This window comes from Desmodus rotundus, chromosome 4 (assembly GCF_022682495.2).
Source record: "Desmodus rotundus isolate HL8 chromosome 4, HLdesRot8A.1, whole genome shotgun sequence".
NCBI lineage: Eukaryota > Metazoa > Chordata > Mammalia > Chiroptera > Phyllostomidae > Desmodus > Desmodus rotundus.
In genome coordinates, this window is record NC_071390.1 from 28941963 (window position 1) to 29086141 (window position 144179).

A 144179-nucleotide genomic window follows, 5' to 3' on the forward strand; every position below is an offset into this window, starting at 1 on the left:
CTGGGAGGCAGGAAGAAGTAATATTAATGATCATGGGTAGGCAGAAGCTGGGCTGCAATTTGATCAAAGCTGCAACATTATCTATCACCCAGTAGATTAACTGTAATAGAGTGAGTGGCCTTCTGGCATTACAGCTGTGGGCACAAGGCTTTGGCAACTGTCACACGCACCGCCATAGGCCAATATAAAATCCAACTGCTAGGTACCTTCTGGGTGCAGAGGCTGTGGCCCATTTAATTTTGCATCTCTATTGCCTGGGCCTGGTACATAGTTGGCGCTCAATAAATATTTGTTTAATAAATGAGTAAGTCAGGAGATAGACTATATAAAGCACAATAGAAATTTTAGAAGAGAGACTTTGGATTTTTCAGGGCCTTTGAAGAATAAGATATGTAGTATGTTACTAGGTAGGGAACAGGCTAAAAAACCACTTAGACTGGGAAGCTGCCAGCACGCCTCTGCGAAGATGAACACAGGCAGTCACTTGGATCATGAAGAGTCACCCAAATGGCGTCTCTTAGCTAAGCAAATACAGCAGCCACCTATTGGGAAGAAAGGTGTAATGGGGACTTGTTTTCTTTTGTGGCATATTGGCAGCTTCTTCTGTCCTTGGTTTGCAGCACTCTGAAGAATGTTGGATCAATTTGCATATGAGGCCCAGGAGTCTTCTGGGTGGGGAAGGACGGGAGTTTAACCTTCTTTTACAGAGTTTGAAGGGAATCTGATGGGGGTGGTTGGGGGTGGCCTGGGGTGTCTAGGACCTTCACTGACTGGCAGAAAATCACTCTAAGGTCTCTAGACAGGAGTTGACCATAAGGGAATGGGGAGTCTGACTTTGTGACTAAGGCTCAATACAAGGTACAACTGTGACTTTGGTGATCATTAAAGTCACCTGAGAGTATGGCTCATCAAATTGGTGTAGTTCTAGGAGTTATAATCTCTATGTTAGGTAAAGATACGGGATAGGGACATAACCCCAGAGTGAACAAATGTTCTAAATGGTTTAGGGAAACTTAAGTTGTTTTATTTGTACTTAGAAATCCCCTGGGGTTCTTGCATAGATTTTAGGAGATTATAATAGAGAGAAATATGGTTTGAATAAAAATATATAGGACCTCCAGAGATTAATTGAGATTAAAAAAAAGAGGAGTGACTATGTTTGGACTCCAAGCTAAAGAAGTAGATGATAACACCAGTTACAGATTGAGAAGTAAAGGAAGCTCGGCAGAGGTGTGGAGATGCAAACAAGTCTGCCATGTGGTTTCTGGGGTAGTGCAGGAGCCTCACTCTGCAGGTGAGAAGGGTTGAGTTGGCCAGGGGTCAGATACGAGCCTGTTGGGTTGCCACAGCAGCAGGCCGGGAGGGTGTGTGTTATTCCCGGGAGGCCATGCTTTTGGAGCTTGTAAGACTGAGAAGTCATCCTGGTGGCGGGAAGCAATCTCTAGGTGTCGTGCAAAGCTCCCGAATTCAGAAGTCAGGAGACCCAGATTCTAAATTCCGGCACTTCCTGTCTTATGTTGTGAAACTCACTTCACTGTTTTGGAATTTCAGTTTCCTGAAGTGTGAAGATTATTCAGCCGTTAATTTACAAAGCAGTTGTTGAACACTTGTCAAGTACCATGTACTGTTGTGCTAAGTCTCAAGGAGGAACATCATAGAGCTCCTGTCTCTGGAGACCCGTGAGCAAGTAACTCATTACCGTGTGGAGTGCACTTTCGTTGAGGGATATGCAAAATGTGGTGGGATTCCAGAATGATCCCTTACACTTATGGAGCACTGAATGTGTGCCGGGCATTGTTTAAAACCCTCACACGTATTGGCTTATTGAATCCTCATAACAACCTACATCAGAGAGGGCAACCTGCTCTACTTAGTCTACCAATCCAAATAGCAATCTCACCCAGAAACAGCCTCACAGAGACACCAGAATAATGTCTGACCCACGTCAGGGCACACTGTGGGCCAGTCAAGTTGACATGTAATACTAACCATCACAAGTGCTGGGTGTAAAATGGGGTCAGTGGTTGTAGTGGACACTGTTGGCTGCCTACCATTTCCTCTGCCTTCCTACCAGAGCTCCAGTTTTGTTCAGAAACGTATTTCTGCTCCATGCAGCCATCTGCTTCAGGGAAGCTAACCCACCCCCAGCTTGAGGGGGATTGAGCAGAGGGAAGTGCCATTCTTTTTGCCAATGGTTGATTCAGGAGTGGTCATGGGACCTGGTTCTGGCCAATGAGGCCTGAATAAATACCAGATGCCTTGTAGGAAGATTTCTCCTTATGAAGACATGGTGTCTTCCTCCTCTGCCATGTACCAGGCCTGAGCATGGTGCCCAGCGTGGCCACCTCAGCATCCCCCTGGAGAGGAGGCTGACAGTGAGGGTGCCGGAGGAGAAAAACCTGAGCAAACGCCTTCACAGCCTGTCCTATCTCACTGACCATCTGATTTGTGAACCATTACCATCCTTATTGTTTATCGCAGTTTCAAGATAGAGTTTGTCACTTGCAGCTGTATGCTACCTGATATCATCATAAAATAAGACTGAGGGCTTGGTTTAAATAATGTTAATGAGGTTTTCTTTGTTCCGGGGCTTCTTTTGTGGCTGTGTATTGTAAATATCCAAGGGAAGGGTAGGACATGTAGCATCTCCCAGACATGTGTGACCATGCGGAGCTTTGTAGAGGAGAACCCCGCGAGTTCGCTGTGCCACAAAAATGCTACTATAGAGACTTGTGAGACTTGAAAGCAGGTAATGACAGCGTTATGTGCTCAGTAAATTCCACTCTTTCCTCCTCCAGAGACACCAAGAACTATGTCTCTTGTGATTTTAAAATTCAAAGAAACTCAGCAGTAGCTCTCCAGAAAGAAGTTACAAGTCCTGACTTAACTCTACTGATTTCTTAGTCTTCTTTCAGTTCTCAAATCCTGCGGGGCTTGTATAATTTGGTATATTCATCTCTGAATGCAAAATTTCCCTTCCTTTTTTAGTCACTCTCCAACATCTGTGAATGAAGTTGAGAGATATATATACATATATCACATGTGCTCAACCAGTCTTTTTCTAGAGTGAATTATTTAAAATAACCAACTGAGTGAATCCCTGCTCAGTGGGACTCTGATGAACATTTTAGTTTTACTTAGGCTCTGACCACAGTTTTCATTCCTCTGGCCCTTTTTTTGTCCTACAGGAAGATGGCTTGAGGCCACAAAGGACAGTGTTAAGAATGTTCTCTCCATAGTCAGTGGCAGCATAGATGAATGACATAAAATAGAAGAATCTATTCCTTCCAAGATGGGAAAAATTGCTTCTGTGGCTTTGCTTGATCTATGTTAAATTCATCATGGTTTTCAAACTGAAGCCACTTTGGCCCTAAAAAACAAAGGGGAAAAAGAAGTGTACAGCAGATCTTTGCATTAAGTGACTGCGCCCTCTGAAGATATGAAGAAGTGTTCCACCTCAGGCAGGCCAGTTCTCCTGTTTCCTCCTCCACACCACGGGGTGCTGACCGTGACCTCCCAGGGATGGCATGTGGTTGATGTGAACCAAGGGACACAGGGGACAGCAGAGCTCCCGTGAGGACGGGGTGAGAGAGACGTTGCTGCTGTTTTCTGCCCTCACATTGTGCTGTGGGGGAGTCTGCTGAGGACAATCGGGGCTCCAGAACATGAGGGTGTCTATGGAACGGGTGACTTATCATTAATCGGGGGCCACAGAGAGAAACATTTCTGTCACATTCTCTCCTTTGCTAGAAGAAGGGGCTCATCCCTACCCTAAAGTCCAAGGCTCAAAGACCTCCAGTGGGAATTCCTCTGTAATCCTTAGAGGATCCTAAGCTTGGATCTCCTGTTGCTCCAGGTTGCCCAACTCAGAGGAAATCTCTTAATTCTCTAACTGCTGACTGAGGCCAAATCAATATGGAAGCTGCTCTAAAAAGTCCAGTTTGGGCCAGGAGGGCCAGATGAGTGGACTTTCATTGCAGGGCAGTGATCGCAGGTTTCTTCTGACCAGGTAATTGTAGGTTACAGGAGAAAGAGGAAGCCTGACCATCCATCAACAAAGTGAAATTAAAAATTAACATGCTCCTGTTTGCTCAACAATAATCTTTGAATCAGTCAATACTTGGAGGTTGTGCCAGTAACCCGAATTGAGGGCAGCCACAGACTCTGCTCAGAAACCAGCCTGGGTAAACAGTTAAGGCTGAGACCAGCTGGGCAAGACTGGGATTAAATACACCTGGGGGTGGACACTCACAAAATACTTAGAGATTTTTTGCAGGGGTCTGGCATTTGTGGTGCTGGGTGTGGAGGGGTTGAGAGGACCCAGAGCCCTAGTTTTTCTGGGTATAATTTATTCCATGCTAAGGAAAGCCAAGGTCACCTGCCAACACTTTTTGCTTTTTCTCTTCTCTTTTCTGCCCCTTTCTCTCTTCCTAGCCCAAATGGCTGCCAATCAGGTGGAGGTATGTGGGCAGGAGGCAGGGAGGGAGCCAGTCAGTGGTGGTGGGAGATTGAGGTGCAACTGTCTGAACCTGAGGAAGACTCCTTCTCACTCTCTCTTCATCTTGGGGGTTGAAAATACCCGTGAAGAAGGCAGTGGTAGAAAATTTAGTTATAGCTCAGTATTTTAAATATACCTATGAACACAGTTCCTAGCACATAGTAAACAATTAAGAACTACTTGGTGATCGAAGGAAAGAATGAGCGAATGAACTATGACCACAGAAGGCTGGGAATCAGAAACAGGGAGTTTTATTTGAGAGAGAGAGAGAAATGTTTTGGTAAACTTGCCACATACTAAGTTTAATTACTGGGATTTTTAAACAACACGAGTGTATCACATTTGTAATTAGAATAAATTATTATGACAAACATATTTACTGTATACTTAGTATCTCAGGAATGATGTAGACCCTGGGGATGTAGAGATGAGTAAGTAGCAGATGCTGCACGCAGGGACCCGCAGTTCAATACGGGAAGGTCAGACAAGCACTCACTTAGCAAGGTAGAAAGTGCTCAGAGTTGGCTGAAATATTACGTTTTTTAAAAGTTAATGAAAAAGCACACGGTGTCACCGGTGTAATTATTGTGCAGCATTGTTCCGAAGCACAGTGACAGCACTCCTGCCAGGGGAGCAGTTGGTGAGGCTTTGCCCTGGCCTTCTGGAAACCCTACTCTGGTTCTGGCCTTCAAGACGGCTCTCTGCCACCCTATCTGGTCAGACTCAGCCTCTCCCCTGGCCTCACTGGCTCCCTCCTAAGACCCTCAAACTGGAGGGTGCAGGGAACAGAATACCAGGGGAGGATAGATGTCAGAAGGAGTTCCTAGGAAGCAGAGAGGGAGAAGCAAGACTCACCGATCAAACCCAGTGTTTGTGCTGGATGGGCATTGGGAACATCCCTGGGTGCTAACATTCTTGTTTTATGGAGGATGAAACAGGGGCCCAGGGAGGTTAAATAAGGCTTGCTGGAGGTCACACAGTGAATCGATGTCATGGCCAGAGCTGGAACCCAGGTTTCTCATCCTTAGGCTCGGGGGCCTGCTGCTGCTCTAGGAGAGGCCCCCTGCTTCTTTTTGGGCTGGCAAATTTCCTCTCTTCCCTCCCATCACCATAGCAGCCTCCAAGTGTCTGTGTGGCCTTGAGCTTGGTCTGTGTTCCCAGGCTAAAGATTTTACCCCTGGAAGTCTGAGTAGGGGCTGGGAAGATTCAAGAGTAGCCTGTTCAGATGCTCAGCTTGAGCCAGGTGGACCGCCTTTAACCACCTACGAGAGTCAAGCCAGTGAGGCCTGGAGGTGGTTGGAGGGGAAACCACACCGCAGTAACCTCAGCGTTGGCAGGCTGGCGGCAGTGCCAGCAGGAGCAGCCTTGGGGATGGGGTGGGATGGGTTGTGTGTATGTGTGTATAGTTATACACACATGTCTGTGTTAGCACAAGATGTGGACTATGTGTGTGTGCAGCCATGAACAGAGTTAGACCCACATATACTGATTGAAGGAATGCCCAAAATATAAATTCCTATATAAAAATATAGGAATGCTCCCTGCAAATTGCTGAAAAAACAAGTTTAGCAATGATCCTGTTTTTAGATCTAAAAATCCCTGATGAATGTTTATATGTTTGAGAAAGATGCAGGGGATACGCCCCACACTGCTAACACTGATTACATAGAGGGATCGAGATTATTACTGTAAAGCAGTATCTCTGTAATAGTTGCCTTATGTCAGAAAGCCTGTTACCTAATTAAAAAAAATTTGCATAAAATAGAAAAAGAAGAAAGCATGTGTCATTATGCATGCATCTGAATATGGTAATGTGTGCACATGTGTACGCATGTGTCTGAGTGTGTCTGTGCATGTGTATGTATGGGAGAGGAAGTCTCCAGGGACAGCAGTACTTTTGGGGAGAATTCCAGACACTGGTCACATCCTCCAACCCTTGATCTTTGGAAAGACCCCTCAAGGATGTGCCCCTTACTTGTAAGTCTTGAAATAAACATCACCTGCATTGCAGGTGTGGGCTGTTTCAGGGCTCCTAGCTTAACCAAAATGGCTTTGGATAAATTATAAATGGGAGAGGCTGGAGTAGAGATCGCCACCCTGCAGCCAAGACCGCTGATGGTTTGAGGCTTCTCTGGGAAAATCCACATCCCTTTGCACAGCATTTGTGGGGCACCTCCAGAGTGCAGAGCTCTGTGTACAGTGGGGAATGATTTTTTTCTGGGGGGAAAGCTACACAAGGAAGGAGGCTTAGAAATCTCAGTCTCTGTAGGTCAGATGCCTTCTACAGGCAGCACAATTACCCTCTCCTCTTCCCCTCCCCTTTCCCCTCCTCTCTCTTGCTCTCACTCTTTTTGAGATCCAGGATTTCACAAGTGCCAGGATTTGTTCATTGAGTTCACTATGGCTCAATATTTCCATGTTGACCTGGAGCTTTACATTCCCATCTAGACCTGCAAGAGTCCATTACTACTAACTGGGCATTAAAATGATTTTTTCCTGATGTTGAGTGGGTTACACCGTGCGTGTATGAAGAGGCAGCTCCGCCCTCTTGAGGAGACTTACCCAGAAGGCAGGAGAGCTGTGCTGGCTGCACCTGGCCACAGACTGAGGAGCCGTGGGGTCAACCGCTCCTCAAGGCTACAGCTTTGTCATGCTTCTGTGTCCTGCTCAGCAGGCAGCACAGGCCTGTCAGACAGCAGGGCCTCCATAAATACTCGTTGGATGAACAAGAAACAAAAAATATTTATGAGATCAAAACCACTTGGTCCCTTTGCAATAGAAGCCAGCTGTCCTAGTGAGCTGATGTCCTTCCTGCCTTAAATGTCACTGTGTCCCCTCTCCTCCCAAGCTGGTTGGCAGCAGCTTGGGGTGTTTTCAGAGGAATAGGGGCTGTGTCACTGAACCCTCTCCTTTGGAAAGTTTCTGGGGGTGAGGCAGCAGGAGCAAGGCTGGTGGGCAGTAGGCAGAGGTGTTTTGGTATCTTCCTGACATCTTCTGGGCCCCATGAGAGGGTGGGTCTGTCCTCAAGGAATTGGGGGCACAGTGGGAGGGGACTGTGGCTACTTTTCCTCTAGAAGCTACAAAGTTCGAAGAGGAGGAGGAAAAGAGGGGAGCAAGAGGAGAGAGAAAGAGAAGGGGGATGGGGAGTGAGGATCCTGGGAGAGAGCAGGGGGGATGATGAGGAGGAGCGGATGGGGGAGGGGAAGCAGACATTTCTTCAGAGGGATTTCCAAAAAGCCAGGGGGGACCTTGCCAAGCCATTTCCTAACCACCCCAGGGTATAAATGTGAGTTTTAATGCAGATGGGGAGCAGCTGTTAGTGTCCTGCCTGAGGGGAAATGCTGGTCTCCGGGCCGGAAAGCCCTAGAGCCGGGGCTCCTGGTCTCTGTGTCTGTCCTCTGGGCCCAAACCTGCAGCTCTGCCCTCCTGCCTTTATTTGGGCTTCTTTAATCTGCCCGTTTTCTTAGTTCTGGCTGACTCTTACCCTCCAGCCTCCAAAATCCAGGCCTCTGTTCTGGACTCAGGGGATGTCCCAGCGATTCTCTTTGTCCCAGTTCTCCCTGTGTACCTCAGCTGGACCTCAGCCACACCACGGCTCCACAGCCTGCACCGGCTGCTGTGTGGCTGGCAGGGCCCATCAGATTCAAACTCCTCACTCTACTCTCCATCTGTTTTAAATATCCTCTCTCCCTTGCCTCATCCTACTTACCGGCCAGGTTTCCTGCTCCTTTCCGACAGAAGCCTCCCTGGTGAGCCCTGACTGTACTGGCTTGATCTCTGCCTCCGTGCCTTGCTTCGCTGCACAGTTCCCATTCCCTCCTGCATTCATCTAAAGCCAATTCATCTCTCAAGACCTAGTTCAACTCCTGTCTGCAGGCAGCCTCCTTGGTCCTTTCAGCCCACACTGACTACCGCATTGCCTGATTCCCCCTGCATACACCAGTCAGAGGACCCCCAGTTCTGCTTGTACTTGTTTTTGTCCCCAGCAGTGTGCACACTCTGCGAGGGCATGGATCATGCTTTTTACTTTCTTCTCTCTCTGTCTCAAACCAAAACTGGGATCATTCCTTGATTGAAATGGGAAAACTTTAGCCAAAGAGATTTGGGGGAGGCAGAGTGCTTCAATACTCCAGAACTTTCCTCCAAGGTCTTTGTTAGCCAAATATCATTCTCTGTGGCTATGTTGACACTTTGTCATGCTGGGTTTTGCCAACACTGTGGAAAACACTCGGATGTTCCATTGTATGGAGTCCTTTCTATTTTCTCCTTCACGCGAGGTTGGTTATTCAGAGTCAGAAAACATCAGAGTGAAAACAGATTTGAGAGTCATCTCTCCTGATTATTCTGTGATATAAGAATTAATTACTGAACCACCAGTTTCAGAGACCAGAAACCCTGTGCCTCTTAGGGCCATCCATTGAACCTCCAATGCTTGCAAGTGAGGGACCATTCACTGTCGTTCGGAGTGCAAACCTACCTACGATGGGTTAATACACTGGTCATCATGTCACTGGCATTTGGAATTCTCTCCTATATTTCCTTTCAATAATGCTGTGGTCTTTCTTCCCATAGAATAAAAGGCCAAAGAAGGTGGATTTGAATGACATTATCAGTAAGGTTCCTTACAATTTAGATTTCTGTTCCAATTGTGACATATATCTTTATTACCTTCGTAATGAGGCAGGAATCGCTGGTTGCAAGTGACAAAAGCTTTCCAGATGTCTTTAGGTGTCCAGGTGTTTTCAGTCAGTATATCTGGTGCTGAAGTATCAATATGTCTGGTGGACCATTTTGTCATTGCCTGCAGTCATTCCACTCCTTTTCTGCACTGTAAAACCTCCATTGTGACCAGCTCCAGGTGATGAATCTATGATCATGGTGGCTATCTGTGTTGGAGGTCCCAAGCCCACCCCCAGTGTGGGATAGCTCAAGACATGGTCTCTCCACCTCAGAGAACAGGTGGCTGCCTGGCCAGCAGCTCTAAAGAGTGAGGAAAACAGCCTGTATCTGGAGTCCCAGCTTTCTCAAGGCCTCTGTGTTTATCAAACACTGTAGCACTTTCACACCCTACCATGGCTCCCTTCTTGCTGCCACTTCTCCCTCCCTAACCCTAAAAGTAGCACCAAGGCTGGAAGCGGGGTGCCATCTCTCCTGCCTGTCTCCCTGCCATTGGGCACTCCCCTGTAACATGAGTGATAAATGGCACGTCCACAGCATGTTCACATCTGCTGGTCCTCCGGGTAGGTTTTTCGGAACATCATGTACACTTATGCAGCTTCTTGGTTTGGAGCGCCTGTGTTCCACCCAGGTCCGGAGATTTGCAAGGAAGACTCACAGGACTCAGCACGTAGTTGTACTCATGGCTAGGATTTATTCCAGTGAAAGGCTACAAAGTCACATCAGAAGAGGGAAGTGTGTGTATAGCAAAGTCCAGAGGAACCTAGGAGTTCTCTACCTGTGGAGTGACATAGAACATGCTTAATTCCTCCAGCGAGTTGTGACAGTGTATGTGACACGTTGTCTACTAGTGAAGAGCATCAGAAACTCAGTGCCCTGGGTTTTTTGGGGGGCTGCTCACATAGGCACACTCTGCCCAGCACATACTAATGTTCCAGACTCCCGGAAGGAAAGCAGGTGTCCAGCAAAACCATGGTATTTGCACATACAGTTTTGGCACAGTGAACATGGTAAGCCACTTTTATAAGCTCTGAGAATGGTGGGAATGCTCCCAAAATCCAAGTTTCTAGATGTTAGCCAAGGGCCAGCCTCATAAGCAGGCCTTCCTAAGGATATAGTCTCAGGCCTGCTAAGTTAACTCTCTTCTGCCTACTATCCATTCTTCTTTGTCTGATACTTGCTTTGCCAGCCTCCCTTGCAGCTATGACTAGCCACATGACTCAGTTCTGGCCAATAAATTGCAAGAGGAGAGTGCACTGATAATATCTGTAGCTGTGGTAGCCATCTTGTGACAAGTGCAAGGACAAAACCCCAATATATCAAAGATAGCATGGGGACAGGTGAAAAGGATCTAGGCCCCTGGTAACATCTCTGAGCCGATGCACCATTCTGGGCACAAAACATCTTCACACTTCTTTTGTCATGAGATAGTAAAATGCCTTTGTTGTGTAAGTAATTGTTAAGTTGGAGGTAGGTTGTATGCATTCCTAAGTACTGTAATATGTACTCTTGACTCTGTTATGGGTTAGATTGTATGCCCTCAAAATTTATGTGTTGAAGCCCTAACCTTCTGTACCTCAAAATGTGACCATGTTTGGAGATAGGGCCTATAAAGAGGTGATCAAGTTAAAAGGAGGCTGTCAGGGTGGGCCCTAATCTAGTATGACAGGTGTCTTTGTAAGAAGAGAAAATGTGGACACAGACACATACAGGGAAAAAGATGTGAGGACATGGGGAGAAATGAGGCCATTGGGAAATCAAGGAGAGAGGTCCCAGGAGAAACCAAACATGCCAACACCTTGATTTTGGTGAGAAAATAAATTTTGGTTAAGATACCCAGTCTGTGGTATTTTGCTGTGAGATCCCTAGGAAACTAATATACTTTCCATATGTCAATATGGAAAGGGTAAATATAGCAAGTTATAACTGACAAAGCAGGAACTTAGAAGAAATGGTCTGATCTGGTGGTCCCCATAGGGCGAGGCAGGAGGATAGATTAGCTACATGCCTTTGCAGGAGAGGGGGCTACACCCACTCAATCTCGTCTTCCAGAGGCTAAGGCTACTGTATAATTGTGCTGATTATAATGAGATAGTAGTGAGACATAAGGAAGTAAATGGAAACAGGACATCTGGAGAGCACAGGTTGATGGACAAGGAGAGGCCCCACCAGGAGGTTCTGGAGAAGGAGCGGGGCAGAGAGAAGGGAAAGACCGGATCCGTGGACCACAGATGGGCCAGGGTCCTCTTTGTGTCACTAGGTCTTGGAGAGACCGTGGTAGGCTATGAGCTTCCTCCAGAGGCAAGGGCCCGTGGGTGGGACTCGAGTGAAAGTAGTTCCTGCTGCTGTGGCCTCTGACTCGTTGCAGGGGTTATGATCAATTTCATGTGGGATGCCTTGGTTATGTCCTGCTCAGACTTCACTTGGTCCTGATGATTTGGGGCTTTTTGAACATACTGTGTGGCCCAAGATTATTGGCTAAGGTATGAGTTAAGTCAGAGTAGCTACAAACCCAACTCAGATTAAGTAAAGAAAGCAAACAAAAAAAAGGAAGAGAAAGAAAAGAAAGTCTACTGGCTTATGTAACATATTTTGGGGGCTATAAGACGCACCCCCCCAAATTTGGTAGGAAAAGGGGGGTGCGTCTTATAGTCCGAACGTAGCTTACCTGGCTTGCAGTGGGGCGGGGGATGGGCAGGGGTGGAGTGGGGTTTTTTTTTTCCCTCTAAATCCTAGGTACGTCTTATATTCCGAAAAATATGGTAACTAGAATGTCCAGAGCTTCGGGGAGCTTCAATTATACTGGATCAAGGGGCTTAGCAGGGTTGGTTTTCTTTCTCTCCCTCTCTGTTCATCTGGTCTCTGTAAGGCTTCATTTCTCCAACTGGCTGTTCTTACTTGACTGTTAAGAAAGTTGCTGGTTACTCCTGCCAAAAGTGAATCCAATGATGAGGAAGTGATCAGACAAATCTAAATTCAGGAACATTCTACAAAATAACTGGAATATATATATATATATATATATATATATATTTAAATGCCAATGTTATGAAAGGCAGAGAAGGGCTAAGAAGCTCTTCATATTAAATGAAACTAAAGACTCATTTTCACTTATGAAAACTAAATGAAACATGCCAACATAGATCCTGGATTTGACCTTGGATGGGGAAAAGACTGTTATAAAAGAATGTACTGTATATTAGATAATAGTATCGCTTCACTGTTAAGCTGCCTGAATGTGATCTTTGTATTATAGTTATGTAAAAGAATAAGAGATAAATGCAAAGCATATAGGGGTAAAGGATCCAGATGTCTGCAACTTACTCTCAAATACAGTAATAGTGAAAACAACAGTAACAAAAATACTATAATAGCACAAAGTAGAATAGAATAGATAGAGATGGAGAATATAAAAAGAAAATAATAAACCAATTTTGGCAAAATGTTAATTTAGGGGAAGGGCATACTAAGTTCATTGTACTGTTCTTGTGACTTTTCTATAAGTTTGAATTGTTTGGAAATTTTAAATTTAAAAATTAACAAAAAAGGTGTTAATGGCAGACCTTGATCTCTCAGTGTCCGTGTAGCAATCTCAGGGAAGAGTGGTTAGCCTGCATCACACACCGTCCTCACTTCACTGAATGAGCTCAGACACTGTGGTTGACAGTCTCACCAGGGACTTTATGAAATGGGGAGGAATTCCCCAAGAATACAATGGGAGGAGCATGTGAGAGTGTGCTGGACATGCAAAAATGAAAACCAACACATCCATCATGACCCTCTCCCAGTCTTCTCTCTTATAGCTCCCAGGCTCCCAGATCCTCTTCTGTTGGTCTCCCATCTTCCCAGGCCATCCCTCCCTCCACAATGGCAACAGACAGAGGCAGATTCCTCTCAACAAATAGCTCCAGACTTGGGACTTTTGGGGCTCCTCTCTCCTTTCATTGTACTCATCTGGACACCATTCTTCTTGGTCTTACTCTTTCTTAGTTCACTGATGAAGAAATCATCAACGTGTTTATGTTCAAGTGTTACCAAGGGTTATCCGTGTGCTCTTACCCTCAGCTTACAGATTCACATTTTTTTTGACTGGGCCTTAGTCCAGGCAAGAGAAGCCACTGGCAGGAGTTTCAGGCACAGAAGAAATCCAGGGAGGTAAGTAATTTTGGGTGGGGAGGCCTCTTGCTTCTTTTGCACCCTGCTGTGTTGGTGGCTTTTTCCTTGATCTCAGGCCAGGGTTTCTGACAGGGGTTTGACTACTGTCCCTGTCAGTTGGAGGAAGCCAGGATAGCCAAAAGGAACCAGGCCAACATCACTTCATTTCTCAATGGGCAATTTTGACAATTGATTTGTTCCCAAGCAGTAAAACAGAGTTAGCTAAGAGGTTGCTGGAACTTAATCACTACAGTCTTGGCGTGGAAAGCTCTGCATTCAGCCTTCTTGAGAATAAGGCAGGGTTCAGGAAACACATCTGCTGAGAGTGAAACCAGTAAGAATCAAAGAAGAGAATTCATTCATTCATTGTTCATGTATTTATTCGCTCATTTATTTATTTATGTAAGGCTGAACAGCATATGGTTAAGGTAAGCCCACATGAACATTCTTGAAGTTTGTGCTGTGTTCTGCACAACTCCATGGGGTGCTATTCACAAGGACCATATGTGGCAGCCTTAGGTTAGGGGCCCTTGTGTTGGGATTGCGTCACCTGGTTTCAAATCTGTTTTCATGATCTCCAACTGTGTGGCCTTGGACTAGATTCTTCAGTCTCTGTGACTTAGTGATTTCATAAGTAAAGTAAGGATACTTACTACCTGCCTTGTAGGGTTGTTGCAAAGATTAAATGACTGAGTACATCTTCAGTATTCTGAACACCTTAAATAGCATTGCAATGACTTCTTCCTTAAGAATTGGTAGAATACTCTTGGGAAGCCATCTGGGTCTGGGACTTTTCTGTGTGTGTTTCGCCACCCTACCCCCAGACATTTCAAAGGCAAATCCCAGATGTAGTATATTATTTCACCCATAAATACCTCAGTATATGGCTGTAACAGAAAAGAACTAGAATCAACCCTCACCCAAACAACCCATCCATATATGATGCCATTATCACATAATAAGTACAGTTAATTCCTAAATTTCACTAATATCAAGTTCATATTCAAATTTCTCTGACTCTCTCAATTGCTTTTTAAAACTATATCCCAAATATATATTTTAGGATGGTTTCCCACTCATCCTGATGCAGGGTGTTTTTAGCGCTGCTTTCGTTGGAGGGAGCACTTTTCCGTAAGCCTTGCTTTTCCTTGTATTGGGCAGAGACAGTGGAGCAGCCAACACACCCAACCCTGTTGTGCATGGCTACCGGTGGGTGATTTCATAGCATCTGGGCACTTCACACCCATTACATGAGAACTGGGGCTCTGCACGCGGCACTTCCTCCTGTGTTTCTTCTTCTCTTCCGGAGAGGGATGAAGGGATGAAGGAGATCCTTTGTGAGAGCCACGTTCTTGCAGGGAGTTCACCATTGCCAGAAGGCTCAATTACTTTTCATAGAGTTGTTTTTCAAATCAAAATCCCAAGTCTGCAAATATATTTTTATCAGACCGGTGGTATCTGACTACAGCCCCCCTTTGCACATGCTGTGGAAAACCCTGGCGTCCTGTGCCCGTCTCTGGATAGTACTCATGGTTCTCTCTTGTTCCAATTTCCTGCTTTTGTAAAGTCTCAACATCCTCCTCTCCAGGCCACTCGCCTTTCTCCTTCAAGTGCACACCCACACGTGGATGACGGCCCATTTCCCTTCATTTCCTCCAAACACTACTTGCACGTAGCTCTCAGGAGATTCAGAGGGAATAGGAAGCAGGGGTGGTGTGGGTGGAGAACTTGTCAAACTGTAGTAGCACAGTACAAAACCCACATCCTTAAATGTCCCTGTCCTCTCCCTGTCTCCTGAGACTTCTCACTGGTCTTTGCTTCTTCCCAGAATCCTAGCCTCTTGCCATCTTGCTTGGCTCCCCTCTCCTCCCACTGTGTCAGTGCCTGCCCATTCCTGTGCTTCCTCATCCCCTCCTTTGAGGTTGTCCATGGAGACTTAAGTTTCTTACATTGTTAGGCCAGGAGCCTAGATCTCTTGGTCTGACTCTTCCACCTCCGGACCACCTCTTACTACAATGAAAAGGTCCATCAGAGTGTTTTACTAAACAGAAGTCAGAGTTCCTGGCTTCTCAACTCCTATTTCTATATCTTCTATGGCCTCTGGCACTGTGCTGGTCCAGACCAGCACAATTGTTTATCTGGACTATCACAGTAGCCGTTTACCTGGCCTGCTGTCATTCTTAGCCCACTTCATACTTTAGGTGGGAGCTAGAGTGCTATTTCCAAGACACTAGTGTGTGCTCATTCCACTACCCTGTGTAAAATACACCAGTGTTGACCCATTGTGCTTCAGACACCATCCAAATACTCAACATGCTCAAAGACTCTGCCTGAGTCCAGCCCTGCCTACCCCACCCTTACCTTCTGCTGTTCCTCCTCCTCCTATCTCTACCCAGTGGTTTTCCTTAAGTACCTCCAGTTCTCTCTAATAGCCAGGCCTTGGCCATGCTTTTTCCTCTACCAGCTCTGCTCCCCTCTTCCATCTGGCTACGTCCTCCTCCTTCTTCTAGTGTCTGCTTAGAGAGAACATCCCTAGCCCCTGCTTATGCCCTGCACCTTCCTCTCCCTTTGTAGTACCCATTCCTCTTACAATTGTCTAATGTCTGCTGTCCCTGTTAGAGTGCAGGTTATGTAAAAGCAGAGACTATGGCTGCCTTGTTCATAACTCCATCTTCAGCCCCCGAGCAATGTCTCACACAAATGCTCGATGAATAATTGAGTTCAATTGAACGTCTAGGAGAATGCTAGTGGTGCCATGGACACTGGTGATAATGAAGAAAAATCCCAGTAGCCCAGAAGTGAAGTTCATCAATCTTTTAAGAAAATCAACAATGCTGAATTACACTCACCTGCAGGTGCCAGGATTCTGACATTTCAAAGGAGAAAAAAGGGGAAAAAGTGCATCCAAGGCTGCCCAGCTGGTGCTTACAGAAACACTGCTCTGTGATGTATTTTCTGAGGAGATATTTTTTAAGCTGCACTTCCACAATTATACAGTTGCATACGTAATGCCTCAGCTCCTGCTGATGAAGTGATTTCTGCAGAGAACTGGCTGCTTTCCAAGAGGAAGGAAGGGCTCCTGAGATGCCTCTGAAAAAGATGAAAGAATTTCTAAAATAGCAGCTTAATGTTGTACCACATATGGGATTTTCAAATTCGCAGCTGGTTGGATAACCATTTCCGACTTTAAGCCATTTGACTTTCTGTCTCTATGGCTTCAAGCATCCAGAGCTTTATTTATCTCCTGGTTACCAAGGGGTTTCTCTATCTTTTCTCATCCTTGGCCCCTCCCTCCTGTTGAGTATTTCCAGTTGTATGTTACTAGCATTTGACTAAGTGTCCACATGAAACAGAAACTCCATGGAGGTGGTACCACACCTGTTGCTTTGTCCCTTTGATCTCATAAGTACCTGATTCCTAATATGTATTGTTGGGTCCCCAATCAAAATGTTGAAGCCAATCAAAAAAGTATAGAGGAGAGAATCACTTATTAATATTAAAGACAATATTGATTCCAATCTACACCATCGACTTAAATATGCTCACACATGGCCATATTATATACACTCTCTCCTTATTGCAGTTACTATTGCTGTATAACAAACCACCCCAAAACTTAGTGGCTCAAAACAACAACCATTTTTATTATGCTCACATATTCTCTGTGTCAGGATTTTAGACAGTGAATAAAGGAAATGGCTTGTCTTTGCTCCATGGCATCTGAGACCTCAGCTGGGAAGATTCAAAGGTTGGGTGATTAGACAGGTAGGGACTGTAATAATTTGCAGGTGCCTTTACTCATGTGTCTAGTGCCTTGGCTGCTATGACTTGAAGACCAGGAGTGCTGACCAGAGCACTTCCATGGGCCTCTCTGTGTGACATGGGCTTCCCCACAGTATGGCAGCGGCAGGGTACTTGGAATTCTTACATGGCCCTGAGTATGCCATTGAGCAAGGTAGAGGCTGCATCACTCTTTGTGACTCAGCTCCAGAAGTTACTCAGTGTTACCTCTTGCCATACTCTATTGGTCAAAGAGGTCAAAAGGCCACTGAGATTGAAGAAGAAAGGAAATTGACCCTGTCTTCTGATGGGGACATGGCAAAGTTGCTTTGTAGGAGAGAGAACGTGTAGGGACAAGAGATATTTTTGAAGCCATCTTTCAAGAATACAATCCGGCACACTCCCTCAAACTTTACCTGCTGATAGGTGAGTAACTAAGTTCTAGGCATTGGGTATTGGAGAACAACCTGGAGCCAAAGTAACCTTATGCTCACATGAACCTTTCTTGGAATTTATTTTTTTTCTTTTCAAGAGGAAGTCCCTGTTTTTATCTTCTTAATCATTATTGATTTTTGGCTTTAATTTCTTTTTAAATGCAAATAATAGGCAAGATGATACCAACCCCGCTTGTGTTATTTATCAAGATATTAATAAGTGTTCATAGGGGAGAAAAAAGAACTTAAATTTTAGAAAAACTTAAAAAAAATAACCTTCCTTGTAGAAATTAATGCACATCATTGCAATCAAGACTGACAAGTTCTGCAATAAAGAAACATTGGACATTTAATGTTATTTAATTTGTTATTTCATTTGGACATCTCTTAGGTGGCCTATTAGATGGTCAACACAATGTTAGAGTCCTGTTCTGGCTCTGCACTGACCATCTTATGACCCTGGCTAAGTGGCTTCCCTTCTCTGGGCCTCAATTTCTCTCACTTGTGAAATGAAAAAGTTGAATTAGATGATATAGAAGGCCTAGTGTTCCCAGGGGTGGTTATTAGTCCCCCAAGCCACCTGCAAATCAGCCCGCAGCAGGGTGTCTCTATGAACATCAGTGTTCAAGGTAATCCCCTCTCCAGATTGCTGACCCGCAGCAATTGAGAAAAAGTAAAGCAGCTGCTGAAGGTCCAATTGCTCTTAACCTGCTGGGACATCCTTGCCCCATGGATCTCATGGGATTGTTGTGAGAATTGAGTGTGACAGCGTGTGGCAAAAATGCTGCATACGCTGGACAGACATTATTTACTATTGTGTTATCATAGCAGCTCAGAAGCAAGATGAAAGTCCAATCTCACTGGTCTTTAGAGCGACTAAATGGAAGAATTGGTGGACTATATTGATGATACTATTAATTACTCAAAGTTGAACTGGTAGGCCATCCATCAAGAAGAAAGTTTCAGACAAACAGGCTGGAATTCATGGGATGGAGGAGCCAACAGGCAACCTGTTGAAGTCAGTTGAGCCCCTGTGACATTGGTAGAGTGGTCTCTCTGTGAAAGGACTCATCAGAAGCCCATGGTTCTGTTGGTTCTCTCTGTGACCTCCATGAGACCCTCACTCCATGTTCCCCCAGTAGGCATTTGGGCCAGTGAGTGACACGTACCAGCTGGCCCATACTGCATGAGCCCATAGCCCATAAGCTGTGATGGTTGTCGACATTCATTAAGTGCTTATTACCGTATTTTTTGGACTATAAGACACACCGGACAATAAGACGTAGCTAGGTTTTAGAGGAGGAAAATAGGAAAAAATTCCCGCTCCATGCTGCCGCACCCGCCCCAACCGCTGCCCCAGCGAGCCAGGTAAGCTACATTAGGACTGTAAGACGCACCCCCATTTCCCCCCCAGTTTTGGGGGGAAAGCACGTCTTATAGTCTGAAAAATACGGTAAATGCCAGGACCCGAACTAATTTTCTTATATGCTTATTGCATTTAGTTCTCCCAACAGGCCTCTGAGTTGGGTCCTATTATCATTCCCATTTTATAGTTGAGGAAACTGAAGTTCAAGAAAACCACATACTTTGTCAGGATTCACACTCAGTTCCACTGATTCCATAGCTCATGTCCTAAACTCTATTGTAGGCCTTGGCCTCTGAGAAGTTACACTGTTTCCTCCTCCGTGGAAATAATGCCTATTGAGCATCCACAAGGGGGCAAGCACCAAGGCCACAATCTTCAAGTCTTCCATAGCCCTGTGAGATGGGTGTGATCCCTACACATTAGAGAAGTTAACATGCACACAGTCACACAGCAGGAAGTGGAGGAGTTACCTAGTCAGCCTAGCCAGAAGTGCTCACTTATCATCATTTTACCCTCTGACCCTTCCTTAGCTGTCCTGGGTCTGCTTACTTAGAAATGTTGGTTCCCTTCTTGGGATTCCATGGCTCTTTGGTGATTCTCTCGTACAGCACCTGGTGCCATAAATTCTATGGGACTAGTGCATATAGACCCAGCTCTCTACCAGGCGGAGAGCTTTGCTAGGGTGGGGCTGGGGGGGTCTTAGCTCAAACCTGTGTTTTCCACGCCCACATGCCAAGTGAGCAGAGAAGGCAGCCCAGAGCTGGGCTATTTAGACAAGCTTGGGTGTAGAGCCCTTGGGCAGAGTTTTGGGGGCTGACATTAGCAGGAAGGATCCTGAGACCTTACGGGCAGAGGCCGGTGAACTGGGACAAAGGTGGACGGTACAGGGTGGAGACCCTAGTGCTCTGGGTATTAACTGCCCGGATAAGGACTTAGGGAGGAGGAGGAAGCTCAGTGAAGCCCACGAGAGATCTAAGAGGCTTTGATGCCAACCAATAATCAAGTCTCACATGGTTTGTACACATCCATCACCCCCATGTCCTTGTTTGGACTGCCCTTTCAGATGCCAGAAAGACCTGCCACTGGCCCGCCCATCACACCCTCCCTCGCCCCCCGTCGCCCCGCTGGCCACAGTGTTTCGTCGGTGCTGTGCAGTTGCTTGGTTAGAGGCATCAGAGACAGAAGGGGGACCTTCATCCCTATCACTTGCCTCAGCTCCGGGCCACCCAGCTCTGAGGAGCCAGGAGTGCCAGATCCTTTCGCAAACTGTCAAGGACCGGTAATGATGCAACCACAGGCCTTCCTGCGAATTGACATGGCTGTCAGAGTTCCAAGAAACTTCGAAAAGGGGAAGAATAGCTTGGTAAAGGCCGAGCTGCCAGGGGAGCCAGCACACAGCCCTTCCTGGCCCTGCCAGGCGTGTGACAGTGTGGGGCAGGTCGCCCCTCTTCCCCTGAAGGGGCTGGTTTGGGTGGGTGACTGTTGCTACTTAGGGTTTTGGAAGCCCTGAGGTTCTGCAAAGAGGCACGGGGGAATTGCAAGGCCGAGGCCAGGCGGTCATGGTCAAACAAAGTAGTTTGTTTCTTAGCTGATTTCCATACTTCGCAGGAAGGCTCCTTCCTGGACTTCCTGGGGAGTCCAGGTCTCCCCAGCGACAGGGGAAGTCTCCCTTCCCTCTGCCGTAGAGGCCACATGCGGATGCACACAAACACACACGTACACACGGATGCATACACGCACGCCTGCGCACGCATGCAGAAGATTGTGAGGATCGTCCACTTAGTTCCTTACTGTACCTTCATGGAATTGCATTTAAAGTTCAGACCATAGAAGAGGATAAATGGGTGGGTGCACGACCTCTTCTCCTTTCCTCTCCTCTGCTTCTTGCTGTCCTTGTCCTTGTCCTTCCCATCTCCTCTCCTTGTCCTGTCCTGCCCTTGGCTCCTAGCCTGCCTCCTGGCCTATTTTAGCTCCTTCCATAGCTCACGCCGCGATATGGAGGAATTTTCAAGCCTAAGGAAGGGAGGTGCTGGGATGAGTCACTGTTCTCCAGGAGGTGGAGGGAGGGAGGGGAAACTGCCAAGGGGGTTGGGCCCCGGGTACCTCCTGCTTTTTCTTGCTTTCTGGCATACCCTGGGTAGTGAAACTGAAAATCTGAGGCACAAAAGCAGTTACCCTCCTGAGATGACTCCCAGAGCTCCGCGGTCCCTAAGATCATTCATCTCCTTTGTGATCTTGAGTACAAAGTCCCCGATGGTATGACTCTGATACTTCCTAGGTGGTCTCTGAGGTCTGACTCAGTTTGGAAGTTTTCAGGTCCTGTGTGCTCTGTCCTGCCTTGCAGCCAGGCTGTGATAATTGGCCACAGTAAGAGAGGAGAGAAAGAAGCAGGCCTTTAACAAATCAAGCTTTAGTGGTGTAGAAATCATCTCACTATAGTCTCCAGGCATTTGAACACCAGAATTCAGAAGGAACGAAATGCCCCCATTTGGAAGATAGAGCTTCTTGGTGTCTGAGATCTGGTCTCACATCCACCCTACACTCCAATGCTTGCCATCCCAAGTAGGATTGTTGGTGGTGGACCACTTATGAAGCACAGGCTTATACGCAGTTGATGGTTCGTAGTGAGTGGAGCAGGGAGAGTGGCTTCTTTTCCAAGGCCCTCTCTGTGCTCTGGGGTGGGATAGGACCACCCCTCTGACACAGGAAACCACTAATTGTGTAAACCACTGTTGAGCTCTTGAGAGCTGGGACTGATGAGAATGAAATTCTAGATGGCTCTGGAGGTGTTGGCTTTGACCGTGAAAGAATGCTGAGCCGAAGTAGGTGCTCCAGTTCTTATTCATTTCACCCTGTGGAACAAAGCACCTCTTTCTAGCTTTCCAGAGAATGGCGCAGTGCAGTGGCTGGATCCATGTGGCAGGGCACTGGGATTCGGGGTCCGGGAAGACAAAGTTTGGTGACTTCCTGGGTCATGCTTTGCTCACAGGTGGTAACATCCTGGGGGTATCACAGAGAAGAAGCAGTTCTCCTCTGCTCACCAATGTGATGTGTCCTTACCACCCTCCACTGCACATCCTGCTTGGCTGGGGGAGAGTGTGGTGGCCACACCAACACCAGCAAAGACTGGTAAGATAACACCAGGCAGCATTTCCAGGGTGGTTAGCATTTGGGCTGCCTTTCTGTCCTGCTCCTTGGTGAGCCCTGGGGCAGAAGCTGCTGTATCTTACAACCCCCTGTTCTAACCCCCCGTGTGGATCTCAGGCTTTTCTACATGAGGCTCACCCAGTGCTTAGTGGGTGATGGAAACATGCCCAGTAAGTTTTGGAAGCCGCTCCCATTTGTCTGCACTCACAGTGTCATTGGCCAGAATCATTCTGGGGTCTGTGAGACATATCACATTTAGTTCACTCTAGAGAATGGCCCAATTGTTAAAGAGCCAAAGGCCACCTAACGGATCGTCAGGGCTGCAGAGTTAACGCAGGTGATGCCACTTTGCAGTGAGAGCAGCCCACCTACACCCAACCCCCCAAACCTGTGATCTGTTTGTGACACACGTGTCTCTGGGTTGCTTGTTTGGGTGACAGACATTCCCAGTCACTCCCCACGGTCACCAGTGTCCCAGCTCAAGGCCAAGGGGGGCATGAATGGAGCCATCACTGCATACCTGGGCCCTGCCAGCTCTCTGCAGCCCAGCTTGAAACACCAGGAATGACCATGTGCAGTAATGGAGTGGCAAGAACACAGCTCGGGAGTTCCACAGACCTGGCTTCAATCCCAGTGCTTCTGTTTACTAGCGGGTGACCTAGTTAGTGCTGGGCCCCAGGGTACGATGAGGGGCTTGCTTTCAGTGACCTCAGGGTCCTGCCCCTGGACAAAGCTCTAGGATTCTGCTTTGAAAATGGGAACTGGCCTATTTTGCTTGAATGTGCTGGGTATTTTCCAAAGAAAATAAACCCCGGTTACTTATCACCTGACCTACATTCCCTGTGTTTGCAGTGGCAGGGGGCGGATCTAAGTTTTCTAAGAAAGGAGGGAGGAGGTAGTACCCAGGGGTAAGGCCTAGAGCTGACATTGGGCGGAATCCTGAAGTGTTGGTCGATGCTATCCTCCAGAAAACGTTCTATTTTAGAAGAGCCCCTTAATCTCTAAACATAAATAAGAACTCTCCTACTTTTTTCATGATTACAAATGTTTATTGTATATAGTTATATATAATATATAATATAATAGATAAAAATACAATATAATAATTACATATAATATATAAAATAATGATTGTATAATAATGTGTGTAACATACAATATAAGCACAATCAGACATTACAGAAATTATGATTTAGAAAATGAAACTCTCCTAGGATACTGTCGCTGCCTCTTCCCTGCTGCTACAGCCCACAGGACAACTAACACTGTTAGTAGTTTGGTGTGGATTCCGGTGGGTATTTTCTGTGTGGTAACGAACATACATCTATTATTTTCTGGAAACGGGCTCACACTAAACGTGCTGCTCTGAAGGTTGCTTTTCATACTTAACTGTGTATCTGGGACATCTTTCCTGTCAGGGCGTGCCTGTCTGTTTCTTTCCCTTCCATAAGAAGATGTCTTCGTCATGCACTGGGGAAGCTGGGAAAGGAAGGAAACCACGAAGTCTATAAAGCTTGTTTTCTTTTGTTTTTAATATCATTTCTGCTGTGTTTAGGAAGAGAATATATGAAATTATTTTTCCGATACTTTAGATAGAATTAAATGTAAAAACCACAGGGATGATCAGTGGATTGTTACAGGAAATCAGGGAATAAATGGAAAAGACTCAGTGCGCCATTTCGACCGTTCCTTATTGTTATGTCCGTTTTGGCTTCAGCTGGGCTGTTTGAACAAATGGGGACTGTCTGTGGCAGGCAGAGTAGTGGCCCCCAAAGATGTCCATGCCTTAGTTCCAGGAACCTGTGATTATGTTAGTTTACGTCCCAAGTGGGATTTTGCAGGGGCGAGTAAATGAAGGATCTTGAGAAGGGCAGATTATCCTGGGTTATGTTACAAGAGCCCTTGTAACCACAGGGGCTCTTATAAGAGAAAGAGGGAGCAGGAGGAGAGTGAGGGATTGGAAGATGCTGCAGTGCTGGCTTTGAAGATAAAGGAAGGGGACCATGAGCCAAGGAACTCGGGCAGCTTCTAGAAACTGGAAAAGACTATGAAGCCGATTCTCCCCTGGAGCCTCCAGAAGGAATGCAGCGCACTGACACCTTGATTTTAGCCTAATTTCACATTTGTGATCTCCAGAACTGTAATAAATTTGTGTCGTCTAAGCCTCTAAGCTTGTGGTGATTTGTAATAGCAGTGATAACTAGTATACCCACTCATTCATGTGTCTTACATCCTGAGATGCAATTTGGTCTACCTTGGATCCCAATACAAATACTGTCTAAAATCGTGGCACGTCTGTGGTCCCAGATGTTCAGGAACTAATATGGAATTCAGTATAACATGGCCCTTGGGTAGGCCAAAGTCAGTTTGCAGAAGTCATTTTAGGTTTTCAAAATCAAAAAGAAAAATAACAGAGGGGATCCCACTGGTCTCCAGGAGGATGTTCATGACCCTGACATGGTCTTTTACCCTTGGTTCTGAGATAGATCCTCTGTTCCTTAAAGGGAATACCAGGCTTCAGGCATCACTGAGGGATGGCAGGAGGAAAAGGGGTGGGCCCAAATTTGCCCAGCCATCCAGGCCCTCCTTTGCAATTCTTCTGACCCTCACCCATCTTGGCAGTTCCCCTGTTCAGGGAGGTGGGGTGGTACCCGGTCCTGGTTCCCCGCAGTTCCAAATGATCAGGAACTACCTGGCTGGTCAGAACTTGTGTTTGGTTTGAATTTCCCAATGCTTTCATGTGAGGAGATGGAGGCTGTGTCCTTAGCTGGGACATGCACAGAAAGCTTCCCAACTTTTCTTTTGATCACTGGAAGCTCAGAAGTGACAGTCAAAAGAGAAGAGTAGGTCTCTTGCTACAAAGTTGGGGGTCCTTTTCTAAATCTCCAGATTTCTGTCTTGGGCTCAGGAAGTGATCATAGGGCCTCAACACCTTAGAGGTCAAGACTGACAGGCCCACATATAAACAAAGGCAGTTGTGTAACACAGGGGCCATCTTCATCTCTCCTTTTTACTCGGGGCACTGATGAGCTGGGCTGTTCACACTCTCAGAGAAGCCCGATTTCAGCAACAGAAGCTGGAGACAAAAGCCACATTGACCTGGCACCTCCAGTCCAGGCACTTGATGGCCATTATTGCTAGGGTTAGGTTCCTGCGCCCGTTGGGCTGCTCCCCTCAGGGCTCTAGCAGATGGAGTAAACACGCTTGGCTAACCAGAAATCAGACTATCTGCTGTGTCCTTTAACTTCCCCAAACAGGCTCCTTTGTGAAATCAATTTAGAGGACATGTTGGCATTGTGCCTGACGTCTGGCTGTCACCACACTGCTTCCCCCTCTTCTTAGGCCCAGAGCTGGACTATATTTTTCAGATTCTTTTGCAGTTAGGTGTGGTCAGGTATGGCAGACATGCAGGTGTGTCTGCGGAACCATCATTCAGGAAACGTCTTGCTGCCCAGGGGTAGAAAGTGCAGTCAGGAGATAATCTCTCGCTGTCAGCACCTTCAGGGTCGTCCTCAGCTGCAGAAAGCCACCTCGCCCAATGTCTCACCCTTCCAAGGTGTGACTGCTTTCTGCCTCACTGCCTGAGGCAGGACAGAGAAGCCTGGACATCTTGGCCCATAGAGGAAGACTGCGACCGGCACTATTCACTGTAGAGCTCCCCACTGGGTTGGCCATCGCTTTGTCAGGGTTGTGTTATAGCTTGACTTCTCCCTTTGCCCAATTCTGTTTCCTCCCCTTTCTGTTCACAGGTCATGATTCCTCATAAATTTTGTGCGGCTCCAAACTTCATGTCAGCACCTACTTCCTGAGAAGCCAGTCTGCAACTCTCTGAAGTTCTCTCCAGTGCAGTTGTGAGCAGGTGCAGTGTGTACTGTTTTCAGCCCTGGTCCATGAAAACCTTCTAGTAACTCATCATGCTTTCTCCTTCAGCCTGCTGGACACAGATGTCAGTGAAGCCCTAGAGGATGGTGGAACCGCAGGATAGAAAGAACCTGGGCATTATGAAGGAGAGAGCTGCCCTGCCGACCTGAATATCCTTCTAGAATTGTTAAGTGAGTTAGAAATGGACAGTTATACAAAGCCACTTAGTTCGGGGCATCTATTTGTAACTTCAGCTTAGTCTTCCCTGACTTATCTCCCCTTGGCACTTACCTTCCCACAGACAAATGGAGCAGCTAGAAAATGGTGGATGTCTGTGGGGGTGGCATTGACATAGGGGGTCCGGAAGATCACATGCCCATTTTGCCTCGGCTCAAGCAAGCCGCAAATACTGGGACACCTAGAGAGAAGAGCAAGGCCTGGGGCAGCTTTTCTGTGCATAGACCCATACTCCAGTGAAACGTCACTTAGTGTTAGCCCCGGCAGGGTGGCTCAGTTGGTTGGAGCATCGTCCTGTGCACCAGAAGGTTGTGGGTTTGATTCCTGATCAGGGTACATACCCTAGGTTGCATGTTCAATCCTGCATCAGGGCACTTATGGGGGACAACTGATCGATGTTTCTCTCTAACATCGATGTCTCTCACTCTCAAATCAAGAAACATATCCTCAGGTGAGGATTAAAAAATGTTAAATTAACAAATTTTAACGAACACTGCTGCAAATAATCTACAGAGAACAATGTACTCAAAAGTTGAATACCTTGGTTAGGGGAAAAAGCATATGGGGCATGCTTGCACCGCCTGTACTGCTACGGAAGAGGCCATTTACTACTATCAACTTTTATACATTTTGGACAACATATATCTATAAAAATCTTAAAATATACATGTCCAAGATTGAAAAGAAGGGAAATCATCAGTTATAGGAAATGAGGATGAAATAAAAAGCCAAAAGTAATAAGCAGGGTCAGGCGACTCATGAGGATGATGAACTTTCCAGTGGATTTTAATGTCCGCATGAGTTCAACAGACATGCCTTAGGCCTGACTCACTGTGAGGAGCCAACACTGATCCCAGCTCTTGCGTCCTAGAATTTAAAAGGGTTTCTGAGCCTATGAAACGGGGACAGAAAAACCCTACTCGTAGCCCCAAGCTGTTCCACTCTAGGTGAGGGGTCACAAAGTTACACAAGTAGAAAAGGAACCCAATCCAAGAAGTTAACATACAAAAAGGGGTGGGAGGCCTGAAGGGCCTTGGTTGAGAACAACGTGAACCTCTGCTAGGGCATTTGTACTATTCAAGACACAAAATTAAATCAAAAGAGCAAAAATACAGAATTATAAATACATAAGAAAACAAATCACTATGAGAGCCAGTATAGGAACATATGAAGAAATATATGAACATATATTTCAAGACCTGAAGAGAGTAGAACAATCTAAAAGTGAGTATCAAACAAGTAGTCTGAAAATTATTAAAGAAGTAAAAACATATGAAAGAACAATATGAAAAAAGGGTAGGTGGACTTGAAAAAGAACCAAAAAAAATTCTAGAAATGAAAAATACAGCCATTGAAATAAGAAAAAGCTCAGTGTGTTCGTTAATCAACAGGTTAGGTAACAGACACATGGAATGGTCGATGACATGGTCCAACATATGTTGAACAGGAGATCAGGGAGAACGGGGAAAACAATATTCAAAGAAAAAAATGGCTGAAGAGTTTTCTAGACTTGAAAGATATAAATTCAAGAGCCATAATGAATCCTAAGTGGGATAAAAATATACAATGTATACGTTGTCTATGATGTTCTGCAGATTCATGAGAAAGGAAATACCTTAAAAGTAGCCAGAGAAAAAGAGAATATCTACGAGGAAGTCACAATTACACTGACAACTAACTTCATAATCAACAATGGAACCCAAAGACAGTGGATTAAAATAGTAAAAGTCCTAACAGATAATGAACTATCAACAGGGAAATGCACGTTTAGTGAATCTTTCATGAATAAAGGTGAATAAAATGACTTTTAGGCAAATGAAAAAAGAATTTACTACTAACAAACACTCATTAAAGGAACTTCTAATAAATATAATTTAAAAGAAAGAAGATTGATCCCAGAGTTAGGTGTAAAGAACAATAGATGAGGAAATGTTATGCAAAAATGTTGTAAATACAGTGGTACTCGGTACTTGTCGTTAATTTGTTCCAGAACAAATGTGATGAATGCTGGAACCAACGAGTGCCGAAACTGACTTATACAAGTTCTAGCAAGTGCGAGGAGTCCTGAGCAAGCGCCGAGTGCTGAAACATTTTTTTTCTCATCAAAATAGACAAGAACAGGGTTTGACGAATTCTGAAGCCAATGAGTACTGAGGTATCACTGTACGTAGTTAAATCTAAACAAACAGAAACCATATTAAAAAAGTTTCATTTTTGTGGGCTACATTAAAATTTTAAAATTCTATTATAAAAGATAAAAGTCAGGTCACATACTAGAAGATCTTTGCAATGCATGAGCTATAACAATAATAGTAATAGTAATAACCAAACACATAGTGCTTATTATGGGTCAGGCATAAATATAAATACTCATTTATTTATATACATATAAGTTAAATGCATTATATATAAGTATATGTTTTATGTATAAGTATATATGTATATACACTTCATATATACACATAAATTTGTAAACTTATTTAACTTACATATTACATATATTTTTATGATATATACATATAAGTATACACACACATACTTAGATATACCTAGACTTGTTTAATAACTCTACAAGATCTGTCCAGAAAGTATTCAGCAATTTAATATAAAGAATAGAGGCATTTATTGAAGAAGATAGAAAGTACAAGAAACATTGTACATAGGGCAGTGATGCCTCAGTTACCTTCAATGTAGGCACCTTGGGACCTCACTCAGTTCTCCCAATTGCCATCAGCTGCCTTGTTGTATTTTCCGAAATCTCATCGATGGCCTGAAATCTCTTCCCTTTCAAAGGTGATTTTAGTTTTGGGGAATGGCAGACGTCACAGGGCACCAGATCTGGGCTGTAGGGAGGCTGAGTCACCTGGGTGATTTGATGTTTCACCAAAAATCTCTGCACGAGACATGATACATGAGTGGATGCGTTGTCATGATGAAGCTGCCAATCACCAGTTGCCCATAGCTGTGCTGAATCCTTTTGAATCATCCGAATAGTTTCCACAGAGGAATGTTCAAGCCTTACAAATAATCTTTTTTTTTAATTACCATTTAGTCCCCCTATATGCCCCTCCACCCAGCAATCATCACACTGTTGTCCATGTCCCTGAGTGCTTTTTCCTTTTTGCTCAATCCCTTCATTTCTTCATTTTCCCCTCCCACCTAGCTGTCATCCTGCGCTCCATCTGAGTCTGTCCCCATTTTCCTTGTTGGTTCAGTTTGTTCATTAGATCCACATATCAGTGAAATTATATGGTATTTGCCTTTCTCGGACTGGCTTTCTTCACTCAGCACAATGTTCTCCAGGTCCATCCATGCTGTTGCAAAGGGTAAAATTTTCTTTTTTATGGCTGAGTAGTATTCCATTGTGTAAATGTCCCATAGTTGTTTTATCCACTCATTTACTGATGGACACTTGGGCTGCTTCCATATCTTGGAAATTGTAAATAACGCTATGATGAACATCGGGGTGCTTATGTTATTTCAAATTAGTGTTTTGGGTTCCTTCAGATATATTCCCAGAAGTGGGATTTCTGGGTCAAAAGGTAAGATCCATTTTTAATTTTTTGAGGTATCTCGATGCTGCTTTCCACAGTGGCTGCACCAGTCTGCATTCCCACCAACAGTGCAGAGGGTTCCAGTTCTCCACATCCTCACCAGCATTTGTTATTTGTTGCTTTATTGTTGATAGCCATTCTGACAGCTGTGAATGATATCTCATTGTCGTTCACTTTGCATTTCTCTGATGATTAGTGACATTGAGCATCTTTTCACATGTATATTTGCCATCTGTATGTCCTCTTTGGAGAATTATCTATTCAGGTTCTTTGCACATTTTTAATTGGATTGTTTGCTTTTTCGGTGTTGAGTTTTGTAAATACTTTATAAATATTGGATATTAACACCTTATTAGATGTACCAGTGAATATGTTCTCCCATTCTGTGGGTTGTCTTTTTATTTTGTTGAGATTTCCTTGTCTGTGAAAAAACTTTTTAGCTTGATGTAGTCCTGTTTGTTTTTTCTTTTGTTTCCCTTGCCTGGGGAGATATATCAGATAAAAGATTGCTATGAGCAATGTCTGAGATTTTGCTGTTTGTTTTCTTCTAGATTTTTATGGTTTCTGGGTATAATAAGTCAGTCAATCCATTTTGAATTTATTCTTGTGTGTGGTGTAAGAAGGTGGTCTAGTTTCATTTTTCTGCATGTATCTGTCCAATTTTCCCAACATCATTTATTGAGTGAACTATCTTTAACCATTGTACGTGCTTGCTTCCTCTGTCAAATATTAATTAACTATAAAAGTATGGGATTATTTCTGGGCTCTCTATTCTGTTCTATTGATCTATGTGTCTATTTTTATGCTACAATGATGCTGTTTTGATTACTATGGCCTTATAGTACAGTTTGATATTAGGTAGTGTGATTCCTCCAGCTTTGTTCTTCTTTCTCAGGAGCACTGTTGCTATGCGAGGCCTTTTCTGGTTCCATATAAATTTTTTGAAATATTTGTTTTAGTGCTGTAAAATATGTAATTGGAATCTTGATAGGAATTATGCTGAATCGATAGATTGCTTTGGGTAGTATGGACATTTTAAAGATGTTAATTCTTCCTATCCATGAACACGGTATATGCTTACACTTATTTGTATTTTCTCCCATTGCTTTCTTCAGTGCCTTATAATTTTCTGAGTACAGGTCTTTTACATCTTTGGTTAGATTTATTCCTAGGTATTTTATTCTTTTTGAAGGAATGTGAATGGGATTGTTTTCTTAACTTCCCTTTCTGTTAGTTCATTATTGACATGCAAAAAAATGCAACTGACTTCTGAATGTTAATTTTGTATCCTGCTACTTTGCTGAACTCATTTATCAGTTCTAGTAGTTTCTTGGTGGAATCTTTGGGGTTTTCTACATACAGTATCATGTCATCTGCAAATAAATACAGTTTTACTATTTCATTTCCAATTTGGATGCCTTTTATTTCTTCTTCTTGTCTGATTGCTGTGGCTAAGACTTTCAGTACTATGTTGAACAAGAGAGGTGAAAGTGAACATCCCTGTCTTGTTCTCGATCCTAAGGGGAACACTGGTAGTTTTTGCCCATTGAGTAAGATGCTGGCTGTATGTTTGTCAGATATGGCTTTTATTATGTTTAGGTATGTTCCTTCTATTCCCACTTTGCTGAGTGTTTTTATCATAAATGGGTGCTAGATTTTTCAGCTGCTTTTTTTTTGCATTGATTGATGTAGTCATGTAACTTTTTCCCTTCATTTTGTGTATGTGGTGAATCACTTTTATTGATTTGCGAATGTTGTACCAACCTTGCATTCCTGGAATAAATCCCACTTGATCATGGTGTATGATCATTTTGATTTATTTCTGTATTCAGTTTCCTAATATTTTGTTGAGGATTTTAGCATCTATGTTCATCAGGGATATTGGCCTATAATATTCTTTCTCTATAGTGTCTTTATCTGGCTTGGAATTAGGATAATGCTAGCCTCGTAAAGTGAGTTTGGGAGCCTTCTCTCCTCTTGAATTTATGAAATAGTTTGGGAAGGAGAGGTGTTAGTTCTCAGAATGTTTGGTAAAATTCACCTATGAAGCCATTAGGTCCAGGGCTTTGGTTTGTTGGGAATATTTTGATTACGACTTCAATTTCACTAGGTGTAATCTGTCTATCCAGATCTCTGATTCTTCCTGATTTAGTTTTGGAGGATTGTATGTTTATAGAAGTTTATCCATTTCATCCAGGTTGTCATGTTTGTTGGCATATAATTGTTCATAATATTTTCTTACAATCCCTTGTATTTCTTTGGTGTCAGTTGTTATTTCTCATTCATTTCTCATTTTATTTAATTGGGTCCTTTCTCTTTTCTTCCTGATGAGTTTGGTTAAAGGTTTGTCAATCTTGTTTATCTTTTCAAAGAACCAGCTTTTGGATTCCTTGATCTGTTATATCATTTTTTTAGATTCTATTTTACTTATTTCTGCTCTGTTCTTAATTATTTCCTTCCTTCTATTCACTTCGGGCTTTGTTTGTTATTCTTTTTCAATTTCCTTTAAGTGTGAAGTTAGATTGTTTCTTTGAGCCTTTTCTTCCTCCTCCTCCTCCTCCTTCTTCTTTCTTTTTGAGGTAGACCTGTAATGCTATGAGTTACCCTCTTAGGATTGCTTTCCCAGTGTCCCACAGGTTTTGGATTGTTGTGTTCTCATTTTTATTTGTTTCAAGTTATACTTTGATATCTTCTTTGATCTTGTTGTTGACCCATTGTTTCATAACATGTTATTTAGCTTCCAAAGTCTTTGTGTGTTTTTCAGCGATCTTCTTGTGATTGATTTCTTAGTTTCATAGCATTGTGATCAAAGAAGATGCTTAATATGATTTCAATCTTCTTAAATTTATTGAGACTTGTTTTGTGTCCTAACATGTGGTCTATCCTAGAAGATGTTCCATGTGCACTTGAAAACTATGTATATTCTTCTGCTTTGGGGTGAAATGCTCCATAAATATTAATTAAATCCATTTGCTCTAGTGTGTTATTTAAGGCCATGGTCTCCTTGTTGATGTTCTGCCTGGAAGATCTATCCATTGAAGTCAATAGGGTGTTAAAATCCCCAACTATGATTGTACTTCTGTTGATCTCTCCCTTTATGTCCATCAAGATTTGCTTTACATATTTAGGTGCTCCTATGTTGGATGCATAAAAGTTTACTAGGGTTGTAACCTCTTGTTGGATTGTTCCTTTTATCATTATGTAGTGTCATCCTTTGTCTCCTACTACAACCTTGGTTCTAAAGTCTATTTTGTTGGATATAAATATTGTTACCCCAGCTTCTTTCCCTTTTTCATTTGCATGAAATGTCTTTTTCCATCCCTTTACTTTTAGCCTGTGTGTATCTTTTGATTCAAGATAGGTCTCTTGGAGACAGCATATATATGGGTCTTGTTTTCTTATCCATTCAGTTAGCTACCCTATGTCTTTTGGTTGGAGCACTTAAGACATTTACATTTAAGGTGATTATTGATAGATAAATATGTAGTGCCATTTTATTGTTAGACTGTTTTCCTCTGTTTTTTTTTCTTTCTCTTTTTCTTCTTCTTCTTAAAGCAAGCCCTTTAACATTTGTTGCAGTATTACTGGTTTAAGGTTAAACTCTTTTAGCTTTTGTTTGTCTGGGAAGCCCCTTATTTCTCCTTCAATTTTAAATGGTATCCTTGCTGGGTAAAGTAGCCTTGGTTGTAGGTCCTTGATTTTCATCACCTTGAATATTTCATGCTACTCCCTTCTGGCCTGAAATGTTTCCGTTGAGCAATCAGATGACAGTTTCATCGGTGCTCCCTTGCAGCTAACTAGCTGCTTTTCTCTTGTGGCTTTTAGGATTCTCTCCTTGTCTTTAAGCCTTGTCATTTTAATTATGATGTGTCTAGACATAAACCTCTTTGGGTCCAACTGGTTTGGGACCCTCTGAGCTTCCTGGACTTGTGTGTCTTTCTCCTTCACCAGATTAGGGAAGTTTTCAGTGTATATTTCTTCAAATAGATTCTCTATCCCTTGCCCACTCTCTTCTCCTGGTATTCCCATGATATGGATGTTGTTACAATTCATGTTGTCCAAAATGTTTCTTAAGCTCTCCTCATTTTTTGAAATTCTTTTTTCTTTTTGCTGCTTTGCCTGGTTGTTTTGTTCTACCTTGTCTTCCAAATCACTGATTTGAACCTCTGTTTCATGTAACCTACTGTTTATTCCTTCCAGTGTATTATCTATTTTAGATACTGCATTCTTTATTTCTGATTGCTCCTTTTTTATGGTTTCTATGTCTTTTTTCATGCTGTTGAGTACCCTTATAATCATTACTCTAAACTCTCTATCTGCTAAGTTGCTTGCCTCCATTTCATGTAGTTTTCTTTCAGAATTCTTGTTTTTTTCATTTGGGGTCTGTTTCTTCATCTTCCAATTTTGGCTGCTTCTTTGTATTTTCAGCCTTAGTTATTAAACTAATCAATCTGTAATCAGCAGCCTGGCTTAATAAGCTCCACAGGGTGGGGCAGAGTAATTCCTGCAGGCAGGGCTATTGCTTCCCCTCAGGTGGATGCCATTTGGAGTGGAGTGCTCTGCCTGAGAAAGATGGCTTCTGCAGTATGGTGAATAACTCAGCATAGGGATCCTGGAGGCTGTTCCTTCACTTCTCTCCTCAGAGCCACCGACCCAGATTCTCCTCAAGTGTCTCTAGTCCACTCTGCCCTCCCTCTGTCAGAGCCCAAGGTAGGTGGCTGCAAATGAAATTTTGTGCATTGGCCCTTTAAGAGTCTTTGCATCTCCAGCCATCTTTCCCTGGCAGACAGGAACCCTGCTGCTTTTCACAGCTGGATGTTATCTGGGTTCCTTTCAGGCTCAGGTGCTGTATAAGCTTGGGGTTTAGACCCCACGCTTCTCATGGGAACAACCTGGCCACTGAAATATCCCTCTGGACTTCAGCTGCTGCCTGTGGGAGCCCCACCAGCCCTCTTGCACCTCCTCTGCACTCCCTACCAGTCTCATTGTGGTGAACTGGTTTCTTCTGTCCATCCTTTATTATACAGCTTCTCTCCAGCCTGTGTTCAGTTGGTTATTCAGGATGATTTCTCTACAATTTAGTTGTAATTCCAGATTGGTCCTGGGAGGAGGTTAGTGTAGCTCCCACTTATACCTGTCATCTTGGATCTCTTGCTCAGTCATTTTGAATGCCGCGGCCACAGAGTACATATGCTTACTCAACGGCATCTAACCACTCCCACTGACAGGTACAGTGCAGTTGTCATCGTTCACACATGTGCATTCCAGTCCACTCTCCTTGGCTGCCAGGTTACACTGACGTCACGCAAACTGTTCTCATTATATTAACAATGGCTGGGCTTTTTCTGGACAGACCTCTGTATGCGTTATGTATCACTTCTTTATTTTACAGATGGGTAAACTGAGGTGAGATGTTATTTGTCCAAAGTCACATAGTTGATGGCAGATCTTGAATTCATACTGAAGCAGTGTTGCTCCTGTTAACAAAGGATCAATATCCAGAAAAAAAAACCCTCCTAAAAACCAACGAGGAAAAGAAAATAGAAAAAAATTAGGCAAAGAATATTGCACTGGCCATTCATAGAAGAAATCTGAATAGCCTGTGAATGAACAAAAAGGTGCTCAATTATGGAAATGTAAATTAAAACACACTGATCTAACAAAAAACGGTCAGCTAAAGCCAAGTGTGGAGGAGAATGTGGAGAAATGACAACTCTTACGACATGGTGGAAATAATGCTGGAACCACCGTTCCAGAAAGAGCGACTGGACAGTATTTGGTAGAGCTGGAGATGTGAACCCTGTGGTTCAGCCATTCCACACCTGGGCTATAGCCTGGGGACACCGGTGCATGCTCGCTCACCATGGGCAAGGTGCTCGTCGATGCCTGGCTCACAATGGAGAAAATATGTCAGTGTTAGTCTGCGGGAGGAGGCATCAACAAACGGTGGTATATTCACTTAATATCAGATTCTATTGTCAGAATAGAATTTCAGATTCTATTCTGACATTAAAATTGGTGAATTATCTTGAAATGTATAATCAAGGATAAACCTAGAAAAGACAATATTGAGTGTAAAAGTTTGTAAAGGTAGAGTGTGATGTTATATATGCAACTATGATACAGTGTGGTGTTTACAGAGAGACACATTTGTAATACGAATGTAAGACTCTGTGGGAAGCATTCACACCAAATGCAGCTCAATGGAGAAAAGAGAGAAAGTATATTGAAACTGGAGAAGTGCTCAGAAAGGGGCTTCTACTCCATCTGTCACATTTTATTTTTAAAAACTCTTGCAAAATGTTAACATTTGTTAGATATAAAAAAGTAGGAACATGGTTTTATGATGTTACTCTCTGGAAGTTTTCTCTACATTTGAAATGTTTATTAAAAATAAACTCATTTATTTTTGAGTTTTAAATTTGTATCTTGTTACACATCTGTAAAATAGTATCATAAACCTTTGCCTACTGAGACATGTATAAGGATAAATTCTAAAGTACTGTTTCAAGTAACAAATATCCTAACACAATTTTAATGCCTCAAAAGCACTTTGTTCTGGTATCTGTAGTTGCATTCTATGTCTCACAGTCAAAATCCTCCAGAAGGCTTCGGAAGCAGTGGTTGTAAAATGGTACCGCATTACACTGCTTACTGTAGGCCAGGCAATGTGTAGGTGCTTTCACATGTTCATTTAATCCTCCCTACAACCCTCTATATGAAATAAGTAGGTTTATTATTTCCATTTTACAAATTATTTTCACTTGATAATTGAGGCACAGGGAGATAAAGTAACTTGTACCAGGAAACAGTAAACCCAAACCCAAGTAGTCTGGCACAATCCTTTTTTTTAATAAAGTTTTTTTTTTTTTTAATTTATTGGTTTGAGAGAGGAAGAAGAGGAAGAAGAATCAGCAGCAGCAGAGATTGAGAGGTGGGGGGAGAGAGAGAGAGAGAGACATTGATTTGTTGTTCCATTTATTTATGCATTTATTGGATGATTCTTATATGTCCTGACTGGGGATTGAACCTGCAACCTTGGCGTATTGGGATGATGCTCTAACCAACTGAGCTAACTTGCCAGGGCCACAGTGCTGTTTTTAACTACTACTCTGGACTGAAGGCTATGTGGCCATCTGGGTGAACTGATCTTGTACCCTTCCCTGTGAAAGCCCACCCTAGTCTTTCTTCCACTCCTCAGCCACCTGTCTTCTTCCACTCATGACATTTTCTCCCTTCATTTTCATACTCTTTTTTTCTTAAGCATAGGCAATGTGGGCAAGGAAAAAAAAAGCCACACTAATAGTTTTGGGGAGAAGTACTAAGTTCTGAAGTCATCTATCTGCAGCCAATGAAATGTCACGTTTTCATTCCTGGGCGGCCCCCATGGTGTGACACTGATTGGGTGGAATATGTGTGCGACCGCCCAGGCACAGGATGTAGTGCACTGTTTCAGCACATTGGAAAGCATGGTAAAGAAGCTGGTTACATTTGGTGTCAACAGCAACACACATTATTGAAGCTATATGTACTAGCGATTTTCCTAAGCTAGTTTAAGAGACAGTAGTAGAATGAAGAGAATGTTTGCATTTATAAAACATTTTAAACTTATGGTTTTAATTAATTGCTTAATATTTAAAAAATGAACTGAAACCTGACAGATTGTATAACTTTAATATTTGAAAAGTTTTACCCAGAAGTTGACAACTTAATACAATACAGATTTGTACAAAAAACAGGTTAAAAACCTCCGATCATACAGACAAATATGACTAAGCAAAGATTAAAAAAGGACAGGACATTTTATAAATGATGATAAATACTGTATAATGATTTAAGTTACTGTGGCAGATACAAAAAACCAAGAATTCATTAACAGATTATATAAAAAAGCAGTAACATGAATTTTTAGCTGTTTAAATTAACGAAATGTAACAGTAGTGTTTTTTTTTTAAATGAGGTATTATTACACTGTAAACCCAAAACAGCATAAATAAATAAAGGCAATGTGCAATTAAGTGATAAATGGTTATAAATTTCAACTTACAACAGACAACAAAAGTTTTCCAGTTACTTACGGACTTTGTCATTTAAAAGTCTGGCTTGCTTGTGTACTTCTTATTTAAAAATGACACACCTATTGCTATACAAGCACGTCATTAAACATGCAGATGAAGCCACTACAATTTCCCATCTCTACCAAGTAAAAACTTTATTTTCATTTTATTTAAAACACTTAAATCTGGTTTCTTATACGTGATTCTTTTGTGCTTATTAGTTAGTAGTAACCTACGTTAAACATCTTACTTTCTAGTTCTAGCGGCGTAAGAGAGAAGCAGTTTTATTTGCATGTAGATAAAAAACAGAGCGAACAAAATGAAACCAACATGCCTTGAACTCTCTTAGGCTTTCCAAGATTTTGAAGAAAATCCTTTAAATAGTATATCTAAATGAAAAAGCAGAGTCACTTCTGCTTCAAAGAGAATAGTAAACCAAGATTCGTGGCCTAGCTTCCGAACTGCAGGAAAACAAGCTGATTAGTTCCTTCACCCTAAAAGAATTCTGCTGGTTGGGTGCAGGAAGCATAGCGGTAAGAAAATAACGTAGTTCAGAAAAAATTGTGGGAAAGTATTATTTGCATGTGAACCATATGCTGGTACTAAATGCTGGCTTCCTTATTATTGCAAATATATCTTCAGAGTTCTCTGAAGGAACATAGAGAAGTCTTGATTAGGAAATATTTATAGCATGCTAATAAAACTGCTTCATTTGCTGTAAATTAAAAAGAAAACCATTTACTGTCTGATTTAAAATACATTTCCTTTTTACATGCTACTTTATTAGAAACTCCCAAAAGGGTACTTTTGAATTTACTATACTCAGAATTCAGTGAAAAACAAACATTTTGATCAAAATGTTGAACTTGATTATTTTACACCAAGTACGTCATTTTGACAGAAATGTTATGTATTCACTTTTGTCAAATATCTTATCCTAACCTTTCCCCAAAATTAGTGTTTCAGACAACTGATGATCAAAAAATATTACAAATAAGCCTTGTACATCAATCAAAGTATATATAAAAACATTTTCTTTTGTGCTTATAACTGACTTAATTTATCAATGATTAGTTATGTGATTTCTTTTTTAATATCACAACCCTTAAGAAGAAAGGATCTTTATACAAATATTACAGAGTACTCAAAGTTACTAATGCCAATGTGCATGCAGACTAACAATACTAGAAAGAATATAACCTGGATCCAATTAGTCTGAAAATAGTTACACTCTTGTACAGTCATCTTTATTGATTTGTAAAAGCTGTATACACATCTAAAACCCTGAATTTACTTTGTAAAAATAAATCTTTAGCAATAAATTGCACTATCAAAATCCCATTATTCTCAGGCTATTCTGTAGTTATTTACATGCTTTTCAGCAACGGCTGAAAAGAATCTTATGGGACCAAAACCAGTATATGAAAAACCCTGTAAATTGCATTTGCAATTATCCTGTTGTTTACCTCTACGTGAAAATACGGCTACATGCCTTACATTAATGACAACGTGGCTCTCTGCGTTGCTACTGGGTCCCAGCAGCACACACTCTGTCCTGGGTTCCACTGTATTGTCAGTGCGTTCTTTCCTGCACCCTGCCTCCCCAGTGGAACCCCTGCGATACACTACTTATGGAGAATGAGAGGGCGCTATAAAAAACAAGGGCCGGACCCACACCTTTCTCGGCCATCTGGTCTCTCCCTCACTCAAGCAGTATCTGTGGTTTTAGAAAATCATGCCTCTACCAACATACTTCATATTTGATTTTTTAAAAAAGTCAGTATTTTAAAGTTGGTGAGCTCTGTTAAGTTGTTTTGAGACGAAAACATGAAAAGGTTAAAGGCACAATAAGAGGGAAGTGAATGCTACATATAAAATATGTTTCAAGTCTTCTAGGTTATTCAAGTCCAAAACCTTCTGAATTTGAAATTCCAATGATCAATTTCTGTTTCAGGTCCTTTTTGCTTTTGTAAGGGGGAAGGCAAAGTTGATTGAAGCACGTGTGAGCCACAGGCAACCTAGGAAAAACATTTTTTTTAAAGATACTAAGCATTAAAACACACGTAGAATGAGTGCTAAGCGACTTTGAAAATACCAGGACACACCCATTCAAATCTCTACTTTCCCAAGAGAAGACTCATGCTTTCCTTTACTGAACAAGTACTTACGAAATACCTGCGACGTGTCAGGCCCATTCCCAGACAGCAGGCTGGGTTTGTGGGCGAGACAGTCATCATCTCCGCTCTCACGCGACTTTCGTTCTGGAGGCATTATTTTTGGGTTCGGACAGATCTAAAGCCGAATACTGCCTTCCTCACGTATCAGCTGTGGAGTGGCTTCCCGTCTCCAAACCTCGGTTCCCTCATCGCCAGGCCAGGGCAAACCACCCAATGGGGTTGTTTAGAAGATTAAAAGAGCCTTTTATATAAAACACCTAGCAGAATAGTATAGAGTATAACTGCTACTCCTATTTAAGTCTTGACTGTAAAAAACAAAACAAGACACAAAAGAACACTTGGAAGACACCTGATACCCACACTTTTCAACGTGCGGCCCTCGGTGCACACGCAACACTGCCCTCCGGGCCCTTCGGTTCAGCCCCCCACACCCTCTACCTGCGCATCATTATCTTCCCTCACGGTTTCTACAGATGCCTTAGACCCTCGGCTTTCTGAACTCCCTGCCATCAGAACAGTTGTGAGTGGAAGCAGTGGGAATGGAAAGGAAAAATTCCTGTTCCAAAATGGAAAGAAGAACTGACAGAACTCAGGGAACCTAAGGGGCAGCAGAAGAAAATGACTGTGGTCAATGTACTGTCTACTCAAATCAGCTTTAGAAATGACACGGTTGGGAAAAGAAGTAGGCCAGTATTAATCCATTAACATTATTAGGAAATAACTTAAAGCCATCATTATCATCACCACTTTCATATGCAAAGAGCACTAAATTTTTTTAAAAAAGAGGATTAGTACTACAGGCACTTCGTGTTCTAATTATAATAGCCAAAACCCCCACCTTAGTATTTTTGATAAAAACACCTTTAAATAAAAAGAAGGTTAGACAATACACTACTAAAAGCAAGCCAGTTCTAGAAGAGACTACAAAGCAATAGACTTAGCAAAGCAAAAAGTTAATGGAAAGGAGTTATCATCAGTTAGCATTGGTAAATCTGAAAAATTAATACCGCACCTTAAGCAACAGCCTCTTTCATTTCAAGACCATATTTACTCCCAAAATTTTTCTATGAAGTTGACTTCAAAACGAAAGAAGCCTCTAATTATAAACATATTATTAATAGCAAAAGTTGTAGATTAAAAATAAAATTATACTCTGGAAATTTACCAATTAGTAGAAGTCTCATTCTTCGAGATTTTAAAGTTCAGATCAGCCATTCCTCCCACAGGAACTCTGTCACTTCCTGTAGTAAAATGCAGCAGCTTCTTTTGAAGATCGAGAGGAAATCCCAGCACAACATCCCAAAAGTATCTAGAGAACAGCAAAGGAGACGGATACAAAATGTCCTGAAAAAATCCTGCAAGTCAGGATAAAGCAGTGATTTTCAACCAGTGCCACAAGAATTTTTAAGACATGCAACACCTGACTATTTAGGCAGGGACACCGACCTCTTTTCCCTTGGACTGTCAAATAAAAAGATGACAACAGCCAACAAATAGCTGTCCTGTGTGAATGAATCAAAATTATACCTTTTTTGGTCAGGTCAGCAAAAAATATATTTTTTGGTGTGCCACAGAATTTTAGTAATTGGTTTATGTGTGCCACGAGATGAAGGTTTAAAATCACTGGACTAAGTAATACAAAGGAAGCTTGAAGGATAAAAACCTTCCCTAAACACGCATGGTGCCCTTACTGTGAAATAAAGGAATGACAAGCTTCTATATATGAATTAGATTTCTGACTGACATTATTATAAAAATGCATTTGTATAAAATTATAAAAGTAGCCCAACAGTGGATAGTACGACAGCCAATTTTATTTTTCAGCACAGTGCCATTAAAATGCCTGAAATTCTAGAACCAAAGTCATTTTTTAAAACACAAAACCTCTATATTTTTATAGAAACTTATTTATATCACTCTCTCCCAAGGGGACTGCTAAGTTATTTCATATTTAATATTCTCACATTACTTTTTAGCAGTAAAAGAAGGCAGTGTGGAACGCTACCATATTTCAGCTGACTTGACTCCAAGATCTTAAGTTACACAAGTAAAGGAACCACAGTCTCCTTCGTTCCCCCTTCTGCAACCTCGCTGACAGAGGTGCGAAGTGCTCACCTTATAGTCAAGTCAGTTTTCGCGTAGCCGTCGTACTGCGTGCTTCTCTGCAGGGCGTGCATATCCAGCTCAGGGCTTCCACACACCAGAATCTCCACCTCATCTGGACGAAGCAGCTGCCAATACGTATTTATCAAAAATGAGAATTGAAAAAAGTTAAATTGGAACTGTTTTCAGTTTGCGCTGAATCAAACTCTAAAAATCATGACTTAACAGTAAATCAAACCATTTTTGTAAAGAAAAATCTCCATTTATATTTTCCCTATTGAGGTAAGATATTTTTGCTTTTAAAGGTTTATAAATCTTGTCAAACTACTAGGGTGCTCCCTTTTGCAAACAGTAATTAGCACCTTGCCAGAAAAACGAGCAGATGACTAAGCATGAATCCAAATTACAACTCTTGCTCAAAACCCAGCTTGAAACCCTTAGCTACCTCAGCATCTAGACTTATCTGCCTGCCTCCCTCCAGTGTCCCCGTGTCCCAGTGTCCCTTCCAGCAGTGCACAGGGTGTGTGCACTGTAGAGTGTGTAGGCAGTTGGTTACAGTCTGCTTGTGTTGTACACTTTTTTTTTTTACCTACGTATGTTGTATTCCACTTAAAGAGATTAAAACTGAAAAACAGAAGACAAGCTGTGCCATTTAATTCTTATTCCTCCTCCCTCCACCCCCATGACCACCAGAGAGTCACAGACAAAACTCAGAGCTCAACAAAATGCTCCGCTTTCAAAGGTACTTTTGACAGCAAACATGTGACAAAGGTCCCTCTAAAACAAGCTCTCCTAGGAAAAGTAAATTCCAATGAAAGACCTTACTCCAAACCCCCGTAATACAACTGAGGAGAAACAGAAGTGGTGTGACAGAGTGTGCCCTGGGTAGCTGGGGTGAAGAGCACCAGCTCTTAGGAAACTATGTTTTATCTTACTTCAACGCGGTGTTCTAGATAGCAGCTGGCCCAGTCACAGGGTTCAGATAACTCAAACCAGTCAGTCCCTCATGACTCTGGAGACAAACTACTTCCTGAGGGTAAAGGTCAAGTCAGAGCCTCGGAGGGACCCTTGAAGCAGCAGCAGTCATAAATATTTTCGTTAGTCAGTAAGAGGTGGCTTTTGCTCTGGCGCTTTTGTGTGAACTGTTTTCTGTGCTTTGCCCCTCAGTATTAAGACCCTGAGCCCACAGGTTTTCTTCATCCACTATGTTTGGGGACATTTTTTAAAGCCCTAAAAGACATAGTACAAGGGGAGGAAAATGGAGTTGACTGGTCTTTTTTCCCTTTGGAGAGTTAAGGCTGAAATGGGAGGATATTTTTATTTCTAGCTCTATCTTTAAAAAGTAGAAAACATTTTCTATTTTAAAAGCTTATCTGCTAAAATATTTAAGGAACTATTTGTCAGTTATGATATTACAAAAGCTAACTGTAAGTATGATTTAAAGATTTAAACTCACCATAAGGGCATTTGAAGCACACACACTATGAAATCCATAATAAAATGCAGCGAACTGCTTATAGATGGATTTGTTGAGAAGAAAGTCAACATAAAGCTGTACATATTCTGAAAAGCAATTTTCCATCTGTTACATAGAAGTAAATGGTAAACACTAATGCATTTTAATTAAGAAATGGTGTCTAACTTACCCTTCCTATTTTGATTGGTAACTGGAATTTTATCACCACCTGGCTTTAAATTATAGGACTTAATTATTCCAAATTCTTCTTGAAAAACCTGATGGGAGATTCCAACACAAGATGTTTATTGGTATGGTTGATATACTAACAGGCTTCAGTGAACAGTTCTGTAAAATTTAAAAAGCAGTTTTTCCCCACCTAAATACACAAACTACAGAAATACTAAGCTCTTCTGATATTTGGATTAAGAACGAGGTGTCACGAAACTACTGTGAGGTCAAAAAGTAGGTCTTTAACTTAACTCTGTTGAACACAGTTAAGTACTTGACTGATGTTCACAAAACTCGTGAGGCCACCTAGGTAGCACCCTCTGGAGCTGTGTGTGTTACAGTAATTCCCATCCCCCAGTCACTGTCAGAGGAGTGGAAATGAGAGTTTTGGTCTGATCCGTCTGTTTCTGCTTCTAACTTCTTGCACTGAAGCTACAGGAGAGGCTTATTTTTAGCAGTTGAAAAGCTCCGAGAAAGCACTGCAATCAAGGGAATGTGCCACTTGCCCAGCAGAGCAGCACCCTTACCCTCGGTGAATTTCGTTAAGCACTTAGGTTGACTGCTCCTTTACATGGGTCTCCTTCACTGTCTACTTTATCAGGTTAAGATCCTTTAAGATAGGGGATGGTATGGGTTAATTGATCTTTTCTAGTAACGAGTGTTTCGTAACAAATGGCAATTTTCACACATGAAATACATGGTTAACAGAAAGCTATCTGCCCTCAGCAGTACCTGGAATGTTGAATAGAAATCTTCTTCGACATTGCCCTCGTAGGACAGGAGTTCACTTAATCCGTGGGCCAGCTCCTGTAAACAGAAATCCGTTATCTGTGTTTCTTAAACCAAACAGTATTAACTAAAATAGTTAAGCAGGTCTACTATAGCTCACTTACCTGTGAGACAGAGCAGATACACTTTCAGAGTTTGAAATAAACATAATATTTGAGATGTATTTTCTGGAGCACAAAATGCTTGTTGATAATTTCTACTATCTCTTCTTTGGAGAAAGCCACACAAGAGGAAAATATCTAGTTCAAACTATTCTCAGGCAGCAAGCCAAGAGGGAAATTCTCATCATAACTCCCTGCTTTCTGTGACATTACTATTTGTCAATTTGTAGTATTCCTCACTTTCAATTTATACTCTTAAAATATGCTAATGTTTCAGGATACATTTCTTAAACATAAAAACACAGAGTTCATGCACGTAAATGGGTTATACACGTCAGCTACAGCGCCCTTCTTTCCCAAGAAGCTGGGAACACTGGAAAAACACTTTCCTGGTTTACGTTACAAGTCATGTTACCAAGGAGCAAAGACTTACAAACAGAACAGCCAAACATTAAAATTTTTTTCAGATTTACAAAAAGTTTTTATTTAAAATTACAAGATAAAGAACAGCATGGTTAGAATGATCTTACATACTTAAACACATAATACATTTTCCATCCTATTTAAAACAAACTTTTATACAGATTTAGATGGGCATCGATTTGCAATCACTAATAAAAATTATGGATGCTGAAAATTGAAATTGGGAGATTTGTGATTTTTATTAAGAACTTCAAGGCAATGAATCCAAGGTCAAGGACTTACCATCTTTCAAAGACTAAACTTGCAACAACAGAGTAGCGTCGGCACATCACGGAGTCTTACACTCAGAGCTGCCTCCCTCGGGACTGCAGACCTTTCCTCTCAGCCTTTGTAGTTTCAAACCCCCGTTTTTGTTGAGAATGATCTTCACCGATACTGCCAATGCTAGACTCTTAACTGTGAGATGCTATCTCTAAAATCTTATTTGTTATCCACACAGTTCAACTTTTAAAATGATTTTGTGAACCTATAAGGAGTGTGTGAAAATACAGAATAGTGTTTTTACACGGTTCATATGCCCTGATTGTATTTAATAGTGCATATCTGAGAGTGGCTTAAGCAGAACTGAGAGATAGTATAGTTAGCAATTCCAGGTTATACTTGCCTCTCCTCCACTTTCAACAAAAACCCTGAAGTGTAATTTTTACACTATCGGGAAGATTTCTTAATGCTGTTACTGGAGAATTCTGATGCTTTCAGTCACAGACCACCTCTCAGAGAAGTGGTCATGGGAAATTATTGCATTTATTAACACCATATTGAAGGCACCACTGAGGAGTATTTTGATTAATTTCTGTACTTTTTGTCCCATATTCATAGATTTTAAGAAACATATCTACTATATGCTTCTCTTCGCTTTCCTGTTCACTCTTCGTGGGAATAGTATACAAATGCGTATGGTAAAGAACTGAATAAAAAAGCAAAAATTTTAGGATATATTCTTTACATGAAATGGAAATTAGGTGCCAATTTTCAATAGATGCCATTAGTAAATGAATAATCATTTATAAAATGTTTTAAAAAATTACCCACTTTCCACTACCCTAACATAGCAGCAGTTTTTCCGCTTCCTTTCAATCTTTATAGATGCACGTACACGGAAACTTGTTATTTTCAATAGTTGGTCTCATAGGACCTGCACAACCTAGATTTGTTATTAGAGAGTTAATAAGTCCCGACCGGTGTGGCTCAGTTGGTTGGGCCTTGTCCTGCAAAGCAAAAGGTCACGGGTTTGATTCCTGGTCAGGGCATATGCCTGGGCTGTGGATTCGGTCCCCTGTCAGGGTATGTGTGAGAGGCAACCAATTGATGTTTCTCTTTCACATTGGTGTTTCTCTCGTTCTTTCTCCTTCCCTTCCTCTCTCTCTAAAAGTAAATAAATAATCTCCAAAAAAAAAAAAAGAGCTAATAAAAGAATAGCAGCCCAGTGAAATCTTCAGCTCCACAATATAAAACAGCACTCTGGCATAGTCATTCATAAAATACCATTAACTAAAAAAAGCTGGATGTGAATGAGCCAAATTCAAATAGCTTTAATCATGAGGCAATTTATTGACAAAAATCAATAATAAAGTTATGAAATCAGTGAGAAATTTCGCAAAAATGAAATGAATGTGACAAAAAAATCTAACATGAGACGGTAACTCAGAGATTAGTCTATTTCCATTGTTTTATAGATAAGAAAATTAAGTGAAAAATCCAGGGTCAAAGCTAAGTATGTTGCAGATACAAAACTACAGAAGCAAATCTTTCATTTTCTTAAACAGAGCCTGCTCCGTTTTGCAAGCAGTAAAAAATATTATTATAAGGGATTATCAGGAGGGTGTGTGTATACTCTCTATGTCTCTACTAAATTTTAACTGTATTAAATATAATCAAAAATCTGAATTTTGAACTGAGGACTGTTATGAGATAATCCCGTGAAATTCATGTTGTATTGATTTTAGAGATGATGTTGCATATGCTGTTAATGATATTGCATAATATCATCGTAGTAAGGATAAAGGAGTCAATTACTAAGTGCTTCGTTATTTCATGTAATCCCCTGATACATGAGTTTTACTATTCACTGTTCCTGGAAGAAAAGTAGAGCTCAGAAACTTCAAAGAACTTAGCCAAGGTCGTGGAGCTTATAAATGGCAGAGCTTGGGTTCAAATCTCTGTCTCTGACTTCGAAGCCTGCTCTAATATTTGTAAGAGCTGAAGAGTGCTGCAAGGTGGGAGATGTGTCTCCATAAGGAAAGAAAAAGCTAGATGGGTTACAAAAGTAGAGAGAAATCATATTTAAAAATAAAAATAGCATTAGGAGGAGAAAGACTGTGTAGGCAGAATAGATTAGCATTAACGAATAAGACGCTAGTAACTTTATACTTACAGGCATAATTTGACATAAGTCATCAGTGGTAACACTGCAGATGCCTACTGGCGTATTCTGATCCGTGGGAACGATGGGAGGGCTCAATAATTTCTTGTAACAGCAGGGGGGGAAGCGAATATCCAAGGTAATGCTGTTATAAACAGCTAGTCCCATAAGCTATGCATACTAAATGTTAAGTATTAACATAAATCCATGACAACAAATGACTTTTGAATTATACATCAGTCTATTTCTTGCATACTTCTTTCAGATCTTACACTCACTTTCCAGTTAATCCCACATACTTGCATTCCTTTCATTTATTTCCCCTTTATTTTATATAATTACTTGATTACAAAGAGTCATGTAAAAAGGAGGGGTTCAGTTGATATTAATGATTTCCTTAGAAAATTTTAGCTAAGATCACATCAGATAATTTCAGACATATGTATAAATTATTTAACAAATAAAACATTTTCAAAATTTGAATTTTTAAATTTAAACCAAGATGGTGATTTTATAAGCAGCAGCAGCAATTCATTCAGTAGAACGCACTACAGAACACACTACTAACTTGGGTGGACATTCTAACTACTTTAAAATCAGATACAGACTGTGTAAAGAGCTGAACCGAATAAACAAATGAATACACACACAGACATATGTACACACTTGATAAGTTAACAGGACAATTTCTCTCCTACAGCAATATCTGAAAGGCCTTTATTACGTGGGAGTTTACTCAAAGGGCTCAAGTTAAAAAGCTACAGATATTTATGCATAAACTTTGCCCAACTGTATTTTATTTCTCAGTTACATGGCAGAATATTACATCCATTTGCTGAAAGAGGAGTTTTAGAAAAAATTTCACATTTCAACTGTCAAAAAAGATGATCATGTCCAGTTATTAAAGAAGTCATTAATTTTATAGGCTCAAAAGGAAATCTCAACATACGGGCTGGACAAACTATTACAAACAATATTTAAAATTAGAAGATAGCCAGTGTTTCAATTTGCTAAAGCAGAGTGAGGGTAACAATTTAAGAAACAGATGCGCTATTTCATAGGTAACCATACTGACGAGACAGCAGTGTTTTCAAGGCACAGGTACTAAAAAGGGGTTCTAATTGTGTAACAGCAATAATGACAATAACCACACTACTGTAGTTACCACTTATGATCATTTGCTGTAGTGTTGGTTCTATGCGCTTTTCATTTTAAAAGGTTCTTTTAATTGTAACTGTGAAGGTGAGTTTTTAACAGATGAGGAGGACGTAGGCTCACAGGAATGTCTACAGGGAACTTTCAGAGGCAGACTATAATGTTTCATTTCACACTGCATCAGTGAGCTCTGGGCAAGGCAGGAATGGGGATGAGGGAGTTCTGCTGCAGGCACTGGGGCACCCTGCGGTGCAGACAGAGCAGGGTGTGGGAGCCCTGCCGGAAGGATACTGCTCCTGCTCTTAGTTCCAGGGCCCCTTTCGGCATGAGCAACTGTACTCGGTAATTGTTACATTTATGCCTCATTGTGCAATCTTAAAAAATTACTTATCACGGGTTTTACTATAACATTTCATGGAAACTCAAAGGCCTTAACAATTTGAAAATGGAGTATTAGAAACAAGACTGTTGGGAGAACCAAGATGGCGGCGTAGGTAGACACACTGCGCCTCCTCGCACAACCAGAACTGACAGAGAATCGAACAGCAAGGGGGACCAACACCAAGGAAACAGAAAATAATCATTCATCCAGACTGGTAGGAGGGGCGGAGACGGGCACCGGGGTGGAGAGGACTCGCGTGGCTGTGGCGGGACTGAGACTGGCGGAGTGTGGGACAAATGGCGCAGGCAGTCCGAGCACTAGCAGACCCTGCGGTCCCACATTTGCACAGATAAACCCAGAGGGCCGGACTCAGAGTGGCGGAGAGTGGGGCAGGCAGAGTGGCGGATAGCACATTGCAGCACCACATTCGCCCACAGATAAACCGGACGAAGCAGACCGCTGCGCAACCCAGGGCTCCAGCTCGGGGAAATAAAGCCTCAAACCTCTGATTGAAAGCGCCCCTGGGGGTTGGGGCGGCAGGAGAGACTCCCAGCCTCACAGGAGAGGTTGTTGGAGAGACCCACAGGGGCCTAGAGTGTGCACAGGCCCACTTACTCGGGAAGCAGCACCAGAGGGGCCCAGTTTGATTGTGGGTAGCGGAGTGAAAGACTGAAATCCGGAGGAGAGTGAAGCGGGCGCCATTGCTCCCTCTCAGCCCCGCCCCCACGTACAGCATCACAGCGCAGCGACCAGCATTACCCCGCCCCGGTGAACACCTGAGGCTCCGCCCCTTAAAGTAACAGACGCGCCAAGACAAACAAAAAAAATGGCCCAAATGACAGAACACTTCAAAGCTCCAGAAAAAATACAACTAAGCGACGAAGAGATAGCCAACCTATCGGATGCACAGTTCAAAGCACTGGTTATCAATATGCTCACAGACTTGGTTGAATCTATTCGAAAAACAGATGAAAAAATGAAGCCTATGCTAAGAGAAACAAAGGAAAATGTACAGGGAACCAATAGTGATGAGAAGGAAACTGGGACTCAAATCAATGGTGTGGACCAGAAGGAAGAAACAAACATCCAACCAGAAAAGAATGAAGAAACAAGAACTTGGAAAAATGAGGAGAGGCGTAGGAACCTCCAGGACACCTTGAAACGTTCCAACATCCGAATTATAGGGGTGCCAGAAGGAGAAGAGGAAGAACAAAAAATTGAAAAATTATTTGAACAAATAATGGAGAACTTCCCCGATCTGGCAAAGGAAATAGACTTCCGGGAAGTCCAGGAAGCTCAGAGAGTTCCAAAGAAGCTGGACCCAAGGAGGAACACAACAAGACACATCATAATTACATTACCCAAGATTAAACGCAAGGACCTACGTCCAAGATTACTGTATCCAGCAAAGCTATCATTTAGAATGGAAGGGAGGATAAAGTGCTTCTCAGATAAGGTCAAGTTGAAGAGGCTCATCATCACCAAGCCCTTATTATATGAAATGTTAAAGGGAGTTACCTAAGAAAAAGATCAAAAATAGGAACAGTAAAAATGACAGCAAACTCACAGTTATTAACGACCACACATAAAACAAAAACGAGAGCAAACTAGGCAAACAACTAGAACATGAGGGTTGTCAATAAGGGAGTGGGAAGGGGAGAGGGGGGTAAAGGTACAGAGAATAAGTAGCATAGATGATAGGTGGAAAATAGACAGGGGGAGGGTAAAAATAGTGTAGGAAATGTAGAAGCCAAAGAACTTATAAGTATGACCCATGGACATGAACTATGGGGGGGGAATGTGGGAGGGAGGGGGGTGGGCAGGATGGAGTGGAGTGGGGGGGGGGAAATGGGACAACTGTAATAGCATAATCAATAAATATATTTAAAAAAAAAAAAAAAAAAAAAAAAAGAAACAAGACTGTTGGAACTGCTAGAACAACAAAGTTTTGATGCTGAAATTAAAAAACTGGAGATGTGTATAGAACCAACTAAATTCTTTCAGTCACCGCCTGTTCTCAACTTTTAGTTCTCCTCCCCTTCCATAGGTCTCCCAACCACTTACATCATCACTACCCACTATCACCTCACATTTTTCCTATATATTATCATGCCGTCGGGGCATCAGTCTTATTTTCTGCAGTTTACTTTCTGTGAGGCAAGGGCACATTAACAATGGGACGTGGTGGCTGTAATAATCCTAGATTTACAGCAGGACCTTGAATAACATGTCATTCAATGTTGTATCGCTATGTTGATGAGATGCTGCAGGAACTTAACTCTTGTTTGTATCAATTAGCCTATAGTAAAACTGATTTCATCATATGTATGTCATTTCACTTAAAGTCACAGAACCTATTGACAATGTTAAGTGAGAACTTAACTGTAATTGTTTAACTTGAAATATGTAACATATGTGAATATGCCTAGTATGCTCTTCTGGGTAATGACCGAATAGAAACTAATGTCTATTGCAAAAGAAAACAATTAGCAAATTCATGACCTTCTGTATAACGCTAGTTTAAAAATGTGATAGCTAAGTAAGATCTAATAGTGCAATACAAACATTAGAAAGTCAAAATTTCACCCAAATCTAGTTGTGATAAGAATGTAAAGTATGAAAACATGTATATCAGAAAATCCAGATAGCTCAGAGTATAGTGAGAAGCATCAATAACTCGGGCTTTCAGTGAAGTAACATTGAACAAACGACTACTGTAAATAATACAATAAAAACAAAAGTCTAAGAACTGTTAAGTGTTTTATACTGCGGAACTCGGCACTTTGGACCTTTAGACGTGACAATATACACAAAATTTCAAATCTACCCTTTCAATGTATAGTTCTGCCTCTACAACCTTTTCTTCCATCTAGTGTCTCAATTTCCATGTACATTCTTCAGGATTAGTTTCGACAAACCAACAAAGACAGACATTCAAAGCCCATCATTAGATGGCGCCTAACTTTCTCCTGCAGGTGTCTTCCATAACTCCCAGAGCGTCCTCGGCGTCAATCAAGTGGCCCTCCACACCGCACTGGGAAAGGTGCGCACATGCGGCCCGTCGTCCTGTCCCTCTAGGTCCTGGTCTCTGCAGCCCCGTGTTAATCAGATGGAACGGTTTCATTTTGAAACATCTACCTTCTGTGGGAAGACCACACTGATTCTTTTTCTTCTCAGAACCCCTTCTCTCTTAACGTCAAATGGTCTTTTGACTGAGAACAGACTGCCTTGTGTGGTGGTCACCTGCCCACCTGAATGGTAAACAACCTAAAGGTAGATACTTTTTTCCCTCTTTTAACCTATGTGTCTCCAGTGCTTGCTCATTTATTTACTTCTCCAACCTTCCTTCCACAATTATACTTCCCAGAGTTAGAAAGGCTAATGAAGAAGGTATCCTGTCTGATCTCCCACCCCACACATGCATGGCGTCTCCCATACACCTGACAGGGGTCAGAGGATGGTACAGGGAATTACGAAATTTTAAAAACACTACAAAACAATGCCATATACTTTAAATACTCCAGTTCCTTTCCATTTTTAATTTTTACTAATACCTTGGGACTTGAGGGTGTATAAAAGACCTAGGATCAATTTCCACAATTTCCTCTTAGTAAACAGAGTGAAGTAAACTATTTTTCTGTTAGTTCTTTTACTTTGTACTTAAAAGTTAACAGGAAAGTAGTTCATTACGAATAGAAAACATACGTTGATTTTTAAAAAGCCCTAATCTTCTGACAAGTTTGACAATATATGTAATAGAAAATAAACATTTTTATTTTGAGATAAGGTTTTCAGAGGGAAACATAAAATATCCAGTCACTCCTTTCAATTAATTAAATCTGCTGACATTATATAGCTATATTACAAATAACAGATTATTAAAAATCTTAGTAATTAACATGAATGTTTAATTTGAACAAAATGTTTAATAAGTAGTTTTCCAAAATTCAGAAAAATATTTAAAAAATCTCCAGTCTACTAGCACCTCCTAGTGGAAAGTTTAAAGGATACAATTCCAACCAATCGGAATTCCGAATAGTTATCACATTTAAAGCTGCTAAACCAATGGCATTGTGAATCTTTGTGATATGTAAACATGCCTGAAAAAAAGAAACATAATTTCATTAATGTGATTGATTTGAAAATCAGAGTGGTAAAAATATACATGACATCTTATCTGTTAGAAGCAAAACAGTTCAGGAATCTGTTACAAACCACCCTTCATGTTACAATGTATCATCTACATGTACAGAGACCACGCAGGTGCACTTTACTGTTCAGTGGTATCCTGAACCAAGGGTTCCTGGAAACATGGAGTAAGAAGACAGAAACTCAGAAAATCAGTTGATTTCTTCTATAAAAAATACAGTTTTATAATTTATTAGTTATGATCAAAATTAATTTTAAGGATTATGTGGAGACTTCAATTTATCCATGTCATCTCTAATTCTCATTATGATGATATATATTATGTATGTATATGATGTATACACACATATACATACATAATATATATACACATACATAAAATATAGACAAATAAAGAATAACATTTAAAACTCTCCTCTGAAGAAAAACAACCAAAATTAATCATCAAATAGGTGTTTTCTCTAAATAAAATAAAACCAAATGTGAATTTCAGGGGTTTATTTTTGTCTCAAAAATTAATGAATTTGTTTATTAAAATGGCTTGTAATTTAATGAAAGAGGCTTCAAATATTAGTGTAGAAGAGCAAACTATAGCTTTTTAAACTTTAAATGTTATTTCAATGACAAATTTTCATGCATTTAGCTTATTCAGGAAAGAAGTGGATGCTCCCTTACAAATCTACACTTCCAAGTCTTTATACATTTTGTGTAGGATTGATTCCCAGTAAAATAATGAACATTTTGATCATCAATTTGGTCAGTTTTAAAAATAGAAATAACAATCTTTAAAAAATTATTCAAGATTTATGGTTGACAAAACATCTGTAAAACCATAGGGCAAATTAAAAATAAGAGTAACTACTTGAATCTAACAATTACGAAGAAATACTGTCCATAAAAATTAAATACTCACCATAATCTGGATGAAAAATCTGGCGAATCAGAAGAAGGAACCACTCTTTAGTCAAGCCACCCATATCCAAACCAGCTTCCCCTACAAATGTAACTTTCAACTTCTTTTTCAAGTCTGCTCTTTTCCGGGTTAACTATTTAAAGAAATGACACAGTAGAGGAGAACAAATGGCAGAAAAGGGAAGTTAACTTTTTTTTAAATTCTGGGAAAAGTGTTAGGCATCTTACAGCATCTTACTTACAATGTCACAAAACACCCACCCATTCATCCACACAATACATCTGCCTGACACTGCGTGCACTAGACACTGCGTTTGTTGTTCTGGAGCAAGAGACCGAATTAGAGAAGTCAGGGACCTCGCCCAAGGTCACTGCCTCCCAGGTTCACATTGTCTCCAAGATTTTAAGTTAGCAGATTTCAATATAAAATAATTCATTTCCTTTTCTTTAAGTTGCTTTCAATACTAAACTTTCAAAAAATCACAAAACTAAATCAGCCTTTATCTTGTAATAGCCACGTGCAAATCTGGCTGAAAACTGTACATGCATGAAACTCTATAATACATGTACATACAATGGATGCTTGGCCCTAGACAGACCAATATACCCTGTAGATTAGACTTCTAATTTTATTAGATGAGTAATCTGAGGCTTGGCGAAGTTAAAATGACTTGTCACACACCCAGCCAGTAAAAAAGGTGGGCGTGCAATCTAGGTTACATAGTCATACATACATATGAATTACTTAATGTTGTTCTATATAAAATCCCTTTCTGGAGAATTAACAAATCATTAGTAAACATATAAAGATGAGCATAAGACTTAATTGTGAATACAGAACAGATTTTAACTATGGTATCAAAATATAAGGAAGCACACTTACTAGCATAAAGAAATAAAAGACAGTTTACTAAGACTTTAGAATTATAGACTTTATCTAGAGCTTTAATCAATTAGTATCACTTTGGAATAAATGATCTATACCTCATCAAGAGAATCGCTAACCAGATGTGTTCTCCTCACTTTCATATTTAGGAACAACATATTCATATCAGGCCTCTGTCTTCGAGATACTTTATCCACCAGACTTTGCTAATTAAAAAAGAAAGCAAACATTTTCACTTTACTTAAACTGTAATTTTATTTAAAATGTTTAGACACTAGTAAAAATCACATATTCTTCTCTATGCCATATCTCATATAAACAATTTTAAAAACTCAGTTGCACAGATTTTGAGTTATGAAAATGCCTTATAATTTCATTTTGGCACAATGGTAACCCAAAGGGGAGCCAAAATGGAGGACCAAAAATAATTCACTTTCTATAGAAAAGAGTGTTATGTTTCCATATGTCTCATCTCTTAAGTAGCATGGTTTTCTGTTTAATAAATATAAACAGAGTAGGAACATTTGAAACAAGGCATATACTTTGATGATAAATTTGGCTTAAGTTGTTTTAGATACAGAATTACTCTCAATCAGTATAATTAGCCTACTTTAGAAAGTAGTTTATCAGTATTTATCAGAAACGGTAATGATATTCTCATATCCTTTGTCCCAATAATTCCATTTCTAGGAATTCTAAAGTTAGAAACTATTGCATATAGTGAGATGTTCATCATAGCATTAGTATAAAAGCAAGACTTTAGCAATATCCTAAACTTGTATCTCTATAAAATATAGCTATCAAAAATGATGGTCATAGAAACTATGTACAATAAATAACAGAAAATGTTTGCAGAAGACACAACTGAAAAAAAGCAGGGAACAAAACTGTGGATATAATAATGAACTCTGTTACCCTTAAAAGATAATATAAGTATTATCTATAATTTTTATTATAATAGATAACTTTTACTATCTATGATATTATCAATAATTATGTTTGGGTAATGAAAACATGGGTGATTAAAATTAATGTTTTTTATGTTTTTTAAAAAATATAAGCAATGAGTATGTAAAAAATAACACATTAAAAATATAAGGAATTGCCACTGACTGGTGTGGCTCGGTGGGCTGGGTGTTGTCCTGCAAGCCGAAAGTTTGCTGGTTTGGTTTCCCAGTCAGGGCACACACCTGGGTTGTGGGCCAGGTCCCTGGTTGGGGGGCGTGCGAGAGGCAAGGAATTGATGTTTCTCTTGCACATTGATGTTTCTCTCCCTCTCTTTCTCCCTCCCTTCCCATTTCTCTAAGAATAAATAAAATCTTTAAAAACAAAAATAAAAATATAAGGAATATATACATATCCTTTATCACATAAAGTCTACATGCTTATGTAATTAACTTATCTAAATGTTTTTAGCCTACCTCATCTTCTTTGGTAGCAAAGAAAATGAATTATTGTGCAGATTAAAGACTATCATTTCAGACATTTTAAATACATGCAGTAATCTGCCTCAGTAGATAACATTTTAATATCCAAAATCTGTATTAATAAGCCTTCTTTCATGATTTGGTAGTTACTATAATAAACATTCTAATTCAGAGCTCTTCTTCATTTCTCTAATAGCCAAGTCTAAAGGCTTTCAACAGCTTTTTTTTCTTCTCTGGGTCTTCTTTCATGCTCAGATATGTATTTCCAGGATAGTATTCTGTGTCATAGGCCTGTTTTCCTACCCTTTCCTGTCCTCTGTCCCAGTCTGCCTCCTGGGAAGCCATCACACTGGAAATGGCCAACACACATTTATACTCGGATGGTAATGGAAGACAAGGCTTAGTGGCTATTCCTCCTATCGGAAACTCATATTTAATAAAAAGTGCTTCAAATGAAAGAAGTAACCTAACAATGGTAGAATTTTAGATATAGTCTGATGAGGAAGTTACTTTAAGGATCTCTTTTGCAACTTTAGATTATGAGGGGGGACCCCTGCCAACAAAAACTGGAATTATCTTCTGGAGGACGGGCCCCTTGTAGTACAGGCTTCCCCTGCTGAGTGAGTGTTCTAGGAACCCATCTGTGTCAGTGTGGCAGCTGATGTTGTTGTAGGAGGCTGCGTTGGGCTTCCATGAATTGTCGTTGAAGACTCAACACGTTTGCCCATTTCGTGATGGGTGGTTTATGACACACCTGCCCACACCGCGCTGAGTGGGTGTACAGCCGTTTTTTACCATATTTGCCCGTGCCTACCCTTCCTATTCACCTGATCTCACCGTGAGTGACATTTGTTTGTTTCCCTGGATTAAAAAGTCCTCAAAGAGCCCTGGCTGGTGTAGCTCAGTGGATTGAGCACAGGCCTGCTCCGCAACCTGCCCAAAGCCAGCCCAACTGCGGCCCGGTTTCCATGGGACTGCGCACTTTGGTGTCCTAAGCAGCAATAAAGTATCTTTTATCTTCTTTGGACATATTCCTCAGTTTTCCAAGATTATACAGTTTATTACATCTTCTAACTTTGGGGTTGTTTCTACTTGATTCTCATAAAACCAAGAAAACGTTTCAGTGGCTTGAGGGCTTTGCTCTTAAGGACACTCCCTGCCCTCGCTGGAGCCTGCGCCAGTGAGTGCGCTGCTAGCTACTGAAGCCGGAACATGGGACCTACAAAGTGATGTCCAACAAGCTCCCCGTACTTGGGCCCACGAGAGGCATTTACTCTTCCTCCTATATTTACAACAGAAGGAGAAGTTGATGAGGGGTATCTTTTTCCTGTACCATACATAGGTTTAAGTGCTTTCTTAGGGAACAGAGTGTGAATTTTACTTTTAACATTTCCTAATTATGCTACAACGATTCACAAAACATTTGATTTATCCATTAAATTATTTACTATATTGTTCATAGTCAGCATAAATATGTTTATGTAGCTGGCTTACCCTTGCGATGCTTATCATCTGTTGTTCTGAGTCTCTCTGAATAATGATTTTTTTTGCAGCTATAGAAATAACGAATGGGTACTGACAGAAGGAAAACCTGCCCAACAAGTGAAAACAGAAAAAGCAAAATTGTGTATTTTTAGCAAAATTATACTATGGGAATCTAAGGTACCCCTTCTAACAGTATAAAACATTACTTCTGAATTGTGTCTCACCATTTACAAAATGAGCTTATGTACATCATTTCTTTTAATACCACACCCTGTGAAGTATGTATCATTAATGGGTGTGCAGTACCTTTATTTTCTAGAAAAGGCTACATCTAATGTTCTGAAATATCTGCTAATCACTCATATTGTTTATACAAATAATTTCCTTTTTTTTTCTAGTCACCTGCACGTTATTACCTGTGAAAAATATGGCCAGCACCAGACCAAGAGGCAGAAGTGTTGGTGAGGGAGGATTAGGAGAGAAAGTTCAAGTACAGAAATTAATGGAAGAATCCATTAGTACATGAATATTTCTGATGCGTGAGCTTCAGAAATAAGGAACTCTTACAATAACTATAAAAAGCAAAGAAATAAATTTAAACCGATAAAATAAAAGTCAGAGAGCCCTGGCTGGTGTAGCTCAGTGGATTGAGCACGGGCTGCGAATCAAAGGGTCACCAGCTTGATCCCCAGTCAGGGCACACACCTGGGTTGCAGGCCAGGTCCCCAGTCAGGGCCATGTGAGAGGCAACCACACTGATGTTTCTCTCCCACTCTTTCTCCCTCCCTTCCCCTCTCTCTAAAAATAAATATATAAAATCTTAAAAAAATAAGTATGTTGTTGTTAGTACTATACTTAATGGTGTAGTAAATATGCAATGAGATGTATTTGTAAAGATACAATACTGTGATCAAAGGTTGTAACTTTCCTGGGTCAGAGCTCATGGTACGTTATGAAAAAGCCACAAGCTACACAGAGAGAAATGCATTTGGAAAGAAATAGGATGGCAGCAGTGACACTTCAGGAGTTAAGACTCCTGTCAGACGAGCTGCGACACATCCAGCAGTTTTCACTGGGACCCCCCGAGTGCAGCTGGGCGGCATCTGTGACCACTGGGAGCTGTGAAGGCACTACGGGGAAAAGGAGGTGGTGCTAGTGTGAACTGGAAACAAAACAGCTTTACCCATGGATTGAAATTATTTAAAAACAAAACAACAGAGCTGTTCAGTCCTAACGTGTAATAATTTTGAGTCACTAAGTGCTAAGAATTCCTAAATGAAAAGAAGTGCAATGGACTTAGTAATATGAGGGCAATGGAATTAGTACTGTGTACACTGAGACCTCTCCCCAGTCGGGGCGTACAGGAAAACAATACTTGTGTCCGACACACTGAGATTAACGGATGAGGCTGCTCACGGCCAGAGGCGACTGGCCCTAAGGCTCCAGGTCTCCCTCCAGGTCCAGGCTGGCTTTCCAAGGGCTGGAGGGATCACAGGGTCAAAACTCTAATTCATTCTTGGCACAGTGCCATGGCACAGTGGGGAGAGGAGCTCTGTTAAACGCTGTCATTGAAAAATGCACAGTAACTCTTGTTGTTTTGGGTTCTTGTCTACAACATTACAGTTATATTAAAGTGGGAGAAAAAAGCACCTGTGTAAAATAAACTTTTCCAAGAAAATATCCATCAGACGGACTGAAGGCCCCAGAAATGGAATTCGTATTCAGTTCTGGATGTTTATGTGGACTGAGGCATGTCCAGAAGGCCATTTTATCTTTGAGGCTGATTCTGGTAGAAAGGGTCCCTGGAAGCTTGGAGCAATTTATGAGCAACTCTGGGGTTGGGAGGTTACTTACATCCATACCGTATCTCTCAGTCTCCATGAACTCTCCAGGGTATCCCACGGTCTGGGAATAAATGACGTTTGGGGTAGTCTTGCTGGTTTAACCCAAACAGTAAGTGTGGATCTCAGGCGCAGGGTAGTACAGATTTGGTCAGGTGTTTTGCAAATCTACTATACTATGGTGATCATCTGTGGTAAAGACCTTTCTCTAATATGCATTTTTTAAATGCAGTATGTACAGCTCAACCATTCTTTCTGCAGAATAAGGGAGAAAGGGAGTGAGTGTACGTATGTATGTGCACATGCGTGTGATCACTGTGTTAGGTCAGGCACCGCAAACGACGGCCCCTGGGACAAACATGGCCTGCCACCTGTGTTTGTAATTGAAGTTTGTTAGGACACAGATACACCCATTCATTTATATGTCACCTAAGGCTATTTTTGTGCTGCAACAGAGAGCCAAAAGAGCCAAAAATATTTACCATGTATTACTCTACAGAAAAAGTTTGTTAATCCCTGTCCTGGACAATAGCATATAGACTAAGAAGCCATAAGAAACTGCATATTAACATAGTACCTTTAAAAGGATGTTATTAATCAAACCGAAAACAAATTAACATGCATATGAATTCTAAATGTAATAGAAAAAGAAAATGCCTTAACAAATACAGTATTTCAAGGCTGACTATTTAAACTATAAGTTTATATAGAGAGGTATGGTTATATTTAAATTTATTTATACAAACTTAAAACCCAGGCATTATTTTAAATAGTATTTCATTTAGGTGAGTGGTCAAATGAGCATCTGACTGTACCTGTGAGAATTTCCAAAGCTCTGCCAGGTGTGGTACTCTTCCATGAGATCAATGTGATCCAGTGTGGAATTATAGAAATCAGTATAAGGAATAAGGGGAGGGTGAACCAAATTGTTGGCAGTATCTGAAAAGATAAATGCTAACATAATGATCTTTCCAACATGGGCAGGATTCACTCTAATAATAACATTTTCATGTCTACCAGGTAGCCTTTATCTATCCCTCTTTTAAGCAACTGTAGCTCCAAATGGAAAAGGCAGTTTTATAATTGCGGTCAAAATGGGGCCAACAATTTCTCGTTTTGTCCACAAGCACTTGTGGTGGAGATGATACCAGCATAGTAAAGGGAGTGAGTGTGCAGGTGGCTCTCTGGTTGTCCTGTCCTCCCGCGAGTGTGTTCCCCCCTCAGGACCCCTGCGGAATTCATGGACGTTCTTGTCTTCCACTACTCAGCAGGTTATAGGCAGTTGATAGCTACAGCACAGAATACTGCCCCATAAGAAACATAAAGCTTTTTCATGCTCATTAATGAACCATGAACTCCATCATCAAAACAAAATAAATTACAGCTCTTCCCGTCAAAGAAATGGCTTAAAATGTAAAAATGCCTCTATAGTACTTTGAGATCTTCACGGAAATGCCTCTAATATTTAACAAAAGGAAAGTAAAGAGGATAAAATAAAACCTACTAAGTAAAGCCAACACTTTAGATGCTGATGGGATCCACCAGGAACATTTCGTTATAGGTGGGAATTCTTCGGGCTTTGCGGGAAATAGTCGTAAAGAAATGAATTGCAGCAACCTTTCAACCAATTGTTTGAATCTCTTCTGGGATAATCTGGTAAAGATTTTGAAATAATTCCAATCAAAATTCACATTGTCTATTCTGGCAATATATTCGTTAGGTAAAAGTACATTCTATGTGTATCAACTTTTGGAATATTCCCCCAAATTCTATTTCTTAAATTGCCAAACATTTGAAAAGATGGAAAATCTTACCTGGAATATTGTTTCTTAATTGAATAAGAAATAAACATTAACATTACTATAAAGTTAGTAAAAACATTTCATTTTTAAGGCTTTCCACATTCAGTCAAGCCTACCACTTGCAAACTCTGTATCTGCAAATTTACCTACTTGCTAAAATTAATCGTAACCCCCAAATCAGTAACCGCAGCACTTTTGTGGCCATTTGTGGATGTGCAAAGAATGGCGAGAAACTGTGGCTGCCCAACGTGCACATTCCCAGCTGAACTTGAAGGAGGCAGTGCTCTGACCCCCGTCCCAGCGCTCGGCCTCCCGTCTCAGCCTTGTGCTGTACGCAGGTGGCCTTTTAAGCAATCCACTTAGTTTGTGTTTTTTCTTTCTTAGAATCATGTTTTCAGTTTTTGCGCTTTTCCTTTGTGATTTTGTTGTTTTAAAATAGCGCCCAAAATAAGTTTTGCCTAGTCTTCCTAAGTGTAAGAAGATTGTCATATGCCATACAGAAAATGTACTTGTATTAGATAAAATCATTCAGATATGAATTATAGTGCTGTTGGCTATGAATGCAGTGTTAATGAAACAACATATTAAATAAGATGTCTTTAAATAGAAACACAAATAAAACAAGGTTTTGTGTTAGTTGATGAAAATGGTGACCTAAAGCTCATAGGAGCCTCACTCTCATTTCTTTTAGGAGCAATAGTTCAGTATTCACTACTTTCCTGTTTGCAGTAATTTTATAGAACGTACTATTGTGAATAATGAGAATCGACTGTATTTTTAAGTTAAATTTTGAAAATATTTTGCCGCTTTAATGTTTACCAATTGCAGAGAAAGGTAATTGTTAATGTGAGTATAGTTCTATGATAAAAGTATAGCACCTTTATAAATTGATATTGATAGCTGACTGACACCTTACAATGATGCTCTGGGGAAGGAAAAGGCCCCGAGCGGTAACAGTGAAATTCTTATTGACATGCAGAGAGGAAATAAGATGACAAAAATTAAAATACTAATGTCTGAACGAATGCAGTCACCATCTTTGAAATAGATGAAAAACCAGTGATAGGAACACGTAAAAGCAAAAGCAGTGGACAGAAAGCTCAAGAATAGCTTGCACAAGCAAAACGGTTACTTACATTAGAAACAGATTTTTAATTATCCTCTATGTAGTACTAAAATATATGCTTAGAAGTGCCTTTTGAGGCACTGTGAAGTATGAGTATCATTTCTAAACACATTTTGTATATTTTACTAACATCAAACTTAAAACTGTAAGGTTATAAAAGTTCTTAATATCACAGAATGATTTACTTTTCAAACCAGTGAACTAAGAAATGATGGTCAGCTTCCACTAAGGCAGCTATCTGTCGCAGCAAGTGAGCACAGATGACATACGTAGATGTGTTATTAAACTGAGGATTCTGAAAAAGATATTAAAGGTAATCGTGTTAACATTTTGTTAACAAGTGAAAGGAAAAACACTGAATTTAATGAGCTAAGTGGTAAGTTCAGAAAACTAAAGTTGAGGTTCCGAAAAACTAGGTGAAATCCTTTAAAACAATCATCTACTTGTTTAATTATTTAACTACCAACGGAGACTTGGATGTCGACGGTGGTCGAGTGGGAAGAGCCAGGGCTTTGGAATTAGGACAGATCTGTGTCTGAGAGAGCAGAGCTCACTGCCAGCATTCAGTACTCAAACACCTGAGCTGCGGGTCGCTTTCTAGTGCGGCTATCGCTACATATATATTACAGTATTTTTCTCTAATCTTGCCTTTCTCCGCCTCTCTATTTGCCCTCCTTACATCTCTCACTACCTCTTGTCTATTTTCCGTTTCCCCCCACTTTACTTTTTTCTTCCCTCCCTCCTTCTCTATCCCTACCCTGCATGTTTCCTTTTATTGGACACAATATTGAACTAAACACTGTATCTTATTTAGTATTTTTTATTTTCTTTAAATGAGATAATATTATATAATATGAACATCTTTCGTAAATTGTGAAGAATGACACAAATGTAGTATGTTAGCTATAGTAATAATAAAATTCTTTCTTAAAAAGACAATAAGAACTAAAGATTGCTTTTCATTTGTCTAGACCTTAACTTATTTTTTCTATCTATGAATCTGTGGCTCTCAAGAAGAAAAAGTTCATCACCTTTGCTTTCACAAATATAAACAACCATTTTGATTTTTCCATTCATATTCTAACTTAAGCATTTATTGAAAATACAGAAAAGTTGGAAACCTACTACTTAGAAAATATTCAATACAAGAACGTTTTCAAGCCCGTTAATTCTAATTACAAGAAAGGAGATTGACTGAAGGAGGAAGCTATCCTTCCTTTCTGTTTGTTCCTGAATACCACAGCAGAGAGGCAAGATGCTCATCTGTTTACCCATTATGGCTTCAATTCTCTGGTTACAAGTAACTATATCCTAAAAAGTATCAGTAATGTTGCTCAATAATACTTAATAATTGATATCATGTCACCTTTACATGCATAGATTGAGATCTGATTAGACAACTAAATCTTTGCTTTCTTACCTGTAAAAGTATAAAATATGCTCTAAGATCATCTTTTGTTCGTGGACTGGAAAAGAAGCATAATTGATTAGAGGTTACAGTATATAATAAAAAAATGATCAATAAATGTTTCTGTGAGAATTGAATTGATAAAAGGCAAAAACGAGACGTAAATTAATATGCGTTACTATTGAGACAGTGACATATCCATAATATGCTGAGAATATAGGTTCCTCTCTGCCTACTTTAGGCTGGTTCTGAAAATACCTAAAAACTGAGTAGGCGATTTCATTTTATGAGGTAAATATCATGACTAATTCTGGAAGCAGTTAAGAGTCTGAAAAACAATTAACAATTTTAGAATACTTATGATTTTGTTTTAATAAAGGATAACTGAGATCTCAAAAATATTTGTGCATTGAAAAAAGAAATATGCTTGTGTTTCTAGGTCTATACTGAAGTGACAGATGTAGAAATGCCTGCAAATCAAATCACCCTTTGAATATATCTAGTCTGCAAATGAAATCACACTTTGAATACATCTAGTATATTTCTAATTAAAAGAATCATATTTTGGCCTTGACTGGTGTGGCCTGGTTGGGCATCGTCCTGCAAACTGAAAGTCTGCCAGGTGGATTCTGCGTCAGGGCACATGCCTGCCTTGTGGGTTCGGTCCCCAGTTGGGGCTCCTGTGAGAGGCAACTGATTGATGTTTCTCTCTCACATTGATGTTTCTCCCCCTCTCTTTCTTCCTCCCTTTCCTTCTCAAAAAATAAAAATTAAAAAAAAAATTTTGAAAATCGTATTTTGAATACCTCTGAAAAATAACTAAATTTTGATTTTTCCACGTAAATTTGGATGATCACATTTCCACATTTGAGCTAGGTTGCGTTATTCCCAAAGCTGATGAGCGTTACTGGCCCGCTCGAGAGCTATAAATACACTCGCAAATGCTCGGAAGTAACTTCTTGCATTACAGATGGTTCACCTGTATGATAACCAGATGAAATTAATCATCCTTGACTGGATCCTGGATTGAAAAATAAAACCCAGATAATAAAGAACAGCTTTGAGAAAACTGGGGAAATAGAAATGTGGCCTACATTTTAAAGAGTATTTATTATTAACTGAATATTCAATGTGTTTGGTGTGATATGGTATGATGGCTACAGAGAAAAAACGTTATTAGGAAACACGTGCTGAAGTAATTAGGGGCGAAGTGTTATGACGTCTTTCATTTACTTTAAGAACATTACACACAGAGGGAGGGAAAACAAAAGCAAAAATTAACAACTCGTGAATCCAGGTGAAGGGTGAATGAATTTTCATTTTCTTTAACTTGCTGTAGTTTGAAATTTTTCAAAATTAAATGTTGGGGAAAAAAATGGTTCACCTCCAAGTATCTCCTTGAATTCCCCTTAAGAAAATAAAATGACCAAGTAATGATCTATGTTTCTCTTATAGTTACAAAACAAATATGATACTCTGGTTTCTCTTCAGAATGTACATCTTTCGTCTTTTTTAAAACAAATATGAAAACATAATCACTGTCCAAAATATACTAGATGACCTTTACAAAGTATAAAGCTACACAATCTGAAATATAAATGTTACATATATAAAATTAGAAAAATATGTATGTATTTCTATATATAAACGTTTTTAATTAGTAATGTTTCTGTGTGGAAGAATTGCCTGAATTGCATAGTGATTTAAATTATTTAAGTTTAAACCAAATCTAAACTATTTCTGTCTATAATAGTCTACATAATTTCCAGACTATTTTCTCAATGGGACTAATGTTTTGTTTTAGAAATTATATTTGAAAATATTTTAAAATGCTCAAGGCAATTCATAAATATTGAAATTCCCAGTGATAGGAGAGTCCTACTTTTTTCCATTTAGTAGCTGTGCCTTTACAATTTCCAATCTTCTGTCCCATGCACTAGCATTTCAGTACAGTACACAACTCTGAGTATAGAAATTGTGGTTAAGATCACAGACACTGCCAAGCTACCTGGGATCTAAGTGCCTGACTGAGGCACTTACTGGGTTAACTTTGGCAATTTACTTAACTTCTCTATAAATTAGTTTTCTCAAGTGTAAAATGAAAATAATCATTTTACCTACTTCACAATACTATAGTAAAGATTCAATGAGAAATACATGTAAAATTGTTAGGAAGGTGCCTAGACCATAACAGTCAATAAACTAGATCTTGTCGTTGTTAAAATAAATCCAAAATAAAACAAGATTTTTAGGTAAAGACCACATGCTCCTCTGATACATAAGTCACATCAAATTATCATTTTCATCTGTCCTAGACACTCTTTTGAAGAGCAGAGAAAGGGAGCTTTGCGGGTTTGCCTGTTAGAGGGGCCTGAGATCCCAGTGGTTTCAGACCACCAGCCTTCCTCATTCCCCTAAGAATTCTCTTCACAGTCTACACTTCTCTCTTCATTTCTATTTGTTCAACCAGAAATATACAATTCAAGGAAAATGCAGATATATTACTGGGATGATAAATTAGGAAAAATACTGTTTAAGTTAAAAAATCACATGAAATTTTATGTTATGATTTCAATTATTTTAAAAGGTGACTAGACAAAAATCTGCAGAATGTAAACATTTTTCCTTTTTTATTCTACTCTGACTTTTTAACATTTTCTGTAATCTGGAGTTTCTTTGAACATCAGAACAATGTTATTAAAATATATAGGATACAGTTGACATTATTCTAGTTTGGTAATATTTTTAAACTAGCTTAATATAAACATTTGAATTATAATTTAATGGTATTCATATGGCTTTAATAGAAGCTATTATTTCAATTGTAGTGCAGTTTAAATAATATCAATTTAAATAATAAGTACTTCTAAAAGTATATTTTCGTTTTCTACAAATTCACAATTCAAAAGATTATCAGTTGCATGGCCCATCTCTCCTTATATGATGACTCAATATTTAGTTCCAAGAAAAAAACATCCCAGTAGCTAAACTTATACTTCCTTATATTAGAAATAAAAAAATTTGCTCTGGCCCTGGCCAGGTGGCTCAGCTGGTTGGAGCACCATCCCACATACCAAAAGGCTGCAAATTTGGTCCCAGGTCACGGTGTGGATGGAAGGCACCAATCGATGTTTCTCTCTCACATCGATGTTTCTCTTTCTCTCTCCCCCTTCCTATCTCTCTAAAATCATAAACATATCCTCAGGTGAGGATTTTTTAAAAAAAAGAAAGAATTTTTGCTCTGTCTACCAGGAAGTCCAAGGCTAAATTGAATGCCTATGTTATTTCATCCTAGGTTACATGTAACTACCCATGCCATATCTCTATAACACATATCTGTACACAACAAATTTTATGCACAATTTTAAAGAATCCAGAGATCCTCTGAAGCCCACTTATGGATTCTCCTGAGAAGTCACAAATCTAATTTAAAAAACTTCGTAAAACATGGTTTGTAACTTCTTTCTCATCTATGTTTTTATTACAACTAACACTGAGTCAGAATAAAATACATACATATGTATTAAACATGCATGAGATGTATAAATTAACCACTTATATTGACTAGCTAAAATTACCCTTTCCATTCTCGTAACAGGCTGTTAATGATCCCCTTTAATACTGTCTTCTGAATGTCTTGAGGCTGTAGGCAAAAGAAAATCATAAGACAATCAGGATTAGCTACTTATGTGACTTTTTAAAGATTGTTTATCCATTCACCTACTGATGGATATCTGGGTTGCTTCCAATTTTTGGCAGTTCTGAATAAGACTGCTATAAAATTTGTGTGCAGGTTTTTGGTGGACCTAAGTTTTCAAATCATTTGGGTAAATAACTAGGGTGTGACTGGTGGATCATATTGTAAACCTATGTTTAGCTGTGTAAAAAGTGAAAACACAACTTACAGAAATACAGCAAACGCAGTGAATAAATATTTTACAAAAAAAGATCTAAAATCATCAATTTAAGCTTTCAACTTTAGGAAATTAAAACAAGAAAGCAAATCCAAAGCAAGCAGAAGAAAATACATAATAAAGGTTAGAGCAGAAATCAATAAAATTGAAAACAGGAAACTGATAGAGAAAAATCAATGAAACCAAATGCTGGTTTTTGGAAACAGTTAATAAAGTTGATAAACCTCTAGCCAGGCTAATCAAGAAAGGAAGATAAAAGACAGTTAATTACTAGTATCATAAATGAAAGCAGGATCATCACTACTGATCCCATGGACATTAAAAGAGCAACAAAGAACTATTATGCACAACTCCATGCCCAAAATTTGAAAATCTAGATAAAATGGACCAAGTCTTTGGTAGATACAATCTCCCAAAACTCACACAGGGAGAAATAGATAATTTGAATAGGTGTTCCTATTACAGGAACTAAATCAATAATTAATAACCTTCCAAAACAGAAAACATCAGGCCCAGGAGATTTTACTGGTGGGTTTTACTGAAAATTTAAGATAGGAAGGATACCAATTCTTTACAATTTCTTCCAAAAAACAGAAGCAGACAGAATATTTCCTAACTCATTCTATGAGGTCAACATTATCCTAACAACAATCCAAAGATACTATTACAAGAAACAAATAACAGATCAATATCTCTCCTGAACACAGATGTGAAAATCCTCAACAGAGTATTAGTAAATCAAATCCAACAAGGTATAAAAACAATTATACACCATGACCAAGTGGTATTTATTCCATGGATGCAAGGCTGGTGGCTCAACATTTGAAAATAATTAATGTAATCCATTACATCAGTAGGCCAAAGAAGAAAAATCATATAATCATATCAATGGATGCATAACTATTTGACAAAATCTAAAACCCATTCATGATAAAGAAAAACTAGGAATACAGGGGGATTTCCTAAATGTGATAAAGAACATCTACAAAAAACCCACAGCCAACATCATTTTAACGGTAAAAACTAGATGTGTTCATTTTCCCTCAGTCCCGGAATTAGCCATTTCTCTAGGGAGCTCTTATTCCTTTCTGTGAGGAATGGCGTTTAGAAACCTTGTATGCTCAAGTGCTCACTCTGTACTGGTGTTATTGCTTCTAGGCCCTTACAGCGAACAGGGTTAGAAAATACCGCCCCCCACCCATGCATGTCCACCTATTAAAATCCCATCCTTATGCCTTAATACCAAAAACTAAGAAAAACTGAAGATTCATTTACAGATTTTTAAAAATGTTTAGACCGAAGATATATAAAATACTGTGTATAAAAGTTACTTGGCTTAGTTTTCTTTTTTTTTTAAAGTGTGGCTATAGTATTCATGTGAAGTATAGATAGGTTTTTTTTTCTGTTTGTACAACATTTTCCCCTCACGTTGTAGATTTTTAGTTTTGTGGTGCCTATAAAACATTAACATCATTCCAAGTCAGAAGTCAGAGAAGCGTCCCAGGAGTGGAACTTTTGGGCCGCAAGAATGCATATGCTAAGTGTTAGCAACAATGCAAGCAGTTTTCCAAAGTGATTGCTCCAGTTGATACTAACTAATCAGGCTACGAAAATTCTAGTTGATTCACAATATTGCTAATTCTGGTAAGGTTCTTCCCCTCCCCCTTTTTAAAAAAGTATATTTGATTGATTATGCTATTACAGTTGTTCCAATTTTTTTCTCCCCTTTATCTCCCCTCTACCCTGGACACCCAACCCTCCAGCATTCCCTCCTATCCCCCACCTTAGTTCACGTCCATGGGTTGTACATATAAGTTCTTTGGTTTCGCTGTTTCCTATACCATTCTTAGCCTCCTCCTGTCTATTTTACACCTACCAATTATGCTTCTTATTCCCTGTACCTTCCCCCCCATTCTTCCCCACTGAAAACCCTCCATGTGATCTCCATTTCTGTGATTCTGTTCCTATTCTAGTTGTTTGCTTAGTTTTTGGTTTTTAGGTTCAGTTGTTGATAATTATAAGGTTGTCATCATTTTACTGTTCATAGTTTTTGATCTTCTATTTCTTACATAAGGCCCTTTAACATTCCATATAATGAGGGCTTGGTGATGATGAACTCCTTTAACTTGACCTTTTTGGGGAAGTACTTTATCTGCCCTTCCATTCTAAATGATAGCTTTGTTGGATAGAGTAATCTTGGTGGAGGTCCTTGCCTTTCATGACTTCAAATACTTCTTTCCAGCCCCTTCTTGCCTGTAAGGTTTCTTTTGAGAAATCAGCTGATAGTCTTATGAGAACTCCTTTGTAGGTAACTGTCTCCTTTCCTCTTGCTGCTTTTAGGATTCTCTCTTTATATTTAATTTTGGGAAACTTAATGATGTGTCTTGGTGTGTTCTTCCTTGGGTCCAACTTCTTTGGGACTCTTTGAACTTTGTGTACTTCCTAGAAGTCTTTTCCTTTGCCAGATTGGGGAAGTTCTCCTTCATTATTTTTTCAAATAAATTTTCAATTGCTTGCTCTTCCTCTTCTCCTTCTGGCACCCCTATGATTCAGATGTTGGAACATTTAAAGTTGTCCCAGAGGTTCCCAAGCCCCTCCTCATTTTTTTGAATTCTTGTTCCTTCATTCTGTTCTGGTTAAAAATTTATTTATTCCTTCTGGTCCAAATCATTGATTTGAGTCCCAGTTTCCTTCCTTTCACTATTGGTTCCCTGTATATTTTTCTTTATTTCACTTTGGGTAGGTAGCCTTCATTTCTTCCTTCATTTTGTGACTGAGCTCAATCAGTTCTTTGAGCACCCTGATTACCAGTGTTTAGAACTTTGCATGAGATAGGTTGTCTGGCTCCTTATCACTTAGCTCTTTTTCTGGAGTTTTGTTCTGTTCTTTCATTTGGACCATATTTCTTTCCTCAGCACACCTGTTAAGTTGTAAGAGGGCGGGGCCTTAGGTATTCACCAGGATAGGGCAACCCTCTTTGCTGCACTGTGTCGCTGTCTGTGAGAAGGGGTGAGGGGGGAACAATGCCACTCACTTGCTCCGCTCTAGCCCCACTTTCCAACAAATTCTCCTGTGAGACCGGCAGTTTCTCCCACTGTGGCAACCCCCACAGTATTTTACAGCTAGCTTTCAGTCTTTAGTTTCCCATTCAGCCAGCCCTGCCCTGCCTGTTTAGTTCACCGCCTTGCTGCGCAGTCTCTCTGCTTGCTGCCTGTCTCCTGTCTCTGCCCCTTCTACTGGCCTAGGTGAATGTTTCTTTAACTCCTTGGTTGTCAGAGTTCCATGCAGTTTGATTTTCTGGTACTTCTGGTTGTTTACTGTTTTTAAATTGGTTGTTATCCTTCTTTTGGTTGTGCGAAGAAGCGAAGCGTTTCTACCTCTACCTCCATCTTGGCTGGAACTCCTCTGGCAAGGTTCTTAACATTTTTTTTTTTTTTACTAATTCTGAATGGATGTATAATATTATCTTTATTTCTCTGATGACAAAGGTTATTAACTACCATTTCATATATTTAATAGTGAAGTACTGAGATCAGGAATAAGCAAAGATGTTTGTGCTATTATTTACTTTATTCAAAATTGTACAACAGATTCTACCCAGTGCAATAAGGCAAATACTTATAAACATACATATGTACATATATACATTTGAGGATTGGAAAGAGATAAAACTCTCATTTACCACAAACAACATGGTTGTCTATATAGAAATTCCAAATAAATCCCATGATGTACTATAAGAATTAATGAATGAATTTAGCAAGGGAAATAAAGATAAATATATGAAAGTATTTCCATATACTAATTACAATTAGAAAATGACATTACAATAGCAGTACAAAAATAATCAAGTACTTAGAAATATATGTAACAAGATATGTCAAACCTGTACTCAGAGAAGTACAAAGCACCAAGAGAAATTAAGTAAGATTTAAGTAGTTGGAGGGCAACGCCATGCACATGGATTGAAATGACGTACAAACTGGTCTCTAGCAGTGGAGCTCTCAAAATGAGGTCCCTGGATCAGGAGCACAACATATCCTGGGGGCTCATTAGGAACACAGATTCTTGGCCTCTATGCCGGACATTCTGAATCTGGAACTCTGTATTTTAAGAAGCCCTTCCTGTGATTCTGATACACGATAAAGTTTGACAAACACTCATCTTTAGAGTCAGTGCAATGCCAATACAGTCAAATAACTGACTTCCTTTTGCTTAAGTAAAGCATAATTTTACTTTAGCAAGTCTTCCTAAACAAGGACTGGACATAAATGTGTTTTCTACTTAACTCTCATTTAGTTATAAAAATAAAAACAATCTAATTTTCTGAGAATTCTAACTAAATTTACTATAAAATTGCATCAGAATGATTTTTACAATATTTGTATGATTTTTATAGCATCTGTGTAGCTGTTTTTGAAATACATGAGACAAAGAATGATACTATTTGCTTGTGTTCATAAATCATACTTACAGTATTAAGTAAGGCATCATATACAGCATTCACAAATTTAGCATTAATCCCAGAGTCTTCAATGGTATTAAGTGAGGTGGTGGCATCTCTCTGCAAATTCAGTTAAAGAATTAAGTGTATATAACATTTTGAGGACTGTTCTTAGTAATATATGAACCTGGTCCTTCATAATTTCTAGTATTTTTTAGTGTGATGATAAAAAAGAACTTTTAGAGCAAAATTGCTAAAACTAAAAATGAATGTATAAGAATTATTTTAATAACATTCTTTTAAAACTGAAATAATGGAGTTAAACATTAATATTTAGTACAAATAAAATCTATCTTTGAGATATCACTTAAGTAATACTTATTTGTGATACAAGTAATTTCATAAAGTAATACACACATATACTTTTAAACAGTTGCTGAAGTCAGTATTGGGCAGAAAAAGTACTGGGCAAAATTAAAAATAAAAAATGTGTTTATGTATTTTTACCTTAAATGCAGCATTTAGTTCTGGGAAAGAATCAAATGTTGTTAGGTAAAAATCATGTACTGCTTTCCAATCTCCTGATGATTTAGCTTTTTCTACATCTTCCCTAAAATAAAAACATACACTAACCTTAATGGAAGGAAATATTATTTAGATAAAATAGCATTACTTCTTCAAAAATAAATGTCATCAAACATGCAGTTTGAAATACTGACGCTGAATTCAGAAATATGTTCCAGTTAATGTAAACATGGTTTATGGATTTATAATTCTTAATTAGATTAGGATATTAATTCAGTTTCAAGTTTCCCATTTACTTGCTTTTTAAAAAGTTCTTTCTTGACATGCTCCTTAAAATTCACACTGTTTCCTTCCCTTCAGAGCCAAACTTCTCCAGAGATCTTATTTACATTCTGTCTCTATTTTCTCATTATGCCTTGGTCCTTCAAAGACCCAGCTGGATTCTTTTTTAGTAGTGACATAGCTGTCACAGTTTATGTGTCACACAGATGAAGTCTTACTTTTTAAAAAGGAGACATGCTATAATTTTAGCACTACCTTTATCTCCTGCTTTCCCTGTTTTGACTCATACTGTCTTATTTAATGTTTCTTTTGCTGTAACATTATCTACCCCATACCTGTTATTTATACATTTATTTTCACCTTCCACTTGAGACAGCTATTCTTTCGTGTCTTTACGCTTGGCCACTACCTTCTAATGACCCACAAATTCAATTTCTCACAGAAAATATTACATTATATAAAGTACTGCCATGCGATGACTACACGCCTTTATGTAACAGTGAGCTGAAACTTACTGAAAGTCCTTCATAGTTTTGGGCTGGGTAGGAAGGGCAGGTTCTGGAGGACCGGGGGCCTTCATTTCGGACGATCCTGCATCATCTGTAGAGATACGCTGTTTTTGTCTAACATCAAGGCAAACTGGTGGTGGGTCTTTTGCTGTGAAGTATAAAAAAAAGCATTTGATTTAATGAATCATAAAATTTTTCCCAATTATAAAATGCCAGGTGAACTCAACATGAGCAAAACCCAAAAATATTATTTTGTATTGCATTCACCTTGGGGTCCTGTGAAAGAAAAACCTACCACAGGGAAGGGCACTTGAAGGAAGGTCTGCTCCCCGCACCCCGACTTCTCCCACAACAGACACTAGGCTGTACCTTATAGTGAAAGTTATCCACAGATGTAATACAGACTTTCTTACCCTTTCTTTTTCCCCAAAGCTGTCTTTCAGGGAATATTTCAGTGAGGTTCAACGTCTTTAATGTTCATCAGCTCTTTGAATATGCCCAAAGCACTTATTTGCATTCTCAGCAAATCTTTATGGGAGTTTTAGCATTTTCACGAATTTTTTCTCAATTTGCATGAAACTTTGATTCATTTTTTAATTTTTGAAAATATTTGCCAGTTCATTGTATTTTTGTTGTACTTCATAACCTTTTAATTATAAAATAAAAATATATTAAAATCTCATAAAAGAAATGTGTGGCTTGGTGAATTATTACAAGGCAAACCCCTCTGAAACCATTATTAGTCAAGAAATAGGGCTACCAGCCCTCCGTGCTCCAACTACCCGTGTGTCGGACAGGCTCTGCCTGTCTCAGTTTTAATTTCCTCAAATGCTTTTTATCTCTTTCTTCATTTCTTCCTACTTTTTAAACATTTCATCCTTTTCATCTAGTTCCTTTAAAGCATTTATGTTTGTTTACTTTTGTGTTCCTAATTTACTTTTTAACATATTTCTAATTCTTTTATTGTCACCTCATTTCTCAGTTTTTACAATTCTGTGTTCTTTCAAGTGCCATGTTTTCTTAATGAATTTTAGCCCCTCTTGAAATAGGACTTTATCTATTTTTTGGCTGTTTCTGATGTGCGGGCATTGTTCAAGGGGCTGTTGCTGTTTCTTATTTCCTCTTTTATTACAATAAATTTTGTAATTAAAAATTACAGAATTTGATTTTGCTCCTTTTCTGTTGCCAATATTATTTGAAATTACTTTTTCCAAACTTGTAGAAGGAAGTGTAGCCCCCCTTTCTGTTTTTTTTTTATGTGGAGCCCATAAACATGGTAGCTTGCATTTTGAGATTTCCAGACCCTGCTTCCCTGTTCCACTTCTAACTCAGGTGTCCTCATTCCTTAGTCTCTACTGTCCCAGTGCTGCTCAAATTAATCAAATTTAATCTCACTATGGGGCCCTGGCCTGGGGGAGGGCTCTAGTTAGTCGGTTTTGAGAATTCGCAAGCTCCCTTACGATTTAGCATGGGTCCTCTGTGTTCATCCGCTCTTGGCAGAACCCTTCCAGGGTCTGTCTTTGTTGTTAGACCGGCCTCCTGAGCTCTCCAACGCATGCCTGCTGCTCATTCTGCAGTTCTGCTGTTCTCAGATGCTCCCTTCTGCTTATACCTGCCCAGAGCTAACGCCATGGAGACCTCATGGTTTTGGTGATTTGTCCCGCTTATCCTTTCAGACCACTTGTATGTAATTATTGAGTTGTTGGGCCTCAAGTCTTTCATTTTCATTTTCTCTTACTTCTCCTGCCTTCCTGTGGGTTATGTGAACACTTCAGAATTCCATTTTGATTTATCTGCAGTGTTTCTGAAAAGCTGCTCCACATACTACATTATATACACATAACTTGTCATAGTCTATTGGTGTCATCATTTTACCGGTTGAAATCATACCTCCTTTTATATCTCTTTACTGTTCTCTGTTTAGAACCATGTTAAGTATTTTCTTTACAAACATGTAGAACCACAGCAGTGTTATGTTGTTTCCATGGTTAACCATCACTTAGAAAACATGAAAGGAAAAGGAAAGCCTATAGTATTTACCTATTTTGTGCTTATCTTGATCTTTCTTGATGTTTCAAAGTTCCTTCTTTTACTGTTTCCTTCCTGTTTAGAGAACCTCTAAATGCATTCTTTTAGCATAGGTGTATTGGCAACCAATTCTTACTTTTCTCGCATCAAGAATGTCTTGATATCCCCTCCATGCCTGAAAAATATTTTTGCCAGGTACAGGATTCTAGGTTGGCAGTTCTTTCAGCCACTTCCTTTTGGCATCCATGGTTATTGATGAGAAATCTGCTGTTATTCGAATGGTTTTTCCGTTTAAGATAAGGTGTCATATTTCTCTGGCTGTTTTTCAACATTTTTTTTTGTCTTTAGTTTTCAGAGATTTAATTATATGTCCTGACAAGGATTTCTTTGGGTTTATGCTGTATGGGGTTTGCTCAGCTTCTTGAACCTATAGGTTTATGTCTCTTGGACAAATGCAGGAAGCTTGCAGTCATTTCTGAGAGTACCTTTTCACACTACTCTCTCTTTCCTCTCCTTCGAAGATTGCAAAGACAAGAATGTAACATCTTTTGTTATAGCCCCATGGGTCTCCAAGCAATTCATTTTTTCTTTCCAAACTACTTTCTCTCCATTGTTCAGACTGGGTAATTTCCATTGCTCTATATTCCAGTTCACTAATTCCTGTCCTCTCATTGTGCTGAGCCCCAAATCCTCTAAGCATTTTATTGCATTGGTTATTATATTCCCTCAAGTATTAATACTTCCAAACCAATAGACTAGATTAATACCTTATGGATTCTAAATTCTACAATAATGAAATGTACATATCCAGAATTTAATTCTACTCTAATGTAATCAGGATGTATTGTCAAGTAAGCAAACATACCTCTATCAATCATCACAGCAGTAACGTAACTGTCAGGGTCTTCCTTCCCTTCTTATACACTCTCCAAGTCAAGCGTCTATCCTTAGGGTCTATCACTGACTTCAATAGACTAATACATTTCATTGGTGTTAGGGTACATATTAAAGTAAATTTCATATTAGAAGATAGTACAGATTAGAAGATAGTACAGAGATGCCAATTTCTTATATTCAACAGCAATTGTTTTCAAACTCTGTAACAGAATCACCTGGAGAGCTTGTTAAAACAGATTGCTAGGCCCTCCCCCAAAGTTTATGATTCGGTAGAGCTGGGCTGGGACCCCAGCCTTTACATTTCTCACATGTTCCCAGATGGTGGGATGCTGCTAGTGTGTGGGTCACACTGAGATTCACTGTTCATCAGTTTTAGGAGACAGCAATGAGCTGACAATATAAAACAGATAATTAAATTTCTTTAATTCAGTTCTATAATTGGTTTTTATGCCTTTATTAAACATGGAAATGCCTGATTTTTAGTAATTTGTACTTTAAGCACAAATTGGACGGTTCAGCTTAATTAGCTATTTCAACAAATGATTTCTTATGAATGTGTTTGAAAATCTTTATTAACGGGAAAGAAATAGATGATAGTCTCCTTTCTCCAACACCAACCAGTCCTGTTACAAAGATCTTTTGAGGCTCCTCTACACTTTCTCTTCCTCTTCAGCAGACTTATCCTTTCCCATCCCTTCCCACACACACCTTTCCCAACCTGGCTAGAAACACCCACGATTAGATACAAACAGACTCATTCAAATATAAATTAACTTATTCACTCACAGAGCATATATGCACCTTTTCATACCCACTCATTTTTATTAATACCATGCTGAGGTGGAAGAGTGAAATCTAATTAGGAAGAGAACTGGATTTTGGCAAAGCCTTAGAGTGGTGAAGTTCTTATACAGGAGAAATAGTAATGCCACAGCCAAGAGGATTCCGGGTGAGGTTAGAACCAGAGGGCCAGATGGAATTTATTTTTAGTTCAGAAGGTAACTTGGACTGAAGAGTAACGTAAAATGTTAACGTACTACGTTAATGGAACTTGAGTCAAAAATAAAGCAGAATCCTTTGCTCATATTACTGAATGAAAGCCAAACTACAGGATGTGACATTCAGCTATTAAGAAAGGAAGAATAACAGCTCACAGCTGCTCTATGTTCCTGAATATCAAGGCATTGTTTCCAGAGACAGGCTTTCAGCTTGTTCTTCCAGATGGTTATTAAAATCTAATTCAAAAGAGAAAATCAATAACTGTGGTGGTGAGAGATTAATTAAATCTCAAAGTAATATTATAAATAGAACAGGCAAATCTTTGTTCTACCATATGCAGCTTTTTCTGCAATATAGAATATTGTAACACACTGAAAAAGGCCAAAATATATTTGTCAGTGAAAACCTGTCATTTAGGTTTCATTCAGCCAATACATGGGAACGCTCTGTGCTAAAATGATAAGCAGTAATCATTTCCCTTCTCTTTTAATATAGTGTTGCCAATTTTAGTTGGTTGCTTAGAAACACTAAGTAAAACATTTGGAGCCAGTGCAAGAAGAGTAAAGTGATGGTGGGGCCTGGCAGTATATTTTTAAAAATGTGAAGATCATAATACAACTATGTATAAGGGTCTGAGATTATCAAGCAAATTTGCCAGCTCAGTGTTTTGAAGGCACTATATTATAGGCTGACTCTAGTTGAAAACTAGTTAATACATAGCTCTCCATACTGTAGCCACCAAAATGAAGACTGACATTTGAAACTGGCCACATGATTAGGAGCCTGAATACTGCTCCTGGCTGGCCAGAAGAGGTGACAACAGCAGCATCAGAGGAAAACGAAAGTCTCTATGTCAGACGGGTGTTCAGGAAGAGGAACCTGGGCCTCTGTTCCTAATCCCCCTACTGCTGGAAAGGAAATGCTGATAGGAAAGGTTTGCTGCTGTTGACATACTCTTGCAAAATGCTATGCCCTAAATTTCATCTCAAATAATTTATAATTAAATAAGTAATGAATAAAAGCACCAGTCTACAGCCATACCAACCTGAATGCGCCCCATCTCATCTGAAGAAAGCACCAGCCTTGGAAATAAGGTACTGGGTCCTTACTGCTGGACAGGTTACTAACTTTCATAGCCTCAGACCAGTCACTGGAACTCCTGAGGCCTCAGTTCTGACGTTGTAAAAGGAAAAAAATGGCCCAAACCAGTCATTCCCAAGGTTCCAGACAACTTCAAGGGTCACCTCAGGGAAATGGTGCTTTATGGATGTGTCTACTCAGAGCAGCTTAATGTAATGATGCTCTAAGAAAATGCTTGCTTTTCAAATAGTGTTTTCCTATGAAAATAAAAAATAACAAAAGTAGGTTTAATCATTTCTAACTTTCACCTCTATAGCTATGGAACAAAACAGGCAGGACTTACAAACCAATCAAAAAAGTTAAAAAATTACCTGTTGGGGTGAACTATGTAATGACCTATAACAGACTGCAGAAGCGTGGGAACTTAACATGCACCTACCGTCTGTGCACCTGATTTTAGTTACACCTTTTTGTATCAGAAAAACAGGGTATCAGAAAAAAATTCTGAAGCATCAACGACCTGGCTTCTCTTCCTGAATGTACATTTTACATCCACGTTATATGGTTTTAAAATATGTCCATAAATTCTTTGATATTCCTCTTATTAAAGACGGAGTCTAATTCTTCTACCTTTGAATATGGGCCAGACATAGTGGCTCCCTGCTAATAAAAGTTGCAGAAGTGATGCTGTATAAGTAGGTATGAAAGGCAATAAAACTTCTGCTTGCCTGTCTATCTGGGGATGCTCACCCTTGGAATCCAGTCGCCATGCTGCGAGGAAGCCAAACAGACAATGAAAAGGCCAGGCATCAGTGTTCCAGCTAAAACCCACCTAAAGTCCAGGCCTATAGACAGTATGTGAGTGAACAAGCTGTCAGGTGATTTCAGTATAGAAGACAGAAACCAAAACAAATACATAAAAATGACTTGAAAGAATCAGAAATCATGCAATAGAAAAAAAAAACCCTATCACTAATTTACTCAGGGAGATGATAGTACTATCAGGAAATAAGATGGTGCTCTAAAATATAAATATTTAGAGGGAAAAATTTTTATTAATTAAAACCGCATTAGAAATAAAATCCTCAACAGAAAGTCAATAGAAGGCTTTTGAGGAAATTCTCTAAAATATAGAGAAAAAGGACAAAGAAATGGAAAGTAGGAGTGAAAAAAGTAAAAAAAATTAGGACTTCACAAAGTCTGGCTTTTGAGTAATAGAAGACCTAGGGGAAAAAAAGGACAGAGAAAGCCGATGGGAGGAAATCAGCAATACAAACTTTCTAGAAAATTTCTTGGGATTCAGGGACATGAGCTGCTGGATGGAAAGGGCCTACCGAATACACAGCACAAGGGATGGACACAGACGCAGACGCAGGCACAGCACTGTGCAATTTCAAACCCTGAGACAACTATAAAGGACAAGAGACCAAAACCCAGGGGGAGGGTAGAGGCGGGGGAGGGAGGTGGGTTTGGCTGGGGTGGGGAGAAAATGCAGACAACTGTAATTGAACAACAATTAAACAAAAACAAAAACCCAAGACAAAGAGATGGTTCTATAAGCTTGCAGAGACATAGAGACACAGGTAAAAAGTAGAGAGATACAAAGAACTAGGGTCAGAACGACCTTAGGTAAGAGCTATATTCTGCATAGACTGGAACAGAATAATTTTAACGCCTGTTATCACCAAGATTCTGACTCCCTCTGTACTCTTCTTTTTAACTGAAGATAGAATGAAAGGGTGAGCCTATCCCACATTATCTGTACTTTGGCTTGTCTAGCCAGTGGGCGAGGAATCTTTTTTTTGCTCTGCTATCTGAATCAGCTGAGGACACTCCATTCACGTCACTGCTTTAACACAGCAGGGTCCTCTTGACAGCTGGAGAGGACCCTGCCAGACATCCACTATAGACATAGTCCAGATCATGGGTCTGTCAGCTATCCCAGTAGCTGTCCTCTGAGTCCCATGACTCACCCATGACCTTGTCCACTGACCTCTGCAGAATGGACTATGTGTTCTTGGGAAAGATGGAGCCAGGTTTCATCCTGAGATCCTGTTTAGATTATCATCTCCTGGGAATCTTCACCTAATAGTGACACTAATAGTGGTACTATATCTTACATATCCAGGTTTATGCTTGCTTTTCAGTTTTTCAAAACTAAGTAGTATTTGTTCATGGAAATATACAAAGGTAACATGACTATTTTTTATTAAATTAAATTTATCGGGGTGACATTGGTTAATAACATTATATTGAGTTTCAAGCGTGCAATTCTATAATATATTATCAGTATGTTGCAGTGTGTGTTCACCACCCAAAGTCTAGTCTCCTTCTGTCATCATGTATTTGACCCCCTGACCTTCCTCATCTTCCCCCCTCCCTTCCCTCTAACCACCACATTGTTCTCCTGGTCACCACCATCCTATCATCTGCATCTACTAGCTGGTAACAAAACTATTCTTTCCTTTTTATTGAATGTACTAGGGGACACTGGCTAACACGATTACACAGGTGTCAGGTGCACGGTTCTGCAACACATCGTCTGTGCCCTGTGTTGTGTGGTCACCATGCCGAGCCTCTTTAATAAATCGAGGCAGCAGAAGTTACCTCTGGACAGAAAGGCAGGGCAATGCTCTTGGGATGAATTTTCTGGGGCTTATAAGAGGCTGATAGCGCTCTTTTTCCTGATTTGAGTGCTAAGTTTATGAGTTTTCATTTTATTATTATTAAAACCATATAAAAGTGTTTAGTTCATTCTATGTGTGACATGTTCCAAATTTTTAAAATTTGTGCAGTTGCTTATGGGTAAAGAGTAATGGAAAAGCCTGGCCGTTATACTCCCTTCCCCTACGTCACTGCTCAGCAGTACACGATGTCACTCACTCACTGAATTTCGTGAGGCCTGGCACTGAATACTTCCAAGTGGTTTTTTTCCCCATTTATCCTTACACCTCATGAGGTAACTACTTTACTGTCCTATTTTACAGATGGGAAAACCAGCACAGAAAAGTCAAATACCTTTTCCAGGATCACCAAGCTGGTAAATTACAGAGCCAGGGTTCAAACCCACCCTGTTAAGTTACAAAACCCATGCTATTTCCACTATCAAATAATGCAAAACCTACCATGTATACAGACAAGTAGCAAAACTGAACCCTAAATTTAAATGGAAGTAGGAGCTAGTGAATTATGAAATGTCAAATCAAAACAAAACTCAACAGGGATCAAACAAAATCAGTATGTTGAGAAATTAATCCTTTAAATCATAAACCTTAGGTGTGGAAGATACTTTACAACTGTTAATGCCCCATTTCCTCCTTCTACAAATGAGTAAGAGAAGGCTCATGAGGGCTAAGTTTGTCTAAGGCGACGACGACAGTGGTTGGTAGTAGTTAATCCAGCACTGGGGCACTGCTTTTGACTGCTTCAGCTGCAGTGGGGAGCTGAAACCGGGAGAGACCAGAGGGGATTAGTCATAACAGGTGGTGTTTACATCATGGGCTATAGGATGACTTTTTTTAACATTTGGAAAGAAATAAAATTGAGGTGGGAGAGAGAAAGGAAGAAAGAGGGAGGACAAAACTCTGACTCACAGGACGTTAGCCATCAGAGCCAAATAAAGTGGTGCATTCATTGGTTTTTGAAGATGTATTTTTTCTTCCAGAGCTAAATGATGTGTTTGTATGGGTCTAGTTATAAAAATATCCCAAGTCCTTTTCATAGAAAGTTATCTCTAATGGAATAGATGCCTTATACTGGGCATATCTTAGAGGATTTATTACAGCCTTGAGATAGGTTTGACATTCCAACAGGGCAAACTGGCCAGAAACCCAGAGAAAGTGCCTCCCCAATATTTCTCCATAAAGTAAAGCACTTACTGAGTAAAGAGTCCATGTACCATGGGAGCCGGATCCTGAAGACACAGAGATGAATTCAAAACTCAAGTAGATTGTTAATGCATTTACTCTTGGACCCAAAACTCCTATTTCTAGGAAGATCCTATAGATACATCTACGTATGAACAAAATGACATATGTATCGAGTCATTCATTGTAACTTAGCTTACAATAGCAAAAGAATAAACACAACTCATTTCTTTTAAAAGGATCTTATTAAATGAGTTATAGTATGTCCAATACAATGTAATATGGTTGTAAAAAAGAATAAGGAGGCTCCTTTATGTCCTGATATAGAAATACATACAGGATACATAAACTAAAAAAACAAGGTGCTGGGCAATGTGTATATAGTTACCTTTTCTTTAAGAAAAGGTGGAAAATGAGAGTAATACTTTATCTGTTTTCATTTGCATAAAAACACAGGAAAGAATACAAAAGACAGCAGGGAAGAGGGTGGAAGTGACATCTGAAACATAGTTTTAAAGTTTTGATATTTGAAACACATAAATACATTGCCTATTCAAAAATTTAACTAACGTAAAAAATGATAGCCCTTTCCCTCTCCAAAAGAAAAGCTTAAGGAGCTTACAGACCAGTAGAGAAAGATAAGTAAATAAATGCAGTGATATCTCGGTACTTGTCAATAATTTGTTCCGGAACTCGTGATGAGTGCTGAAACCAATGAGTACCAAACCGTGAACTACCACGAGACTAACGTCTACTTCCGTTTCCTTCCAAGAGAGGGGTGCCAGGTGGTGAGCAAGTGCTGAGTGCGGAAACATTATTTTCTCTTCAAAATGTGACAAGTACAGGGTTTGATGAATTCTGAAGCCAAGGAGTGCTGAGGTATGACTGTAAATACAGCAAGCTATTCTAAGTTTCTGGTAGATACACCTCTCCCATAGACATGGTTAAGAAAAGCCAAGTGCTAGGTACTCACTCTGACCCAGGGAAGCAACTTGGAGATTTAGTTCAAAATCAAGGAAACCTGGAGATGGGGTCATTTGAGGCCTTGGAGATAATCCTTCCAGGATAGGAATCTTAAAGCAACTATTGCCAATTCCTTTTCTCTCCCCAGGTGGCAAGTCCTGTGTTGGGTTTTTTCCCTGTCTGCCTCTCAAGTTGCTCTTGGAGAAACTGTGAGAAGTCTGTGGTACTTCACCTGCGAACAGATTACAGGCCCCCATACACAGATGCAATCACTATCTGAGCTAGACTAGTCTGTTCTCCCCTCGGCTATTTCGGAGTGGCCAAGATCATGGATGCACTTCTCCGGAGCGTGCGAGAACTGCACTGCTCACCGTGTCACGGCAGGGCTCTTCCAGAGTGAACTCATGAAATGGACTGAGCTGGGAGAAGAACCAGGGCCCTGTCTACTCTCCCCCAAATTACCAGGAGTGCAGATATTTTAAAAGGTTTGGGAGAAATCACTTCATTTCTTTTAAAGATGTTCCGTAATGTTTAAAGATGTTTTCATTAAGTCTGAAAGGAGCACAATCACTTAGAAAGGAGGATACCAAACAGAGAGAAGATAGCGCTCCCCTCCCCCCCCCCAATACTTATCATGTACATTGTTTCTCTGGAGATGTATCATCCCCAGCAGCTGTTATAGTAGGTAAAACTCCTACACTGCGCTGATCTTGAAAAGGACAGCCAACTCGACAGGCATACCAGGTCATGTGATCTACCGGGAAGAAAGGCATCCCTCAGCTGTTAGGCAAGCCCACGCTGGGCTTCTGAAGCTTCTCTAATACCACTTGAAGATCAGACGGGGAGACAAGCTGTTAGAGAATACCCAGCATAGGTCTTGCTACTAGAGAAGAGGGAGGAAAACTGTACTAACTGCCAAGAATGATGCATCGTTGAGAAAACCATCATATTGGCAAGTAAAAGAGGCTTCCCAAAAGATCAAGGAATTATAAACATGCTTACATTTGGAAGACTTAGTCGACTAATTCCCATTCAAAAAAAGAATGCCTTCTACAGGAGCCCTGACATGAATTCCATGCCACACCTGAATTCAGGTGGCATCCAGACAGAACAGCTAGGAGAAGTCTGCACTGGAAGTTCCAATAAGGTAAAGGAAGTCTGCTAAGAGGTCTACTCCTCTAGACTGGGGTATACCAATACTCCATTTTCAGGTTGGGACTGAGTCCTGACCCCATAAGAGTAGCACAGATGAGAGGCTAGTGGACACAGGGCGGGAGCTCAGGTACATGGACCATATTCAGAGTCAATACACCCACCCGAGGAGGAGGAAGGCAGGTTGTGGGCATACAAGATAGCATGCTGGGCTCAGAGATCAAGATATTAACACAGACAGAATAGGGATCAGTGTGGAATCAAAGGCTGAGGAATCTGAAAGAACAGTCCAAACAAGGAAGGTTATGAGGAGACCATCCCTTCTTTCTGCCTCCTTATCCTTATCCACACCAGACATTTCAGTGTTCTCAAGGTTCCTAACCCTCTGTTGTGGGCTGAACTGTCTCTGCCAAAAAGATAGGTTATGGTCCTAGATCCCCAGTCCTAGACCTGTGAATGTGGCCTTATTAGGGAACAGAGGTAGACATAATCAATTTAAGATGAGTTATACTGGATTGGGGTGGGCCCTCATCCAATGACTGGTGATCTGTAAGAAGAATGAACTTTGGACACAAAAGACATACAGAAGAGAATGAATGCCTTGTGAAAAAAGAGGCAGAGATCAGACTGAGGCATCTAAATGCCAAGGGATACCAGGATTTCTGGCAACCACCAGAAGCTAGAAGAGAGGCACGAACAGATTCTCCCCCTGAACCTTCGAAAGAAACCAATCCTGCCAACCCCTGGATTTCAGACTTCTAGCATCCGGAACCACGAGACAATACATTTCTGTTGTTTCAAGCCACGAAGTTGGTGGTACATGGCAGCCCTAGGAAACTAATACACTCTCCAAGGAGACTACTGAGTTCAAGGCAAGAAGTGGGTTTCCTACCTCTATTTCTACCTCCTACTGCCCGCCCCTCTTCCTTCGATTCCACAGTCCGAGTATGAAGCGCTTTCCTCCTTGCGGGAGCCAACACGTCAGCTGCAGTGCATGCGTTCTTCCTTGAGCTCACCTTCATCACACTTCTTCATTCCATCTGTTCATTTTATCATTCTCTGTTCCTTCCTACCTCAACCTGAGCCACTGCCTATCAGACCCTTTCCCTTGACCACACTACTCTGCAAGACTCCACTGTTCTCTTCTTTCTCTCAGTTCAAGCTAAAGGCGGCCTACATTGTTGCTACCTCCTCACCACTAATCTACCCTTCAACTCCTTACAATCTAAGTTCTCCTCATAACACCCTATTAAACTGTTCTCCTCAGTGACAAATCCTTATTTCATCTCACTGCTTACTCGTCTTGTGCTCTCCTGGTAATGACGCTCTTGACCAAATCCTCTTCTTGAAATCTTCTTGTTCCTCGATTTCTAAGTTATAGGACAACCTACTTCTCTTATCTCCTTCAGGGCTCACTTCCTCTTCTTTCACCAACTCTCCTTTTCATGAAGGCATTATGCAAAATGACCTCTGGCTCTCCTGTCGTCCGCCCCCCACCCCCACCCCCACCCCCACCCCTCCATCTCTGCCACTCCTTAGCTTTGTAATTCATGCAGGGCGAGTCACTTAAAACTCTCTGTGGCTTTAATTTCCTTGTCCTTAAACTGGGGAAATAATTTCTGCCTCAGGCTCCTTTTCTTTATTTCTATAATGGTATCGCAAGTACAGGGTGTGCTGTGTGTCCGGGGACCGTGACCTACGGGCGCTGGTGCCTCGCTGGGGTAAGACTGAGGTGATGGAGTAAGCGTGCGCATCAGTGTGTGCACACAAAGGAAGAAAGGAGTTACCAAAGGCAAAGGCTGATACATGAGATAACCTGAGAGAGTGCAGAATAGGTCTAGTACTCACTTGCTCTGTCAACAGAAAACCTGCACGGGAACAATTTATGCCCCATGCAGTTTGTGGACACTGTCAGTTTACCAGAAACTGTATCCTTGAACTTTTTTATGTTTGTTTTGTTCTGTCCAGGTGTAAGGGACATTTAAACTTTCGCAGATTTGTTCTGTCCTGTTACAGAGCAAGAGGCACTTGAAATTATGAAAGCAGTGTACATTTCCTGTGATGAAATGATATAGAGTAGTATACAGAAATAGAACACATTAATAATATACACCCAGTCTACCTTCCTGAGGAAGCCATTAACAGAATGTTTTCTGCTACCTCTTTATGTGCTCAAAAAAAGGAAAAAAGGTTTGCCCTCACTTGAAAAAATTGGGGTCATTTTGTACCTATTAGTGTGTAACTTGCATTTTTCATATTACAATGTATTGTGGGCATTTCTCCTTGATACTTTATATACACACCACATTTTTCTTGATTGAGGCATAGTATTTACAATACGAATTACCATAGTTTAGTTAACATATTCATTTAGATCGCTTCCAATGTAACTATTATAAATAATGTACACTCTTTCCACATTATCTTTGTACCTGTTATTTCCTTAGAATAAATTCCTAGAAATGGATTATTGATTCACTGACTATATAAACATGTAAAAATTTGAATGTCAATAATTTGCCCTCCAGAAAGGTTTTATCAATTTTCAAACCCTTCACTCATAAAAGAGTCAATTTTCACACTCTTTACACTAGGATGCAGATACAAATTCTTTTATTCTCTACAACTGAGTTGGGAAATGTTAACTCCTTGTTTTAATTTGTATTTCTTTAAATACTGGTGAGCTTGAGCTTCCTTTCACATGTATATTCATTGTTCATGTGTCCTTTTTGGATTAGTCTGTTCATACCCTTTGCTTTTTCCTACTGGAATGTTCATTTTACAGATCTACAATGAGCTCAGTGAGTCCAGGACATGTTTTTCACCAACTGAGATGCTTGTTCTTGAACTCTGTTTATGACTTTTAAAAATTCCTATAGAAGTTTTAAGTTTTCTTTCATATTCAAACTGACTGAGCTTTTGTTTTATGGCTGTTGGCACTGTTATCCCAAGGATTTTATTATAAAGAGAATTTCCTTAGTTTTAGTACTTTTACAGTGTTTTAAAAATCTAAAATTATTGTTTTCAACAGTTTAGTCAGTGGGCCTAATTCCATTTTTTAAATAATACCATTTGTGCACAATATTCTTTAGTGATTTATTTTCACCTATTTGGTTATCTTGGTGGTAGTGTTATCACTAATGCAGCTTTACAGTACATGGTACCACAGAGGAACGAGCTCCCTTATTTTTTTCTTGAATCCTCCCAGACATTCATTCTTATAGATCAAATGCTGCATCATTTGCTTAAGTTTCCCCCCCAAAACTGTTGAAATTTATTAAACATAGAGAGCAAACTGGGTGTACCTCGCATCGCTGTAATACTTAAGTTTTTCCATTCACACCGCCTTTTAGTCTTTGATAGTTTTATAGTTATTCTCATATAGGTTTTGCTCCCTTTCTTTTAGGTTTATTTCTAAGTATTTAATATATTTTCTGCCAGGCTTGCTAATTGATTGCTGCTCAAATAAAGGAAATCTACTGAGTGTTCACGTATTTGCACTGTGTCTGGCTCTCTAACCTTCTTATTATTCATAAGCTTTGTGTTTCACTCTTACTCTACAGAACAGTCACCTAAAAATAATGACTTTGCTTCTTTTTGTAAATATTTACACAGTTTCTTTCTTTTTCTCATTGTATTAATTACCTAGACCTACCATAAACAATCATAGCAATGCTGGATAATTAAAATCTACTTTTTCTTTTTTTTTCTTATCCTCCCTGGAGGACATTTTTTCATTGTTTTCAGAGAGTGAGGAGGAGAGAGAGAGAAACATCCACGTGAGAAAGAAACACGATTGCTTGCCTCCCATTTGCGCCCAGCCCAGGAATTGAACCTGCGACCTTTTGGTTACAGGACCAACTGAGCCATACTGGTCAGAGCAAAATTAACTTTTTCAATAGTTTGCAAGCACAATTTCAGTCCAGATATACAGATTATGTGTATTTCTAATAACTATAATTACATTATTTATTCATTTATTTTACCATTCTTGATGTTAGGGAAAACAAGATGTGTAGGTGAACTTCTGTTTTCAGTGGCTTCTTTCTTCTGGCTAACAGTTGAAATAAAACTGCTGAGAGTGGAAATTTGGCCTTTGGATCCTCTGTCCAAACCCTAAAAGCAGAAAAGTTAACATTGCAGCATAATTCCTACTAGCTATATTTAAATTATTTTATTGTAGAAATCATAAACATTTATAGTAGATTTTAATTTCATGGTAGATATAGAATAGATAGATTAAACATGTATATAACATTGACTTACCTTTCCTAGGACCAAATTATTTTAGGAACAAAATGAAAAAATAAGATAATCTAACTGCTTACAAATTAATAAAGTTTGGAAATGGGGATAATAACAGTAACTTCCTCACAGGGTTACTGTGAAGTTCAACTGGGATAATGCGTATAAAATAATTAGCAGAGCTCCTTGCACAAAGTACACACCCCAGTCGACTGCCATTTTCACTTTGTATTTAGAGAACACTATTCTTCTGACTTTCACAAATATTTTTAATAGTTAACGTACACGTGATACTTCTCAGGTTAATTCACTGAAGGTTTTCTTGCCTTCTGATGCAGTTTTTAAAATTCAGGTAAAAAGATAAACCCATGAGAGTTCATTTCTTTCTAAGCACTGTGATTATACTTTAGGTGGTCTAGGATTAAAAAAAATATGGAGCAATATTCCTATAGCACAGAATCTATTCACTAGATTCTATGACACTTTCCACAAAATAACTATAAAATTCATAGGGCATAATTGATCTGATCTGTACTTCAGCTGCAGTTACCTTATGGATATTCTCAGCTCTCAACTTTTTCCAGATTATGGTACCTTCTAACTTCCAGATGCTTAATAGAATATAGTGATTACCTCCTTAACATTCACTTCTTTACTCTTAGTGTAATTTCTTTGCTTTAATAGGACAGACTTTCTTTTTCATCTCCTCCGTCCCCATTCATGAGCCTGATTTCCACTTGCCTTTTTAGAATCAGTTCATGTGCCGTGTATCAAAAACATTTACCCTCACCAAACAGTCACTCTCCCACATTTCCCACTCTCTTCCAGACAGGTGGAGCCATCTGCTTAATTCTAATAGGCCACAAATAGAAATAACTTTGGGGGACAAGGAAGTCCTAATGCACGAAGGTGGGCAAACCTTGAGCTCCTCTCCCTCTCTTCCCCCACTGTGACACCATGGAGGGTACAAGTGGAGATGTCAGAGCATCCGTTGGCAGGGATCTCTGAGTGACTACGTGGAGCAGAGCCACTCTGCCCAATGTTAGATTACACCATTAACAATGAACACTTAAAGTTTTCAAACACTGCAACTTGGGGCTACTTTGTAAATGCAGCATAAGCTGTCCTATCACAACTTCTCCGCAAAGCTTTTTCTAGTGGTCCCCATTTCCACAAAAATCAATTATTCTTATTTATTGCTTGTAATTCACTTAAATTATTCCACTGAAATTGTAACTGTTCTCATACTGATCCTTTATGCTGGACAGAAATTCCCTATTCTACACAGATCGTGACACCCAGTGAATCTTGTGCGTAGATCCTGCACTTCAGAGTAAATTTATTATGTTTTCCTTTTTATAAAAGAGATTAGTATAGAAAAGAACCAGAAAGAATACATTTCAAATACTGTACACACAGAATGAAAACGTTAGAAATTGATTATCTAACTCCTTCATTTCACAGATGAGGAAACTGGGATCATCTGAGACTCACCTGAAGTCATTCAACTGAAAAGCAACAGAGATGTGGCGGATTATTAAATGAGAACTTGAGGAATACTTCCATGAGGAAAATACTATATGCAATTTACTGTGTGTGACATCGTTGGCTGTTCATAGAATTTGTTGTTTTTTTGTTAGCTTTACTTGCTTTTGCTTGCTTCTTGGCTAAATTTAGGCTCAATGGAATCTGAGTTAATATTTCTTTTAGGATTAACCTACATGATCCAGCCTGTAAAAGTTAAACATACTGCCTAACTAAAATTAAGTAGTCTTCTAATGGATTTTAGTTACGAATCTGAAGTTTCAGAATCATAGACAATATCTCCTACCCAGACTCTTGTACAGAACCTGCCACACAATGGGTGCTTGATAAATGATTACTCCTGTGGTAACAACATAGTAAAGCAAGTCATTTACTGAGTACTTGGTGTATGCCTAGTAGTCTATTAGGTCCTTTAATACAACGTTCTGTGAGATACGTATTCCCACCCCATTTTAACAATGAGGAAACTGAAGTCCCATGTCCCAGTCCGCAGAGCTGGCAGGTGGGAACTCAAACTCGAGTCGGAATGGCCCCGACATCTGCACTCAAACAACGCAACCTCAGGGCCTCCAACTCTAGTCACTCTCATGCGTTAGGGTTTATCATGGATACCTGGTGTGTTACACGTATCAGCCTGTCTTCACAACAACCTTTGTGGCCGATATTATCTTCTATTCTTTTGTAGATACATACTGAATGTACTTTAACAGCTTTGGGAGCAGCTCACCTTACCAGAGAAAATTAACAGAAGCAGAAAAACTAAGTGTACGTTAGGGAAACTTTGATGTCCGAGCAATCGAGGAAAGGCTCAATGTTTTATTTCCCTCCCCCTTCTGCTACCCCTTCTTAATAAAAGGAGGTCCCAAAGAGCATTGCTTAGCTCACCTGTGAAAGCTCCAAATAATAAAAAATAACAAGGAACTGATTGAATCAACAAAGCCATTTAACAAGCGTCAGTTCTAATCTTTAGTAGATTCCCAAGGAGAACAGGGAAAATCGGAGAATGGGATAAATAAGACAATGATACGCAATACTTTTCTATAAAACAACCTTAGTAACTAGCATAATTTGCATAATCTTGGTAAACTGAAGCAATACGCTCAAGTTCACAGAACTAGAAAGTTGATTAGGAAAATAAAACCAAAATAAACTATACATTTGAAAAAGTAAGTCATTCCTTGCCATAAATATTAGAATACTTAAGGAAGGATTTTAACTACTGGGCCAAGTTCGCTCATTAGTATGTTTTGTTCTACTAGAACGTCGTAAATAATAGTGGAAACAAATGCCAGATTTGATACACTGTATTCTTCATTTATACGTGCTAATTAATAAAAGTAACCAATTTGTAAAATGAGGTTGATGAGTGTCCCCTCAGTAATAGAGCTTTGTTCCTCGCTGTAAATATCTACAATAACTTAATATATCAAGGGCATTTTTTTCACTGATAAACGTCCTGGATGTTATCTGAGACTGATCAACAGTAAGATTCAGGGAGCAGTGTAGCTGGAATACAGAATCAGAAACTGAAAATGGCCCAGTGAGATCAGAGTAGAAAGGCAAGCAAGGACCTTTCATGAAGGCTTATCCTGGGAGGGGACAGAGAAAAATCAGTGAGGACTCACGAGCAGGGTGTGCGTGGTATGATCATATTCATACCTTAGAAAAATCCCTCTGGCAGCGGTGGAGGGAACAGACTGAAGGGCAGTTAACACGAGAAGCTAAACCAGGCATCTTGGAAGAAACGAGGTCTGAACTGAGACAACAGTAACAGGGAATGAAGAAGAACAACCGCAAGGACCAAAGCAATGGCAAAATGGCAACAGCTAGTTCAGGTCCAAATGTGAAGCACAATGAGAATCAGAGAACCCTTCCATAAATTACAAAATAAATGGAATAAACAAAGTAAAATGGCTTATTTCAAATTTCAGGAGAACAGACATACCAGATACCTCCCCTCAAAGAGGGCATATATAATTTTAGAATGTGTAAAAACTTGAAGAAAGCTCTAGAGTGGATTATATAAATATATGATTTGTGAGTGACTAGCAAAGGAACTAATGTTCACTAGGCAAAGGCATGCTTCTCATACCAAAATAACAATATTCTTCTAATTGATTCTTCATCATTATGCTACTGTTATGTATCAGTTGTTATGGAAAACTAATGTAAGGTCAGAACCATGGGAAATATTGGCATGTATAATTGGAGCTGACAAAGATTAAGAATGAATGGCCAAAGAGGTAAGATATCCAAGAAGGTATTCTGTTAAAAGCTAAGAAAGGATAAAGTTTCAAGAAAAATAGAGGCCAACAATGTTACATGATGAAGGGTGGTGAGGTCTCAAATGAGCCTACAGGAACGAGCAACTGGGAAATCACGGGGACAGTGGAGACAACAGATGCAGAGGGGTGGGGTGGCAGAAACTCTTATGAAATGGATGGGCAAATGAATGGGAACCTAGAAGATGAAAGCAATGAGCAGGGGTTGCTCCGTACTGAAGCTTTATGGAAAGGGAGAAAGGCCAGTGGCTGGAAGGGTGAAAGGTCTGAGGGAAGATACGCAGCTGCGGAATCCAGAGTTTGCTTCTCTGGTCCCCAGAGCATTACTGCTACTCTTTGGGCAGGAATGGCCACGGACTGGAGCACAGACGGGCGCTCAGCTGAAAGGCAGTCCTCTGCAGGCCACACAGGTGGCCTGGCATAAAGGACAACGGTACTTCCTAGGATGTTGATTAGAGGAGGTCTCCCCAAATTTTAGGTGGAGGTACCTGGAAAAGAGTGACCGACCAAGAGTGAGAGAACAGTTCGGGCACAGAGAATAGCCGGTTTTTGTTCCTGTTTGCTTTCTGGTTCTAAGCGGTGTGCATCATTCCATTAAATCTCATTTTTCTGGAAGGACACACAAATGGCCTGATCTTCTGTTCCTTGTGATCAAAAAAGCTTAAACAACACAAAATAAAAACCATTGTCCACTAAGTCTCTTGTTCGTCAGGTGACTGTGCTCTTGATACTATATACTTGAGATGACATGAAATTAATCATGCCCAATTTCATAGGTTGACAGTGCATTCTAGATTAACAAGAGCAAACCCCCCAAATAGCAGTTGCCCCACACTAGCACACCCAAGAGAAATTTTACACATAACCTAATACTTTCGTGAGGAAAGCAGGGCAGTATGTTGTGTGACAGTAAACTGATTAACTAAAAATTAGAGAATCAAATCAAGAAGTTATTGGGTATTAGTATGGCATCAAACTTCAGACTAAATTAAAGGACAGAGAACATTACAAGTCCTCTAAGAATTGTATCTATCAGCTATTACATCTCGCTTCCTGAGAGTTTGGGAAGTGTTATCTCTGAGTCCCACAGAAGGAGAACACTACGGATGAAGTCCTGGAATGTGGCCAGTCTACAAATACGGGCTGGATGTGTTGGAGAAGAGATAGTAGCAGGATACCCAGCCAGCTGTTACAGATTGAAGATAAGTACAAACGAGGAGCACCGCAGGGTGTTCATTGAATCACTTTCAGAATTCATTGAGAAAAAAATTCAAAATATTTAAACCTGGCATAGTAAACAATAGACTTCACTCTAATCAAAGGCTGACCATGGGTTTAGTGAACATCAGACAGATTTCATGTTCATATTTCACAAGTACCTACCATGGACCTCAAGAGTCCTTTTGACTATATAATCACATGAATTATAGGTAAGATTATAATATAAAATAATATCAAAGAATTTAAATAGGCAAATACTTAAGAGCACCCGTTTTGTTCCTGTTAACATGTAATTAAATATTCTCAACATTGTTCAAAATTTTATTGTAAGACATGAGTTCCTGCTTTCAGCCTTTACTGAGGGACATTCTACATCTGAGTTATGTTTTAGGTAGGGTTGAGTTTTGTCATATTTTTCTATCAAATGCCAATAAGGAGGGTATTTATAGTTTTCCATGACAGCTTTTGTTTTGAACATCAAGTTCGGTTATATTCGAACTCTGGTAAAACTTCATTTGTTCATCTTCTATCCCCAAAAGCCACCTTAGGAGATAAACATTTCTGTTCACATTCTCAAACAAATTTGATAAAAGAATAATAGTTGATTCTGTTCCATAATGAAACTTTTAAAAGCCACAGTCTCTCACTACATTAGTCTCCAAATGAAAATATTTTGAATGGAATTTCTATGTCTAAGAAATTCATTATTCATAATATTTTAAACTACTAGCTTTGCAAACAAGCTGGAAATGCTTGCATTTTAAATTATATGGAACAAAAATTATGTTGCATTCTAGCTATCTGTTCGGACCGGTAAGGCTGGAAGAGGTCTTATTTACTAAAGAGACAGCATACAGCAAGCGCATAAGCAGAGGGGCCGCACTTCGGTTCCACTGGCTCTGCCGGCAAAGTGTCGCGGGGGGTCCAGTCACCGGGACCTGTTCAGTTAGAGAGGAATGTACGTAATGCACTTTAGAGAACGCTCCATACAATAAATAACAATGGGGTGCTCCAAAATGTCCAACAGCACTTGGTAGGTTGAAAAATTCACTTATATACAATACCTGTTATCATTAACGCCAAGTAAAAAACATTAATGGTAACAGTAGAAATAGTAGAAAGAATAATTCAACATACATTAGGGTAGGGGCTTGTAAACTTTCTGGTCTCAGGACTCCTTTACAATCTTAAGAATTATTATATATCTGTACTAATTCCTTTTAAAATAACAAAACCATTTATGGAAAAATAACTATTTTCCCAAACCAAAAACCCCACAAAAAACTAGTGATAAGAATCATATTGTTCCATATTTTGTAAATCAATTTTTAATATCTGGTTTAATGGAAGACAGCTGGATTCTGATACCTGCTTCTGCACTCAGCTTTTCTGCAATCTCACGTGTCACGTGGCCTCCAGAAAAATGACACCGCCAACTCAGGAGAGAATGGGCAGGAAGAAGACAAGACAAATAGCATCTCTGTATCATTGCAAAAGCAGTTTTGACCTCATGGACCTCTAAAAGGAAGTGGAGGACCACACTTTGAGGAATGCCACAACACGGATAAAGGTTAGTTAGAACTAAGGACGAATTTAGGAAATATTGGGAGGACAAGAAGCTATCATTTAAATCTGCACTGTGTAATATGGCCATTTGCCACTGGTGGCTATGGAGCACTTGAAATGTGCCAGTCCAAACTGAGATATCTAGTAAGGGTAAAATACACAATTTTCAAAGACTTAGTATAAAAAGAGGTAAAAATCTCATTAAGCACCTATATTGATTAAGTGTTAAGATGGTAAATTTCTGGATATGCTGGATTAAATAAAATATATTATTAAAATTAACTTTACCTGTTTATTGCTGTTCCTTTTAATGTGGTTATTAGAAAATTTTAAATTACAGATGTGGTTCACATTATATTTCTAACTGGACAGAGCTGATCTAGATTTTCCTAAACTATGTCCAACCCAACACGCACCCTCAGGAAAAAAGAATAGAATTATTATCCTGATTCACAGTTTCCCTGCATCGTTTAGGAAGAAGGGTTTTGCTGGAAAGGTAATGATGACAATCTGAACACCGCTGGCCGCACCTGACTGAAATTTATTTTTTGAAGCCAGAGTTGAATATTTCGGCTGCAGGTTAACTGCTTCAGTTCCATGGAGTCCAGGGACCACCTATGATGCACAAAAAAACTACTTTACAAAAGACTGAGTGGCTTCCTGAGATACTGGGCAAAGGTTATTGTGTCAAAAGATTGGTGAAAAAAATAAATATTCTTCTATGTTGTAAGTTAAAATAAAAAGCATTGAAGATACTCTGCTTTACCAACTTTTTAAATAAACTGACCTAAACCACGATTTAGGGCCATATCAGCCGAGAGGCCTCAGCTGTACTGAGAGTCTACAACGAAGGCTATTTTAGGCCCCGTTACTGGGTAAAGTTATTTTGTTTTTCTTTCTTGTGTTTTTTTTCTTTTCACAGTTCCCTGATAGGATGCTGGGTTATAAAATTAGAAGTGCTAACTTTGTTCTACATCTTTCTAGTAAGATGTGAAAAATTAGCTACTTCCAAGGTGAGAACTTCCCTCCCAAACTAAGTAACACCAATCCAAGTGAAACTGCTTCCTTTAGGTGCTATAAATCACATCTGTCACAGGAGACTCGGAAATAAGGAAGTGGCTTCTGAAACAAAATTTTGACACCAAAAGAAATCACAATACATCTGATCTTAGAGATAACTGAAAATTAACCTGACTTAGTATAAAAGAAATGTCGGTCTGACCTCAGAAATTTCAGGATTTATCAGAAAGGCAAGGTGGCATGGGAGACTTTTATTCACCTACTTTAGGACATAGGAACAGAAGGAACTGCATCAATAGACTAACCATATGCAGTAAAGGACTATTTTTAAAATATGTGATTTGATGCAGCCACAATTCCTTGACCAATTTCTTGTTCTTTAATAAAAACATATGGCTCAAACCAAGTTTATTTGAAATATAGCTTTCTTAATGATTAGGCTCAAACTTTAGATTGACTTCAATTAAATTCCATTAGTAAAATGTCAGTAATTTCTATTTTTAAGAGGCATGCTCATTTACTATACTCCCCCAAAATGTTTTCTGACAGCTTACAAAATGCCACCAAGTGACAAATATCAACTGAAGAACAGGGAGTTATTAACATAAGGCTCAGAGGTCTAACACTTCTGCAATGTAAGAAGGGTTCCTTCACCCACAGAACTAAGTTATAACACTGGGCGGGGGGAAGCAGGAGAAAAAGCAGGGCAACACACATATATGATGTATTTTTGTAATATCTGTGATTTACTAACTGCTGAAAACACCTTTGCCCCCACAGCTTTCACCCTTCACCATCTCACCTCCTGTTGGGAACATAATGGACAAAGCGCACAGGATTTTCCATGTAGGAGGTTGTTCCAGACACCTAGATGGGCATGGTTTCTGTGAGTTCACACATGCATATGTTTATCTGGAGTGGTGCTGGCTGAACTGCCTTTTTATGTAAACATTTTTCTGTAAGAGAACTTGTCTGAAAACGCTAGACTCTTTTCTCTGAAAACTTCCTTCTCTTTCATTCCTGTTATCTAGCGAGATTCCTCACCACGTAGATTTTTCCATCCCTTACACTTCAACACACGGCCCCCACCCTAGTGAATGTGCCCTTCATCTCTGGAATGAACTAAAAGCTCGTTCCTTGGCACTCTTCCTCCTCTTTCCTCCAGTCCAGGTACCTCCAATCACTACCACTGATTTCATTATGTTGTTTGTTTAAGAAACTCCAATGGCTTCCCACTAACCGCAGAAAACAATGTCCAAATTTCTCTGCCTAGTGATCTGGCTCCAGCCCCATGCAATCGTACTCACCTCCCACACATTCCCAGCATGCTTCCACTGGGCTTGCGTTATTACTCCCCAGTTCTTCCCTTCAAGCTTTGTTCATGTTGTTTTCCCCACTGGATTGCTTTTCCCACTTTCTTTTGCCCGTCCAAGTCCTATCATCCTTCAATGGCCAGGCAGCTTAAATAACTACCTTAACGTCAAGGCCTTTCTACACAGTTCTGCGAACACTTGACTTCCTTTCTCTGATCTCCTATAGTGTAAATTGTTTCTGTGGCTCAGTGTGGCTTTTACACACTGCTTTGCTTTGTGATGTTTTCATGTGGTAGTCCTGCCTACCCCGAGGCTGGAACCTTTTTCTGAAAAAACGGAAAACAAAATCTCCTGTCCTTGCGTTTTCTGTTACACATACCCTGAAGCTAAACATAACGGATGTTCAATAATTGGTAGTTACATTCTGGCACAGCGACTTCACAGACTTCACAGCCCATTTCTGTACGTCTGACACAACTTAAACAGACTTCTCATTCTGATTACTGACTTCCTGTCAAATCCTCTCCACACACCTTATGCTTTCCCTCAACTATTCCTCTCACCTTCCACCTGCTTGGCAAGTCTCCTGGCCTTCACTGGGGGCAAACCTCCCTTTAAAATCCGAAACTGGTTTCCTTCATTTCCCTTCACCTCCCTGACCTTGGCTCTCCACCTTGTTTTACCCAGCCCAGCAACTTGTTTCTACCCAGGGGCAGTGCTGAGCTTTCCCTTAACTGGTAATGAGTAGTTATATTTATACAGTCCTAAAATTACATTAGGCTGATGTGGTCCCTGGTGAAAATGAGTTTAACACTCCTACTCTCGAGGGCCAAGTACCTATTTCCTTGACCTACACTTTTCACTGCTATGACTCAGAATCCCAGACCTAGACATCTCACTTTGACAAATATTGCATATACACACATTCACATCCACAAACATTATCATCATTACCACCTTCCCCTCGCTCTTTTTCTTAAATTGATATTGGAGAGGGAGACAGAGTGAGACACATCAAACAGGAGAAACATCATTGCTCCACCCACCCATGCTTCCTGTGTGTGCCCTGACTGGGATCCAAGACGACCTTGGCACGTATGGATGATGCTCCGACCAGCTGAGCTACTCATCCGGGCTCCCTTGCTCTTCTAACTCACGCTGCAAAACCTGAGAATAAGTCCTTTCCTTCCTGTCATGATTCAGAACATCAGTGCCAATGACAAACCTGTCAATTCAAAGAGCCATAAATTCTGAATGTCTTATTTAAAAAAAAAAAAACAAAAAAACGCTACCAACCCTGAAAGACCTTCTAGGCACCAGAAATTGCCTTTAGAATCTCAAGTTTTTCTATCCATCCTCCTTCTCTAATTAAACCTGTGTCTTTTCAAGGCTTAAGTCAGATGTTAAAAAACTTCTTAAATTCTCCTGTTTGACTAGTAGTGCAAGCCCATGATCCTTTATTCACTTCCAAATCCTATAAGCTCTTGAAACTGGAGGGTCTTGTAACTCATTTGGTGACAATCCAACCTGATCTGAACTGATATTAAGCTACTTATATCAGTGTGTTCACACTCAGTGAATCTGACTTACACTTGATTATGGAGAACTAGCCAGGACCTCACTTAAATATCATATATATATATATATATATATATATATATATATATATATGCACTGAATTACCTTTCTAAAATCTGAAAAACTCTGAATCCCAAAGCCGCAAGGGTTTCAGACAACAGTCTATAGACCTGTGTCCACACTGTATCAATTTCTCCAAGCTTTTATTCCAAACCTTCCATTTTTCAGTTACACTGAGATAAATAATTGTTTTGGGGAGGGTGCTCACTTGAGGACCTAAACCCATTCATATTACTGTTTCTGAAATCACATGCATTCATTGTGGAAAACAACTGACTTAGAATAGTTACTGCTGAAACACTAGCTATTCACAAATTAGAACTCCCCAGATGAGCTCTGAAAGCCCAGGGGACCAACACTAGGAACTGGTTCTGCCAGCAGATTGGTGACAAATTCCTTCAAAGGATTTGCCAAAGTAATTCCTAACCATAACTCCAACTTTCCAATCAACTGTACCTACATTTTAAAATGTCGTTTTATTACTGTCCACTTTGCTGCACTGATTTAACATAAAGAGCTCGTTCTAATGATTTCCAGTTACCAGTCTTTAGCTATTTTTGAAAAATGTACCAAATGAAAACATTATTCCTCATGCTTTAAAGAAGAATGAGTCATATTAGTAAGTTTTTAGTCACGTAAGAGGGTGGTTTTAAGAAATGCATTGCATGTAGGAATAAGGAAAACGTATCACATGCTCTCTTAACTTTTACTATTTTGTCACTTGCAGCTGCCTGACACAGTGGGCTTTCAATGTACCGAAGCAAACTCTCAGGAAGTATTTAAGTATTATTTCAAACAAAAATCTCAAAATATCAGAGGTTAATTTTTTTGTGTGTTCTCCAAAGTAGCCAGTCATATCCACCAGCAAAAATAGGGAAGGGGGCCATTACATCATCTGGCAATATGCAGTTTGAAGCCTGAGAGTATTCATCAAATAATCTTTTAAGAAAATCCGGCTGGGAAATCAGCCCTGTCAAGCTAAGATAACTTGCATTTAAATAAAAAGGTTAAAAAAGCCTCCCCATCTTACGTCACATGTCTGTACCCTATGAAAAATATGAATAAGACCATCATCGAGGCATCTGCCTCCCACTACCCTGACAGCAACGGAAGGTCACAAGTGGAAACTCGCCGCAGAGCCCCGTTCAATTTGAAGGAGGAAGGAAAGAAAAGCGGAAAAAAGGGAGAGTCTCCGCTCCCCAAAGGCAGGCAGGCAGGCAGCTTGGTGGAAAACCCACTCCCGCCTGCCTGACACCTTATCCTCCTCCAATAGATAACGCCGACTCCAAGACGCTGGTCATTTCCTTAGAGAAAATGCACTGCCCCCAAACCAGAAAATAACCAAAACACAGCCAGCGGACCCGGCCACCTCGCTTCCTGAGGGTGGAAGGTGCGGCTGGCCAAGTGATCGATGCTGTCCGAGAGGCACAACTCTTTCATGTCGGCCGCCGGGAGGGGGGCTGAGCGCCTCACCCCGGGCAGCCCCGGGATCCCCGGAGGAGACACAGGCCCCGGGTGCCCCGCGCCCTCGCTCCCGACGCCCGCCGTCGGGGCGCCCCGCGGCTCCCGCCCAGCACCTACCGCAGTCGCGCCGACGCCCGCCGACCCGATGGGCGGCAGCTTCTGGCGCTCCGGCTCCTTCGCTTTCCTCTCCTCCGGCGCGGCCCCGGCGCCCGCCGGCGGCGCGGCGGGCGAGGGCACCCGATCCGCCTCGCTCATATCGGGCCGCGAGGCGGGAGCGCGAAGCGGCAGCGGCGGCCAGGCTGCGGCTGGGGCTGGCGCTGCTGCAGCCGCGACCGCGAGAGGGCTCTGGGCCGCCGCTTCCACCCGCAGCGCCGCGCCGCCCCCGCCGCGCTCCGGCCCCGCGCGCGCCCGGAGGCCCCGCCCCGCCCCGCCCCCGCGCGCGCCCGGAGGCCCCGCCCCACCCCCCCCGCGCACGCCCGGGTGCTGACGCCGCTCCGGCCGCGCCCCCTCCCCGCGGCCGCCCCCGCCGGCTCCGCGCCTCGCGCTTCGCGGTCTGGGGCGCGGGGGCCGCTGCCTTCGCGGTGGCCTGGGTGGGCGGCCCCGCAGCAGGCGCCGGGCTGCCCTGTCGTTTGCGCTCAGTCGGGGAAGACGGCGTGGAGGGTCCGCACGCGGGGGACGAGGCGAAGCCTGCGATAGATCGGACGGGGATGGAGCGCGCCCGCCCGAGGGGCGCCTGTAGGGCGGGGCGAGCGTGGCAGCTTCCCCCGCACGGAGCGCGCGGGCAGAGGGCTCCAGACCGGCGGGGTCTGGGCCGGTGGTCTTCTCCTCGCCGGCGCCCAGCGGTGTGCCGAGGGGCGGCCGCTCGTTCTGCCATCCCTGTCTGCTCGCCTGCCCATCCTCAGGAGGCAGCCGCTCCTTTCTTAGGCGACCGGCCCAGCCTGGAGGCTCCGAGGGCCCCCATCTACAAAGGAAAAGCAGGGGGGAGGGAGACGGAGACGTCGTGGGCTCCACCTTCTCCGCCACAGGCCTGACGGCCAGGCCACACTTTCCATTCCTGTTCCTCTGGAGCCCGTTTGACTGCCAAGTCCGCCTCTCTCTTCCCGTTCCCACGCGCCTACATCTTGTTCTCTCCTGCGTCCCTTTGCTATCGCTTATCCCTTATGCCTTTCCTTTTTGTAAGTTACAGATGGACAGACCCAAATTCTGCTGCATAATCCTTAATGTCAGGTCACTCACATGGGTAAGGACTTTAAGATTCAAGAGGAAAGCTTTTAATCATGAAATTAAAACAACCCCCCCACCCCCAACCCCAAGCCACTAAGACAATTTCCTTCCCTTTTTTTATTGCCACCTCCTTTCCTTTTCTCAGTCTGCAGGAGGGGCGGAGACACCTGCTGATCTAAGCGAAGGGAGAGAGTAGGAATAGGCTGCATCCCCTATTAAAAATAGGAAACCTCTAGGCAAGAAACTCCAGGTTTTTAGGTTGTGGCTTTGTTATTTGATTTTAGGTTGGTTGAATTTTCTTTCTTTCTTTTTTTTTCTATTACCATTTCGCCCCCGTATGCCGCCCCCCCCCATCACCACACTTGTCCATGACTCCTTTTTCCTTTTTGCTCGATCGTTACCCCCTACCCTCTGCCCCAAGCAAGGCTGAGTGAATTTTGAGATCAAGGATACCCAGATCCAAATATAAGAACCAAAAATATATCTGAAACAAACTGAAGGATGATGTTCATCTATTGGTTGACGTAATTCGGGTACTGGCGTAACTACGTACTAGTTACAGTGCACCAGGAGATGAGGTTGCGTGTGTTTCAAACCCAGAATTTGAAACAAGCGAGTCTGGAGCAAACAATGAAGTGATATAATCATTAGTATTCAAGATTACCTTGTAAATTAAAATTCTGACCTATAGAAAAGCTTTCTAGTTTTAATATAGTTGCTTTCATAACTTTTAAAATGTCATTTAGTAGGGACTAAGTGCCATATAGTCATCAAAAAAAGTATTTTATTGCTAATTAGTCTTGGAGGGAAATTATGTATACATACACTACTTTGAAGCTTTCTCCTCCTATTTAAAAAAATTCTTTTTCAGGATTTTCTTTCCTTCTTAAACCTCAGAAATATTCATCCTAGACAGAGAAGTGTACACTTATTTCATACTTTTAGCTGGTCAGTATGCTGATCTTTTAGTGCAGCAATAACTCAAATGCTATTTAATAAACAAAAGCCTTTATTTTAACTACAATCGAAGATATTTTGTGCTGCCAAGCTAGGCTGATAGAATCCTAGGGGAGAAAGTATTCTCTTTCCTATTGTTTTCACCTAGATTTAGTAATTTGTATTATAATGTTTGGATGAAAATTATATGCCTTATGCTTTCTCTTTTCATGTGTGAAACAAAATAAAAGTGTGTATGTAGTCACATTCAGTAGATGTATATGTAGTCACATTCAGTAGAAAAAAATACTTAAATATTGGCAAAACAAGGCAAGTCAGAAATTTTAATTTCTGCTACTGCATCAGAGAAGATAATCCATTTCTAAATAAGTCCGCTTGTGAGTTACATACCAAATATAAGTGGTTTGTTGATTTTTTTTACTTCCTATTAAATATATTGCTCTCAGTGCGTCACCCCATCCTTCCTTCGTGCACATGCACCCCAGGGTGGGCGCTAGGGGGTAGGAAGGGGCTCTGGAAAGCTGCAGTGATGGCTCCAGGGAACTAGTGCATTTGAGAGATGCATTCCCAACAACCACCAACATGCTTCTGGGGGCCCAGGTGGGAGAGAGGTTGTGGAGTGGGACATACAGAAAGTTCTGTAGAAAGTGTAAAGAAGATACTTTTCACCTACGCCAAGTGTCGGTGAGAAGTGCAATGGTGATGGCATCGCAGCACACACTGGGAGTGAGGCAGGACAAACCTGTCACCTCTCCTAAGTCCAGATGGAGGACCTGCACTCATTCATTACAACTGTGGGGAAGATGGGTTTGGAAGGGAGGTATGGGAAAGTTAGAGAGCTAGTTATTTTTATGGAAGGAAAGGAAAGGCCAAATTACAAGGTAATGGAAGGTCTAAATGAGAGAGAACATTCCATGGTAATCATGTACAGTGATGCCAGTCTAGTGAACAGCAGCAAAGTAAGGTCTGACAGGTCTTTCAGGAGTACGTTTTAACTAGTAACTGTAGAAGGAATAGCAATGACTCAGTGAACTTGTTTTTTTAAAGAAAACATGTTCTCACATTTCAACTTGAACATTGTCCCAAAGTAGTAAGCTTGAGGAAAGAAACTTATTTTAGCCATGTCAACATTGTTTAAAACATTGTTACAGTTCCTCAGGTTTAATGACTGTAGCTTTTTGAAATTACTGTTAAAAATAGCTTTTCTTTATTACCTAAACAATACATTGTCATTATTTAAAAAGAGAAAATACAGACTGGCAAAGTGAACAGAATAAACTCTGGATCCTACCCAATGTCAGATAATCACTAAGGCCTTGGTTCATATCTGCACAAAATCTCTGTCATCTGTCTAATCTGTCTACCTCTCCATCCACACAGACTGCTTCTTGGTTTGTTTTTATGAAAACAGAGCATACTGACCTGCTGTTTGAATCGGTACAACTCATTCTTTAGAATACCCCCAGTGGTGTGGAAAATCTGACTTTGGAGAATGACTTTTTTTAATTGCACAATGTTATATAGAGCCAAGACTGAAGAACAGATGATCATCACGCTTTATATTTTGAATCAGACCGCTCTTGAATCGACTTTTTTCCCCCTGGATTCATTCCCATACCCATTGATCTCAAGGCCCTCAAATCTCTAACCCAAATTATTTTCATAGCTTGCCAGCTGGTCTTGCCTTCAGTGTTTTGCCTGCTGCAATTGTTAACAGAATAACCTTTTCAAAGTACGTAACTTCTTGACAGTCCTTTGTTTCAAAACACTTCAATAATCTTTCAAAGCAAAACTCTGACATTCCTAGTATAGCATTCACTTCAATTCTTTACAAAAAAGCCGTTTTCTTAATGTCCTAGTTAGAATCGATTGTTTCTGCTGCCAGAGCATGTTGCACCCACTTACATTGGTACACCTATCACGTTACATCTCAGTTGTTTGTTACGCCAACAGGTCATAGCGCAGAGAGGAAGGTCGGTGTTTAATTGTTCCTGGAATCTGCGCTTTCAGCACGCTACCTGACTGCGCTGTCGCGGAGGCACTCGGAAGCTCGGGGTAAACGAAATCAGATGTTTTCTTGACGAGGCTTGTGAGGGTCTCTGGAGACAGTGTCTTCTAAGAAGAGTTCCCAGAATGCTTCAAGGGATGGGCGGCACTCATTCAGATGATTGGTCTGGTTTCCCGCCTGAAAGGAGCGCGCGCGCGCGCGCGCGTGTGTGTGTGTGTGTGTGTGTGTGTGTGTGTGTGTGTGTGGATAAGGCGCTACAACCCTGCAACCAGGAGGCTGCAAGCGTGAGGATAAATGTCAAAACGCGGAGTACAGTGGAGTGGAAGGACGAAGGAATCCGGGACGTCTCTGAAGTTATGGTACTAATACACCAGCTTGGATGGCCTACCTCTGGATTTCTTATTTTGTGAGACAAACTCTGATCTTGTTTAAATCCACGTTAATAGGTTTTTCTGTCATTCGCAGCTGAACACGTTGCTGTCACACAGCGTGAGCAAACACAAGCCGCAGAACTGGTCAAGTGGTTGGGTTTTGCCTGGTTTACCCTGTTGTTTCCGTTGTAAAGACACAGCCACGATCAAATAAAATGTGTCATCTTAATTCTAGGATTAATAGTTAAGAAATTATAACAACCTCTGTAAAAGCATATGAATTTCTTCAGAATTAGAAAAGAGCCTCCAGTATTTCAACTCCAGATATTTGAAAATAAAATTAGTAGTTGTGAAAATTGGCTTTTAATTCTGGTTCTTCCATTTTTAACTAATTAATGAAGCCCTGGCAACATCGCTTTGTCTTTGAGTTAGTTTCCTTATTCATGCATGGGTGTTATGAAACAAAATGAAAAAAAAAACCATACAAAAGTGCTTGGCAGATTATGATGCATTTTAATAAATTTAACTTGATGAGCACTTCCTAAGGACTGGTTCACATATTCTTGTCAGGAATCTACTTTCAATATTGCTGTAGAGTAGGGACTTATCCCCCTTTTAAAAATGGGAAAATCAAGGAATGATATCTAGTAAACTGTGCAGACTCATCACTCAAGGCACAGAATAGTTGCTCAAAAAATGCTTATGGCATGAATAGATGTGCATTTCATTCCTTTGGAGGACCTGTAATTGTATACCAATCAGGATGTTACAAACTGGTAGATTTGGTTACAATAAAGGACTGCTGCTGAATGAAGGCCTATCCAGCACCTCCCTGTTGCCTGACATCCTGATAGAATGTTTTCTACTAGAGATACTGAAATAATCACCATTTATTAAGGTTGCAATCCAAGTTAATAATCTTTGGCTAATGATTCCTTTGCCTCCAGAGGGTTTTGATGACTGATGCAGAAGATCCCTCATCTTCTGCAAGCTCCTGGCCCATAGGCTGAAAAAACATTATCGAATGGTTGAATGTTAAATGCTTCAGAGACTCTGCCGTTCGGGAGTCTGCAAATGTTACTATGTGACAATCGTATTTTGATTAGGAGAGCAACAGAGGACATTCTGGAAAGATTTTAGTAAATCCTGTGTTTCTGAAATACAGAGCTGATTTTTAAAGGGCAGGCAAATATGAAATTAGGGTTCCCAGTGTTGCTAGTTAGGCAATAGGTGTTAGCACTAATGGGATGCACATACACAGTAAATCTCCTCCTGAAACAAAGCAGGTGCATTAAACCTTCCTGGGGTGACTCTACCTATTATTATTTTTAAACTTTATTTATTCATTTTTAGAGAGAGGGGAAGAGAGGAGAGAAACATCAATTGGTGGCGTCTCCTATGTGCCCTGACCGCCTGGGACTGAACCCACAACCCAGGCACATGTTCTGGTCAGGAATCAAACTGGCAACTTTTGCTTTGTGGGACGATGCCCCACCAGCCGAGCCACACTGGCCAGGGCTGGGGCAAATCTATTTCTATCATATTTTTCTTCATAAGAAAGGGTGTCCTGTGAGATGGGGATCGCCAGCACGAGGACACCTTCCAGCACATCTGGAAGTTCTGGCCTCAGAGCCTGCGCTGATGCGTTCTGACGATCACGGACCATTGTTTCTTACCTCCGATCCTCACATCATCATGAAGGAGCTGTGCTCAGTGGCAGAATACTAAATGGCACTAAAACATCTACGTCGTGAAAAGAATGCCATCAACGAAGAAGTGCGTAGAGAAAATCATGAAGTTCCACGATTACCTTGAACATCGTGGGCCTTTATAATCATACGCATCACAAACCTCCTTTGGAAATCCATTTCTAAAGACCAGTCTGGATTCTCAGGCATGGCCCTACTGTATTGGCAGACTCTGTTGGCAACTGCTGCTATGGAGACCCTTGTCTGTAAGCCCAGAGAAGCCAGACCCAATGTCGACGCCCTCAGCTCTCCTGCTGCAGATACTGTGCCACTGAAAGTTTTCACGCTGGGAGGCCTGCCTGACCTTCTCTATCTGGGTGACGGAGTCAGTAATTCCATCACCGACTAACCAACATTATTAATCACTATGTAACAGGCAACAGATTGGACTGGGTGCTTAGGATGCAAGAAGGATGAAACTATCCCCCAAGAAGTTCACAGTACAGGGCAGTGGTCCTCAAACTTTGTGTGTAGTGGACTCTCTGGGCAGCTTCTTGACATGCAGACTTTCAGACCTCACCCAGAGGTCAGGGCTGTCATGTCCCCAAATCATCAGCTGGGGGCGGGGGGGGAGGCCCTCACATTGTCTTCTGTGAAAGTGGTACTCTCTGGAATGTGACTGTACCACCCCTGTACTGTAGAGTCTGGAAGGTATAGTGGGCATTGCGGTGTCTTCCCAACACCCATCTCCCTTTGTTCTGGTGAATACAAACCCCCTACCCCCACCCAATGTGCTTTCGGAAACTGTGTCTCTGTGTCTGGTTGCGGGAGTTGGCATGTGGCTCAGGGTTAATCAGCTCAAACCCATCATGGTATTTGGCTCAGGAATGGGCACATGACCCAAGTCGGTTTAACGAGAGGTGAACGAATGTTTTCTGGGAACTCTTAAGGGAGGGTGCTTCCTTACATAGGGAACTTTTGGGAACAAGCTCCTCTCTCTGCCAAGCTGTGGTAGAGGAAGCAGGTGCACTGGCAGCTAGGGATACCTCTCTGCAGAACGAAGCTGACACCATGGAGGCTGGAGAGAAAGAAAGAAAAAAAAAGAACCCAGTGCTTAATGACATTGGCAAGCCACTCAACTCCTTTGACATAAACTCCTGTCTCTTTTGAGAAAAAGTTTGTGTGTGTGGGTGCTTTTATCTGTCTGTTTTGTGTTACTTGCAATGACATAAGTCCTCCCTGTTATGTGACTTTGAGGAGGGCTCAGGAATCCTCATTTTAAACAAGCTATTCCTGCTGATTCTGAAGTAGGTGGTGATGGGCCTAGTCTAGAGTTTGGGTAGATATCATTTTCAGAGGGTAGAGGTATTGCCTCATAAACTTAGTTTGGAAAACCCCTAAGGAAAATATGTAGTTTAATAAGAAAAGTTTAAGTCATATTTAATGAATTATGTTTTGAAGGTCTGGGTCATTTGTTCATAATATATTTGCCATCGATAAATGCTCCTGAAATTTAAAATCATACGTTTTCTGCTTTGCTATCATAGAAATGATTTCATTGAAGCCACGACGACGATTGTTAAGATTCTTATGTGGTGAAGTGAAGAAAATGGGCTTTAAATAATCATTTCTTAGTGAACATGGAACCTTCACCCCAAATAGTTAATAGATCAGAAAGTTTAAACAAAACTTATAGTTCCTTTATTCTTCAGCTCCATAAAAGGTAAAAAATAATGCTGCATAAAAATCGATATGCACCATTATGTCATGTTGGCCCTTCAGCTATCAGCTCACCATGTCTTACTCTGTCGATGAAATAGTAAAATTTAGTGAATGGCAGATAAAAATGGCCAAAAAATTGTATCATTTATCAACCTACATCTTAGAAGATTAGGCATAAAAGTTTTCAGTAAATGACAGCTCATTAATAGTAATATTCTTTTTACTCGAACGTGCTCGTTATATCTGCGATCAACCTGGAATGATGATGATTGCTAAGGAAAGGACAGGAAGGAGAAGGGGCCAAACAATCTTAAAAAGGTTTCTGTAAAATTCCAACACGAACTCTTAAAAGACCTTCATTGGGTGCTGGTGTGTGTGTGTGTGGAGGAGGGGGGAAGACCCCCATTCGGTTAAGTGAAATGGTCTTATATAATTCTAAAAACCTCCTCTGCGGCATGGGTCCGACACCTTCCTGTCTGGCAGCAGAGGTCTCTAAATGACTGCCCGCTTGAGGTCGAACTGCCCTGGGTCGTAGGGCAGACAGGATTTCTGAATGGTCCCCAGAGACTCCGGCCCTGCGGCTGTGAGGAGAGCCCACCCCCCTGACTGTGCTATGTGGCACAGCTGACCTGAAGTGGGGACCACTGCCCAGGTGGACCTCCTCTATTCACACGGGCCCTGACAAGTGGATGCCTTCTCCGGCCCGCAGTGGAGTCAGAAAGACTCGCAGTGTAGGAGGGAGTCCAAACGCCGCTGCTGGCTTTGCTGGCGGAGGAGGCCGCGAAAAGACAGGGAGAGAGGAGGGTCCCCAGTGACTGCCAGCCAGGAAACGGACCTCCGCCTACGGCTGCGCGGAACTGGACCTGCCAGCAGCTTGGCTGAGCTTATAAATGAGGTCTTCCCAGAGCCTCCGCACAAGAGCCGGCCAGCCAACACCGTGACCTCAGCTTGTGAGACCCTCAGCAGAGAACCCAGCCAAGGCCGCCTGCCTAGCCTTCGGACCTACAAAACAGTAGGATAATAAGTGGGTGGTATCTGTAGCAGTGGTAATTTTTTTAATACACGAGAGAAAACTGATACTCAGGACAAATGCAACCAAAATATTCAAGGTAAAAGGGTCCTCGAATGCTTCTAGTCCACCAGTTCCCAGTTGCCTAGACAGAGGAGGGGGTAGAGACACCGCGACGTGTGAAACTGCACGCTGGTTCGCTCCTTTAAAGGCCCGCAGTGAGCCGCACACTTACTGGCAAACACTGCTACGCAGATTTACCTGGTCTTGGTGACCATCGCGTGCCCCTGTGCTCAGCCCCACGGAGCTCCAGGACCACGTGGGCAGGTGTGCGGCTCTTCCGTTTCCCTTTACCCCCCACACCAAGATCAGAACCTGATACCTACTAGGCACTTACACATTTTGAAAAAATAAATAAATGATTTGGGTAGAATGATATCAACTCAGTATCAGATTCTACTGTTTCCAGTTATTTATGTTTTGAATTTATTAGAGAGGTAATAATACACGTATTTGTATGTATAAATGCAGTTAGGTCGGCCGAATCATTCAAAACATAGTCCTCATGGGCAGAGGAAAGTAATAAAAGGGACATTAGCTTTTCATTTGTTTCTAAAAAATCCTTATTTTCCTAGACACCCCACCCCTGAAAATACAGATGAGGGAACTAGTTAGGTTAAATAAGTACAAGTACACTTTGTTTTATTGCGCTTCACGGGTGTCGCGTTTTTTACAAATTGTAGATAAAGACCCTCTGTTAGCAAAAAAGATTATGACTCGCTTTATTGCGATACTACTTGCAACTGTATGGAGGCCTGGAACCCAACTTGCTGCATCGCTGAGGTGCGCCTGTGCGTCCGTCCCTGTGAGCTAAGCGGCGGCACGGGCTCGAAATGTTTATGATAGGAAAGTTCTTGCTCGCACAAGAATCTATCCGAGTTTAAAACGGGTACGTGCTACTGCTACATCAGCTGTGTGTGAAGAGAACGTGGAAACAGACTAAAAAAATAAATAAAGCGGTCTCGAGATTCACAGGTATTGGAACACAAACTCATTTCCACTCAGTTTTATGAAACAAAAGTTACACAACACCCACTCTATGTAAGATATTAATAGACACTCTTTGGCTGATGAGGATGAACAATATGTGTTGACCCTGTAGGAGTGCCGGTCTAGGAGGAGAGTAAAGGCACACACCTACACAAATGTAACACGAGGTAGGAGGTCAGGGAGGCGCGAAGGAACGTGGGAGTGAGCTGGGTGGAGAGCTTGTAGCTGGAGGGCTGGGAAAGGTCTCACGGAGGAGACACGTCTGGCACCATGGCAGCGAACACTGGAGTCTCTTCCAAGGTTGATTTACATTTAGGAAGGAGATGCCTCACTGAAAACTTGCCCCTTGAATTCTTGTCCCATCGAGGACCTGAAATCTAGACAGAAGGAAAACCAGCTGTGGTGCAGAATTGCTATGCCTCAGAAATAGATACGCAGAAACTTTTCAGACGGAAAGTTGTGCTTGGTTTGTGTTCTCTCAGCACTTACCCCATAAATGCTTATTTTCTTGTCCCTCGGTATTTTCTTAAATGCCATGATGCTTCATTCACCCTGGGGTTAATGTGAAGGGTCAAGCATTTTAAAATGTGAAAAGATACAGCACTACTATTAAGACAGCTGCTTCTCATATCTGAGAGGAGCAAGGAGCATCTCCAGTCTCCTTGGTAGTTTATAGTTTCTTCTCTCCATGCCAGGCAATTAATCCTCAGACTCCCTGGCACTCTGGCATTTAGCCTCTGTTTCAAGTGTTCTTTTTACATTTTTGGAATGTTTCCTCAAATTTCGATACAGAATTGAATAAAAGGCATGACAAAAATATACAAAAAGTCTGAGAAATAAGATACATCTTTTCAAAAGCTACTTTTCTTATTCCGCTGGAGCTGCATGAGTGGTGTTTGTAATCTTGATCACATTGCCCTCTAGTGGTGACATGAGGGTGTAAAGTGCAATAAACATTTCCTTTCAGGCAGTCCTGTTCATCATTTACTGAGGTAGGCTCTGAGAATGGGGAGATGTTGACACAGTTCCTACTCTTGTTGATTTCTTGGTTCAGGAGTTGAGGTATTTAACCATAGCACAGTGTGGGGGAAAAACCGTAGCAGAAGTATGTATAAAGATCTATGAGTATGCAGAGGAAGTAATTAATTTTCCCTAAGTGTGTCTGGCAAGACTTTTGAAACACATTACACGTGAGCGTGACCTTGAAAAATGCATAGTTTTCCAGGGGTGTGTGTGTGTATGTGTCACTTCATGACTGAAGGAGCAGCCTCAGTAAAGGTAGCTAGTCCATTGTTAACTATTAAAATGCATGGTGTGTTCAGGCGACAGATAAGTATACCTTCCATGTAAGATTCAAATGTGCTTCAGCCTGATGTTATAATCTGCTTTTCCACCTGTACCCACCAAGCACTTCACAAATGTGTGGGTCACATACTAGAAAGGTTGGGACATACTAATCAAATAGGCATTTACAGTATAGTCAAGATTTTACTCTATCATAATAAAAATATATAACATTATATCTAATGTGAAATATAATTTATACAATATTAAGTAAATGACTCTTTCTTAATAATAATTTAGCCTACTGTTATAACATATACGACTGTACCCAGCTCCCCTTCCTGAATGTATCATATTGATTTTCTTTTCTTGGTCTCTCTGAGCTCTAGTTTTCTCATCTGGAAAGTGGAGATGTTCATATGTACTTCCAAGATTGCGGAGGGATTGATAAGACTGTATGAAAAGTCCCTGGATCAGCAAAGGCATCAGTGAAGATGCAGTCACTTCCCAGCTCCCTTCATTCATTGTGGCAAGCATCGTCTGTTCCAAACATCCGCTGAGATATAAACACAATAGTACAAGTTTTAAGTGTATTCTGTTTTGCCAGAACTATCTAACACATAGGAAGGGCCTTACCATTTGAAACTCAGCCTTATTTGCCTCATCTCATTGGACCCTCACCCAACCTCGTGGGTAAGGGCATCTTGACAACTGTCCCATCGCTTCCTGAGAATCTACCCTGTGACAGACGGAATGTGGGGAACGAGGCACTCAGTTGCCGCCCTCCAGAAGTCCCTGTTGGGGGGAAGAGGCAAATGAGTAAACCGGCCACAATTCAATTTAGTAAGTGCTGTGAGGTAGGAGGCGGGTGAGAAAGGGGCACCGAGGAAGGGCAGCGAACTCAAGCTGGTCCTTGGGGTGAAGTGGGCACTTAAACTGCACCAGGAAAGATAAATAAGAGTGTGTCTTGTGGGAAAAGAGAGAACATATGTATGGGAGTTGGGGATGGGGGAGCTAGGAAGGGGCAGGAGAATGGGGAGCACTTTTCCAGAAAGAAGAAATACAAATTATTGAGGCTGGAAGGCAAAATCCACATCTGTGATCAAATGAATCTTCCACATTTGGGTCATTTATTTGTGTGTATTGCGGATGCAAAGTTGTGAAATGAATGGGCTTTGAAGCCCAGGTAACCAAAGCTTCTTAGAAAAACTGTAACCTCTGTCTGAAATAGCTCAGCCATGTTCCCGTGAAAGCTGAATCAGAATGACTAGTTAAGTCACTGGTGTCTCCCGTCCTAGTCAGAGCAGCAACAATTACCCATGACGTCATGGTGCCAACACTGTTTGACGTGCACAGATATTCCCGTGACATATTCTTTTCTTGAAGGGAATCGTGTATTTTCTAGACTATGCAACTGCTTCAAAAAGTGGGAAGTTTCTTAGCTAATAATATGACATAAATTTGCACTTCATCTTGGCCCATTCTACCCATGCACCTAGCTCTTGGCAGATGTGGCTGTCTTGGACCCATTCCTCCTTTTGCGTAGCTGAAAAGGAAGCTCTCACACGTCAGCATGCCTCAGAGAACAGCGAGGTCAGCGAGCAGACCATCAGGCATCTAAGCCATGGTGCTGGTGGAGAGCTGCGCTGTGGGACGCCGCAGCCTTTTTTTGCTCTCTGACTTTGATAGGCATAAATTCCCTTCTCCTCTAGCCTGGATTCTTGGCACGAACAACCAAAAATTTATATTTTTAGAGTCCCCTTTTTTGGGGTGAACGTTTGGTGTGTAGAACTTTTCCTCCAAAGATAATTTTGGCACTAAAAATGCATCAAGTTATTCTAAACCCCGGCCAGTTTCAAAATATGAGTGGCTGACTTAGGAAGGAACTATTCTTAAGACATAGCAATGGTTTCAGTACAATTCAAGAGCCTTGGAAAAGAATTTACACACACACACATACAAACACACATACACAATCACACATGATCACACACTCTCCTTCTGTTCTCAGAAACTGGAATTGAGGTAATGCATTGAGATTATGTTACTTGGGTGTTTCTTTTAAATGCCAAGAAATAAATGTACTTTGACATCAGAGGCAAACATTTCTAACCCACAGAAAAGAGGGCAGAGAGTTTGGGCTTAATAAGTATTATAGCGGAGTTACTGCTGCAAGTGCAGCCCGTCCCCAATACCCCGCCCCCTCTCCTTCCTGCGGCTTTCCTCCATGGAGCAACAAAATCCACAGGACAGTTAAGGCACAGATTCAGCGTAGCTGCCCATCATCCCGTGTGGCTACAGAATATACGTTTGCAAGGGTAGAGTGAAACACTCCAAAAGAAAAAGTGCATATTGGCACATACAATTACTCATAGTTATTAGCATTCCTCACTCCTTTTAATTTCTCCTCCTACCTCCCAAGTGTTGAGAAAGAAATACAAAATGCATTTTTCTAGATCTTCTGCAGAGTCCTGCCAGGCGGGCTGCTATAGCCCTTGGTAGCAGGTTATTAGACTTGGAGAGACAGCTCTGTTTGTGTTTCATGGAGTCCAAAGCAGTGCCGAAACTCAATTTAATAGTCCTGTGCACTTACATGAGGAAAGTTAATCTACTGATATGTACTAGTTTAACCTGGGCAATTTTTATCTCTAAATGATGGGAGAAAGTAGATTGTCTTTTAAAATTTAAGAATTCATTTCTCTTTTCTTTGGCCTCAATTCCTGACATATATAAAAATAAAAATTATCCATAATTGCACAGTATAGAGAGAATCATTGCTAACACACATCCTTCACGTATATGTCATTTATTTATGGATAGTATAATGTGTGTATGTTATATATATATGTGTGTGGGCAAAACATGCCCAGTGACCCACGCAGCAGGGCCACGGTGAGGTGGTCACCAGGCCAAGGCTGCAAGTTCCCCAAAGCCCTGCATGCCTGGGCGCTGGGCTGGGGCGGGGGGGTGTCCCTGGATGTTCCGTGTTCAGCACCTCCTATTGCTTTGAAGCAGGATTGAATAGGAGCAAAGGCAAGCAGGTGGCAACTGGGAAGAGAAGTCTCCTCCTCCCCCAGTGTCCTTCCAATGTTCTCGCTGACCAAGCTTAACACTGTGCTTGCTGCAAAGGAAAAATGCTTCAACAGTCCATCTGCACGGGTACAGAGCAGGTAAGGAAGGGTGTGTTTGGACATGACAGGCAATAACTTGATAACTGGCCTACTCCTTGAGCAGAGCCGAGAAAGAAAACCGGTCCAGACAGCCACTGTGAGTGATTTGAGGAGGGTCAACTTCACTCAAACGCAGCCCCCTTTTCTTTGGTTGCTCTGGGTGGAGTGGGTGAGGCCCTGTGAACTCTCGGCCCCTCATTATCTGTCCTGGAAATTCCAGCTTGGCTGGAGAGTTGCCCTTAACTCCCATTTGCTCAATCACTTACCAAACTTTCAAAAAACTTTCCACACGTCCAAACAAAATAAAAAGTGACTCTTCAGTGGCTGTGACCTGGGGGCCTTCCGGAACATGGGCCCAGGCAGAAGCTACTCCCGTCCTCCCAGGGTGGAGTAGGCACCTCTCCGGTCACAGTGGAGACCCTCAGAGCCACCTGCCATCCTTTGCCTCCCGGTCCAGGGGAATCCTTCATCCAATTCCCCACAGCTGCTCTTTCTCAGCGTCCCCACTTCTGCGTGTTTCCACGCTCTTCTCAGAGGACCTCCTCTTGGCGGGGGGCCTTGGCCATTGATTTTATCGAGAGCTCAGGCCGCCTGGTTTGAACTCTTCAGACTTCTCCTCCCTCCGCCTCAGCTGTGCTTCTCCTTCACGTCTCAGAGAAAAGTACCTCTCGCAGTGCCTGCCACAGCCGGGCCCAGCGCAGGAGATCTTGCCCTCTGGCTGCAGTTGGTTACTGCTGACTCAAAGCCAGACCATTCGTTAGCCAGTCTGGCCAACCTGGGTCTCCCTTTGAAAAATGAAGTAAGCGCAGTGATTGCAACGTGTGCCGCTATTCTCACCTGGACTGCAAACTGCCGCGGAGTCAGGGTTCAAACGGCAGCCTGGGCCATGTGCTGGGCAGCAGCGTGGAGGAGGAGTGGGAGCCAAGGGCAGAACCGGAAGCCTGGGGTCCCGGAGAGAGCAAGGTAGAGGGAATGGCTCCCAAGTCACTGTCTTGTTCCTGTGAGCCGTGCCTCCAAAGTTGGGTTCTGGAAAATTCCTCTGATCCTGTCAGTAACCCCAGTGTTTACTTGTGCTAGTTTTAATGGGTATCTGTTTCATGCTAACTTCCCATTTTACCCCTTTCCAGCACAAGCTTTCCATCCTTGACACTACTGATATTTTAGACAAGGCAATTCTTTGCTGTAGAGGGGGCAGGGGGATGTGGGCAGGTTATCCCGTGCATTGCAGTATGGAGCGGCATCTCTGGTCTCTCCCTACCACATGCCTGCAGTCCCCCCTATCATGGCAATCAAAAGTGTCTCCAGCCCTGACCAGTGTGGCTAGTAGGTTCGACATCGTTCCACAAAGGAAAAGGTCACCAGTTCGATTCCCAGTCAGGGCACATGCCTGGGTTGCCTACAAGAGGCAACCAATGGATGTTTCTCTCCCTCTCTTTCACCCTCCCTTCTCCTCTCTGTGAAAATGAATAAAATCTTTAAAAAAAAAACCTTCAGATAGCGTCAAATGTCTGCTAAGGGGCAAAATCACCTCCAGTTGAGAATGCCTATTCTAGGCCAGTGTCTGCTTAGACTCTCAATCCTGGTACCTCTTGTCAACTAGAAGACACACCACGTCATTGCCTTTTCTTTGACCTATAAACTCGCTCCAGTGCCCCTCTCCTTCCGTGGGCCACCATTTCCCTGCAGGTACTCTCCTTTGTCTCCTTTAAATCTGAACGGGGCTTGCTGACCTTGGCTTACAGCCCTCACCCTCAATCTATCTAATATCCCCTGTAGGCGTCTCGAAGACTTACACTGGTTTTCAGAGAGTCACTAATGATCTCATCCTCTATTAAACAAAAGGTCCTCATGGGGCCTCACCTTTCTCCTGCCACCTGTGTCGTGCCATTCCTGTCCGCTCACCTTTGCTCTGGGACGAAACTGAAAAGGGGGCGGCAGAGGAGGAAGCCCCTGAACACCCGCACTCCGCCAATTTATAGTTTCCTTGGTCTAGCAGACTGGGCCCACAAAACAATAGAACAATCGCCAAAGAAAAAGTTAATAGAGTTCTAAATTGAATGTACTTGAAGACCAAAAAAGAAAAAGTAGAAAAGAGACTAATCAACAAATATTAAGTAATTATGACATGCTCAGACCCATTTTTGATGTTTTAGGGAATAAAGAAAAAACAATGTTTGCTTTCAAGCAGTTTCCCTTTTAATTAAAAGTCCAAAGCGTAAGCATATAAAAGAACGATTGAGTAAGATCATGGGTTTACATTGCCGTGTACAGGTAAATATTACACAAAGTTGGGAGAGGACTAGCATCAGGTTGCCTCGTGTTTGCATATTATTCTGACCACTCTTAGAGGACAGCCACATAATGATGACCATTTACTGAGCGCGTGCAATGCCTGGCTCTGTGCAGAGAATTTGACATTGCTTTGCTGTACATCAGTTGAATGTTGAAAGGGACGTTTCCTGAGGTCTTGGACTTTCAGATAAGGCCTCCAAATCTGAGAACAAGACATGCTAAGTAGCCCCACATTTCTAACTGGAGTCGTTAGAGGCATCCCTTCAAGACTGAGAGGGTGCCAAACTGATCTGTCAACTCTCACTGCCATCACCCCTCTCTAGCCTTTGTAAGGAGAAGACTGGACGAGAGAGATGGGTGAAAATGTCATCGAGGCAGAAGAGTTGTAGATGTCTGGACCTAGGGGTAGCTCTATGCTCCACCTTTTCCTGAGGTGAAATGGGATCAGAAAATGACTAGGGTGCAGCAGCAAGGAGAGACTGGCCGCTTCTGCCTCCGCTGGCTGCTGGCTGTGCTGCAGATGATGAGCTGCTTTTTGCTTGCAGATTCTGAAGGCTGGAGCTGCCCACAGTGGCAGGGGAGGGGAGACAGTGTGGGTAACAGCCTGCATGCCTGGTGTTCGTATGCAAAGATACACATGATTTTCCTGGGTCCCTTAGATGTTGGGGAAGATAACTGGGTTCCATCCACCTTATTGAGAACCCACTGACTAGGCCTTCTTCCAAGAAGAGGCTATGTGATGTGTGCTGTTGGGTGCAGGATCAAAAGGCCAGCTGTAGAATGCATTGCCTTGTTTAGGGAACTGTATGAAGCAGAGGTCTTTGAGGCAGGCCTCCAAAAATCAACACATTTGCACTGCACAAAATAGCCAGGCCGTACTTAGTCTTCTGTTATGCCAGAGGGCATCAACAGCTAACAGAGCATCAGCGTAGTCAAAAATCTTGGCCACTTTTCTTCTCTTTTTCCCTCCTTCTGCCCTGACTCTGGAAGACCCAGAAGCAGGCCAAGGGGAGTGGAGGAACAAGAAGGCTTGAAAGGGTGCAGGACAGCAGGTCCCGAGCCATGATCCAAACCTGATTGGGTGGGGAGGGGGGAGAGGCGGGGAGAGGGAGACGCTTTTAGGTTTGTATTTGAATTGGGCTGGATTTTTTAGTGTTTGGAAGTGAGATTTGTTCTTTTGTCAAAAGTTTCTAGAAACCTGTTGTTCAAGGACCAGGAAAGGAAAGCTGCTATAACACAGTGGAAGACAGGAGCTAGAGGAAAAGGAAACCCTTTTCTGATTTATCCATCACCAAGTTCAGGTTGTTAACAAACTGTTGGAAAGGCAGAGGCCTGCGAAGTATGATTATTGTCTAGTAATGCTGATGTTCAGAGAAGTTCAGTTACCTGCCCAAGGTCACATGGCTGGAAAGTGGAAGACTCAGAGCTGAAACCTCAGAGCCTGTGGCACCACGGTAATCTCGTATCCTAGATGCCCACTCTAAACAGTGCAAGGTTCGAGGTTGGCATTTTGAAAGGGGAGAGCACAGGTAAGGGCACTGCAGGCAGGTTTGAGTGTGAAGCCTTGGGACACTGGACCTGTTACAGAGCAAGGCAGGGGGTGGTTCACAATAAATTATTACAGAAAGGACTCCCCCTTTCTGTCTCTGGAGGTTCCTTCCCCCACGCCCACCTGCTAGGTTTGAAATGCCCGCCGCCAGAGGAAAGACGTCTCTCAATGCCAGAGACTGGTGAAAAGGAAAGGAATTGTTTATTCAAAAGTTACACAGACTTAGAGTAATGGCTTAATGTCTTCAATAAGATACTAAAGTCCTCTAGAATACCCACAGATGCACAGTCCTTCCCTCTCCCTGTGCCCAGTCCGGGGTACCGTGTCTCAGGAAAAGAAGTAGAAGTCCATGATTCAGGCTCCCGGCACCATCACCTGTGTGGCTGCTGCAATCTCCAGTTAATCCAAAGCCATGTGGCACCTTTTCATGGCCCACCAGCAAGAGTCCTCTCTCCCCTTTCTCTATGGCTGCAAAATCTCTCCTGCTGCCTAAGCCGCATGGCAAAAAGAAGCACTCCAAAACCACGTGGTCCTTGCTACTCTCCTTCAGAACCACGTGGTCCTTTTCCCCACTTCAGAACCACATGGACCTCTATCTATCTACTTGCTTCAGAGCCTTGTGGTTCTCCCATTTACTTCAGAGCCGTGTGGTCTACTCCTTCCTTCAGAGCCGCGTGGTCTCCTCCCCATTTACTTTGGAGCCGCATGGTCTCCTCCTTCTATGGCTGCCGGGCCTAGGTTTAAATCCCAGTGCCCATCTTCCTTTGCAGCCCCATTTCTGACTCCTCCTACAGTCAGTTACACCTGCCAGCATCCTTGTATTCTTCCAGCTTTACTGGGCTGCCATAGTAAGTCTGGGCAGGTGTGGCCCCGTGGCATGAAGCCAATCATCTCCAAGCTCTCCCACAGGCCCTGTAACCAGGGGGAGTTGCTTCCCAGTCCCATCTTGGGTGGAATTTGGTTCCATCCCCCTGGCTCAAAGCATGGCCACAGCTACTTAACACACCCATGAAACCAGTTAAAGGTTATAGATATGTTAAATGACCGTACCAGGGGTTAGCTGCAAAGCTCTTGCTACCCAAAACAGCTCTGAATGGCCCTGTTCCATGTGTCCCATCCCCCCTGGCTCAGGCCTGTGGGGGTGAGGACATCCTACATATATTTTTCTAATATTTCCTGGACACCCTGAGCTCTGGACCCCATTACAAATCCCTTCTTGGGGCCCTCCTCTTGGCTGCACCCTGCTTCAGACCCAGATGGGCTTGAATGCAGAGAGGAGTCTGTGCTGGGAAGTAAGGTCCAATAGGGTGGAGAGAGGTTGTTGAGACCTGGGAAGAGGCCCTGGATCTGACCACCCTGGGAGGACCGTGAGCCAGCAAGTGAGATGATGACAGTCATGGAGATTGCTCTGGTAGGTGAGAGAAAAGACGACAGAAATCAGGCCCTCTGAGTAGCCAGGAGGTGTCACAATGAGAATTAGAGCAATGAGAACGATGATGGTGGCTAGAGAAATTGACAGGACATGATGACAAACTTGCTAGAGGGAACAAAGGAGAGGCTTGAATAGCAGGTTTCTAAAGAAAAGAAGCTGTTTGGGGCTGTCCCTCATCTATTGAAGTAAACAGCTTGAAGAGCAACCTCTCTGTCAAGGCCACTATTAGGAGCCCAGGACTCCCTGGGAAGGAAGATTGGTCTAATCTCGTTTAGCCTTTCTTCTGTTCTTTTCCTTGAATGGAGATGCAGGGCGAATGCTAATGCATGTGTTCTGGCAATTCACAAGGAGTACCGCCCAACAAAGCTAGCTGGCTGCCAAGTCACAGCACAGGGTGATGTTCTCTGAGTGAGCTGAACGCAGGAAGGGTCTGGCTGGTGGGTGAGTTTTTCCTCCCCCACCCCCTTCCCCTTTCCCTGGGACATGGCACAGAGCCAGCTCCTCCCTGGGGTCAAGCACGCCCTAAGCAAGGATAACATAAAGGGGTCTTTTATTGTACCAGAACTTCCGCTACTAGCAGGGACTGGAAACTCTAGCTCTACTCTTGGTGGGGAAAAAAGAACAGAGTCAGATTGCAATGATCGACAGCACAGACCAAAAGCCAAGGAGGGAAAGAGATGAGATCAGAGAGCAAGGAGCAGAGTTGTTTGAAAGGCAAGAGATGATAGGGAATCAGAAGCACTCCGTTAAGGAAGGGGCTCCGCAAGGCCCTGGGAGAGGGCTGAGAGTGTGGGTGGCCTTGGGAGTTGAGAACAAAGGCCGAGAGGGTGGGGGTGGAGCTCTGAGTAGGGTAGACGCTGTTGCGATGAGAGCAGATGGTTTGAGCAGGAAGTTACTGTTCTGAACATTCTTCTGGACGTGTCAGTGCATGAGACTGATCAGCTCACAGTGAGTCTCAGTTTCTGCAGCAGCAGAAAACGGTTTCATCTGCAACGTAAGAGAAGCTCTGCTTTTCAAAAGGGACAAATAGGAAGCAGAGCCACAGAAATGAAAACATAAGTGAATGCCAATGTATTGATTCATATGATGAGAAAGGCAGCTGTGGACAGAGCAGAGATTCATGTCAGTAGATCTGTAGGTTATCCCCCTGCAGGCAAGTGACAAAGGAAGTCAAATTATGACCAGAAGTTTGTAGATGAGCCCACACCCAGAGCAAGGGGGGTTTGGTACATGGTTCACCACAGGGGTGCAGCCTGCACAGAGGGTCTCCCAGGCAGGGCTTCCATGACCCCAGCAGTGTTAGATACTTTACATCCCCCCCTTTTATCTTCTAGGCTGCTGTTTCTCGAAGTCTGGTCTGAAAATACTTGCATCCCAGTTCACTGGGGAATAAAATATCCAGCTTCCCAGATGTCATCCCAGGCTTATCTATAGGAATCAAACTCTCGGGGGGGGGGGCCCTCAGCCTACATTTTAAGTAAGTTCTCCACAAGATTTATGAAGCCTGAATGGCTGACGGTTCACTTTCTTTTCAGTCATTCTTCAAGTGAAGTACGTTGGCTGATTAACTTCTCCCTCTTTAATCAACTATCTGAGGTCGAGGAAGCCAGCGGCTTGCCCCTCCTCCTTGCTTGTTTAATTCATTGGACAGTCAACATAGGAAGCCAATGGGGATCTAAGTGTTGGTTTTATTTAGCACTCTCTGGTCAGGCTTAGGGGGATACATGGGCTGGTGCCTCCTCCCAGCTCTCTGATAGAACTTAGATTTGGGGGCTTTCACAGGTCTGAAAGTGGAGAACGGCAGGAGGCCCTGACAAGGTGGGCTGTGCATGGAGAGTGAGGGTGGGGTCTGCTACACCTGGGCAGGTCCTGAGGAACTGAGAGACGACAGCTTGAGCTACGCTGGAAAAATGGTAACTCTGCCTGGTAAACAGGTGTGACCTAGTGTGTCCCTCCTCCTTCCCTACTGTCCCCAAGAGGGCTGGTGCTGACAGAAGAGTTCCCAACCCCCTCTAGAATGACATTGAAATTCTGCTTCCCTGAATGATCCCACCTGACTTCTCCTATGAATTCTGGACCTCACCTATCCAGCCCCAGTTTTTGGCTCAGCTGTTGCCTCCTGCTCAGTTTTTCCATCCTCTCCAGGGAGGACTTGTGCTTCTGTGAACCTTACCCAAGCCTGACCACTCAGGCAGCTCTCCAGGCAGGTCACTAGTAAGGGGAGCATTTGGGGGAGGAAGTCAGGTGGAGGCTGGCCCTTATTCTCAGTCACTCCTTATGCCTCTTCTGAACCTGCCCTCCCAACATGGGAAAGTCGAAGAATGCTTCTTGAGTTGAGGGAAGAGGCTCAGTAGAGCCTGCTTGCTACATTCTCCAAAAAGCTGTCCGTGGCCTTGCCACCGTGTCTGTGGTGAGCCTAGAGGGAGATGAGACTGAAGTCGGTGGGGGGAAGTCGGAGATGGGTTCACAGGGGAGCCGTCTCTTGGTGGTGGAGAAGCAGCCCCGCACGTTTGTGCAGGTTATGTGGCAGCAACACCCCCAGCCACCACCTGCTAGACCCCAGTACTGCTTTCACTCCCCCATTGTGACAAGGGAAAGTGTCCCCATACATCACCAAATGTCCCCTTCCCTTAGGGTCAAAATTGTCCTTGGCTGAGATTAGTTGTTGAATCTAAAGGTAGCTCTGTTCCTGCCTAATGGAGCTTAAAAGTAAGCTTTGAAAGGGTTAAACTGTTTCTAACACCACTGAGCTCCAGAGAAAAGTTTAGGGACATTAAAAAGAACACAAACATTCCAGCCTGCCAAAATATAAAATTCACCATGTCTAGCATCCAACCAAAAAATTCAATATAGGAAAGATAATCCATGATTAGGAGAAACTCACTCAGAAACAGACTCAAAAATAGCACCGATAATAGAATTAAGAGAGAAGAATGTTAATATAACTATGATTTATATATTCCATATGTTTAAGTTTATAAAGGGAAACATGAGAACTTTTAGGAGCCTTATAGATGATATAAAAAAAAGACCCATATTGAACTTCTAGAGATGAAAAATATAATGTCTAAAATTAAAAGTATAGTGACTGGGATTAACAAGAAATTAGATACTTTAGAAGAAGAAAAAATTAGTGAACCTGAAAAAATATTATTGCATTCAAACACTAAGAAGTATCAGAATTTGGGGACAACTTTAAATGGCTTACTATATACATAATTAGAGTTTCAAAGGAGAGGAAGGGGCAAAATATTTTGAAAGAATAATGGCTGAAAAATTATCAAATTTGATGAAAGCTATGTGTCTATAGATCCATTAATCTCAGTGAACTACAGCAGATGAAAGATGAAGGATACTACACAAAGGTATATTCTAATCAAACTCACTAAAATAAATGACAAAGGAAAAAATCTTTAAAAAGAACCAGAGTAAAAACACAAAATACATGCAGAGGAACAAAGATAAGAATGACAGCAGACTTCTTGCTGGAAGCAATGCACGTTTAAAAAAAAAAGATGGTGGGTCAACATCTTAAAACAAAACCAAAACCAAAAACAAATCTTGTAAACTTATAATTCTATACACACCCATCAAGAATATCTTTCAAAAATCAAAGCAACATAAAGATTATTTTCAAGCATATGAAAGCTGAAAAAATTCACCACCAGCAGACCAGCACTACGAGAAATCTGAAAAGAAAGTCTTTAAGTTAGAAGAAAATGAAACCAGCTGGAAATCTGGATATACACAGGAATGAAGGACATCTGAAATAATAAATATGTGGGCTAATACAAAAGACTTTTGCCCCTTATTTTAAAAGGACCAGGATATCATTTTAGTGAAAGCAAATATTTCTTTTTCCTAAAATCCATAAATAACATAGAAATATTTTATTTGACCTTTATCCCATCCTTTAAACATTTCTGTTTTTATATTAGTTTTATTGTGTCACTATATTAATGCAGTGTGCACGCATAGTCACTTATTAATCAAATAACAACATAAATATATCACTAACGTATATTATTATAGGAGTTGCATGCTCATATTTTTCAGACACGGATGAATAATTAAAATCTTGGAGATGACAGCTGTGACTTATAAAGACCAATCCAAGCGTTTTGAGTATGGTAACATAATATTATTTTATTATTTGTTTCAGCATTGGGGTTCGCAAAATGAACGATTACTTGAACGATTACTCATTCTAGGGGGACCTGGAATGAGATTAAACTGCTGAATGTGAGCTTTCAAAATCTGAGGTCATTCACAGAACTTTGAGCTAGCTATACAATATAGGATTTGGGCAACCAAATTAAAACAAAACATCCTGGGTGGTTGTTTTGTCCTGTTTGAAACACACACACATACACACAAAGCCTTTGAACTATTAAACATTTTTAGTGCCTTAGAAATGAGCTGGCACCGGCCTTACTTTATGGCTTTAGAGACTGAGGCCTACTGAGATGACATCACTCGCTTGAAATCACACAGCAGTTAACTGGACTGCAGCTGGCAGGCATTCGCTTTATGCACTGGAGTGTGAGGTCACCAACACCCAAGCATTTCAAGCAGCAGGATCACTGTGAGTTGCGACACCCTCAGGGCTCCTTGTCTGCTGTGCAGAATTTGGAGCACTAGGTGGCAATCCAGGCAACAGCACACGCTGACCCTGTGCTTCTCCAGTTTTGACTCTTCATCTCGGGCAAGCTAACACTATTCACTCTTTGTTATCACAAAATAGAGAAATTTCCTGAAAAGTTACCTGCTGTGACAGAATTAAATAAACATGATATTCAGGGGTTGACAACAAACAGGGAAAAGGCGGTAAACACGTTAGGAAGGATTGTTGTTTTCTCTATTCTATTGGTGTCCCTTCCCCAATAAGTGAAACAGCTTAACATCCCCGTGTTCTCACCAGAAGTCATGTAGAGGCTCCCACTTCTCCATTTAGCACGGTTACAGCTGTTTACCTCCGACTAACCAGCTTAGCACAGCAGGAGTCACTCAGGTCCATTCTACCTCCAAAACCTCTCACTTTCTCATGCGCTCGCTGCCGCTTCCCTGGTCCAAGTATTGCCATGGCGCCCATGGGCTCTCATAATGTCCTTCTAATCTGATGTCCTGCTTTCACTCTGAACTCGTTTCAAACTCATTTTCCACACTGTCAGCTGAGTAGTCTTTTGAAAATATGAATCTGGTTGTGTTATTATCTTGCTTGAAATGCTTAATGGAAGTTTTCAGATTATTCAGCACTGTTTTGGGAAACATAGGAAGTGATTCAAATAAATGAGTAGCACTAGTAATTTATCAAATAATGTTATTTCCAATGAAGCTCTGAGTCGGGGTTACTCCCCCTGCCTCACAGACAGAAGCACTGAACCACAGGGGGCAGAGAGCGGGACTTGGCAGCTGCGAGGAGCACAGCTCCAGCCTGTGCTGGGAGGAGGGAGAGACTACCCTCTTGGCTGGGGAACTTCACTCACCTGAGAGAGACAGAAAGTTACGAGAGCAGATCGACGTGTTGTTAACAGTTTATTCAGTTCAGCTGATAACTGTTATTTGTACGATGGAGCTGTTTCAAGTTTATACCCCAATGACTCAATCAAAATGGTTAGAAATAGAAAAGAGTCATTGTAATGAGATACATGTAGAAATAGAATTCAAAAGAAAAGGCAATATGTGGTAACAAAAAAAGTGAATGCTTTTATTTTGACCAAGTGTAGTTTCCTCAATGAAGATAGAGTCATGAGTGCTTATGGACCAAATGACACCCAGTGAAGAGTTACAAATAAGTTGGGAGGAATATGAGGAGAAATGTGTGAAACCACTGTGGACGTAAAGTCTTTAATACATGACGAGACAACTGAAACTTGGTGAGGTGAATTTACCCGCCCAAAGTCACACAGCAAGAGGAGGGCAGAGGTAAGCCTAGAACCCAGATCTGTCACCCTGGTCTGTGTTCTTTGCACCTCAACAAACTGACCTCCTTCTCTGACATCTGCGCATGTGTACACATACCTACAAAATAAAACATGTCCTCATGCCCAAAGCTGGCGCTTAGATGATTTTTTAAAAACTATATATGTAGGATGATCCCAAAAACTGAGCAAAAAGTGGTTCTTGTGACTGTTTAGGGGAATTGTTTCAACAGGCAAATTTCCTTTGGAAACCTGCAATAATTGAATAATATTTGGCTTTCACAAGTCAGTTTTCACTCTTCAAAGCAAGAGCAAATAAATAGCCAAGCAGCAAAGGAAGACGATGCAGTCAGTCTTACTGCATGTGAAAGTGCCTGGCGTACGGCAACAGCATGCTCCCTCCCTTCTTCCTTCCAAATAATTAAGGTAATAGAATAACTAGAAAGGAAAAGCTCTTTCATTTACTCTAATCTCCAGACCCTTGGAATAACATTGTAGTCTGGCAATCTGCTACAGACCAGATGCCAATAGACACACTGTCTCTTCAGCTTTATTCAGAAAATGCCAAAAGAACAAACAGCTCCGAGTGTAACAAAAAATGTTCATGCTTGAACGAGGTTTTCTCTTTGTAGCTGTCTTTCTCTATAAAGAGTTAGCAATTGGAGATCATATAAAAATAACATATGTTCCAATAAAAGAAAGGAAGGGAAGAAAAGGGGAAGGGGAGTGGGGCAAAAAGGAAGGGCAGAAAGAAGGAAAGGAGAAAAATGAAAAAAGGAAATCTCATTTAGTATAGAAGACAGGAAAAATATCAGAAACGATCACTGAAAACTTCTAAATGGCATGAGGTGGAATGAACACGAAGTATCCAATCCCCTGGTTATTTTTTGATCGTGCATTATCCCAGATTAAATCATACTTCATTGGCATGTCTCTGGAACTTTACTTCCTGGGAAAGGACGGGGAAGGCACTGTGACACTCTCGCTTTAACAGAACGCAAGAATTCCCAGACCTGCGCTCTGTTTTGCCCTGCTGTCCGCTCATCACCCGGGAGTCCGGGTTTCTCAGTAGTTTACCAGAATGAGCGAGGAGTAGGGCCTGGGTTTGCCTAGAATGGCGAAGACAGTGCTACCATCTGCAAAACGATGTGAATGCGTGGTTCTTGTAAATGTTCACGACTTACTCCTGGTGGTGAAGTTAATAATCTCATAGACGAGCAAAACGTTCTTGTCACTCAGAGGTCTGAAAACTCCCTGTCTGGGGACCTGTGTAAGTGCAGCACTTTGACTGAACACTGCCTTTAGTCAGGACACCGAAACGGAACACTACTTCTCCTCTCACAGTGCTACCACGCACATCACTGTATGCCAGGTGGCTGAACTGCCACTTCCCCACCACGATGATGGAGCATTGAGTGTCCTATAAAGGAATACTTACAAAGAAATAAAAATAGTTGGCCCTCTCTAGTTTAAGCACAAAGAGATTACCAAGTTCAATATTTAAGGTGACTGCATCCAAATAGATAAACTAAATCTGTTCATCTATCTATCTATCATCATCATCATCTTCATCAGTCATCATCCTCTGTTGTTACCAATGACCTAAACGTATTTGTGGTGTATCTAGGATTTTACAAGAGTAAAGCATCGAATCTTGGTTAAAACTTCAAAATCTATGATTCAAGATGCATGAATTGCATGCTACCTTAATCAGTGGCCATTAGATGAGATGCTTTGTCTTGAAATATGATGTGGTGGTTTTGATTCCCATCAAGAAGGCTAACTATAGTAGCTTGTTTCTGAAAATACCCTGTGCTTTAGTCGTGCAAATCTGTCCCTGTTCTCTTACAGGGAGCAAAGGGAGGGGGATGTGACTCAGGCAAACAGGAATAGGAGAGCACAGTGACTTCTTAGAAATGAAAAGTTGAAATAAAATCCTTTGAGTCAACAGAGAAGACGCCACAATTGCATGCATGCACACACACGCAAATCTACATTTAGAGATATGATTCACAGCCAGGAAGAGTAGAGATTTAATAATCACACCTTATAAAATGCCCCATTTCCCAGTTCTTCATAGATCAATATGAGAGAATCGGTGCTTTCACTCCTTGTGATATTGTAAATTATGCACGCACTATTCGTCACAGTCTCTAATAAGGAACAGAATCCCAAGATTTTGTCCAAAGTTTGTTTGCAAAGTAACACAGAATTTGCCAACTCATCACATCTTGAATGCAGTGGTGAGGTTTATCTAGTGCCATTCTGTCTACATTGGAAGTTATAAGGTAACTTGCCCATGTTCCACAGGTGACACTTGCCCAAGAACCTTTGTGTCCTGTTCTTATTCTGAGTCTGTTTGGAATCTCTAGGGAGTGAATTCAACCTGAGGAAGGCTAAAGAGGCCATATCCAGGACATGGAAGCTGGTCGGGTCACAACCAAAAAGTGGAGCACATTTAGGGGCCGTGAAGGAGTTCGACCCCATTGCAGCACTAAGGGAAAAATGAGGAGGCCTTTGTAGGTGTATGTCTGTGACATGTCTGGATCAGTGAGTATCTTAGGGTAGCCTTATGTTTGCCACCACATTGCCTCAGTCCCCAGCATGCATCATCATGAAATTTGTGGGATGATTTTGCAAAGGAAAAATGATACAAATTAAAGGCAAGGAATGAAAAGGAGGCATTTGGGCACTTAATGGAGGTCTAAACAGTGGAGTCCTGAGTAGTCAGAGCAGATCTGGTGACTTCTCATGTTAGGAGCGTCCTGGCAAAGGACATCTGTAGTCAAGCTTCTAAGTTTATAGAAAATGTTAAATTGTTTAAGGGAGTGAAATGTCAACCAGCAAAGAAAATCCTATAGCACTCACAAGAAAATTAGCATCTGAGGGTCCATGAGGGTGAATATAATGTAGTGTATGAGGAAATATAATTATTAAAATTTTGCTCACGGGATGAACTTTGAACTATTGCATATGCCCAGAGAAGCCCCAAAGTCACCCTGACCCAGTGAATACCCACCCATATTTTACGTGTAAAGTGCTCACATTTTGCCCAAATTTTTGAGGGAAAAAGAAGGATGGGCATTACGCATGGGTATAATGATTACATACCATGGGTGTAACAATGGGTATAATATTCCCCTGTATAATGCGCATAAAAACATGAGTGTGCATTATACACGGCCCAATACAGTAGCTTGACCATGAAGTCTGGTTGGACATCATCAGTGAGGCCATTGGAACCAAATCAAAAGAATATAATCTCGCCTGGTTCCAAACTCTGGTCCAGCCATATGTAGGAAACAAGGAAACACATAGGGTCACTGCGACTCAGAAAACCCCAGCATAAGTGAAGCCATTCCAGAGAAAGCAACGGGAATGATCAAGCAGTTGGGGAAGTGTCTACAGCTGGACAACTTGAGAACTAAGTACACTTTGATCAGGAAACACAAAGACTGAATGGGATAGCACCTTAGTTTGTGAAACTGTAATGGGAACATGGGGGATAGTGATTTGTTTCCTAATTCCCAGAACACCAGACCTGGAGATGCCACCTGAAACACAAACAGGTAACAACGTTGGCCATGACGATGGCAGCCATGATGGCGGCAAGTTATTTTGTCCTTGTTCAAGAGTTCATGCTCAGTGAATGCTTACTGAATGAAGTGAATCACCTTTTTGTGTTTGTTGTTGTTGTTTAATGTGTGAGCAGTTTAGCTTTCAGGACCTCCCTTAGGGACAAAGGAAGACTTTGTGGTCGAGCCAGATTTCCCAGTTGCAGCCTACACAGCACATTAGGCAGCCGTTACAGCAGCCCAGGACATCCTAGTCTTGGCATCTGTGGAACAGTGTGAGATGGGGTAAGCTTATTCTGGGAAGTGGAGGACTCCCGGCCTGGCCATCATAGTTTGGGGTCCCCCGGAGGCAGACCCTGAGATGGAGATTGGCATGCAGATGTTTTAGAAATCAATCCTTGTGGAAGGGAAGGAAAGGAAGCAGGACTGAGCAGAGGGTGAAGCTGACTGATGCAGTCTTAGCAGATGCCTCAGCCAACCATATGGGAGTTAAGAAGATGGGATGAAACTGCAGACATGCCATGGGCGGGGCCTTTATTCCTCTGAGTTAGATGTGGGATCTCTTGCAAAGGAGAGGTGGTTTTGGTCAGGCAGTTTCCTCTGCCTGAGGCAATGCCCACAGGGGGCTGATGGCTGAGGGTGAGGGGCTGGTAGCAGTCCCAGCAGCTGGAAGTAAAAGGTCTTTCAGGATCTTAGCAGTATCCTCCACACCTTCCTTCATCTGGAGCTCTGGTTCCCATTCCTGGTTTATGCGGTTGGACAGCAAACTGCTGCTCACGTTCTGTTTAGTGAAACACTGGTATAGTTGCCAAGTATTAAGACCAGCCCTTGGGGAAACCAAGGAGCTGGGCGGTTTATCATAGTGGTCCCAGCTTCCCTTCCTGGACTCCTTGCTCCCTTTGTCACTGCCTCTTCCTCCTCCTGCTCCTCTCTGTCTTGCCAGGTGCTATTCTGCTCACCACCTCGCCCCTCCCGCCCCCCCACCGCCCCACCTCTATCTATGACACTCTCCTTTCCATTGGAAACGATTTGATAAATTCATTCACCCAAACCTGTCTACGACAGGGCCTGGATTTGCACGTCAGTTTACAATAGTCTTTGGGCCCAAAGAATGAAGCCCTCTGGAATTTCGGGCTGCCTTGGATGAGCAGAGGCATCATTTGGGCAGAGGGATACACCTTCCCGAGTTGTAGGCTTGAAGTGGAATTGGTAGTCACTGAGCCTGAGAGCTAAGCGTGGTCCTGAAGAGATCCCACCAAACTGGTGTGGATGGGACCAGCAAGAGAGAGGAGAAAAACGAGCTTTTCCTGGAGGCTCTTGCCTGCTGGGCATGATTGACAACTGCTGATAAAAGCAAGAGCTGGCTCCTTCAGCGTGGGAACAGCTGCTACCTAGCAACTCGGGCTAAAGAATCAAAGGTTTTTTTTTTCTATCCTGAGCTAAGAATTCGTCCCTTGTCAGTTCTGATGAGTGTGTTAAAGTAAATCCAAGTAGAGAACTGTAGAAGCTAGACTTCTGTTTAAGTGATGACGGTGAAGGTAGTTTGCACAGGGCCAGAAATAGTTTGTCAGCTTCCCTCCCCCTCTGTGATCTCCGCTTGTTTTAGCTGCCTGCACTGCACCTTTTAGTAGTAAGGACTTTGGATAACTTAGAAGAGGATATCCAAAGGAAAGATTTGAGAAGGTTGTACTGATATATCATAGCCCTCTGAGATTTAAGGCCAAGAAACTGTCTTGAAGATTGGATGCGCTCTAATCGGCTGTCAAAGTTTTGCCTTTACATCTCCATCTGATCTTATCTTACTGTTTGGGGGAACTTAGCTCATCCTTCGACAGACTGTAATTTACACCATCAACAAGTTTAACGTTCTATTTTGAAAAATCTCAGGGTACCTACATTGTACACGTCAGTGGGTTGTTTCCTCGAAGAAGCATATGGGAAATAAGCAAGTTATTAAAGGAGTAGGTTTGAATTTTTTTTGGCCGAATTCATTTTTAATTTTGCTTTATATTGCACCTCTTTATCTTCAGTATAATTCTTCTACATCATCAGTAATATTTTCTTATATTCCACTGGAATGTAAATCCTATGAAAGCAGAAATGTGGGGGATTTTTTTTTTGTTTATAGATATATTCCTGTACTGAGAATATAGTTATGAAATCAATAAATATTTATAGCATGAAGTTCATAATTTTGTCACCATCTGGGGCTAAATATTCTCAAGCTGCTTCTTAGTTTTGCAAAATATCTTGCCTTAGCTCTCATAACAATGTGACTGTCTGCCCCAATCTTTCCTTCGCTGATCATGACTTAACTGTTAGCCCTTTTGGCTCAGTATATTGGAGATAGTTGACTAGGAGCCATGACCTCCAGGATTAGTTAGGAATCAACCCATAATCATTTAGGAAACCTTGGGCAAGTCACTTACATTTTCTGCGTCTCCATTGTTTTCATCTGTGCAAGGTGACTTAATCATGTCTTCACCTGGCAAATCTTTGGAGTGGATCTAATCACATAACAGTTTAATGGTTAAAAGCAAGGATGCTGGATCTAGACTCAAATCCCAAGTCTTTCTAATTAATTGTATGACTTAGGGCAAGATTTTAATCTTTTTCTGCTTTAGTTTCTTCATATTTAAATGGAGATATTTATAGCACTTTTCTTTTGGAATTATTATGAGTATATAGATAAAAATAGCCAATATATGTGAAAACATAATATAGTGCCTGCCACGTAAAAGGATTCATAATAAGTATTAGGATTATTAAATATAGAACACATTTGGAAAAATGTGAATTGCTGTACAAAATGTAAGGTAATTAGAGTTCTGTTTTAATAGCTCATCCATGGCTCAAGCTAAAATGAATGACTAATGCTGAAATTTTAGCCTCCCTGATAAGCTAGGGGGTGAATGATTTGGCGTCTTTCAAATTCCACCTCATAGTTCGCCGTGTCTATTCCCAGGCTGGTTTGAGCTGCCCATGTGACAGGCCACAACTGGTGAATTCACTCACAGGGACTTTGACTCCCTGAGTTCTATTATCATCAATCTACATGACATTGGCCAAGGCCACGACCTGATTTGATTCTTGGTTTCCCCATTTGCAAAATGGGAATGATAACAGCTTATTGCATTTTCAGAAAATTAGTGAGAGGCCCAATTAAGAAATTCACTATTCTGATATGAGGTAGTGTTGTTCTTTTGTTTATTCTCTCTGACATTGTGATTGACCTTCATCCTGCTCTACAAAAATCGCAGGCTATCTGATGCAGTACCACTCTAGGGGCAGCCTCTTATAAACTGAAATAGTTTGTCTTTTTCTCTTTAGACTCCTCCATTATGAAAGGTTGAAAACAGACCCTATAAGGCATCCAATCAGCTAAGGCCCAAGTTCAAATGGACTGTAGGGGCAGGGCGGTGGCGGAGGGCTCACTGACTATTCGTTCAGTCGGGAGGGCCCATCGCAGAGCAGTACTGTGTTTGCAAATGGCCAATGTGGTCTAACTGGCTCAGTATACCAAGTTTAACATATTAAACTTTAAAAAATTTTTATTCTCACCCAAGGACTTTTTAAAAAATGTTTAGACCAAGAGGAAGGGACAGGGAGAGAGAGAGAGAGAGAAAGAGAGAGAGAGAGGACATTGATTGGTTGCCTTCTTGTATGCAGCCTGCGTACAAGATCAAGGATCAATCCTGCAACCCCGGTATGTGCCCTGACCGGGAATCGAACCTGTGACCTTTCAGTCCACGGAAGGATGCTACAATGAACTGAGCCACACCAGCCAGGACCATATTAAACTTTTTAATGGATTAAATCATTTACATTCTTGTTATCTTTCATAAACATGGATATGATAGAGTTGAAAAATTGGATGTAGAGTTTGCTTTGGGGCTATGATGTAATAACTGGTATTGGATTATTCCTCCTGTGGTAAACCATCCTAAAACTGGAAAAATACACGAAGCAACTATTGTCTGACCTAGGGAAACAGGCAATGCAAAGGATGACCCCTACGGGAAACTCAGGTGGTAAGCCTCACATTGCTAGTTTTCTCCTTGCGGATATTTTCCCAACCATGGGGTGGACTGCTGGCATCTAAGCAGAGCACAGTAGCCCTGGTGAGCTGAGAAAACAGATCAGATTTGGGGGTTCTGAAGTGGCTGGGATCTGCAAATCTGGCACTAGAGAGGAAGAACTGCAGAGCAGGAGGGGGTTCTCCTCGTGTCCTTGGCTGAGGACTGTGCTGCATAAGCGCAGGGCAAGACTGTGCAAAGCTTACCCGAGAACACTTCTGCATAATTAAGTATGCAGTGCTGGGGGAGGCTGGAGATCCTGCACAGCTATAGTGGAGAGACAGCATTAATATCTTGTTAATGCCTCAAGCATCCAGCGTTGAGACCAGAAAGGCCACATGTCAGGAGTGAGAACCATGCTTTAGGGTAAGGGCTACTCACTCAACCTAATCTACAAAAACCTAACACCAATTCTCCAGAAAAAGCTAAGTTGAGGGGATTTCCACAGATCTGCCCCAACATAGTGAAAAGCCCAACCTATACAAGTTCAAATGATAACCAGTAATTGATCTGCCTAGTAGAATAAAAATGAACTTCTTTTTAAGAGAGATAAGAGAATCCAGAGTCTCTAGAGTGTATCATCAGCAATATCAAATACACAATAAAAAATTACCAGATATGCAAAGAAGCAGGAATGTATGACCTGTAATCAAGAACAAAAGAAGTCAATAAAAACCAACCCCCAGATGGCCCAGATGCTGGATTTACTAGAAAAGAATTTTAGGGCAGCTATTATAAATATCTTAAGACAAAAAAAAAGAAAAATGTGGAAGAACTTAAAATGTTATGCCTTAGTAAATAGCTAGGAAATTTCAGCAGAGAAATGACAATATATATACATATATTACCACATAGAAATTCTGAAATTGAAAAGTATAACAACTTTTCCAATCTGAAGTACAGAAAGAAAAAAACAAAATAAAAATAAAGAGATCCTTAAAAACCTGTAGAAAAAAATGGTCCAATATACACCTAATAGAAATATCAAAAGAAGAAAGCATAAAGAAACAAAAAATATTTGAGAAATAATGACCAAAAATTCCTTAAATTTAATGAAATTTACTGACTTAAAGATCTAGAAAAAAGAAAATTTCAGAAAAAAATAACTATAAGGAAAATCACCCTTAGACACATTAAACTGCTGAAAAATCAAAGGTAAAATATCTTGAAAGTAACTAGAGAAAAGCATATTACATACAAGGGGATATAATAGAGTAGAATATTTAAAGTGCTGAAATTAAAACCAGAAAGAAACAACTAAAAGCCTTGTCAACCTACAATTCTATATCCAGTGAAAGTAGTTTTAAATTAAAAGGATGAATTAAAGACATTTTCAGGTAAATAAGAGCTCAGAGAATTTACCACCAGCAGACCTGCCCCAGGACAAGTACTAACAGGAAACGATACAGAAGCAAACTCAGACCTAAAGCAGGAAAGACGTCCCAAAAGTGGTAAATAAGAGGGTACGCTTAAATGACAGTATTTTTCCTTTCACAGTGTCCTTGAAAGTAAACAAACTGTTGAAGGCAAAATGAATCATGTTGTAAAGGGACTTCAGAACAGCCATAGGAATAAAGATTTGATAACGGAAGCACAAAGAACAAGGGTCGGTGAGTCAATGGAATTGTATCATTGGAAGTTTATGACATTTGTGAAGTGCGGAGTGGAAAGTGGAAGGATCCGGTGTGAAGTAGGAAGGATGGAGTAGGAAGTGCACAGGTCAGATTTGCGGTTGAAGCTCGGAGAGGTACCACACGGACTCTAAATAGACTTTGTTAGGGATGTGCATTGTCAGCCTCAGAGCTACCACTAAAAATTTAAAATAAAAGAGATATAACTAAGAAGCCATGGATAAAATAAAATGGAATACTAAAAGTGTTCAATTAATCCCAATTAACATTTGGCAGAAGTTTTCCTGAAGAAGTTTGGCAAGATTATTCACCGATGTCCACTCAGGCAGATAAGTGATAAATAGAAAAAGTTCATTCAATACACGGTATGCAACCAGCTGGGTCCTGAAGAAGTCAGTTTATTTACATATGGTCTCCAGAAATTTGTTTAGAAATCATTTAAAAATCATTGAACTTTTATTTTTTAACAAAAATACATGCTCATTGTTTTAAAAGTCAAAACATAGTAAACAATCTGTAGAGAAAGAGTTCCACGTGCCTGTCGCACTGGTCAGTCCCGCAGCTCTGCTCCCCAGGGGCTGGCAGTGTCCTTGCTGCGTCCCTCATGCTTACTTGCACAACTGAAAGTTGAGTTTCCAACTCTTTTTAATATATAATTCCATACATTATGTATTTTCTACTATGGTCCAGCAGAACACACAGTTCCCTTTCTCTACCTTTTTTGCTTCATCTCCTCCTTCCACTAGAAAGATTTTAGAATGAAAACAAGTCAGTATTCAGTTTTTATAGTGTGAGTGAGTGAGTATCCTTGACCACAGTTCTTGAACAACTTCTTGTTAGCTCCGGCATTAACAATTGCTTGATTCTTAGCATCTGCTTAGTTTTCTCTCTATCACTAATGCTTCCTACTTGTTCCAACAACCTCTCAGTACAATGTCCCACACTGTAAAACATGTCGGATAGTCCCCTACTGGTTTAATTATAAACAACAATAACAAACTTCTCTCCCGGAGCTTCTCTGTATTTGCAGCTCCTACACTTTAGAACGCCGCCCTCGCTGCTGCCTTTCTGGTTCCCTTCCCCATCATCTGGAGACTTCCTCTCACCTCTCTGTGTGTCAGGTCCCAGAAAATTTCACATCTCAGGTAATCCTCTTTCTCCATTTACTTCGTTTTTTTTTTTAAAGGGCTTAATTTTTAAAAAAAGATTTTCTTTATTTACTTTTAGGGAGAAGAGAAGGGAGAGAGAAAGAGGGAGTGAAACATCACTCATTGGGGCCACAGGGTTGCCTCTCATGTGCCCCCTGGGGACCCGGCCCACAACCCAGGCAGGTGCTCCAACTGGGAATCGAACCAGCGACCCTTCAGTTTGCAGGCTGGCACCCAATCCACTGCCACACCAGACAGGGATACTTTGTTCTTTTGATGGTGTAGAAACTACAATGGCTTTCTGAGAAAGAATGACTCATAAGTAAATTAATTTTATTTAGGTTTTACATATCTAAAAACTTGCTCTTCTTGCTTTATTGCTTAGCAGGATATAGAATTTTAGGTTGGAAACCATTTTCATTTAGGCTTTTGAAAGTATTTCTCTATTGTTTTCTAGTCTCCAGTGTGGCTGTTTAGAAGCCCCAAACCATTCTAATTCTTAATCCTGTTTCTTGATCTTGAGTCTTTGAAAGCTTTCTTTAGCTCCCTTGTTTTTTTGGAAATGTCTGTTTTTTTTAAAAAAATAGCTTTATTGGAGTATAACTGAAATGTAATAACCTCAAAAGCAAAAAGTGTGCAATTTGATACTTCCTTATTTATGTACTCCCATGACACCATCACCATAATTTACACGCATCTGTCAGTTTGGGCACATGAGCTTGGAACACCCAAAGTTTCCTGTGCCCTCGTGTGAGCCCTCATGCCTGTTCCTCTTTGTTACTCCCCTCTCACGACCTGTCCCCAGAACACCTGCCATCTGCCTTCTATCAGGATAGATTATTTTGCATTTTCTAGAATATGGACTCAAATCATATTTGCTTGGTCTTTTTTGCTTGGTTTCTCTCAGCATAATTATTTAGAATCATGCATATTCTTACACGTATAAATATTTCATTCCTTTTTACTACTGACAAGCATTCCATTATGCACAACTAGTTCTAAACTTTACATGGGAATGCAAATGAGTTAGAATAGCTACTTTTTTTTAGACAAAGAGCAAAGTTGGAAGACTTATACTAATTGATTTTAAGCCTTACTTAACAAAACTACTGTCATCAGGAGAGCATGGCATTGGCATAAAAATCCACATTTTGATCAGTGAAATAGTATTAAGATTCCAGAAGCAGACCCACACACGCATTACTCTTCAGCAAAGGTGAAGAAAGAATAGTCTTTCAACAAATGGTGTTGAAACAACTGGGATATCTATACGGACAAAAATGAACTGGTGCTGTTACCTCATACCATACACAGACATTTATTTTAAATGAACAATATACGTCAATGTAAAAGCCAGAACTACAACAGAGGAGAATATCTTCCTGATGCTGGTGCAGACAAAGATGTATGTCTTAGAACATGGAAAGAACAAACTGTAAAATTTGTAAACATGGTACATTGGATTTCATCAAATTTTTTAAAATTTGGTTTTTCAAAGATTCCATTAAGAAAATAAAAAAGAATGCCACAGACTGGGAGGAAAAATGCACTATACATCCATCTGACAAAAGATTACATCTAGAATATATAAAGAAGTCTTACAGGTCAAGAGTAAGAAAACAGCCCAATGAAAATTAGCAAAAGATTTGGATGCTTCACAAAAGAAGACAATGCAAATAAGCCAGTAAACACATGCAAACATGCTAATCAGCTCTCATGAAGTCAATGCAAATTACAACTGCAGGGAGATCCTCCTACAAATGCACTGGAGTAACTATAACCAAGACTGACAACGGCGAATGCTGGTGAGGATCTAGGTTAACTGGAATCCCCATACATCGCTGGTGGGAATGTAAAATGACAAAACCTTTTTGGGAAACACTTTGGCAGTTTCTTATGAGTGATTCCTACACTTGCTAGCAATTCCTCTCCTAGGCATTTACCCATGAGACGTGGAAGCAGATGTCCACACAGACTTGTATACATTTGTTTTAACAGCTTTATTCAAAATAGCCAAAGAGACTATCTCAATGAGATTTGACAAATGTACACACTGTGTAACCTGGATAAACAAATTATGCTGTATCCATATCATAGACTCCTTGTCAGCAATAAAAAAGAACAAATATTGATACATGCAAAAACATGGATGAATCTCAAAAACTTAAGCTAAGTTAAAGAAGCCAGGACAAGGGTCTATCCTGTATTTTCCACTTGTATAAAAATCTAGAAGGGGCATAATTAATCTCTGTTGATAGAAAACAAATCAATGGCCCTGCCTGGTGTGGCTCAGTGGATTGAGTGCAGGCCTGCCAACCAAAGGGTCTCTGGTTCGATTCCCAGTCAGGGTGCACGCCTGAGTTGCGGGCCAGGTCCCCAGTAGGAAGCACATGAGACAAAACCGCACATTGATGTTTCCCTCCCTCTCTTCCTCCCTCCTTTCCCCTCTGTCTAAAAATAAATATATAAAATCTTGAAAGAAAGAAAGAAAGAAAAAGAAAAGAAATCAATGGTTGTCTGGTGGCCAGGGAAGGGGTGAATGACTGCAAAGAGACATAGGGAACTTTGGGGGATGATGAAAATATACCTTACCTGCCTTGACTGGCATGGAGGCTACACAGTGTGTGCATTTGTCAATTCTCACTGAACTAGACCCTGAGTGTGGGGGCAGTTTACGTAATGTGAGGAGCAGGGCTGCCACAGGGCATCTCTACTCCTGGGTTCACCCTCTAGCATGCATGTCGCCCCGACACCCAGGCCAGGGGAAAGGGGTAGCAACATGATACCGGGAAAAGGAAAAAAAAGGAAAGAGAAAGTCTGTGGTCTCTAAAGGCTTCTTAGCTTTAATATACAATGATATTTTTATAATTTTTGAAGCGTAGGAAATAGCTATTGAATGGTGGCGAGACAGTTAGTTTATTCCAGTGAATGTAAGAAAACTCATTCTGGAAATAGAAAAATTAGCATCTTGTCCTGGCGTGTACCAGCCCACAAAGGCAGTAAGTACATGGATTATCGCTAAAACTGCCGAATAGAATCGACACTTTGATGACTCACTAGGTTACCATCACTGGGCCTCATTTATAAACACTGTACTGGCAAAGAATTGAGAGATTAATATGAGAGGTGAACTGATTTCCTGTTTGTAGAATGCAATAGTCCAAACATAGAAGCAGAGGCAGGGACTCACGGAACGGACTGACAGCTGGCACCGGGGAGGAGAGGAGGGGATTGGATGAAAGAAGGTGAAGGGATCAGCCAAAGAACAGGTATGAGTAACCCCCGGACACAGACAACAGCGTGGTGGTGGCCTGAGGGAAGGGGGGCGGCAAAGGCAGGGGATGAGGATAGGTGGACAAAGGGCAGGAAAAAGGGGACGTCTGTAATAGTATAAACAATAAAAATAAAGTAAAAAAGTAAGTAACGTAAATGTAACTGAATAAATTATATTAAAAACAGAATAAATACTCAAAACATAAAAAAAATAAAAGAGGCCTTTTAGACCTATAAAGGAGTCTACTGGGGGAGGTTTTAGGAATGAAGGAGGCAAGTGGGGTAGGTCCAGGTTTCACTCCTTTGGTGCCACCCAAGCAAGCCCTTTCCCTCCTCTGTGGAGAAGAGGGCTGTAGCTATTTTTCTCAGCTGACAGACAAGTTGAAGTAAACAGTTTATATGCTTTTGGACATGTCCTATTATTTAAAGAGCCCTGGATAATGTGCAAAAAAAAAAGGGGAAACTTAAGAAATGAACAGAGTCTTATAAGACAGATCAACCAATTTAAATACGTGGTCCTGATTCTTTGGAACCTGACTAGAATAAACAAAACGTAAAAACAGAGAACAAATTATAGGACAGTATTAGGAAAAAGTGGACACTAACTGGATATTGAATGATATTAAGAAAGCATTATTACAAAATTTTAAGTGTGATGGAATTTGGGTTTTGTTTTTAAGAATAGCTTTTATATACATACTGACATATTTATGGATGAAATGATCAAATGCATTGCTTTTGCCACTGTGTGTTATGGGCAATGACAGATAAACTTTGATTTCACCTAATGTCAGATGCTTAAAGGAAAATTGCCTGTGGAAGGAATTATTGTGGATGAATCTGGATGTTTCCCTTAGTGTGAGGTTCTGGGTAACAATTTTAGAGCTTCCTCTTCAAGTGTTTGCAGCACGCTCCTCACCAAAGTGACAGGAACAGGGGCAGGAGCTCCCACCACGTGCTGCTCTTTAGTTTAGTAATCGCCTCGTGCCCTGCCCCCTCTGCCTTCCGTCCGTGACTTTCACAGCTTCCACGTGACTTGGCTCCACACCTGGTGCCCTCTCTTCCCGTGGTGCTGACTCCCGCAGGGGCACCTGTTAAGCCCTGGCTCTTCCCTTGGCTTGCTGTTTCCAGGATGGACTCCTTCATGTCTACAGACCATGACCACAGTCAAGGGCACCGTGTCCCCCGACCTTGCCAAGCCTCAAGGGCGTAACACTTCGAAAGGAGCTCCCAAAGGCCCTGTCTGTGTGAGGCTGTAGAAAAGAGTCTGTTAAAATGATAGAGTTTCCACAACTGATCATCAGAACTGGAGAGAAAGTGTGAAATTCTGGGTACATTAAGATTCCACTGAACAATAATTATATTTATTGATTATGCTATTACAATTGTCCCATTTCTCCCCCTTCACTCCACTCCATCCTGCCCACCCCCTCCCTCCTACATTCCCCTCCTATAGTTCATGTCCATGGGTCATACATACAAGTTCTTTGGCTTCTACATTTCCCATATAATTCTATAAATTGTTATTCTTTAAACCACAGTTTAAGTCATGTGATATTTTTGAAACTGTGGGTCATATTCCTTTAATAAGTTGTGAAATTAATGGGCAACAAAAGGTATTCTTAATAGACTAGATTAGATGACAATAGAATGGAATAGAATGAAAATGCTAGTGTGAGTCACACATAGTTAGAGGGAAAATATTTTCTGTTGAGTTTTTAGTTTTTGGAGTGTATGTATGCCACAATATAAAACTAATTTCTGCCCTGAGTGGTATGGCTCATTGGGCTGGGCATCATTCTGTAAACTAAAAGGTTGCTGGTTCGATTCCCCGTCAGGGCACATGCCTGAATTGTGGGCCGTGTCCCCAGTTGAGGGCATACAAAAGGCAACCAATTGATGTTTTTCTTGGACATTGATATTTCTCTCCCTCTCTTTCTCCCTCCCCTCTTCTCTCTCTAAAAAATAAGTCAATAAAATATTTTTTTAAAAATTAATAAAACTAATTTCTTACTGTGGTCATGGCCAAAAATGTTTGAAAATCCTGAGGTAATAATTGTGTATATACAATAATTAAATAACAAAAAGATTCAAAAGGAGAAAAGAAACAAGATAACATTGAATAAAAATTTCTTTCTAACCCAAATCCCAGTAACTGGTCACCAGAATAGAGAACTAAAGCCAACCCATGCCAACCAGTCAGAAATCAGTAATAACCTGGCAGAAGAAAGAGGCTACTAGGTGCCACCTGATTTGTTGGTGGTTGTGTATATGTGGTTTTGCTTATTGTATTTCCTGTTAATTTTTAGAGGCCCTCTGCATGTTTACACCTGCCATTTCCAGACTGGAATTTGTCTGTCTCTAGATGCAGCTGCTATGCTATCAGCTGACAGCAAGAGGATTTATAAGCCTGTGCAATTTTGCAGTTGGCCCACCAAGAGCCCAGCTGAAGAATTCTATCCACCTCCCCCGCCCCTGACCTTGGCCCCAGTTTAGGTTACGGTAAGAACGTGGTAAGATGACATTAGTCACTCAACCACAGACTGAAGCTGCAAGGACGATGCTCCTACAAGGCCGGCTATATGCCAAGGCCGTATTTGTCCAAAGAATATGTGCCCTTTGAAATCCCAGCAGGCTCATGCCTACAAATTCTCAGCTGATGAAAGGTTCATCTACCCTAGCAGCCTCAGGGCAGAGGAAACATTTTCCCTCTTGCCAATTTTTTTAATATAAAATTTTACATGATGTGAACTAAGAGCTTTCATAATGCCTATACACCTGGAAAATTTTAATTCAATCCTCTGAAACTTTGTGGCACTACCAGCCTCTCACTGTTGTCTGAGGGTCACTGGATCTGAGGTTTCCATCCCAGAAGGGATAAGTCTTATTCAAATACAGAGCACAGCTAATAAGGGCTGACTCTCCAAAGAGAAAGACATATAGAGAGGGCACAATTAAGACATAGAATTTGTCTCAGAATGGCATGATCACTTAGAAAATGAAATGTTCAAATTATGACTGATGGGGTCAGGGGGAAACAAGTCCTAAAGCCTTAAAAGGGGAATGGGGCAGGGAACACAATTGGATAGAGAAGGTACTTAAGATATACTTATCAGGTGGTTTCACAATGTGATCTCATTGGTGGTGTGTCTCTGGGCACAGAAGAAGCCCAGCCCACCATACTGAGAGCAGAATGGATGGGGAGGTGGTGCCTCTCTGAGCAGTCACCTGTGATCCTCTGGAGGCACAGCTGGGGCCCTGGGCAGTGGCGAGAGGGTGCAGTCAGAGCGAGCACGGCAGGCTCTGGGGACCACAGAGATCCACAGCTCCAACTCAGCTCTGACACGAACTGCAGCAAGGCTGACCTGTCCTTTCCAGAGAACAGAGTCTGCTCCCGTTCATGTTCTTACCTTAATGAAAATTTCAAATGAGGTGACGAGAATGGCTTCTGTAACATTTCCTGGCAGAGAGGCATTTATCCCTTTATCCCCTACTGCTCCCAGACCTTGTTCTCCAGTTTTCACCAGTTTCTGCTCCTGTTTCACAAGGGAGCCTGGCAATAGAGGGAGAACAATTTGGTTTAAATCCAGTCTCCCTACACGCTTGTTAGGTGGCAGACCACTGAACTTCTCTAAGCCTCAGTTTCCTCAACAATAAAATGGAGAGGTAGTAATGTTTATCGTATAGGGTTGTATGAGGACTGAAATAATGTACCTGAAATGGTTTGCAAATATTCAACCCTCAATGTCAGAGTTTCTCAACCTCAGTACTTGGGACATTTTGGGCAGATGATTCTTTGTTGTGG

At 41.2% G+C, this 144179-nt stretch overlaps 1 protein-coding gene across 4 annotated transcripts; it reads right to left on the bottom strand.

Moving 5' to 3' along the window:
- Positions 1 to 37363: 37363 nt before the first annotated feature.
- Positions 37364 to 101383, bottom strand: HECTD2 (HECT domain E3 ubiquitin protein ligase 2). Of its 4 annotated transcripts, none has more exons than XR_011651107.1 (21): positions 101112 to 101383; positions 88687 to 88816; positions 73722 to 73863; positions 72907 to 73009; positions 72430 to 72519; positions 67620 to 67684; positions 64054 to 64099; positions 62819 to 62928; positions 61210 to 61358; positions 60521 to 60644; positions 57874 to 57970; positions 55051 to 55158; positions 54068 to 54200; positions 53017 to 53105; positions 47481 to 47648; positions 44466 to 44540; positions 43693 to 43780; positions 43503 to 43609; positions 42059 to 42174; positions 41109 to 41252; positions 37364 to 39784 (listed from the first exon to the last, which is right to left on the bottom strand). XR_011651107.1 is itself a non-coding variant. In XM_053922915.1 (21 exons), the coding sequence occupies exons 1-21, from the start codon at positions 101247 to 101249 to the stop codon at positions 39664 to 39666; spliced, it is 2334 nt and encodes a 777-aa protein (XP_053778890.1). In that variant the 5' UTR covers positions 101250 to 101383; the 3' UTR covers positions 37364 to 39663. The 4 variants fall into 4 exon arrangements, 2 of the variants coding, with proteins under 2 accessions (XP_053778890.1, XP_045053706.1); XM_053922915.1 differs by having other exon boundaries at positions 47481 to 47639; XM_045197771.2 differs by lacking the exons at positions 88687 to 88816; positions 101112 to 101383 and adding exons at positions 74129 to 74361; positions 82598 to 82720 and having other exon boundaries at positions 47481 to 47639.
- Positions 101384 to 144179: the final 42796 nt, after the last annotated feature.

Bases quoted from the DNA above. Each gene is read 5' to 3' on its own strand.
- HECTD2 (XM_053922915.1), bottom strand. From the start codon at position 101,249: ATGAGCGAGGCGGATCGGGTGCCCTCGCCCGCCGCGCCGCCGGCGGGC. The intron at 73,010-73,721 runs GTAAGTTTCAGC...TTTTTATTTTAG, and splicing joins AAAACTATGAAGGACTTTCA to GGAAGATGTAGAAAAAGCTA. The intron at 67,685-72,429 runs GTAAGTATGATT...TTTTGCCTACAG, and splicing joins ATGATGCCTTACTTAATACT to CCTCAAGACATTCAGAAGAC.